At 27.1% G+C, this 144,179-nt stretch overlaps 8 protein-coding genes, 2 long non-coding RNA genes and 1 pseudogene across 40 annotated transcripts in view; 6 read left to right on the top strand and 5 right to left on the bottom strand.

Moving 5' to 3' along the window:
- Nucleotides 1-7,999, bottom strand: part of LOC126897726 (uncharacterized) — a 9,732-nt gene extending 1,733 nt beyond the window's left edge. The window contains exons 1-2 of the long non-coding RNA XR_007702173.1: nt 7,821-7,999; nt 2,417-2,462 (exon numbers count right to left, since the gene is read on the bottom strand). This is a non-coding gene — a long non-coding RNA (uncharacterized LOC126897726). The remainder of the gene's footprint in view (nt 1-2,416; nt 2,463-7,820) is intronic.
- A 26-nt stretch (nt 8,000-8,025) lies between these two features.
- LOC126897723 (protein CutA homolog) lies at nt 8,026-11,010 on the top strand. 2 transcript variants are annotated; one of them, XM_050671535.1, is made up of 5 exons: nt 8,026-8,326; nt 8,833-8,938; nt 9,789-9,838; nt 9,900-9,942; nt 10,396-10,639. In XM_050671535.1, the coding sequence occupies exons 1-5, from the start codon at nt 8,253-8,255 to the stop codon at nt 10,462-10,464; spliced, it is 342 nt and encodes a 113-aa protein (XP_050527492.1). In that variant the 5' UTR covers nt 8,026-8,252; the 3' UTR covers nt 10,465-10,639. The 2 variants fall into 2 exon arrangements, with proteins under 2 accessions (XP_050527492.1, XP_050527491.1); XM_050671534.1 differs by lacking the exon at nt 10,396-10,639 and adding an exon at nt 10,860-11,010 and having other exon boundaries at nt 8,034-8,326.
- A 1,947-nt stretch (nt 11,011-12,957) lies between these two features.
- Nucleotides 12,958-22,281, top strand: LOC126897712 (transcriptional adapter 2B-like). 5 transcript variants are annotated; one of them, XM_050671518.1, is made up of 12 exons: nt 12,989-13,088; nt 13,655-13,744; nt 14,223-14,323; nt 16,252-16,311; nt 16,508-16,652; nt 17,362-17,558; nt 17,634-17,703; nt 19,034-19,178; nt 19,241-19,446; nt 19,509-19,579; nt 21,403-21,531; nt 21,610-22,281. In XM_050671518.1, the coding sequence occupies exons 3-11, from the start codon at nt 14,234-14,236 to the stop codon at nt 21,526-21,528; spliced, it is 1,110 nt and encodes a 369-aa protein (XP_050527475.1). In that variant the 5' UTR covers nt 12,989-13,088; nt 13,655-13,744; nt 14,223-14,233; the 3' UTR covers nt 21,529-21,531; nt 21,610-22,281. The 5 variants fall into 5 exon arrangements, with proteins under 5 accessions (XP_050527474.1, XP_050527475.1, XP_050527472.1 ...); XM_050671515.1 differs by having other exon boundaries at nt 13,001-13,198; XM_050671514.1 differs by having other exon boundaries at nt 13,001-13,198; nt 13,655-13,833.
- An 8,806-nt stretch (nt 22,282-31,087) lies between these two features.
- On the top strand, nt 31,088-43,813 carry LOC126897708 (T-cell activation inhibitor, mitochondrial-like). Of its 3 annotated transcripts, none has more exons than XM_050671509.1 (11): nt 31,088-31,224; nt 31,284-31,450; nt 31,521-31,659; nt 31,717-31,840; nt 32,332-32,599; nt 33,267-33,487; nt 33,542-33,633; nt 38,646-38,746; nt 43,009-43,152; nt 43,220-43,351; nt 43,410-43,813. In XM_050671509.1, the coding sequence occupies exons 2-11, from the start codon at nt 31,425-31,427 to the stop codon at nt 43,645-43,647; spliced, it is 1,485 nt and encodes a 494-aa protein (XP_050527466.1). In that variant the 5' UTR covers nt 31,088-31,224; nt 31,284-31,424; the 3' UTR covers nt 43,648-43,813. The 3 variants fall into 3 exon arrangements, with proteins under 3 accessions (XP_050527466.1, XP_050527467.1, XP_050527465.1); XM_050671510.1 differs by having other exon boundaries at nt 31,093-31,224; nt 31,287-31,450; XM_050671508.1 differs by lacking the exon at nt 31,088-31,224 and having other exon boundaries at nt 31,234-31,450.
- A 7,125-nt stretch (nt 43,814-50,938) lies between these two features.
- Nucleotides 50,939-54,029, top strand: LOC126897724 (uncharacterized). Of its 2 annotated transcripts, XM_050671538.1 has the most exons (6): nt 50,939-51,524; nt 51,630-51,836; nt 52,523-52,624; nt 53,518-53,601; nt 53,670-53,741; nt 53,825-54,029. In XM_050671538.1, exons 3-6 carry the CDS (start codon nt 52,571-52,573, stop codon nt 53,957-53,959), a joined length of 345 nt encoding a protein of 114 aa, XP_050527495.1. In that variant the 5' UTR covers nt 50,939-51,524; nt 51,630-51,836; nt 52,523-52,570; the 3' UTR covers nt 53,960-54,029. The 2 variants fall into 2 exon arrangements, with proteins under 2 accessions (XP_050527495.1, XP_050527493.1); XM_050671536.1 differs by lacking the exons at nt 50,939-51,524; nt 51,630-51,836 and adding an exon at nt 52,025-52,434.
- A 682-nt stretch (nt 54,030-54,711) lies between these two features.
- LOC126897707 (protein arginine N-methyltransferase 5-like) lies at nt 54,712-57,562 on the bottom strand. Its single transcript, XM_050671507.1, has 2 exons — nt 57,348-57,562; nt 54,712-56,627 (listed from the first exon to the last, which is right to left on the bottom strand). The coding sequence occupies exon 2, from the start codon at nt 56,582-56,584 to the stop codon at nt 54,767-54,769; it is 1,818 nt and encodes a 605-aa protein (XP_050527464.1). The 5' UTR covers nt 56,585-56,627; nt 57,348-57,562; the 3' UTR covers nt 54,712-54,766.
- Nucleotides 57,563-60,676: 3,114 nt separating this feature from the next.
- Nucleotides 60,677-65,804, bottom strand: LOC126897718 (peroxiredoxin 1). Its single transcript, XM_050671527.1, has 4 exons — nt 65,647-65,804; nt 62,168-62,303; nt 61,052-61,422; nt 60,677-60,979 (listed from the first exon to the last, which is right to left on the bottom strand). The coding sequence occupies exons 2-4, from the start codon at nt 62,296-62,298 to the stop codon at nt 60,900-60,902; spliced, it is 582 nt and encodes a 193-aa protein (XP_050527484.1). The 5' UTR covers nt 62,299-62,303; nt 65,647-65,804; the 3' UTR covers nt 60,677-60,899.
- Nucleotides 65,805-65,973: 169 nt separating this feature from the next.
- On the top strand, nt 65,974-83,820 carry LOC126897705 (maestro heat-like repeat-containing protein family member 1). Of its 3 annotated transcripts, none has more exons than XM_050671500.1 (30): nt 65,974-66,096; nt 66,309-66,378; nt 66,440-66,585; nt 67,092-67,283; nt 68,003-68,192; nt 68,294-68,430; nt 69,631-69,867; nt 69,950-70,028; nt 70,552-70,742; nt 70,814-70,933; nt 72,913-73,114; nt 73,792-73,983; nt 74,102-74,397; nt 74,476-74,748; nt 74,811-75,004; nt 75,067-75,212; nt 75,726-75,907; nt 75,973-76,200; nt 76,264-76,435; nt 77,875-78,010; nt 79,081-79,234; nt 79,299-79,486; nt 79,553-79,690; nt 79,761-79,875; nt 79,935-80,078; nt 82,169-82,357; nt 82,431-82,586; nt 82,648-82,782; nt 82,854-82,956; nt 83,279-83,818. In XM_050671500.1, the coding sequence occupies exons 2-30, from the start codon at nt 66,318-66,320 to the stop codon at nt 83,410-83,412; spliced, it is 4,830 nt and encodes a 1,609-aa protein (XP_050527457.1). In that variant the 5' UTR covers nt 65,974-66,096; nt 66,309-66,317; the 3' UTR covers nt 83,413-83,818. The 3 variants fall into 3 exon arrangements, with proteins under 3 accessions (XP_050527457.1, XP_050527458.1, XP_050527456.1); XM_050671501.1 differs by lacking the exon at nt 65,974-66,096 and adding an exon at nt 66,103-66,226 and having other exon boundaries at nt 82,854-82,952; nt 83,279-83,820; XM_050671499.1 differs by lacking the exon at nt 65,974-66,096 and adding an exon at nt 66,103-66,226.
- Nucleotides 83,821-84,565: 745 nt separating this feature from the next.
- Nucleotides 84,566-85,550, top strand: LOC126900081 (zinc finger BED domain-containing protein 5-like; annotated as a pseudogene).
- A 4,527-nt stretch (nt 85,551-90,077) lies between these two features.
- LOC126899725 (plasma membrane calcium-transporting ATPase 1) lies at nt 90,078-132,255 on the bottom strand. Of its 10 annotated transcripts, none has more exons than XM_050674838.1 (17): nt 131,751-132,255; nt 112,759-113,014; nt 108,165-108,469; nt 107,908-108,099; nt 107,449-107,678; nt 107,244-107,379; nt 107,043-107,177; nt 106,758-106,973; nt 106,480-106,682; nt 105,649-106,404; nt 105,406-105,585; nt 105,143-105,337; nt 104,857-105,063; nt 104,230-104,792; nt 103,880-104,018; nt 99,689-99,757; nt 90,078-92,030 (listed from the first exon to the last, which is right to left on the bottom strand). In XM_050674838.1, exons 3-17 carry the CDS (start codon nt 108,319-108,321, stop codon nt 91,788-91,790), a joined length of 3,621 nt encoding a protein of 1,206 aa, XP_050530795.1. In that variant the 5' UTR covers nt 108,322-108,469; nt 112,759-113,014; nt 131,751-132,255; the 3' UTR covers nt 90,078-91,787. The 10 variants fall into 10 exon arrangements, with proteins under 10 accessions (XP_050530795.1, XP_050530797.1, XP_050530798.1 ...); XM_050674840.1 differs by lacking the exon at nt 131,751-132,255 and adding an exon at nt 123,093-123,343; XM_050674841.1 differs by lacking the exon at nt 131,751-132,255 and adding an exon at nt 123,162-123,343.
- Nucleotides 132,256-139,649: 7,394 nt separating this feature from the next.
- Nucleotides 139,650-140,985, bottom strand: LOC126898688 (uncharacterized). 12 transcript variants are annotated; one of them, XR_007702344.1, is made up of 3 exons: nt 140,812-140,985; nt 140,013-140,751; nt 139,650-139,724 (listed from the first exon to the last, which is right to left on the bottom strand). It is a non-coding gene; the product is annotated as an uncharacterized LOC126898688 (long non-coding RNA). The 12 variants fall into 12 exon arrangements; XR_007702348.1 differs by lacking the exon at nt 139,650-139,724 and adding an exon at nt 139,851-140,012 and having other exon boundaries at nt 140,077-140,751; XR_007702346.1 differs by lacking the exon at nt 139,650-139,724 and having other exon boundaries at nt 139,851-140,076; nt 140,137-140,751.
- Nucleotides 140,986-144,179: the final 3,194 nt, after the last annotated feature.

Below are 144,179 nucleotides of genomic sequence, written 5' to 3'. Positions count from 1 at the left end.
GGTTCTTTTGTACTGAATGAAAAGTAGTGTATCTTTGTAACATGAAGATCTTTATTTTTATTAAATCAAAGTCATAAAATAAGTGTGTGATGTAAATAGGAGGAATCTAGCAACTCAATCATATCAAATATTTCACTTTAAAGTTATTCCATCTATGGCTTACCAAATAACAATAAATAGTTACAATTTACCAGTCAACATTTTCAAAAAATAAACACTCAAGAAATAGTTATTTTGAAATTTTTGTAGTGTAATATACCATATTCCGTAACCAGAATATTTTTTCTAGAGGAGTCTAAAATATATAAACATATATTATAGGGTTATATTGGATTTATACAGAGTGATTCTTATAACATTAGCCACTAGATTTTTTTTAAAATAATAACTTTTTTATAAATAATTTTAGCTTCGATAGGAATCTGAGATGTCTTTTTGTGCATTTTTTTTCTTTATTCTATTAAATAGGAAACCATTTTTAATATTGCATCAAGCTCTTCAATTTTTATAATAATAATAACTACTTCATAATTTTTTATAATTTCTCCGTAAAAATTACAATATTAAATTATTCATTAACAATTTCAGACTAAATTCAATTACTAGATAATCATTTATTATACTTATAAATCAAAGAACTACTAAACAGGATGTAACTAAGAAAATAAGAGTTCATTTTGCTTTTGGAATAATCTAGGAATTTCTTGAAATTAGTCATATATTTAACTGAAAGAAAACAGTAGGTAAATGTTCAAAGATAGTCTTCTGAAGTAATAACTCCTCCAGTGTTTCACAAGGTCCAATCCTTTCTCCCCTTCTTTTTCAATTTTTGTAAATGGCATTAATTCTACAGCATGCTAAAATACTTCCTTATTGCAGATGACTTCAAATTATCCATGTGTGTTCTTAACAGTTTTGATGTAATTTTACTTCAAACTGATTTAGATTGCTTAGTTAGTTGGGTTGAAGCAATTGGCTTGACGTTTAATACTTCTATGTACTATTAATGACTTTTTACTTGTATTTACTTAGTAGACAAGTATTACTTGTCAAATTTCTTCAATTTATAATATTCATAACTTCCCTATTGCATCTTTAAAGTTGACCTAGAGTTTCTTCTTACTCCTACTTTAAATTTTTGCCTTCATATTGAAGAAACATGTCGCTCATAAGTTTCATCTCTCAAATTCTCTAAAAATCCTTTTTTGCTAGTTGGTTTGCTTTATTCTTTAATATAATTCAGTGTTATGGGATCCTTACACAGATACAGACTCTATGATTTTCAAAAGAGTCTAGCGTACATTTTTGCACTTTGTTTCTTTTATCCTTAAAATTCCCCATCCATTTCATGACTTAACTCCTTTTCAAAATTTCTTGCAACTTTCTTCTTTATCTGACAGAAGTTATGACTAATATTCGTTTACTTTCTAAATTACAGCTAGTTTAATTAATATCCCTGTCCTATTTCTAATATTTTTCTAATCATATATTTTACTCCGCTTTCCCACGTCAATGTGCATAGCAAATAATGACCTTAATTTTATGCACTCTTATCATAAATAATATAGTCATATAACGTGATTATATAAATAAAAATTTAATTTTGATCTTATTTATATTTGTATACATCTTAATTAAAATATGTTTTGATCTCATTATTTTTGGTACTAAGTTTACTTTTGTTTTAATACATACTATTTTTAAGTTTTTATGGTAATTTTGAGTAGATTAATTAGCTGTCAATTACATACTGTATTTTTTGGCTATTGCCTGTAATTTTAACTATAAATTAATAAATAAATAATTTGAAATTTTTCCGAAGATCTAAAGAGTTTTGAAAAAAAATTGTAAGTATATATCACGTACAAAACAATTAAATTTATAATTTAGTTTATAATTTTTTTTAAAGAGTTCTCATTATTTTTATAAAATAAAAAAAAAGTGTCATTATTGATCAATTTTTAATATGAGTTTGATGATTGACCTATAATTTTTTGGGTGAATTTTTATAATAAAACACAAATTTCAAATGTATAACCAAAGAACTTCCAATGTTTTTCTTAAATTAAGTAATTGAAATGTTAAAATAATTTTTATTGAATTGATATAATTTCTTATAACAATATTATTTGTGGCCAATATTGTCCAAACATTTTTTTAAAATTAAAATATAAATTAGATGAACATAATTTAATTTTTTTAAACGTCGAAAATTATGTTTAAGTAAAAAAATTAATTTTTATTTGTCATTTTTAAATTTTTTTTTATATGTGTAATTATAAGATATGTTAAATCAAACGCATAAAACTATTAAATTTTTTTATTTGAGCATTATCATTTTTTTATAGTATTATAAGTTTTGGCCATTATTAATTATTAATTACTATACAAATAAACAATTTCATAGAATACTTACTAAATTTGAAAAAACACCCATTTTGAAACTTTAAAATTTGAGTTAACTGAAATATATAAACAAATTAATAATTGATATTTTATTTATTAATAGTAAATTTTCATTTATAGCAAAAATAGAGATGTGGATATGTGTATAAATATTTTAAATAACATAAAAATCTATGAAAATTTTAAGTCATTAATAAAACATAGAGAATAAAAAATAAAACTTTGTTAAAGCCATAGCCTAAAATTAATATTTATCAGGTATTTTTACTAAGTATTTAATAATTTTGTTTATATTTATAGCATATTACATATTTTAAATTTTAAAAAAATCCAGCACAGGGGGGTCGTGGCACAGTTTGTGAGCAGTAAAAGGTCAAATTTATAAAAAAAAATATATCAAATTATATATTTTCAGCCAATCTCCTTATATACAATAATATTATATTTATATTATAAGTAATGTATTTTAAGAGTTCATTAGATCAGTTCCCTTATCATTCTCCGCCCAGTCCTACTATGGTGTAATGGAACGCATGGGCCACTAAATTCTCTAAATTATCTTACTAACCCTATAGCAGTTATTATAATACAATAATATTATAATAACTTCAATATTATTTTCAATTTATAGAACATTAAGGTAACATTTTTTAAATTACTTTCAACATATTGTATCAGAAATAATTATCAGATAAAGTTGAAATATATTAGTAAGCATTGATCTCCTACTTGTCTCCTGAACCCAACCTACCTCGTGTTCTTCTTTGTCAAACTTGTACTGTATATACTCTGTCTTACTCTTACTTATTCTTAAACCCTTTTCTTCAAAAGCTAATATCCACACCTCTAGTATTTGATTAATTTCCTCCCTTTTTTTTCCTATTAACACTATATCATCAGCAAACAATATGCACCATAGCAACTTGTATTTCTTTAGTTATTTCATCCATAACTATAGAAAATAAGTAAGTATAACCTTGGTGCACTCCTACTCTTACCCTAAAACCTTCTGTTATTCCTCCCACACTTTTTACCCTGATACAAGTGCCATCATACGTATTTTCTATTATATTAATGTACCTTTTCGAGACTCCTTTTCTCATTAATGCCCACATTAAAACCTCTCTTGGTACTCTATTATACGCTTTTTCCAAATCTATATTTACCATACACAGCTTTTTCTTTTTTTATCTTATCTTTTCTATTAGTTAAACATATACACAAAATTATTTATTAAAAAGAGTAAATTGTACTACCATCAGTAATTTCTTATCCTACATAATGCCACATCTAGTAAACATAAGAAAATTGATCAATTAATTGGTTGGGTTGGGCTCTGATCACACTGTCAACTACTCTTCATATGATAACAAGCTCACATAGGAAATGGGAAAGATCACCGTTATGTTACTGGCAATTTCCTCTAAGACTGTTTGTAGTATATAAGTCAAGTTGTCAAACATGATTGGTGCTTGTAAGATAAACTAATAATTAAACCAGCCTCACAAGAACCAAAAAAGTACAAAATCCATGATGTTTCAATTTTACCTTTGTCTTCCCTTGGCTCATGATGAGCTCTTTTGGGCTTGGCGAGTTAGGCTGGTTTAACTATTAGTTTATCTTAAGCTTAAAGCAGGCAGAACAAAACTATTGAGTTTCACAGTATATGAAGTATCTTCTGAACCCTATTACTATAATAGACCAATAATAGAAATATTTGTAAATGCTTAAACCTCAATCAAAAAGAAGTTATTTAAAATTAAAATTATATTTAAAATATTAATTTTAAATTAAAAATATATTTAGCTCAAAAGCTAACAAAAATGACTAAAAAATGACAGATATGTATTTCAGGAACAATATTATCATTACCAACATTAAACATATACAGGTATTTTTTTTTATAACTTTTAGTTTTAAATTAATAATTTTAATTTTAAATGATATTAGACATAAGTGATCAATTTTTATTAAAAAAAAGGGTTCTTTATAAATGTTTTTACAAAAAATATAACATTTAAGAGGTGCTTAACAATTTTTAACTTACCTACTAAAATCTTGAAACAATCCTACCCAACATAATTCTATAAAGATAAGTCACAAAAAAATTATTAATTTAATTATCTAATTGGACATAAATAAACACATTTGCAGTAACTCTCATTAATATACTTATTGAATTAAAAAGTACTAGTTTCTATGGAAATGTCAAATCTACAAGATTTTTTATTTTTTCATTTCAAGTATATATTTATTAAACTTGTAAATATATATATATATATATATACGAAATTTGTTTTTTTACCAGTAAAAATAGCCATTATTTGTAAAACAATTGATGGATATGCTGCAACATAACAATTTCACTTATTTTGAAAATTTACCTTTATTAGGAATTAATCAATTTCTGTTTCTTACCTTCCATAATTTTACTTTTTATTTTGAATTAATTATAATTAATGGTCAATTAATTGTCAGGTTGTTGTGTAAATCTCTCAATAGATAAATATTATTCAAAGCTCAAATATTAATTTAAACTTTAAAAACCATTTTTGAATGGATTCTAATTTATTCATAAGATCTACCTGATTTTGATTTCAAATTATAATCTATTGCGCCCCATATTTAATAGTAGATCTTATCAATGTACAGAAGGCTACTTTTTAAGCAAAGAGTGTTAGAAAATTGTTTACAGTCCCAAATATATCCAACTATAACCTTTAAAGCACAAGTACTTAACATATATTGTATTTATGTACAATTTAAATGATTAATCAGTTCATATATTTCCCTGTAGATAGGGCATAAGAATATTTCCATGGCCCTCTATAAGTCATAAGAGGTGACTAAATAGGTTGTATCACGTTGACAGCCAGTGTAAAATTTTGTCAAAAAACATGAGGAGATGTCAACAGAACTTAGAGGAATTGTCCCACTCGGATGAACGCAAGATAAATAGGTGAAAAATAAAGTAGATAGAGACAGAGAAAGCCAAAAAAATTAATTTTTTGATATCAGTCAAACAAATTATGTGGTAGCTGTTTAACCAGTGATGTTTACAGGCCTATCTAAAGCTTGTAGTGTCAATTGTGTAGGGATATCATTACTTAATTCTAAGTTGGACTAACTCTCAAATGAAAAGAATTGAGAATAAATAGGAGTAAAACAGAGTATAAGTTTGACAAAGGAGAACACAAGGTAGGTGAAGTAAGGAGATTAGTGACAATAAGCAAGGATAAGATAGGAGAGGTGGAAAGTTTTAATGAGTGTAACATTACACGAGAATGCTTAAATGGATGAGTGACTAGAGAAGATAGGATAAGAACAAACATATAACAGTGTAGTATTATTTGTGGATAAGGTGAGAGAAAATAAACTTAAATGATTTGGTCATATTACTATGAATATTAAAATTTCTGTGACTGATGAACTTAAAGCTATTCCAGTAACTGAGTTCCAGAATTGTTACAAAGAATGGAAACATCGAATCCAGTACTGTATGTTAAAACTGCTATTTTAGTAGTTATATAGTATTCTATACATTATTCTCCTACTTTACAAGTAAACTGGCCTTCTGGAAGATGTGAACACTAGAATGATTTTTGTAATCATAATAATTTTGTTATAAACTGGATTTAAATGAATTATGGAATAAACACAAAGAAAATAATGAAATCAGATATAATGAAACAATATAGGCATAATTTAAATAACTGGAGATTAGGAATCACTCCATAAATTGTGAATAAGGCATTATTTTGGTTAGTAATTTTAATACTAAGGGTAAATTTTTAAAAAATATATCACTAATAGCTTCAACGTTTTGTAATCTTATGACATATCGTTGAGCAAAATTGGTGCAATAGGGGTTAATCAGTTTGATACACAGACACAAAAATAAAGCAAATTTAATTGATGTAATTTAATGTAATATTGAAATTTCAGGATTTTTGGAACATGGTCAACGATTGAAAACCAAATAATTTGATGATTTTAAACCCCTAAGTACCTTGGTAAAAGAATATATTTTGAAAAAAGAATGTTGAAACAATGATACTAAATATATTACCACTGAACACTAAAAAATTAAAAAAAAAAATTTTGATTTGACTTTAAAACCTATTTTATTTATAAAAAAAAAAAACAGGATTATACACTAATTTATAATACTCAAATCTACAATTTTTAGTTAATAGTTTCAAGGCTTTAATAATAAATCATATTGACAGTGTATTTATAAAATTTTATCTATATTCCTACTTTTGTATTATTTAAGCTATGATGCTGAGAAGGTATTAATTGACCATAATATTTATTTTTACTTTACTTTTTTCAACTCTCACTTAACTAATTTTTTTCAACAATACATCCAAAAATCATAAACTATATCTAATTGAAGACATTACCCTAGAAAATTTTTCAAATCTTCGTTCCTCATAAATGGAAGAACCCCACAAAAAAATTATGATTTTAAAACTAGGTAAATTTCAACATTTTTATAATAAAAATTGATCACTCGTGGCTAATATTATTTACAATTAAAATTATATTAAAAAAAATAATTTAAAACTAAAAAATATTTCCTCAAAAAGCTAATAAAATTACTAAAATATAGCAGATACGTACCCTACCAAAAAAATCGCCTTATATTCCTAGTGACATTATTACTAAGTGATGATATAACATTTCACCAGTTTACACAATTTTAATAATGAATTTTTCAGTGTGTCTAGATACTAATTAATTAAATTGTATATATTTTTAAATATTTGTATTGCCTACCTTATATTGAGTTCTTTTTTAATTATTTACGTTTTTTCTTAGTTTTTTGGTTTTAATGATGTGTGTTCAATATGTGTCAATAAATTTTAAGCTACGGGATCTTCATCAACATCTAGATTTTAAATGTTTATTAAATGCTCTTTAAAACTTAACCCCTATGTTTCTTTTGGTATGTCCTACATAACACTTATTACAACTTTCACATTGGACCTTATAAATGCCCAATTTTACCTTCTACTACTTTATCCTTAGGGTTATCTAATAAATCACTTATATTATTACTTTTAGATGTTACTAAAGTAACACCAAAATTCTTAACAATTCTAGATAGTCTATTTGAATTTCTCAGATAATATAAAATGAGCGACCTAATAATTGTTTTATTCTACCAAGCTTGTGAGTGTGCTAGCTGCCTACCTTTCTTTATTCCACTTTTGTATTCATACTAATTTTGAAATTACGTTTTCAGCATACCCATTAAATCTAACTATTCTTGTAAGTTGTACTGTTATTGTATTGACTAATTAAAGCTCTAAAGGTTACTTAAATAAGAAAAATACTAAAAAGAATTCAGATTAAAGAGTTAAAAAACTATGGTAAAGTAAATATAAATTATTATACACAGTAATTACCTGATTTATTGAGACTACTATATGATGTACAACAATTTGTTTTAATACTAATCACTGAATAATTAAATATTGCTAATGAAATGAAACATGCCTAACGTGTAATTTGAAATTAGAATTTTGCTGCAGGACTGTAAGTAACCTTTCGTGTATTCATAGACTTTATCAACAATAAAGTAGTGATAAAGATATCATATCAAATAAGTCGTTGTCAAATCATAGGCCTTATACTAAGTTCTATGCGTCAAATAGGTTATGTAAATCATTGATTATATTTGGCGGCTTATAACTATTCAACTTCACAGACATATATAACATCAGAGACGTAACAAGAAATCATTAGAGAAATTCTTATTTTTGACATTTACTTAATTTGAAACTCACAAAAAGAAATATTCTCTATCAATAATCTTAAAAAATCTTTAAAATTACAGTATGTATAAATCTGGATTACATTCTATTGCGTATGTTACTGCACCATCAGTTGACATTGCAAAAAATTTGGCTCGGTAAGATATTTATAATTGTTTAAAATTAATTAGAAATATATCAAATATTATTAAAAGCATATTTCTTTTTTTTTTGCTTGACAAAGTAAAATTTTTTTAATATTCATTTAAAAAACAGAAAAACATATTGGTATAAAATTTTGTATGAATTTTTTTTTAAATTTGTTAATAATTTAACTGCACAAAAGTCAAAATATCCGTAAATAGCTTAAACTGATACACATATTTTATAAAACTAATAATACTTAAGTTTAAAAATGGTTTTAAATAGTTTCTATTAAAATTTTACTTGAAGAATTTAATTTGAAAAAAAAAATTTTATTTCTAACTATTTTAGTTAAGAAAAACTATATTAATCTATAATACTCTAAACTAAGACATTTTTATCAGTTATTTTTTTAAATTTAATAGATTTTATTTTAATTATTAAACAAACTATTGTATTTGAAGAGTTATAATTATAAATTAGTGTTTCTATTAAAAATTTTGTTTAACATCATTTTCAGTGGTATTATTACACAAAAGTTAGCTGCGTGTGTTAATATTATTCCATCAATAACATCAATTTATGAATGGGATGATAAAATTAATGAAGATTCTGAGATATTGATGGTATTGAATTTTTAAATTTTTATTGAACAATTAAATTTTATTAAATACCTTATTTATTATAGGGACTTCAGTAAGTATTAAATATTCAAAAATCTACTAAAATAGGAATAAAACATTGAATGACCCAAGTATAAAAAATGTAGTCATTAATTAGTATATTATTATTTTTAATTAATACATTGTACAGATTGGTCATTAATTCTTTTAAACAACAATTATTTATATTTTAATTTGGCAGTATTTAATTATAAATATTTAATTTCAGTCATTTTGGTCGTTCAATAAATTGACTTGAAGATTTCAAACTTTTCTTAGACATAAAAATTGTCTGTATTTATTAAATAAAAGTTAATACTTGTTTAATTTTTTAATAATGGTTAATTTTCCAAAGCATAACCCTAAAAAAACTAAATAATTGTTTTAATCTTTTATTAGTACATCTATTGTGAAATGTTTCTAACTGTAAGTCAAGTTATATATATTATAGTTATAGTAAATTTATTATTTCCAAAAATATTGAATCAATACTTATGATAAAAATAGTGGAGAATTCAATAGTATCTTCAGAACTTATACATTTGAAAACATTTTCTATATAATAAATTTGTTTGAAAAATTAATTGTTATTACGTATTATTAATTTCTATTTTTATATTAAGTCTCCCATAAAAATATAAAAATAGCTATATTACATTTTTATATAATCCATGAAATAGCTAAAAGTTTTTTTTTTCTATTTTATATTTCTGTATTTTTTTTTTTCTGACATTTATTATTATTTCATAATAATAATTATAATTGATATTATGAATTATAAAGATAAATTATTTTTTAACTTTGTTTTTTTTAGCTAATTAAAACTAGTACATCAAAAGTTGATGAATTGACTCAATATATCAAGTATGCTATAATTATTCTATTTTAATTTTAATTTTTATACTGTTATATATTTTTACTGCAGGTCTAAACATCCTTATGATGTCTGTGAAGTTATTTCAACAAAAGTTAGTATTTTAAATTTCCATAAAAAATATTTTTTATATTATTACTATATATTAACATTTTGAATTTTTTTTTTTTATTTAATCAAATTGAAGGTGTAATAAAGTATCGGGTTCATTTTCTTAAACTTTTCAAAAGACATAAAATTTTATAATTAAATGTAAAACTGTTTAAAAATAATAATTAAAAAATAAAAAAAGTAAAATAATAGTTTACAATTTAAAATCTGTTAATCTTTTAATTTTATCTGTAAATTATATTTTCATTAAAAATTTATTTGATTTAAACATTCTGCGTATGTTAAATTTTATGTAAAAAAAAAAGATAACAATTGCAAAATATTTGGAGTAGATTTTATGACTACTGACATGATTTTTAAAGTTTTTTTAAGAAATAAAATTTGTCATGGTGTTCTATGAATATTATATATAATTATAGATTTTTTATGTGTGTAGGGCATCCAAGAAATTGTTATATTGTTAAGAAATAATTTCCACAGACTTTGTCTAAAAAATTTATTGTAAAATTACTATTATACTTATTACATATTTTTTATTAGTATTATTGAAATCATCAATTAAGATGAAATAAACCTGGCGGTATTGGAGAGTGTGATTCACTCAGATGTAGATTCGGTTTTGTTATAAAAATTCCTTAGAAGGGGTAATATTTGTTCACAGTATTCTAGTGTCAATATGTTTGCAAGTTGAAAAACTTTAAAAATGGAGTGGAGAATTGTGAAAATACATGTATAATTATTTATGGCATCATTACTTCAAAATCCCCTGTTTTACAAGAAATGTATAACAAAATTGTCTAATAATGCCTTGTGTCTAGTTGATTTTATCTTAGTTCATGATTGAAATAAATAAAGTATGAAATATTTTAAAATATTTGTCATTAAAAAAAATAATTTCAGATAGAAAATGGAAACCCTGCTTACTTAGATTGGATTTCAAAATCAGTTTCAGAAAATAAATTGGAACATTAAATTATGTATATGATCATTAATTAATTTGTAACTATTGTAAAATACATTTTTTTAAATAAATAAGATTATAAAGTCATTATTTGAATCTATTTACTTACAGTACCAACTCAAGGGAGATGTAATAATTTACCATAAATATTAATTTTTAACAGTGAAGAGAAAGATTTCCTTAAAAGTAAACTAGTTCAAAATTATCACAGTGAACTTTCCTTTTAAAATTAACAACACATAAAATAATGAAGAGATTATAAAACAAAATTTATACTTTTTTTTTTTTAGCAAGGTTAGGAATATTATATGAAAAATGAATGCATAGTATTCTCATTTATTAAGCTCAAAATCGAAAAGCATTCATATTCAAACTCATGATGACATTCATTTATTTTTTTATAAAACCAACATTGATCTTGTTAAGCATTGGAGAATGTTGGATTGTTGAAGCTTAGTTCTTTCGATTTTCCAGAAAAACTAATATTAAGTAAAAAATATACATGCCGAAGAATTTAAAAAAATTACATTTTCTTGTAAATTATATATGTGGCGATTAAAAAAGTATAGAATACTTTTTATATGACATAAATCTATAATAATTAATAAGTCTAAAAATATATGTCTGTTTTTTAAAATAAAAAAATTCAGAACAATTGGACCCAATTGTTGGGTCCAATTGGTGGGACCCCACCATGCAACGTTTCACTATTTCGAAGTGATTTACATTACTATCATAATAAAATTTTTCGATGCAAATCTGTACATTATATTCTATTATTGTCGAACTAATAAAGCAAGCTACTTATTCAAAATTTAGAATACTACAACCAAAATGCTACATAATATAAATAACTTGTGAAAATTTTGGCTTCAATAATAATTTATTCATAGTAGATAACTTTTCAAAACGTTTTCTTTTTCAACAATATGATAAATTTAAAGAACATTAATTTAGTGTAGGTTACAATTTGTCAGATATGCCAAAAAATTAAAACAATTTTTTTTTTGTTAAAATATGCGAATATTGTTAATTATCATGACCAATTTTTTTATCCCTTTTATCGGACATACTCTTTTCAAAAATCGGACCATTTCCCTTTATATGAGAGTTTAAAAATTGTACATATATGTAATAAGTAGAATTTTTTTAATCTAACTTAAAAAAAATGCTGAAATATTGCATCTTTTAATCATATATTAAATTAAAACTAATGAGTTACTTATTTTATTTCGTTTTTAGATTTTTATAAAACAAAACCACAAATATTTAAAAATTTAAAAATTATAAGTTTTAAACTCCTCAAAATATTGTACTTTTTCTATATTTACAAAGGATTTTTTTTTATATACATAATTTGAAACATCTTTATGATAATTTGATAATGAATATTACCTAAGAAATGTTATTCGAGGTGTGAGTATAACTTAATTTCCAGCATTTCGGTTTTAATTGCGCCTATGATGGTAGCCCTAATCTTGATTTTAACCAACATTTATTATTGGCATTGTTGGATCTTTAACGGATTAAACTAAAAATTGAGACCCCTCTAAATAAAAATATTAGTTCTTTTTGATATATTGGTCTAAAATTTAATAAACGAGGCTACGCTCGTAACAAAATAGGGTAAAAACATATAACAATATTAATTAATACCTCATATCAATACCAAAATCTCTGAAATCTAGCTAATTTTGAAAAAAAAATTAAATCGAAACTCGGCTCATATGATTAAATATACAACTATGTATATTTTCTATTGTATAGATTAACACCANCTCCAGGAAATACTTTTTGTTAAAATTAGAATATAATATAAAATTCATTCAACAGTTTGCGCCCTCTAGCGGTATATATTCTAACTATGTCTGATTAGAAATTGCTAGAAAGGAATTGCTAACTTCACACACATATTTTCTTACTGTTTATCTTATCTGTTGTAGTACTATAGAACCACAAGGAAAAAAAGTATATGGAACAAATTGACGCAGCTCAACATATTTCAAAACTAAGTTTTTGTTTTGTTTTGTTATCAATATTATTTCACAAACGGTTACTCAGCTTACTGATAACAGAATCTTGAAATTTTTTTTTGCTCCAACTAGAGAAGTAAATTTGTGACAACAGACATTTTTGATTATTGGCACTGGTTTAATTTAATTAGCCAAGTACGTTACTTTATTTTAATAGTGTATATGATCTTAGAAATTATGTGATCCTTAGTAATATAAATGTGCATCTGATTATTTTTAATCGTTGCTTTAAAAATTAAATTAAAGTAAGCATTATTTTATGATTAATAAGTAAATTAAAATCAATTATTCATAGTAAAAAAAATTAATTTTATTTTGATTAATTATTAACTAAATATTAATTGTAAAAGGTTTTATCAAGTACAAAAGCAAAATTGTGATTTTCTAAGTTTTGAATACTTATTATCTTATGTTAATATATTATAATTACTTACATCTATTAGATTAATAATCAATAATAATTTTTATAAATTTACATTTTTTAATTTTTCTATTATCATAAATATTCCTTTACAATGATTAGTCATCTAGTAGAAAAATTACTAATAAATCTTCTGAACTTGATACTTCTTTGTTTGAAACTATAATATAAGTTTGAAAAAATTATAAAATAAATAAACAATTTAAATTTCATTATTAAACAGTATAGAATTATTAAGTGATTTTCCAAAAACTAATATACCATTTTACGAATTTTTCAGGAGAACAAAAACAAACTAATAATTTTAATAGTGTTTTTGGCCATTTTGTTCTTTTGGAATGGAAAAAAAAACATCTGTTAAGATTTAACTGTAATTTTTAAACATATTAAAGAAAACATTATTTTATTTATGAAAAATCTTAAAAACTCATTTATATGACATATCATCAGCTTTTGAATGTTAGCCAGCAAATTATGACTATTTAAAATTTTTAAAATTTTATTAAAGTAGTGATTCTCAACCTTTCTAATATGGCACCCACTAATTGGTTTTTTTTAGTTTTTTAGTAATCCACACCTAAGAAATTATCAAATATAAATTATATTTTAATATCTTAATAATTAGTTTGCAACTTCTAGTTGAAACATACTGTTATAAAACATTTAAAAAAATTGTTACAGTTTACATAGCTGTGACATTATGTTTATGAAGAATATCACCAAATGAAAAAGAAAAAATTAGTTATTTAAAATATACTTTCTTTTCTATTTTTTAGTCATAATTTGTTTTTATGGTAAACTAGGTTTCCTATATCTGTATTCTAATTTTATAATCATATGTGTTTCAGATTTTATTATTATGGACAATACCTGCACTTATTGCCAAGATGTTATTGATAATTTGACTGTTGTTTGTTTAGAGTGTTCATTCTTTCAACTTTGTTTGCCGGTATGCTAGATATAGGCTAATTTTATTTTTATAAGAAAAAAAAAATCTTTTTAGATTTTTCTTACTTTTAATGACCTGTAACTTATATATATTTAGTATAATATACCAAATATATAACTTTATATAATAAATTTATGAATTTATGAGTTGCATATTATGTAACTTATAATCAACATCCAATGTCAATAACTTAAAATTTAATTTAATATTAAATCAGGCCAAAAAAATTTGTAATTGCATAACATTTTGCTTTTAGTTATACACCTACCCCTGCAAATATAGCCATTAGTAACTAAAAATATTAGTGATAAAATTTTTAATGTCATCTTGACAAGGCACCACCCTTCGTTCTAGGCTGGCGCTCATCCGTATCTCTCACGATATCAGCCGTCCACCTATTAGTATGACAATTGGTTGTCATCGGGTGTCTCCCTACTCTTAACCATGACAAGACCACCGCTGAATTTGTATTACTGAGATTGCGTTTTGTTCTGTTTTTGACGTTAACCTGGACTGGTTGTTGCGTTTTATAATTTCATTTTGTTTGCAATTGTATTTATTATTATTAACTGGTGTCGAACTAACGAGAAATATATAAATATAACTTGTTGCACAAAGGTGTAATTTAAATAAATAAATATATATAGGCGTATAGACATATATATATTTTTCTGTATTATCACTGTAACTATTGTGGTGTTAAACTTACTGTATATATCTATGTAAATAAAAAATATATACATATATATTCTGTGCGGTGCTCACCCCTATTGGATTACGCGATAATCTGTCTATTACAATATTACCCAAAGTGGGTGCTAAAATTACTTAGGAGGCATTGAAAATATTTTCATGTGATAAAAAATTTAATTTTTATTTTTTTTGGGGAAAGTAAACTTATTCTTCAATTGAGGTGCTAAACCACTGCTTTTACTTTAATAAAAAAAGCCTTTCAGTTTTTTTTTATGTGGGCAGAAAAAAAAAAGTATTTGGAAACTGGTTAAACTTGTTTTAGTATGATTCATATTCAATTAGATGGAGTTTATGTAAATAAGGACAAGTCATAAATAGTTGTTTATCAAGAGATAAAAAAAACAAAATATACTATGTATAAAAATGTATGTTGTATATTCAAATTTATTTGATAACTACTTCATGTTATACCAATGGTCACAAGAACATGATATTGATACCACTGTCTTTGGCTTGAAATTTCCTTCAAAATTAGATTATTAATAATCTTAAAATATTCAAAATTGACTTATCCTTCATTATATGAAATTTGTCCAAATATATACAAAAATATATCCTTAAAAATCTTTTGAAAAAAAAAAAATTTAATGGTTGCAATAAACAAACATTTACAGACTTAAAATTTCAAAATAATATTTTTAGGTTATAATAAGATGTATAAATATTCCATGAAAAATAATCAGTTATCTTTTTTTTTTCCACTTGCCCTTTTTAGCAATTATTTTCCATATTTCACAGAGAGTTGAACTTGCCCTCTCTTGAAAGTTTTATAAACACTTATAAAGTGTTGCTATTGTATTCCTGGTTTATTTAAAATAAACTTTTAATGTTTATACAAATAAATTTTGTAGAAAGCACTACAGGTTATTATATTATTGCATTATTTATATATTTATTGATTGTTTTTGTATATAATAGTTAATATATTGCAGTGATAGACAAAAAAAAGTCACCAAGAAAAAATATTTTTATTTTTTCATCTAACGGAAATTATCTTATGGGCTCATGTCCATATAATATTCATAATGATATTTATAAGATTATTTCTAGTATTTACAAAAAAAAATATTGTTTTTAACATTGTTCTCATTGTTTGTAACAATGAGAACAATAGAAACCCGTTTCCTGACTTACTGAACACCCTGTATATAATTTATATGTTTATTAATTTGCAGTGTTTTAGCCACGGAGCAGAAATTGGAGAACACAAAAATTGCCATGGTTATAAATTAAAGGTAATGTTTTTTAGAAAATGATAGATATTTTGTTATATAAAAGAATAATTTAAAATATTAAGTTGTTTTTCAATATTAGTAATGACTAATTACATTGAGAAATGAGAGATATTTAGTAATTGTTATTATTTTTTTTATTGTTAAATCATTTAAGTATAATGTATTTTCTCATACGGATGTTTAAATTTTCTTATAGAGTCAAAAGTCTCCTGGGCAATACTTTTTTACTAATGATGGCTGGACAGGTGATGAACTTTTGCATCTATTAGATTTTGCCGAACAATATTCATTAGGGTGTTGGGATGAATTGCCAAAGAATGTATTAATTCGATCCCCATCAGGTGAGGTTTAATAATATGACTATGTTCAGGGCTTTTCTAAGGCCAAGGCATTTAGGTTCACATACACACACTTAAAAAACTCTATGTTTTCTTCATATAATACAATGGTTTAAGAATATTACAAATATATAATAATAGTTGATCACATATAGTTAATATTATTAAAAATAAAAATTATATTTATAATATTTTTTAGTTTTAAATTAATATATTAAATTATTTTTATTTTTATATTACAAATATAGCGAGAATTTTTATTTTCCAATATTATTAATTGATTAAATCAAGTACAGAATATTTATATAGAATGATTCACTATCATAAACTACTTATTTATTTGAAAGATAAAAATAATATTGATAATTGGATTCTTTTAGTTACATGTTTTTCTCAATTTATCAATCATATGATATGATTAATTTGGTATAGTCTACTTTAAAAATTAAATACTATCTACAGATTTACATTGAAACATTTTTTATGATAGTCATTTAATTTATATTCAAATTCCAATTTATACAAGTCTTCACTTTGTACCAACTATACCTGATTTTTTAATACGAGTCTAAATACAAAAATTTAGAAATCCTATTTTATTAAATAAAATTAATATTACCTCTAATAAAATTTGATGATTTTTTTTATATACTTTGAAAATTTGTTGGATTGTTTGTATCTTAATATTATTTTAAAATTTCAATAATTTTAGAAATTAAAGTGCAGTTTGCCAAACAATTTTTGGATGGTCCAATTGGTCGTGTTACGTGGAATACAATTAAAAAACCAAAACTAGAAGATCGCACTGTAAATTTTAAAGTTAATCAAACTGTTACACATCTTTCTACATTATCCAAAACTCAATATGCAGAAATAGGCTATAACCCAATTAGAGATGAATTTGAATTGGTAAACAATTTGATTACCTATAATAATTTCATTAAATTTTTTAATATGGTGGATATTAATTGAAATTTTTTTAAGGAAAACGATTTTGATAATAATGCTGAAGCTGTGCTTAGTATTACATCTGAATGGAATGATCTTGGAGATGGTAATTATTATTTAAAATATACATTTTTATAAATTATTGAAATGTATAATTTTTTTTATGGTATAAATGAACTGTTAGTTTTAAATCAAAATGTTGTAGCTATTAATAAACTACAATTTAAATGTCATTGCTGAAATTATAATTACCTTCAGATATCATCTATACATATCCCAACTATACCCTATTCTCGGTGTGCTAGGTTTTTTTTTTCTTGTAAAACTGTTTAAAAATCAAATTAGATTAACGAAACAATGTGCTGAATTAATCATAAATTGTTGTAACAAAATTGTTGCATTAAAAGTTATTACAATAATACTAGATCAGAGCATATTTTAACATATATAGCCTGTAGTACTAGTGCTACCTAGTAAAAAATCATTGCCATGTATTAGTTAATGAATGTTCCTTGTTTTCTAATAAAAATAAATTTAACCTTCAAGGTGAATTTAATGACTTTTCTTATTGAATATCATTGAAAATCCTTTAACTTCATTAGAAAACTAGCTTTATATGATATTTTAAAAACTTTTTCGTATCTTAATAAAAATTATAATTTTTTAAAGGCAGCTAAAGTCCTAAATAAATATTCTGCATACTTTCTTACCAGTCACAACACTGATCTGGATAAATTGACAGTAATTTAGCCTAGTAGTGATGTATTCAAAATTAAAGAGGGATTTTTCATGTGTAAATAAAAATTCCCAAATTGTATGTAGCTGTGTAAATATTTTTGGTTAATGGTAGAGTTAAAATATGAACAGNACAACACTCACTCACGCACATACGGTCGGTCGCCAAACGCGCAATGATGCGATACGCGTTAAACTCGCGTGGTACCGAGCGCTATGGGCACGAAATACGATTATTAAAATTCAGCGTATAACAAAGGGTCGGGTCGTAAAAACGAACCGAGTACGCTCCAGTGTCGAAGTTTGTTTTTCGCAGCTATAACTACGTATACATATATGTATAGTTATTTATATATATATATATATATATGTATGGTTTTGTTTGGGTTTGATTACAAAATTGAAAGTTCAGTTTAGTTTGATCTAAAAAATCAGAGTTTGTAAGCATCATGATATGATATGATAAATGGTCCGTTCCTCATTTTCTCTTATTTTTTATAACTATGCTTAATGAGATTTAACTTAAAATCAATATTTTTTATGATTTTCTTCCTCTTCTTTTAATATATTCTTAATGTATATTTATTTTTATTATTAATAATACTCATATTATTGTTTAGTTTATTTATATTAAGTGAATAAATAAATATATGGAGTAAATATAACATATCATTGTGAAATTTTTATTTATTATTTTATAGATTATAATTTAGCATGTATTGATATGTATTGTGCCAGATTATATGAAAGATTATTTGCAAAAGAAGTTGTTCATGATTATCAATTAATGGATAAATACTTTTGTTCAAAGGATAAGCCCAAACGGCGATTAACTACAGAAGAAAAGTAAACATCTTTTCCTATAAAATAATCTTCTTCTAAATATCTATTTTTATTTTTATATATAGAAATATACAAGGAATTGAAAATCAAATTAAAAAATTTAGTAGAAATTTATCTGAAGTGGAATCATGGTCATTGATTATTAGATTACAACAAGAATATTTATTAAAAAAACGCCGTGATGAGTTAGTTTATTATAGAAAAAATGGAATAACAAAACTATATGATATTATAAAATTTAATCTTTTACATTATGGAATGGTTGTTGATGGTTTGTGATTAATAAAATTTTAAATTTAATTTTTTTATTTAAGCAATACATATTTTTTACAGAACAATCTGATCAATTATCTTCTGATGTCCTCACTCCTGCCCCCATGATAAAACGAGGTGAAAAGCGAAGAGTAAGTTAATTTTTTATTTTCTTTAATTTCCCTTCAAATTTTAATATACATTTAATAATAGTCAATGTGAGTTTATTGCCTTACTTTGAATATGTAATATGCTAATTTAAAATATAACTCTATCTAATTTTTAGTTATTTTCTTTAGACACTTAAACGGTAAATAATATATTTAAAAAATACTCAGCTTAACATGAATAAGGTGATGCATGGAATACCTGATAATGAGGATGTGATAATAGGTGAATATATAAAAAGACATGTCGGTAATGAGGGGATAGAATATGAAAAAGTACATGGAAGGTATGGTTTTAGTGGGAATAATGAGGCTAGAGAAGAATCCTGGATTTTGTAGTATCGTTTGATTGGATTTTTGCCTGGAATATCAACAATAGAGCCAGTTTTTTGTGTAAGACAACTAATACAAAACTATAGGAACAAAAAGAAAAACTGTATATGGTATATATAGATTTGGAAAAAGCGTATAATAGAGTACTGAGAGAAGTATTAAAGTGAGTTTTAATGTGATGAAGAGTCCCAAAACGGTACATTAATATAATAGAAGATATTTATGATGCCACTTATACTAGGGTAAAAAGTATGGGCGGAATAACAAATAATTTTAAGGGTAAGATTAGAAGTGCACCAAGGTTTTGCTTTAAGCCAATTCTATAAGACTGTCTTAAGATGAGCTATGATATATGGTTTAGAGTTTTGGGAGGTTGACAAGAGAACAGAACAGAGAATAAATGTAGCTGAGATATGAATGCTTTAGATGGATGAGTTGAGTGACTAGAAATAATAGGATAAGGAACAAACAAATAAGAGAGCATATAGGTGTATCATCATTTGTGGATAAGATGAGAGACATGATAGTTTGGTCATGTTATGAGGAGAGAGGAATAAGAAAAATTATGGAAATGAATATTGAAGCAAAAAAAGGTAAAGAAAGACCAAAAAAGAAATGGAGAGATGTTATTGAATGAGATATGAGGACTGTTGATATTTGTGTAGATGATGTGGGATACTGTGTCAACTGTAAGTTTAGGATATGGGTGGCTGACCCTAAGTAGTTGGGATAAAGGCGAGGAAAAAGAAAAAGACTGTCAGCTTAACACTATTGAATAGTTTGTATTTATCATTATTAATCTTTAAGGAGATAAAAATTATATTTATCTAATTATATTATAAGAACTGTATCATTTTTCTTCTATTATTCATATTAATTTATATATATTTAGGACAATGTTATAGACACTTGAAATTTGTAACAATATACAATTGACCATGTTTATGATAAACCTATATTTATAGATTAATTTTTGAACAGTACCAGAGAATGAGCACTAGAAAACTTGCTCACTTTGGCTACAAGTAACAAAATATTAAATGTTCAAAAAAAGGTAGTTTAAAATGTAAACTACCCGTTTTGGGAACTATTTGACTGCCTTCCATTTTATCCTAGTTTACTATCACTAAAAGGATATTGGGAAATACTTTATGAGACTGACACAACACCTCATTTAACTTTTTTCAGTAACTACAAATTGAGAATCTTTTATTTTCCTATTAACTTCCTACACTTAACTTCACATATATTAAATATTCAAAAATTGTTTTTTTTTTTATATCTATTCTACCTGAAATCATGATAATTTTTTTATACCAATTTTTGTCAGAATCTAATATAAAAATTTGAAAGTTGAAAACGTATATAATAATGATAACTTTTTTAATTATTACTTTTTTAAGCAATTTGTCTGTAGAACACCTTTTTTGTACTACATTATCTGCTAACATGACAATTTCGGTTATTTTTTTTAGAAAAAAAGAAAGAGACCTAAATTATTTCATAAAAAGAATCATGTTTATCATCGTACACCTCAATATATAGCTGCTCTAAACAGGGTATTAACTCAGAACAATGAAACTGAAGAATTCTCCGAATGAAATGTATGAACTTTTTATTTTCAACACTATAAATAAATAAATGTTTTATGTAATTTACAAACAGTATACTATTTATTTTAGGTTAAATAGTTTATGAAAATACTTCATTATTTATGGACTAGCTATACTCCTACACCTTTAAAAGAATGATAACAAATTATACACATAGTTCAACTATTTATCTATATTAATTAATTTATAATGTTTATCTTATGCAATAAATTGTAAGTTTAATTAAATACAATTGATTTCTCTCTGTATTGTTAGGACAGTATTATAATATAGAAAATTTTTATCAACAATTATTTTTCTAAATATCTACTTATAAATATAAACTTTTGTGGTACTATTATTGTTGTTTTAAAAATGTTATATATAATGTAAACAATTATTGAATATTCATTGTAATCATATTTGTTTCTAACTCTGATTACTTTTGAAAGTAATACATCAGTAGCATCAGTATCATTTGTGTTGCACAATATCAGTTTATTTTTAGTTTATGTATCTGTCAATAAGAGGAGCTACTTTAATTTTTCTTAAATTTATTTGTACTCTCATCTTATTGAAAGTATAAATCATAATTTATAAAATGTTACCTAAGTGTTTACTACTTAAAATTATGATCGCTTACATAAAAATATATTGATTCCTTAGTGCATAGGATATAATGTAATTACAATATTATGCATATTGTATTTAGAAATTGTACTAGTATTTTTTTTTATACATTCTGAGTTTGTTAGCATAGCACAAATTTTTAAATATACTTTACCTGTAAATAAATATTAAAAATATTTGTATTGAAAAAAACTTAGTTTTTTATTTATACGAAGTGTGTTCATTAAATAACATGAATTTTTAAATCTCGCGGATTGGGAGTGTCCAATTATCAACAAAAAAATCATAATGTTGGTACACATGTCCCTGAAGTATGATAAAATTTTCAGCTGGATTCATTTTTTACTTTGTCAGTGGCCACCGTTAAGGTTAGGCGTGTTTTTATGAGTTTGGCGATTTTCCATTATTAAAAAAAAAATGAATCAAAGGACTTGTATCAAATTTTGCATAAAAATGAAATTTAACAAAGGCCTATGGTGAGTCTACCATGAGTAAAACAAAGGTTTACGAAACCAAGTGATATAAGCGTTCCAAAATGACAGTGAAAACGTTGAAGAAGACGAACGACCCGGACGCTCCAGCACATCAACAATCGATGAAAACGTGGAAAAAATGAAAGAAATAATTATGAATGATCGCCGAATCATAATCAGAGAAGTTGCTGATTATGTTGGAATATCAATTGGCTAATGACATGAAATTTTTGGGAATGAAACGCGTAGCAGCCAAATTAGTTCTAAATTGTTGAATTTTGAACAAAAACAGCGACGAATGGAAGTTGTTCAGGAATCATTTAATGAAGTCAACGACGATGCAGAATTACTGAAACGTGTTATAACAGGTGACGAAACATGGGTTTATGGATACGACGTCGAAATTAAGGCTCAATCGTCCCAGTGGGAACATTCTGGATCGTCAAGACCGAAAAAGGCTTGACAAGTGCGATCGAACGTGAAGGTTTTGCTCACTGTGTTCTTCCATTTGGCATAGTGAATCATGAAATTTTATGACAAGGTCAAACTGTCAATAAGAGTACCTACAAGTTCAACGCCGTTTGCGTGAAGCAATTCAAAAAAACCGCCGGGATTTGTGACAAAACAATTCATGGCTTTTGCACCATGATAATGCACCTGCTCACACTTTATTGCTTATTCGTGAATTTTTGGCCAACACCAATACAGTAACGATGCCCCAGTCACCATAATCGCCAGATATGGCTTCTTATGACTATTTTTTATTTCCAAAAAATAAAGAGAACCTTAAAGGGCCGTCGTATTACAAGTATAGATGACATTAAAAGCGCATCGATGAATGAGCTGAAAGCTATCCCAAAGATAGAGTTTGCAAAGTGTTTAAAGGATCGGAAGAATCATTGGCATAAGTGCATAATATCGAATGGAGATTTTTTTGAAGGCGACAACATTAATGTAGACGAATAAATAAATATTTTTTTCAAAAAACAAAAATTCCCGTTATTTAAACAACGTATTTTAAATAATTGTATTATTTATACTAAATGTGAAATAGGGTCAGATTTATATGATATTTGATTATTTATTTTATCACACTTAAAATAGAGTGCAATAATCCTGGCTGCTTATCCTTATGCCCCTTCGTCAATTAACATTCAAAACACATTTAAATTTGTTTGTCTCACGTATCTTCTCAGATTAAAGAACCAATAGTCTTTTGTTATATAGGCTACTCTTTTATATACCACCTGGTGACCACGTTGATCATATGCTGTAGTAGATGTAAAATATATGAGCTGGATACCCCGGCCGTTTCCTCTTCCTAGGTTTACGAGAGGTGTATACGGTCGGGGGGATATGGTGAAAGGCATAAGTCTCCCTTCCTATAGATGGTGAAAGGTTAAAAGTATAATCGAGGGGGCTCTCCTCTCTCTCTTAGCTAGTAGAGTTGGTAACACAAGTATGAGGGTTAAGAGTAAATCTATATGTGGGGGGTACACGCCACCACATTAAAAGGGTGCATATACAATGAAAAAATGAATAGTTTATTAGAAATAATTAAATTGTAATTAATAAGTAATTATGATAATAAAGGGAAATTACTTAAGTGATTAAAGAAAGGATTAGTATATGGGGATATGTGTTCTATGATTTGCTGAACCTCTATAAAAATTTTTGATTTTTAAATGTAGTGCTGTTTTCTTACAGTTTCGGAAGCCATATTGTTCATGTAGTAGTGTCTTCTTAGAGCTAATGGTTCTTGAAGACACTGTGATTTTATCAACGATTTTACGCTCATTTATGCAGAAAAATAAAAAAATTGTATAGAGAGGTCAGCAAAACATAGAATACACATCTCCGTATATTAATCCTTTCTTAATAATACATACCCTATCTCGTCTACCCAGGGAGAAAAAACGGCCAGGGTCGTTTTGGGGGTATCCGGCTCATATATTATACATCTATTTGCTGCCACCACTAAATACTTACGCAGTTTGCACAACAGGACAAATAAATATTCTCTATACATTTTCGGTATAACAATCTATTAACAAGCTTAAAATCTTGCACTCATCTAGTTTCAGCTTTTAAACGATCACATTCACTCATATTTAATATATTCACTAATAATTCTAATTCCTAATCTACTCTTTGACATATCTACGTCTTTTCTTTCAATGTGATGCAAACATGTACCACTTCTGATTGATTAATGTATTTTCCAATTTTGTTGCGAGTCCCGCCTGAGCTGCATCTTCCATCGGTCCACTAAACAAAGCTACTACATGCGTCATCTTGGAACCTGTTTTGTAATGTAAATCAAAATCAAGCTCTTGAAGTATTTCACTCTGCCATGCTACCTGAGGTTTATGTGTATATGCCCTTAGATATTAAAGCTAGACAACTCGTATATATGGTAAACTACAATTTCAACATTTTCTATCATTTATCTACAGTATACACGATACATCAAAGTTATAATATACTGAAATGGTATTAGGCTTCAGCAACTAACAACTCTTTGTTTAAGCAATACACTTATAAACTATTCATTAGCAATATCCCATAACTGATTAAACATTTATTTTAAAATAATTGTTATCAATATTATTTTTAAAACTAAATTAAATTTTTTTTTTAATGAAACAATATTCGAAGATACGAGATATTGTAGTTTCCCTAACGATATATGGAGGTTAGTCCCTCTCATTTTTAAAAAAACTTTTCTGAAATAAAATCAAAAAAGATTTAAGTGCTGTTAATTAAAAAATTTAATTAAAGGAAGGATTTTTGTAAATTTTAATGTCATCAAAATGCTTATTAAAATAAGTCTTTAGGAATTTTCTCAACTTCTATAAAAAAATATTTTCTATTTACCAATGTCTTTGATAAATTATAATTTAAATTTAATTTTAAAATTGAAATTATAATTAACTAACAAACTGAGAAATATCAAACTTTCCTTAAGTTAAAAAACGTATTGAAGCGTTTTAGGATTTTGATTTTAATCATTAACAGATTTTAGTCGACAGGTAATGAATTTTATGAATTGCAATGAAGAATAAGAAAAATTATTTCATTAAAAAAACTTTACAATAGTAGACAGTTAAATCATTTGTCTTTTCATCTCTTCATGGTTAAAAAACCTAAGCTTTTCTTTAATGACAAGTCCTATTTTTAATTTGATGATACGATAGAAAAAAAAAGCAAAATAATTTTGTTCTTATATTTTTTATTTGATAAACCGTTTTTATGTTATTGCTTTATAAATTTAAGCGAATTTGAACCAATCTTCTTTTAATAATTTGATTTAGAGTTTTTTAAGCCCAAAAATATTTTCATTTTGAAAATTGTGTAAATCCTTGTAAGTCACCGTCTCAATATCAATTTTCATAAACCTCAAAACTTGTTCAACCATTTCTACAAACTGCTCTTTACAAATGATAGCATTATTAAAAGATTATTTCCGAGCTATCATAACTCTGTATATTGAAAGCTTGGTGCTTAAATTCTCTTCCTCTGTTTTGCCCCTGGAACACGATCTGAGAAGATAGTCTGAACGCTCTGTTATACATACATTTGAAAATATTCTGCGGATACTGCAGCTATTTATATTGATTAACATATTGTTTAATTGTTTCACCGGTTATTATAGTGGCCTCTAGCGGCACCAGTTAACAGNTTGCCCCTGGAACACGATCTGAGAAGATAGTCTGAACGCTCTGTTATACATACATTTGAAAATATTCTGCGGATACTGCAGCTGTTTATATTGATTAACATATTGTTTAATTGTTTCACCGGTTATTATAGTGGCCTCTAGCGGCACCAGTTAACAGTATATATACGGTAATCAGACTGTTTAGTAACGGATTTTTTTAATTATTAAGAAATTGCTCATTTTACAATCATTACTAATAAATTAAAAATGTAGGGTAACACCATGCTAACAAAAATGCGATCTTGCACATTTTGAATTATAGTGACAAATATAGTTAAAAGACAGTAATTATCATAATTATATAGATAAGTATGGCATTATATCTACTACTGGCACAATCTACAGTTGAGTTGAGCCGTGATCGGTTAGCTTTCGGTGCTAGATTACATGACACAATCTAGTTGTGAATATCTAAAACAACATTTTTTAATAATAGATAGAGCTGTAATAGAAATTTTAGAACTATTAAATAAAATGGTACATATGTAAAAGAAATATTTAATACTTACATGTAATGTAAGTATAAAAAAAAAATATTTAGTTAACTTATTTAAAATTTTGGGAGATCGTGTCAAGTGGAAATTTAGGATAAGGATGGCCGATCCCAAGTAGTTGGGATTAAAGCGAGGAAGAAGAAGATGTGTATTCTTGTAGTTTTTATCTAATTTTGATAAAATGAAAATAAATAAACTAGAATTAATTGAACAATCATAAATTAAGTAAGAGACTTTGATAAAACATAAATAAATTATAATGATTCATCATAAAGAACAGAGTTATAACAATTATTTTGCTTTGTTTTAGATGTTGATGATTTCTAGATTATTCAAAAATGTATAAACTGTACCTGGTCATATACAGCACAATAATTTATATATTTCTGATATACCTTATTGATATACAGGGTGTTCAGTAAGTCAGGAAACAGGTTTCTATTGTTCTCATTGTTACAAACAATGAGAACAATAGAAACCCGTTTCCTGACTTACTGAACACCCTGTATATTGTATATGTTGTAATAAGGATTCTGTAAAGAAAATGTTAACAAACCTTACTATAGTATTATTTGTTAAAAAATATATGAAACTATATCTAAACAAGTCAGAGACAGCAAAAGTACCATAGATTTATTAAACAAACGCAAAATCTCTTTAGTTAATATGTCCGTGAATGTACCCTTTGCTACCTGTACGTACTGTCGTAATATACTCGTCACTACTGTAACATGGGATATTTATACATTATATTCATATTCTTAGAGGAATAATACTTTCCAAACAAAAAATTTAAATAAACATATGAGAGAAAAATTCAACAAACGCATACTGATTAGTTATATTGCAATACACACGATTCAATCATAAATCAATTAATAGTCACTTTTAAAATCTCCCTTTCCAAGAAGAAATCTATCTTCTTGTTCTTCCTCGCCTTAAGTGTTTTATAATAAACTTCTTCTCAGAAGAGTAGACTACAGTAATAGAGTTTTTGATATTGATTGATAATATATCAATTTTATCTCAATAACATAAAATTCAAAAAAAAATTTAATTCTTTTCGTATAATCAAATAAAATGAAGAAAAAAGTGCAAAACAATCATTGCGGTGAGCGGGGTCTTCTTCTTTTTCTTCCTCGCCATGATCCCAACTACATGGTGTCGGCCACCCTTATCCAAAACTACCATTTGACACGATCTCCCGCATCATCAACGCTCATACCAGCTGTCCTCATATCGCATCATAGCATCCCTCCATCTCTTTAGTGGTCTTCCTCTACCTCTTCTTCCTTCAACGTTCATTTCTATAACTGTTCTTACAGCTTCCGATTCTTCTCTCCTCATAACATGACTAAACCATCTAAGTCTATTTTCTCTCATCTCTGCTACACATGTTCTCTGCTCTACTTTCTTATCAACCGCCCAGCACTCTGAGACATACATCATAGATAGCCTCACTACAGTCTTGTAGAATAAACCTTTCAGCCTCATTGGAATTCTTTTATCGCATAAGACGCCAGAAGCTTCTCTCCACTTCAACCACCGGATACCGATGTCTCATTTCTTATTTTATTATTTATTACCTTATCCCAAATTTTCATACTATGACTCATAAGCTTTATGCAACAACACAACTAGCAAATCTATTCCACACATCATTTATATCTCCCTCGACATTCCATACCGTCCTTTTTCTTGCCGTCTTTACAATCACTTTTTCATTTTCTCCTCTCAATTTTTACCACCGGATCCTCGATTCTCCTCCTGTGTTCTTTTTATTTTTGTATACTCTCTACCTCTATACCACAACTCCATATTAATTAGTCTATGTTGTGTAATTACACTTTCGCAAAATCTTTTACTCGCTTTACATTCTTTATTTTCCACATAAAATAATTAAGCTGTGTTTTATTACTCCTAATCTTCTAAGTTATATAATGTTCTTCCTTCTTTCTAAAATAAGTATTCAACGTAACAAAATCATACGATACTGCGAAATCCAGGATTTTTTTTCTAGCCTCATTTTTGCCATTAAAACTATATTGTTCATTTATTTTTTCATATTCTCTCCTCTCATTACCGACATGTTCCCATTTATATATCCACTTATCATGGTAAACTCATTACCAGGTATTCCTTGTGTCACATCCATCTCTCTCCAAAACACTTCTTTGTCTATTCTATCTTACTACATTCAACAATTTATTTTCGAAAATTAATTTTACGATTATAATTATGTTACTTTTCCTAAATACTTCTACTACTTTAATTTTCCTATCCTCATCCATTTTTAACCCTGCACCATTCTTTGAACTAGATGGTGTAGGGATAATAATGGAGAGGAGATGAAAAGTGAAATAGTAGAAGAAATCAATAAATTATATATGTCATCTTTTTTATTCTAGTCTTAATAATTAAACGCATTGTATCCATCTTAATCATAAATAAAAAATGTTGATGTTATACATAAAATGCCAAAATGATTTATATTCTATTCATCTGTAATAATTTCTGTATTTATACTTAATTATCAATATACAGTTATACTGTAAGAATAATACAATGATGATTTGCAGGGGTACAAAGTATTATAAATTATGTTAATATTATTTTACTATGTAAAATTTTTTTTGTCGCTACGATTTATTTTGCCAACCCTCCGTAGACCTACTTTTTTCAACGATACGTCAAATGATTACAATTCGTATTTAGTTTAAGTTATTACTCTTAAAAATCGAAAAAATATTCCTTATTCAAATAAAAAGTAGCTTAACTAGCTTTTTCCATACAAACAATTAAAATCATTCATTTCTAATGTTTCAAAGTATTTATTGACGAATCAAGTTTTGATATTATAGGTTTCAACTACAAAATGAAATCATTTTACTTTGTAATTTCATAATATATTTACTCTATTTGTGAGTTCTACTTCAAAATTATAATATTACAACTTTTTTTAAAACATGTTGCTATATAAATCATTTCTAAAAAAAAATGATTTATATAATGATTACTAATATTTCTATTTAAGTTATCTATTACGATAAAAATGAAAAAAAATATTGAGCTTTTCTGATACATTTACTATAAACAGTAATTATAAAATTTGCTGACTGCATATTAATTTTAACTATACAATTTTTTTAATTCTCATAAAATTTTTTATTTAATGATGTCAATTTTAAACTTGCAAATTGAGCTAAAAGTTATGGTAATAAATTAATTTTTTTTTCATAAACTTTCACAAAAATCAACTTTAAAGGATTAAAAAAATAGGTTAAATATGTCATTTTCCTTATTTTTAACATATTAATAATCAAAATCAATATTACTTTAAAACAATTTTTTTTGTTTTTAATTATTTTTTTCTATATGTAAATACATATTTTTTAATAATAAGTAATAGTATTAAAACTTGGAAGTGATAGAAAAAGTCTAATTGCATATTTGAAAACATAGCGAAAAGTTGATTAAGAAAAGTATATTTTTATTTCTGATAAAAGTTTCTTGTAGTCCAGTGTATAAAACTTATAACTTTGTTATAACTAACAAACATTTTTTATTGAAAAGTATTGCATCAAGCCCTTTAAATTTTTATACACGTTAAAAGTAATGAAATATACAACTACTTTATTATTTTTATAATAACTCCGTAAAAATTACAATATTAACTTATTAAATAGCAATTTCATATTAAATTAAATTATTATTATTATTATATATTCATATATTATAATTATAAATAAAATATCTAATCGGGATAAAGTTAAGAGAATAAGAGTTATTGTTGCTTTTGAAATAATCTACCAATTTCTTAAAATTAAACATTATCTAGAGATTTGCATCGATGCGTTTCTTATGATAGTGATTTTAATCACTGTCAGATATTATCTATACTTGTCCCGACTATGCCACATCCATATTGTGCCGTGATCCCACTGTGCTACCGTTTTTTTTTTTTTAATTATAATGATAGATTTAAATTTATGAAACAAAATTTAAGAGTGACTATTATTATTGTATTCATTATTATTAAAGTTTTACTGCAAAATAATGGACGCTTTTATACATTCCTTAAAACTACATTGTTACATTGTATTATTTTATTAAAAAAAAAGTGTATACAAGTATTGGTATATTTGATAATTTATAAAAATAAAATTGGCCCGATATTTTTTGAATAACAATCAATTTTGGTTTAGTTTTTTTTTTTAATATATTAATGTAATTTTTTCAGGTCATCTTTACAATGACACGTAACTAAGTAGATTATTTTAATATTATGAAAAACAAATTAAATTACCAAACTTGACAACTTATCATAATTGTTATCAAGTAACAATGCAAAATATACATATAATATATATTACGCATTACAATAATGGTAACTTACTGATTATGTTACAATATAAGTATTTTGTTATTAATAAAAAATTCTTGCAGTAGAAATTTAGTTTATGTATCAAAAACCAATCAATGTAATTTACAGACACAATTCATTCATTGAAACTTTTTACTGATGTGAACAAATAAATAAAATAAAAATATTTTGTGAGTAAATTTCATGGTATCAAACATTTTTGAATGATGATTTACATGAAGACAGCACGGTATTATAAATCAATCTATTTTTAATTCTTATCATCACTTTTAAATGAATCAAAATTATTATTTGTATAGATTTATTAGGAACAATTATGTATGTGGTTGTATGCTTTTACAGTACAGAAAAGTATCTTCCAGTGAATTGTCTACTGCACTACGACCGTTTTATTTTTCAGTTCACCCAGATTTATTTGGAAAATTTCCAAATGAAAGAGTAATTTTATAAATTAATTATTTAGTACTTATATATAATTTTTATATTTTTTATCAGGCAACCAATGAGTGTTCATTACAAATGTTAAGTTCTTTTTTAGAGACATCACGCAAAAATCAGCCCATTAAGCCTGTAACAGTAAAATTTTTTTTGAAACCTAAAAATGGAACACAAAATATTAGTATGTAAAGTAAATTATTTAAGTAAAAATATAGGTTTTGAATATAATTAATATTGATATTATATAAATGTTAATATTTAATTAATATTGATGATTGACAGACAACAAGTGTTGTTAATTTAATGATATTTATATTGGAACTAATTATCTATTTTCTATGATATATGTCATAGTAGAAATAGTAAGTGGGTGGGTATTGTGGTACATTAGTTATTTAGTCTTGTTAAAGTATTCAAATCCTTGTATTTAAAAACTAGTATTTGAATATTTTTTTATTATTTTGAATACTTTTTAAAAGTAATTATATTTGAAATACTAAATATTTTCAATTTTGATTGCATTATTTTTTTGTATTACATAATTATTGATAAGATGAAAAATAACACATTTTAGTACTCGTAACTGTTTCTAATTTGGGTGGATGGGTAATATTTTTATTTTATATATTTTTAATATTGTTATATTATTTTTATGTATATTTTTTATTTTAGATGAATTAAAAACTGTTAAAATATATTTAAATCAAAATGATCTTAAACAAACAGTTTCTACTATACTGCAAAGCTGTAATCTTAGTACATCTTATGTTGATGGATGGACTTCAAAAAAATATTTGCCTAATTATGATAATAGAAACTTATTTACTAATAAAATGCCAAATTATGTATATAAAAATGATTTTGTATGGAATAATGATCCAAACTTAGTAAACAAAGTTAATAAACATATTAAACAAAATCAAATAACAAATAATTTATAGTAAATCAGTTTTACTTACACAATTTACAAAGTGATTCCTTAATTTTGTTGTCTGAAATGCTTTAAAATATTAAATAGTATATTATATTCATTTTTTAAAAATCTTGTACTGTGCATACTAAAATTTTCTATACAAAAATGTATTTATTTATGTATAAATCTAAATAATTTACTTATATAAACATAAACTAAATAAATAAATAATTTATACATAATAATTCTATGATTATTATAGAACATTTTTAAGGTTTTCTGAAACATTGATTTAAATAATTTTATATCATTAATTTAAGTTACTGAACATATTTGTCAATGCTATAATTTTTAAAGCTCAAGTTGATACAATTTTAATAGGAAAATCGAAGGGAAAATAATGTATGTTTAATCATTTTAACTTAATGATAATGTAATATAATATTATACAATAATATATTTTTATTTTATATAATTTTCTTTATAACATGATTTTATTTTGGAAAAAGTGTTAAAGAAAATTTCCACCCTCTTCACTCAATATTATCATCAAGTTTTCTTCACAACTATGATGTCACTCAAAAATTGTTTAATAAAAGCCCAGTGGGACCCCTGGACACATGCTTGACATGGACATAGTTAAGGAATCACTTAATATAATTATATACATTTGTTTTAATTTTTTTCTTTTTAGTAAATGGCTGAAGATAAATTCTAAAACTGCCCGAGAAAAGTTATTTAAATATGAGCCAATAAGAAAAGAAGTATCTCGTATACAAACAAAACTTTGCAAGCAATTGGAACTCAAAAGTATTGAGTTTGATTGTGGATGGGATATACGTCATTTTATTGGTTGTCTTGTGAGTTTTCAAACATTATTGGAAAATCATCCTAGTGATATGGCTTTATTAAAAGGTATACAATAGATTTTTTTCTTTTTTTAAGTTGAACTATTGTATTTTGTTTTAGGTAGAACAATTATGTTTGGAAGAGATACTGGCTTGAGTTTGGATGGCATTATTCTTTTAAATAGCGGTGAAGTTCGACATAATTGGCTTGATGTAAGACCATTACAAATATAAAAATATTTATGACACAATTATTTTATGAAATACACTGCAGTAGATATTTCAAAAGAAAATTTTACTTGACTTTAAGTTATATAATGTCAACTAGGTCTCATTTTACATGATATAAAATGAGACTTAATGATTGTACTATATCTACAATGTCATTTTAACTGAACCCCTTTAATTTTAATCTATTGCTTTCTTATAAAGAAGAATGATTTTTATTTTTCTGTATCTTCCAATTATCTATTTTTTTTAAATATTATTTGTGACTATTAACAAGATAGATAGACAGATATCGATCATAGTATTTGTCTATGAAATACTTACCAGAGAGCTCTAACAAAAAAGGAAATTCTTGAAATCAATGATGTATTAATATCAATAATAAAATTAATTGAGTTAGTCCCAGAAAATTGTTCTAAGTGAATAATAACCCAACCCAATAATATATGAAATGAGGAAATAGCCTTAGAAAGAAGAAAGGACACTAAAAGGGGAAAGTAATATATTTTTAAAGAAATGGAAAATAACAAAAATATATACAGAATGATCAATTAAGGATAAGACTAATTTTGTTGGAAATTATTGAAAATTTAAAATTATCGTAATGGATAAAATTGTTTAATTCACAAAAATCTATAATAAAATGTAGTAATATAAACGGTAGCACAGTGGGGTCGCGGCATAGTGGAGACATTGCATAGTAGGGTCCAGTATAGATTTTATCTGACAGTGATTAAAATCACTATCATAAGAAACGCTTCGATGCAAATCTGTAGATAGTGTTTAATTTTAAAAAATTGATGGATAATTGCAAAAGCAACATCAACTTCTATTAAAATAAAATACAAAACCCATAATTATCATACAAAAATAGTATATTTTTCAATATGGTAGCCATTTGCGTATAGAAGATAGATCGTCGGGACAAATTTTTTTTTTTCATTTTGTAGTACATAAAATAAGCTTTAATTTTATATATGTTTAAAGGACGCAGTATTTCCGGAACATTTTCAAAAATTAAGTTGAAAAAGTTATTTTTTGTAAAAAAGTTACTATTTTAAATCCTCCCAGTGAGCAGAATAAGTGTTAGATTTTCAAAAAAAATTATATCAAATGAAAGGGAAATATCTAAGGTTTCAATACAAAAAAATATTATTTTTATTTGTTCATTTTTGAAAAAGTTATGGCAGTTTTAAGTACAAAAAACATCCCGATAAAATGTAATTTTTATCGCAAACATTACATTTTTTTTTAAATTTTCGACAGCCATTTGCACATAGAAGATAAGATGTCGGGACAAATTTTTTTTTTTCATTTGATAGTATATAACATAACCTTTGATTTGATATATGTTTAAAGGACGCAGTATTTCCGGAACATTTTCAAAAGTTCAGTTGAAAAAGATCTATGTTTTTTACAATATTTTAAGTTTTGAACGCCCCCTATATAAGGGGAAATTGTCCAATTTTAATAAAAAGTATGTCAAATGAAAGATGTACTTATAATGTATTTAGAAAAAAAAAATTTGTGCTGATATATACATTTTTCAAAAAGTTATAGCATTTTTAAGTTGAAAATTTAAAATCGAAAATCGAAAATTTTAACACAAAAATAGTGTTTTTTTAACTACGGCAGCCGTTTAAATGTAGAAAAAAAAGTGTCGGGACAAATTTTTTTTTTTCATTTTATAGTACATAAAATAAGCTTTAATTTGATATATGTTTAAAGGACGCAGTCTTTCCGGAACATTTTGAAAAGTTCAGTTGAAANAAAGGACGCAGTCTTTCCGGAACATTTTCAAAAATTAAGTTGAAAAAATTAATTTTTGTAAAAAAGTTGCCATTTTAAATCCCCCCCAATGAGCAGGTTAAGTGATAGATTTTCAAAAAAATGATATCAAATGAAAGGTAAATATCTAAGGTTTTAGTATAAAAAAAAATTATGTTGATTTGTTGATTTTTCAAAAAGTTATGGAAGTTTTAAGAAAAAAAAGTGAAAAAATTTCGAAAATTAGCGATTTTTAAATTTGTAATTTTTTTGGATATTTCCCCCATTTGCGGGGAACGAGGGAATTTTTTTCAATTTTTAAGGGTAATGTCTTCAACTAGATACGATTTGTGATCTTTTGACGTATTTTTGAAAGAAATGGGTCCAGTGAGAGCTGAGAAAAAGTGGTAACAGACATAAAAAAAAAAAAAAAAACACATAGTAAAATTAATACCTTCTCCGCTTCGCATCGAAGCTAATATTTTGATTTCATCCTTTATAAGGTTAAAAATTTTTAAATTTAATTTTCTTCGAGAACCCTTATTTAATGATATGATAGAAAAAAATTTTAAATAATTTTGCTCTTATAATATTTTTAATCTGATGAACAGTTCATCTTTTATTGCTTGGTTATAATTAAATAATTTTTGATCAATTTTCTACTGATAATTTAATAATTTTTTCTTTGTTGAAAATTTGGAGATTTATATATTTTTTACTTGATTTTCATAAAATATAAAAATTTGCAAATACAATGAATTTTGTAACTAAATTCTGAAATAAAAAGAGGAGTCACTTGATTAATGAAAACATTTTCTATCTTATAACACAAGTAAATATTAAGTTATTAATTTGTGTTATATTTGTGTTAATATTTAATATTACTCTTGCATAACATTGTGAATTCATATGAAATGGTTAATTAAATTGTTTTTGTAATTAAATTGAATACATTATTTTAACAGATTATAGGATCAGAATGTAAGTTTTCTTTATTAACTATTTAATAAAAAAAAGGAATATTGAAAAATAATCAAATAATTTAATAGTATTAGCTTACTACAGGAAGTTAAGAATTGAATATTTGTTGGTTGAACATGTGGTTTTAGAATGTATTTTCATTAATGATGCTATTAAATTAGAAGAATTTAAAAAGAAAAATCTCAAACAATATATTGTTATATGTATTATAGATTCTCATCTATATGAGAGAATTTCGTACGACCTATGAAATATAATAGAAATTATTGAATGCATTTGAAAAAAATGTCTAATAACAGTCTAAAAGACTGTTCTTGTTAAAGAAATTGTTGTTAACTAAGTATTTTTGATGTAAATCTATGTAAAAAATTATTACCAGATTTGATGAGTTAATCAGACAAATTAAATCAGCAGGTGCTAATTTACAAGATGGTTTAGTTGCATATTTACTATTTTTATTTTCACCAAAGTCATACAATATAGTTATAACAGAAATTAAATTGATTTTTGATGAAAACAAAAGAAAGTGCAATTAATTGTTAGTTATGAAGAGGAATTTATTGTTACACCTGAAGAAAACAAAGAACAATTTGTTGAGTAAAATAATGAAAAAGTAAATGAGAATTATGCTGAAGATGAAGAACTGAATAGAACATTTATTGAAAATACTTCAATTATTTTTTAGTTATTAATTAGCTGAAGAAAATTAAATCTAATGATCATTTAGACAAAAGAAACACTTTTATACTTAAATAATTATGGAACCTCATACAATGCTTTAGCAGCTATGTACACTAAAAACATAGTTTACAGCGTGTACCATGTAGTTATAGTGAAACACTAAAAAATGAACAAAGTTAAGTGGATAGAGGAAATGAAAGAAGAGATGGAGACCAATATTTGAATAATACAAAAACAATACTATAAAAACAAGAAATATGCAGTTAATATCGTGTAGATGGGTTTATAAAGGGAAAATTTAATTAACTAAAATAAAACCTATTCATTGAACAAACAAAGGATTATAGAAGCAATAATATGATATGTAAATTTAACAATTCTGTATATTGGTTTAAACCAATATTAATAAAATAAATATTAAATAAGAATTATTTTAAAGTTTGAAAAACAACTTCAATGTTTTAATATGTCAAATTCTAAAAAATATAATAATTGTAAAAAAGACTTAAACACTTTGATATTTAGTCTAATTTTTTCAAGGAAATAATTAACAATAGAGTTGTTTCAATAAAAATATTTGATATCAAAGGAACACATTGCAGATAATTTAATAAAACCATTAAGGAAGCAATTATTTCTCAAATTCAAAAACGAAATAGGAATGTCATAGTTCTATATTAAACTTTAATATGTTGTTTGGTTAATATTTCTTCCTATACATGTGTATTTTTGTTTTTTAACGTAGTTGACTAATTTTTAAAACTAATATTATGTTTTAATGGTTTTGCAGTAATTATGTTTTTTTAATAAATACAAATTGTGGAGTGTTAAGTTTTCAATTTGTATTATCAATATTTTTGTATTTTAATATTTTATTTAATATTACTCTTACATCACTATGAGATTTCTTGTGAAATGGTTCTATAAATACATTGAATTGTATTTAAATTTAATAGATTATTTTTACAGTGAATTTATTGATTTGTTACATTATTAGTTTTTAAATAAATTCGATTCAATGGTAAGCCTATTAAAAAGCAATTAACTTAAAAAATATTAATACTATGGACATCCCATTTAAATATATATACAAATTTGCGTTTATAAAAGTTTTATCTATTCTAAAATTATGACATTGAGCCTGATATAGTAAAAAATTAGGGGTTATGATAATTTTCATAAAAAATCAAGTCACCCCTATTTTGGATGAAAATTTTGCAAAAAAAATGTGTAATATAGTTATTTTTTATGAAATAATAATGATAATCAATGTTCTCTGTAGAGTACTGTTCTTTAGAGCTTAACATAGATATCTGATTTGCTTTTTATATAATTATATACAGAGTGTTTCATTAAGTAAGGAAACGGGTCAATTGTTACAAGCATTATGAAACCCGTTTCCTTACTTACTAAACGCTCTGTACTCCGTCAAATCGGTCAACTTGTAGCAGGTAAATATTTTACTAGTGTTATAAGTTGATAAAATGATAATAGATATTTAATTATTCCAATGTTAACCACTGCATATACTCATTTGATAGTTAATAAAATGTATATTTGTTATATAGTTTATCAAAAATGTTCCCAAAGAAGATACTATATTACTAACAGTACCGGCCTTTGAAAAAGCAACTTCCAGGGTTTTACGTGATATAAAAGTGGTTAGAAGGTAATTTCAATATTATCGTGTAATTGTTATTAAATTAAGAAGAATCTACAGAATGGTAAAATAATATTTTTGGTAATACTCTTTATTTTGCCTTTTTTTTTTTTTTATGTGCAGTACACCAAAAATTCCACTGATTTTGATTTACGGAGAAGTTATAAAAAATTGTATACTGTAAAATGAAATTTAGTATATTTAATATGAAAAAATCGCCTAGTTGACACATATTTTTAAAATAACAACTGCAAAATTTAAATTGATCAAATTATTTTATTGTTAATTTCAGTAAGTTCATTCATATGAACGGTACCTTTGCATTCTTTTATAAAACAACGCCAACGTATGTTATCCGTTTGTAATGATTTATATATAAAACGAAACTTGAAATTATTCAATAAAATCATTTGTTGGACCCGCTTCTGGTATATTCAAATGACATTTTAATTAAAAAGTAAAAAAAAAAGAACGGGTAGTAAAATATTTATCGACATATCGATTATCAATGCACTGTTATCTATTTATCAATAATAGAATAGGAAAAAGTTCGATTAAATGAAAAGTAGATACTTATTATTTTGCTTAATATTTTAACCAGTAGTTTTCAATCTTCTATTTGTAAATAGGTATAAACTATCGATTTGGCGGAATTGAAAATCCTACCTAATTTATATTTGACGGTAACGCACCAAATTTTTGGAACTGATAGGCATAGATTTACCTGCTTGTAAACAGCAAATAGGCTCCTTCAATCATAATCATTGCTTCTTTGTATAGTAACTGATCACGGTTCCAGACGTGGCTACAGATAATATATACCTCTTATATCTATAATTTAATATATCTCGATTCACAATTATCTACGGTTCTAAACCGTAGATAACTATTAATATTACGATAATAAAACACCCAGCAAAGGGGTGACGTGGCATAGTTGGATCAAGTATAATGATATCTGACAGTGATTAAAATCACTATCATAAAAAATGCTTCGATGCAAATCTTTAGATAGTGTTTAATTTTAAAAAATTGGTGGATTATTCCAAAAACTACATGATCTGCTATTTCCTTATTTATATTCTGAATGAAAAAGGGATTATTAAAAAATATTATTTCTCATAAAAAAATTGTGTTGATCCATACACTTTTCAATAAATTATAGCATTATAAAGTTAAAAATGTAAAAAATAAAATCGAGAATTTCTCACTGTGTAACAAAATAAAGTCCGAAATTTTTTTCCATAATAAAGTATATTATATTAGCTTTAATTTAAGATATATATAAAAGTGTCAGTATTTCCGGAACATTTTCAAAAGTTAAATTGAACAAGTTTTAAATTTAACAAGAATTAAGAAAAAAATGCAAAAATTCTTTGCCATACACGAGATGAAACAAAAATCGAATAAGACTTAACACGGCCCCGTTCGCTTCATTATACTTGATGCCCTGCGACTCGTGCCACCTTTATCAGCTGTCGCTCTACTATGAGTATTTGACTGACCAACATCGCGTGCCATATGCCAAGGTGCAAAGTCCAATAAGTGCCGTATGGTCGACGATAACCAGCTGCAAACGATACGTTGATTCTTCTTCCAGCTGTCAACGTGACAACGTCGAGGATGTACGCCATCGGCTCCGGACGTGCCGTATGACCGAACTTAACGAACCAATTTGCACCCGCGCACCGTCGCCATCAACGCTTCAAACTTTTTGACGCCCGAGAATCAGCGAAAGTGCCGCGATATTATGCGAAGATTATAACTGTCAATAGTTCGTCTTTTCAGTTTGTTTTTAGCTTCGATGCGAAGCAGATAAGATATTGGTTTTACTATGTTTTTTTTTTTTTTTTTGTGTNTTTTTGTGGCTACGATTTATTTTGCCAACCCTCACTAGACCTACTTTTTTCAACGATACGTCAAATGATTACAATTCGTATTTAGTTTAAGTTATTACTCTTAAAAATCGAAAAAATATTCCTTATTCAAATAAAAAGTAGCTTAACTAGCTTTTTCCATACAAACAATTAAAATCATTCATTTCTAATGTTTTCAAAGTATTTATTGACGAATCAAGTTTTGATATGAGATAGGTTTCAACTACAAAATGAAATCATTTTACTTTGTAATTTCATAATATATTTACTCTATTTGTGTGTGCTACAATCAGTCTATAATATTCCAAATTTTTTTGTAACATACATGTTGCTATATAAATCATAAATTTCAAAAAAAAAAAATTTTTAGTTTCACTTGAATTTTACGATGGATTTTTACAATTATAATTAAATTTTATAATACGCTCATAATTGAGTAAATTTTTTTAACTATTTTTTTTTATTGGTTTTTTTAGTTAAAGTATATCATTAAAATTAATTGAGTTCTGCATATTTCAATTGTAGAATCTTTAAACACCAAAAGTTAATTAGAAATGATTACTATGATTTTTATTTAAGTGATCCATTACGATAAAAATGTAAAAAAAAAAAACTTATCTGATAAATGTACTGTAAATAGTAATTATAAAATTTCCTGATTGCATATTAATCTTAACAATTTCATTTTTTTCTATTTAATAATGTCAATTTCAAACTTGCAAGTTGAGCTAAAAGTTATGGTAATAAATTCATTTTTTTTCTTATTAAAACTTTCACTTTAAAGGACAAAAAAAAGTAGGTTCAAAATGATTACTTTTAACATATTAAAAATCAAAATCAATAATAATTTGAAAACAATTAATTTTAAAAATTATATAATTAAAAGAATTACTAATCTGGGTATAATTAAGGAAATAGAAGTTGATGTTGCTTTTGTAATTATCCATCAATTTCATAGNAATGCAGCTTTTGTAATTATCCACCAATTTCTTAGAATTAAACACTATCTACAGATTTGCATCGAAGCGTTTCTTATGACAGTGATTTTAATCACTGTAAGATTAAATCTATACTGGACCCAACTATGCAACGTCCCCACTATGCCTCGACCCCACTGTGCTGGGTTTTTTATCTTTAACTTTGATGTCCATTTTCACCATAAAGACAAATCCAGAGATCAAATTTTTTTTTCAAAATAAAGTTTATTACATAAGATTTAATTTAAGGTATATATAGTGTCTATATATATATGTATATATAAGTGTCAGTATTTTCGGAACACTTTCAAAAGTTAAATTGAACAAGTTAATTTTTTGTGAAAAGTTGTCATTTTGAATCCACCCCTGTGGGCAGGTAAAGGGTCAAATTTATAAAAAAAAATATACCAAATTATAGGTAAATACTTCATGCATTTATATAATGAAAAATTATATTAATTTGATTATTTTTAAAAAAGTTATGGTAGTTTTAAGTAAAAAAAATGTCGAAAATTAGCGATTTTTACATTTGTAATTTTTTTGGAGATTTCCCCCATTTATGGGGAACAAGGGAAATTTTTTCAATTTTTGAGGGTAATGTCTTCGATTAGATACAATTTGTGATCTTTTGACGTATCGTTGAAAGAAATCGGTTCAGTCAGAGCTGAGAAAAAGTGGTAACAGACACAAAAAAAAAAAAATTCATCATAGTAAAACCAATACCTTCTTAGCTTCGCATCGAAGCTAAAATTAACTAATTCGTATACTGTTCATTAACAAAGGATGTGCTTTGTAAAAATCGAATACTCTCCGGGCCGATCGCCCCTTCTAAATACATTATAGTTATAAAGGTTTAAGCAAAGCCAAATAAATTTTGTGAACATAAATGCAAACAGATCAGTAAAAAAAATTTTTGTTTTAATACTAAAGTAGAACTTTAGGTACCTACCATAAAAATCCTGAAAATGGATCTGAATTCAATATTATGCTAATTGAAGATCGGTTAAACTACTTTTTTTTTGAATTTTTGATTCCTTCAACTCGCAAAGATTGTTTGAAAAATAACATAAAATGTATAGCTAGTGAATGAGGGAAACAAAATTTCATTAAAAAACCGAGTGAAATATAAATTTGATATGACACCAAGTTTGTCTCAACTACGCGATCACTTAAAAAAGTGGGTTTCTTTTTTTCATATGGTTTTTAATACACATTCGTTGACCAACTCTTAATTCCTTGTGATTTTGTACTTAAATGTACTATAAGTATATATTATATTTAATTTGGATGGCTTAAAAATTACATTACATTAATAAGAAATTTTTTGTCATCAAAATGTCAATTAAAAAAAAAAAGTTACTTGCATTGTTTTTTCCATGTTCCCTATGTATTAATAATGGTTTCATTTATTTTGTAGAAAATTCCAGCCCAGAACTATAGTTAAGCAATATGAAAATAATCTCCGCAACTTAACTACTTCATTAAGTGATTATCAAGGACGCAATAGTTACCCTAAAGTTTGGCCAGAAACTTTAAATATTTTTGAATTGGTAGTAGAAACGTATGATCAAAACCTATGTGCTATTATCATATTATTTATGTTTTATTATTTATATAATTTTATTTAGTGAAGCAGGGCCACTTATGGTATCACCAACGGGTCAATTCATTGTTCCTGCATCATGCCCAGCTAGTTTATTAGTAAATTTTATTACAAACAATTTGTCTTCTGCCAATGAGTTATTAAAAAAATATCAAAGGTAAAAAATTTGACCCAATAAGATTATAACTATAATTATTATTTTTTTTTATTTGTAGAGAAAAGTACATCGAAAAAGATTTATTTGAAAGTTGTATTAATGAATTAAATCTAATTACAATGGTGAAAGATGATTGCATTACCCCAAGTCTTATGATTGAATGTTGTCAAAATTTATATAATAATCGGAATAAATTAAGACGCATTTTTAGTGGTATGCGTCTTTGTATTACAACTTACTACAGCATTATGTCTGATGGACAAATTTGTATTCCTTGGAATTGGAATACTAAGTAAAATATTATTAATAATAATATAATAGTGTTACCATTTAATATATCACCAAAATAATTATTTTTATTACTTAAATGGTTTAATAATTTGAACACTTTATTGTTATGTATTAAAAGCTATGAATTTAGATCATTGTATACATTCAAAAAAATAACTTTGCTTTTGTAACATTAAAACAATATCATAGTATTCATTTATTGAAAAAAAAATTGTTGAGTTAATGTATTTTAAATTAAATTATTGTGCTTTTATAATTTTAAAAATAGTTTATTGATGTAATATAAGCAAGGACGTTATAGGACATGTTTTAAGTACTTAGGATCAGTTGTGCAAAAAAACGATAGTATTGAAAAACGATGGGAGAGTAGAATAGAAGCGTCTGGTGTATTAGCGGTAAAAGAATTTCAGTCATTTAATTTTTTTTTTTAAATAGACTTGAAAGGTAAGTTTTCTAAGACTGTAGTAAGACTAGCTATAATGCATGATTCAGAAAATTACGCGGTTGACTGGAGAATAAATGTAGCAGAGAATGCTTAGATGAATAAGTGGAAAGACTAAAAAATAAAAGGAACGAACATATAAGAGGGAGTAAAGGTATAGTGTTAAATTACTTTAAATTATGACACATGTACGTTCAACTAGATTTGTGACATAAAAAAATATCGTTTAGTAAAGATAATCTTTGCTTTTATTAATACTATATTGTCAGCGAACAAAATCAACTTGGTACCTCTTCTCGATTTCTCTAGTAATTTCATTTATCATTATAGAAAATAAATATAGTTTAAAAAAACTAAAAAACACGCTTTTAAAGCACATAGAACTAAAAAGTTAAAAATAATTTTTAAAATTAACTTAAAACAATAATGAACGAAAAATACTAGTATTATTGTGAAAAAAATCGTCAGGCGCTCAATATACAAAAAAATTGGGCATAAAGCACCCACGCTTTATACACGATTTAAGTTATATAACATTATAAACGAGGCATATACGGCGGCAGAGGCGTCGGCTGTAGTAATATATAAATGAATATTAACATATACGTATAAATATTAATATTAGCGGTGGCAGTAGGAATATATGATCTTCGCATAATATCGCGGCACTGTCGCTGGCGTCGAAGACGCGATGTCCGGCGTGATCCTCGGGCGTCAAAAGGTTAGCAGCGTAGATGACACAGTGCGCGAGTGCGAATCGTTTTGTTGACGTTGTCACTGACAACGAGAAGAAGACTACGGTATCATTAACGGCGGGACGTCGTCGTCGACCGTGCGGCACTTGCTGGACTTTGCACCGCGGCGTAAAACGACGCGGGGCCGTGTCAATCACAATACAAATTTGTTATACANTTGTATGTTGTGGGATGTTTGTAACTTTCCACGCGGCACGTGTCTACGGCCTTGCGACTAAACGGTCGTAACGCAATCACCCCACCCCGCTCACCACTCGTAAAAGCAATATTTTCCAACCCGTAGACCCGCGCGTGTCATCAATTATATACATATAAATATACAGGGTGTTCAGTAAGTCAGGAAACGGGTTTCTATTGTTCTCATTGTTTGTAACAATGAGAACAATAGAAACCCGTTTCCTGACTTACTGAACACCCTGTATATATATATGTATATAATTGATGACACGCGCGGGTCTACGGGTTGGAAAATATTGCTTTTACGAGTGGTGAGCGGGGTGGGGTGATTGCGTTACGACCGTTTAGTCGCAAGGCCGTAGACACGTGCCGCGTGGAAAGTTACAAACATCCCACAACATACAAGTGAAACTAATATAAGCGTGTTAATAAATAAGGGCTTAAAGAAAAACCTTGGTGCACTCTTAGTCTTACCCTTAACATTTTTTATTACTCTGCCAACATTTTTTACCTTGGTAAAAATCTATTGTATTAATGTACCTTTTCGGGATTTTTTCTTCACATTAAAACCTCTCTCGGTACACTATCATACTTTTCTCCAAATCTATCATACACAGCTTTTTCTTCTTTTCCTTATAATTTTCTGTTAGTCGTCTCACACAAAAAATGGCTCCATCGTTGACTTTCCAGGCAATTACCCAAACTGGTTCTTTGTTATTGATATTTCTTCTCTGATTCCTTTATGAATTATCTTTTCCCAAATCTTAATACTATGACAAGCTTAATGCCTCCATAATTTCCACACTCATGTATGCCTCTTTTGCCTGTAAATATAGGCACTATAATACTATCGTTTGAACGGAACGCCCGGTAATGATGTGCGGTTTAGTTACTGTTCGTTTCTGGAGTATTTATATCATGCAGGAGAAAGAAGTAGGGAGTGGACTGTATAAATGAGTAAATATATTGAAAGAATATGAAACTATAAACTGTATTTTTAATATAAACTAAAATATTATATATATCAATGTGGGTAATGTATGCTAATGCAACAATGTGTCAAATAAAACAAATAATAATAATAAAAATTAGATAAAACAATATGATTACAAACTACTTATACGATACTCATGATGATGACTGGTTTGATGTGAATGAAATGCGAATGAAGTTGTTGGCATGACAATTGTACCAGGCAGAACGTACTATGGCGCGAATAGTACTTCAAGGTGTACGAATTTAATTCTATCGCAAGGGCGATAAAAAATAACGCACAAGGGTGCGACAATAGCAAGGGCGATATGTAAGCGTCTTTAACAATTACGTGCTCGCAAGCACCTTAAAACCATAAACAAAACGAGTTAGGATGGTGGCGAAAGACGCAAAATCACAGAAAGCGGACCGATAAGAACTCGGCGAGACACAAGAAATCACGTACGTGAGTATCCAACGTAATGACGAATCCCTCGCACAACCGGTGGTGGCAGCGCGAGAGCGCTATCAGTCACAATAAATCTAAGAAAAAACGACCTCTTGTGATGCGTATCCAACAACTATTCCTCCATTTATTTGGAATTTTCATTTCCAGTAGGATTTTATTAAAGCACCTTATTCCAACACCGCCTAATATTTTCCAAATTTCTTAGATACTCCTCGTTCAGTAATTTTTCAAAATACTTTTTCTACCTTTTCTTCCCACCTTACATTGTGATAATCTTTAGACTGCTTTTCTTTTACTTTTTCAAGTCTATAGACTTCTTTCTCACCTTTCTTTGTTTCTAGCCTATCGTTCAAACTCATCACACCTCTTAAACTTCGCCTTACTTACCACGTACAAGGCTTCTTTACACAAGTGTTTGTACTCCATCTAATCTCGTATTTTGCTCTTTTGTCATACTGTTAATTGGTTTTTTTTTACTGTCAATGATTTTCTGAACGTCCTCATCCCACCACCCAGTTTCTTTGTGTTTCTGTCATTTACTCTTACTCTCACTGACAATCTACTTTGCAGTATTCTTTTCATGACTAGCAAATCTATTCCACACATCATTTATGTCTCCCATAATATTCCATACAGTTCTTTTTTTTACCGTTTTTAATAACTCTTTTTCTTTTTCCTCTTTCAATTTCTACTATCGGATACTGAATTCTCCTCCTGTGTTCTTTTTGTTTTTGTATACTCTCTACCACTACACCACAACTCCCTCTTATATGCTCGTTCCTTAGTCTTTCTTCTCTAGTCACTCCACTCAACCATTTAACTATTCTCATCTATGCTACACACGTTCTCTGCTCTACTTTCTTATCAACCACCCAGCACTCTGAGCCATACACATAGATGGCCTCACTACAGACTTGTAGAATTTACCTTTCAGCCTTATTAGAATAGAGCCAAAACAGCCTAACCTACAAAAGTGTAATTTCGCAGGACAGGCATTTAAAGTTTTGATTATTTTTCAATATTTTTTTTTTTTTGTAATCCACTCCAAGGAAAATAACCATAACTCATTAGTATGTATAAATCCTTGCCTTTTAAACCATCTATAAATTATTAGTCAATTAAAGTTGGTTAAGTTTTTGATGTGGGTTAGGCCACTATAAATTTTGAAAAATTTTTATTAAGTAGAATTTTCTGTGGTTTAGGCCAACTTATTGGAAATTTGTTATTCACTCTTATTCACACAACATAAAAATACTATGTAAATAATTGTATTAGTTTATTAGTAACTTTTTTAAATAATATTGTAATTAAGTTTTAGTACAGAATGATTATAATCATTCTGTAAATAATCATTCTTGTTAATAATTATTAACAATGAGATTGTTACTAAACTTAACAAAACAAAAAAATAAAATCACTTTTAATAAATTTGATTAACTTGAAACTTTGGTATTTATACATTTTTAACATTATCATCACATAATACAGTCTTCAGTATTGAATAATATTAATAAACAATATTATGATTGTTACTAAACCTAACAAAATAAAATAAAAATAGCTCTTAACAGTATTACTCACTAAAATTCAGATGGCCTAATCCACTAGCATAGGGTTGACCTGCTATGGTTCTGAAATTATATTTCATAATCACAGTGCCAAAAACTATTTATGTAGTGCCATTTAGTGAATAATTTTTTTTTGTGGGATAGACCATAGTGGATTTCAAATATTATATCAATCTGAAACGTTTTATCATATAAAACAGAATTTGATTTTTTGTGGGTTAGGCTGTTTTGGCTCTATGCGCTTCAATTCTTTATCGCATAAGACGCCAGAAGCTTCTTTCCACTTCAACCACCGGATACCGAAGTCTCATTTCTTATTTTATTATTACCTTATCCCAAATTTTCATACTATGACTCATAAGCTTTATGCAAAAACACAACTAGCAAATCTATTCCACACATCATTTATATCTCCCTCGACATTCTACACCGTCCTTTCTCTTGCCGTCTTTACAATCACTTTTTCATTTTCTCCTCTCAATTTTTACCACCGGATCCTCGATTCTCCTCCTGTGTTCTTTTTATTTTTGTATACTCTCTACCACTATACAACAACTCCATTTTAATTAGTCTATGTTGTGTAATTACACCCAAAGAAAAACCTCAATCAAAATTGAAAGAGAAATTTTATCAAGGGTTTATGATAATGTTTTATTAATACGAACAAAATAACTATTCTTATAAATAATTATTGTTCAAGACAAGGAAAAAAAATATCATATTGATAAATATATCATTGATTCAATAGTAATGATATATTTATCAAATTGAACAATGAATTTATTATATAGATCGAGGTTTTTCTCTGGGTGTACACTTACGCGTGGGTTAACTTTAAAATCTTTTACTCGCTTTACATTCTTTATTTTCCACATAAAATAATTAAGCTGTGTTTTATTACTCCTAATCTTCTAAGTTATATAATGTTCTTCCTTCTTTCTAAAATAAGTATTCAACGTAACAAAATCATACGATACTGCGAAATCCAGGATTTTTTTTCTAGCCTCATTTTTGCCATTAAAACTATATTGTTCATTTATTTTTTCATATTCTCTCCTCTCATTACCGACATGTCCTCATTTATATATCCACCTATCATGGTAAACTCATTACCAGGTATTCCTTGTGTCACATCCATCTCTCTCCAATTTTATAATTCTCATCTATTTCTCTTCTTTCATGCCCTTCCACTTAATTTCCCGCAAACAATAAATAATAACCTTAATCCATTACAATAATTCTACTAATATCCTACTTATATCAGTTAATATTCCAACATTTCACGTATCTATTCTTACTTTGTATCTACTTTTCTTTCTTTCTTATACAAGAGTCCAGTCTAGAGTTAAGTAATGATGTCCCTACACCGTTGACACTAAAAGCGTTAGATAGGTTTTTTAGATAGGTTTCAATTTTTTTTGGCTTTCTCCGACTCTACTTTATTTCCTCTCGCCTATTTTCCTGGCGTACATCTGAAATGGAATAATTCGACTAAGTTCTTTTTAGGACTTCTTACATTTTTTGATAAAATTTTGCACTGACTGTTCACTTGATGCAACTTATTTAGTCACTTCTTACGACTGGCAGAGGAGCTGAGGGGGAGTATTCTCAACTATTTCCACAGGGAAACAGACGATGTATTATTCATGTTGGAAATTTTTGATTAGGATAAACTATTAAATAGTATTCCTTTCAATTTTCAATTTAAGTTTAACAGCATTTTTTTTTAGTATAAACTTTTATATTTAAATTATTCATATAGTTGTTGAATGACAATTGAATAGTTGCTATTTGATATTTTCAATCACTAATAAAAGTCTCATACGACTGGCAGAGGGGCCATGAAAGTATTTTCATCCCCTATCAATAGGAATGTAGTAAAATATTAGTATTAAATAACCTAACTACTAATATGTAATAAAATTTACATATGACTAAAAATCAAATGTGAGGTTTTTCCTCTCAAAATTATGATTATGATTTGATTTGTCAAAATATATTTTCCCACTACGATTTTAGCACTTCAAAATCTGGGTTGTTATCTATATTTTAAATAAATATTCAAATAGTAAATATAGTTTTAACTAAGTGTTTTTATGTAAAAGAATCTATAAGGCGTATTACAATATTCAGTGGGACATAATTATGAGCTAAGAGGTTTGAGTGTATTACATGATTTTAGCTACCCCAAGATTTTTTTTCTAGTGCACTACGAGACTTTTATATCATAGAGCAGGAGGAAAGTATAAATATTTAACCTTTTTATGGCATTAAATGTAAAAAGGCTTACTGGCGATGCCACTGCATTATCCTTTGAAATGTCCAGGTTGTTGTGATTGCCTGATTGCGATTATATAATGTCAATGAAAAACCTTTCTGAAGTGTTAAGATATTATACATAATTTGTTTAAATTATTATATATATATTATTACTATCAAAGTATAAAAAACAATTTTTAATGTATTAAGCGAATAAAAGTTAATGTCACCAAAATATCGCATAAGTATTTTATATTTCGATGATTTAAAAATTTAATTAAACAACTGGTATTTTTATCAAATGTTTTAAGTAGGTAAGAAATAGTCTTCATTTCTTTAGTATCAGTTATTACATTATTATGACATAAAAGTAAAAAGTGAAACAAAATAAAAATATTGACTTACAGTATAACAGAATCATATATAATCATGTAGACAAAATATAACATTAATAATTAGATCTTAGAAGTTGATGATCTAAAGAACCTTGAATAATTTTAAAAATGATTTATAAATAATAATTCATAATGAGAGATGACTTAAAATTATGGAAAATGCAAAAAAGTTATTATAATTTCTTTATTTAATTGAAAACAACATCAATAAAATAAATTGTCACCTAAACACAAATTAAAAAACTTTTTCTCATATTAACTTAAGTACGTGTAAATTTATATTAACAATTAATTTTTAAGTAATCTCTAATTATTGCTTATTAATTATAAATCACTTTAAAATTGCATTTTTTGTTCAACTTCGGCATCCATTTTAACATAGAAGATAGGTCGTTAGAATAATTTTTTTTTGGACTTATAGAATGTAACATAAGCTCTCATTTGACATATGTTCAAAGGACGCAGTTTTCCTGAACGCTTTGAAAAGTTAATTGAAAAATTGTCATTATGAGTCGTTCCTGTGAGCATCCCAATCCCCTTGTCAGGTTTTCATAAATGTATATTTGATTAAAGGAAAATACCTATGGTGTTATATATAGAGCATTTTCATTTTTCAAAAATTTATGACTGTTAAGAAAAAAAGTTAAAAAAATGTAGAAATATACCAATTTTAAATATTGTAATTTTTGGGGAATTTTCACCATTTACAGTGAACGAGGGAAATTTTTTTCAATTTTTAAGGATAATGACTTCAACTAGATACAATTTGTAATCCTTTGATGTGTTGTTGAAAGAAATCGGTCTGATGTGAGCTGAGAAAAAGTGGCGACAGACATAAAAAAAAAGTAACTTTTAATTTCAACCCTTCAATTACTATTTTTAACTAAACTAACTTCTAACTAAGTTAAAAATGTGAACAATTTGAGAAAATAACTTATATTATTTTTCAGACCTACAAGAAGTTTTCGGAGATGGAGGAAATTTAACTATTTTTTTTTTTTAAGTTGTACACTACAGTATATTATAACCCCTTCATTGGTCGTAGTATACCTTGTCATATGTATAAAATTGTGTAGAGTGATAACTCCAATGAATAAATTCTATCAGTAAACGAACACCAGTGAGTAGATAACTAATAGTTATCTAATTTGAATATAGTAAGTTTATATTGGTGGTTAAAATATCTAAACTTTATCCTATCTAAATATTAGAATTTTTAATCTATTGTCATTTGCTAAAAAATTCCAATTTTCAATATAAAATTATAGTTTAAAAAAGTTGTGTTATTTATTATAAACATTTTTACATTATACTATAGAGAATTTTTCTGAGAACAAATATTTATTAGCTTTATGAGAGTGACATGAAAATATAAATTAATAAAGAACTTGATTACAAATTTTTATAGTTATCTAAATATACTAAATACAAGTACAAATATTTAAATACAATTCATAACACTGTTACATGAATGTTTAAAAATACAGGGAGCAATGAACCTATCGCCATTTTCTGGTACGTTAGTGATAGGCGCCAACTGGAGATACAAAATATGAGTGTGTGAGAGGGTGAAGCATCCTTTAATAGTTTAATGTTAAATATAGAATTCCTTTCATCTTATATCTCCATTTCAACTTAACTACGTTATTATTTATAATACCGTATTACTTGCTTACCTACCAGTTTTACTTGAAATTTCGTTCACGACACACTAATCTATAACTATAGTAAAACACGCTTTCGTCTGTAAATTAAGTTAGTTACTGATTTAAAATTGATTTTATTTTTAATAAAATAATATTACTGTCTAAAATATTAATTTATAACACATGTTCATTCATAGAAAATAATACAAGGTTAATCATATAATTATACTAGACAGAATGATAAAATGATCATTTTTTCTGTGGAATATATACCTGAAATCAGTTGGAACATCATAGAGGTACCTTTATAACTAATAATGAATTGATTTTATATCCATGTACGTTGTTTAAATAGGGACTGTGCACAGTTTCTATACAAATACATTTTATAATTGAGCTTGACTTCTACGATTTAAATATATTACACAACAAGCAGGGAAGTAGGAACCATATTTCTTATGGTAGAAAACCAAGTTATTATTTATGTTAAGTATTGATGCATTATGTCATTGGTGCCATAGAGCAATAATATATTTAACACCCCTATTTAATATATTTTTAAACAAAATACAACTTGTGCGAAAAATATTATTCATATTTTAGAGCAATTGTCCCCATTGCCTTTCCCTTAGCATGACCTTGCTTCTACCTAATGTCTAATGGAATAGAGAGGTTGATAACTTAAAATGAAAATATAAACAATATTACTTTTAAGATAATTCATGAAATGAAAAATGAATTTGTTTAAAGTATAAGCCTATTTCATTTATTTATTTTATGAATAATTATGAACTCTTATCTAAAACCTTCTAAAATTTTTTAAATATGTTATACCAATAGATTGTAATCACAATAGATTTATTTCTTCGTGTATACGCCTACTTTTAGTACTCGGAGAGTATGATTATAGTTTTATTTTTGAGAAACGGCTCTAAGAAAATTCAAGGTGGGATTAGCTTATGCTTTTAGAAATAATTCTGAGTTTTTTATTTTACATGCGAAATTAAGACTATCTATAAATATGTTGCCTGAGTAAGGTAATGTTATATACCCTAGAATTTTTGTTACAGAATTAACTAGGGAAATTAGCACAAGTCGTATAAACTAGACCACCAAATTTATATATATGCATTTGAGTCATTTTACTATTAATATGTCATGTTTACTTCAAATTAATAATTTTATTTTTCAGACCAATCATGAAGGAGTTCATGAAATTAATAAAAATAAAAATCGAGGACCATTAACGTTTCCAAAAATCAAATCAAATTCTAAGGTGAATAAGAGTCTGAACATCAATATCATATTATAATTATTTATTTAAATATTATATTAAAAAATTAGGTTATTCAAGACAAAGATAATGCTTCAGTTGAATTATTGATTAAACTAATAATTAAATCAATTGATGAAATGGTAAGATTTTTCTAAAAATTAACATTTAGTATACTTATGTTATACTGACTAAACATATGTTAATAACTTTAAAATATTTACAGATAGATTATAACAAAATGTGTTACTCTATCATAGAAAAAAAAACACAGCAACTAGATCTTGAAATAAAAGTGTTAACAAATATTCTACAAAATTTATATGACATTAAAAATAATCAAATCTTTACGATGCATTAAAAAAAATTTCTGAGATAACATGGTTAATTTTTACATTAAAACAAAATATATTTATTATTTTAATTTATTATATTATATATTTTTTATTTCTATTATTTTGAGCTTAATTTATTTAACTTTTAGCTTCGATGCGAAGCTGAGAAGGTATTGATTTTACTATGTTTTTTTTTTGTGTCTGTTACCACTTTTTCTTAGCTCTCACCGAACGGATTTCTTTCAATGATACGTGAAAAGAACACAAATCGTGATTATTTAAGTTTCTTTCTGAAATGTTGATATAATTGGTTATTGCACTGAAACTTCCAATTAATAAAAACTACTCGTTATAAAGATATATTACATATTGAATATTTTTAAAAATGAAAATTGGAAAAAAACGCTGTCAGTATAATTGAATTGAATTTTAAAAGGATTGAATATAATTTTTAATAAAATATAATCAGTTGTGCAAGTATTTTATGTTTTTTTCAAGTCATAATAATTTAGAAAAAATTGTCATAATATAATAAAATGGACTAAAAAAATTTTGATGTGTAAAAAAATTGTTTAACTCATAATTGACTTAACATTGCGACACGTTTCAAGAATAACTCACTATGTTGAGGGAATTATAACCTAACCTATCTTAGTTGTATATTATCATTATGTCAATCAATTTAAATAAATTACGTTCAACAATATTTTTGAAAATTTATATACATAAACAATAAGGATATATGAATATAACGCTAAAAATTTATAAAACCTATAAATAATTTAATAACAATTCTTTTATTTTTTTATTATTTTGTTATTTATGCTAAAATATTACAATATCATAGAATAAGTTGTTCCGTTTACATTGTGTATGACTGTTTGACAAGGTTTAGAAATGCACCATTCATACCACACTTTGTGTTTGTCACTAAACCTCCAAAAGTTTACTTGCAGTTGTTCGTCTTTGCTTAGGATTACAGGATTGACTAGAGGGAAATATGCAGGAAACCAGCTGAACATACCATTACTGAATGTCTCTGGTACAATACTCAGCCGTACTTCTTTGTATAGTACTGTTTCAAAGTATCCGGCGAGTCCATGTAATATACAATCTTGATGTACATCGAACATAACAGATCCATCTCGATTGTTGTTACCATTTTTAGACTTTCTAGGGTGATTAAATGTAAATAATGGTTTAGCTGTAGCTATTGGGTATACATTGTTGAGTTGTACCACATATGGTCTTTGAAAGTTGCAACCAGATTCCTTATGTTTGATTGACATAATTTCAGTATGTAATTTACGTGACTGTACTGGACTAATATATGACGTGTAGCTACAAGGTATACTTATACCATCATCTTTTAGGTATCTTTGTGCACCATCTAAGCATTCAGGTGATAATTCATTATCACCAAATGAGCCCAAAAGCTCTGACACCATTATATCACATTTTTCTGGTGGATCCCAATATCTCATGTCAGCACATTCTACCGTCACGCGGTCTCGCCACCTATCTGTAGTTAGTTTTGTATACAATGTGGGCAAAGCATTTTCATTTTTCTCTAATGCAATAACCCGTACACTAATACCTTTGTTATCAGAGGCTTCTAATGTGGCATCTACTAGTGGACCACGACCAGCTCCTAACACATACACTACCACTTTTCTTATAGAGTTACTTTCTTTTCCTATCACCTGATTAGTGACCTTATCTGCTAAGGCCATACCAATAGCACGGCTGTATTCACGGTATTTAACAGGATCCTGTTCAAAAGTTTCGTATACTGTAGACTGCAAGTTGTTTTCCAGAGGTTGTAATGGAGTCTGGAGGAAATCTTCATAACCACTTATGTAATCTAATGATCCATAGGGTGTAATTGGAGCAGTGTTTTCATAAAGATGAGCTAAGTAGTTAAAGTGTTGTCTAACACTCGAAGGTCCAGAAACAACTATCTGAGTACCAATATTGAACATTTTTTTAACAAAATCTTGATGTTGTCTAGATAATACAGGAAATCCTTTTTTATTAGTCAGAAATGATTGGGCATTAACAATAAGGGCAGTTACAGGTTCTCCTAACCAACGAAAAAGGGTATTTGAGTCTGGTAGTTCTAGTCCAATTTCTAATGCTAATTTTATACGGTCAGTGTTCCTAGTAAGACTCATAAATTTTGTCCATTTATGCCATGTATCCTGTATAAGAGGGCTAACTACAGGAACTTTTATCCAAAACTGTAAAGACATAGCTGAATCTAAATATGCATCTATTTGATTATCTAGTAATCTAACAACATGTACCAAGTCAATATCTAGTGGTAATTCAAACATGATACTAAAAACATTAAGAAATGCTGCCCACGATATATCTTGAACAAAAGCTTTTTTAATTTCAGATGTTAGCTTGTTTTCATTACTTATATCTACTGGCTGTGAAACTTTTGCAACCACACAATGACACCATTTTTGGGAAAACTCCGAATTTAGAATAGTATCTGATGGTTTGTAATCACCCGTTTTCAAACTAAGACTTGAAATTGGCAAACAAGCAAATGTAAGCTCCCAATCATCAAGGCAATCCATGCAACACTTAATATTGGTATCAGTAAGGAAATCAAATCCAAAGCGTACATCTTTGATTGACATATTACAAATATTTTACAGAGGAAAATGATTACCAAATATAAACCTGAAATTTTTTATCAAAATTGAAATAATCATTAGTTAATTAAAACAAATCAATTATTATTTACAGATAAATAATTTTAAATTGAAAAACCTTCAACTTTTAGTTTTTATTCATAAAAGCTTTTTTTAACAAAGTAAAAAAAAATAAAACTAAATATTATAACTAAACTGTCAAATTTATTTTCAACCAATAGTGGATAATAGTATCTATGTAGTTTACATAGATTTATACTACTTAATAGTTAAATATATTTAATTCATAAGTAATATTTCTATAGTTCGTTCCAGCCAGTCCAAGACCAGCTTAAAATTTATCAATGGAATTGATTTTTGTTACATAACTAAGCTATTGAGTATTCCATAAAGTGGTTTGGCTAAGCATTTTCTTTTGCACTGCTACTGATTTCTATTGAGTTTCTACAGAAAAATTATTAGGTTTTTAATTGATTATTATATATTTTAAAATCAGATCTCATGAAAATCAAAAGAATAATTTCAACTATACTACTAAGATAAAATGTATTATTTATAAATGTATTTATGCTCATATGTTCTTCCTATATGGTTATTTTGTATAAAATAATTTTTTTTTTATATTTAGAATTAAAAAATTTATAGGAACATTTCTATTTTCTTTAAAATTACCATTAAAAATTTGGTATACAATTTTTAATTATTAACAATGAACTGTTGATTAATAAATACAAGAAGCTCTCCTTACCTGCGAGTACAATTATATAAAACAAAAACAACTATAAAATTTTATTTTAAAAATGTAGTTTAACGTCAAAACAGTATATAAATTTTAAACCGACAATATGTGTAGCTGTATCAAACAACTAGTAACAAAGATTTAAAAGATGTCTATAATTGACCTGATAAAAATCAAATACAATTTATTGATGAAATTAAACTTAAAAAGTTTAAATCTATAGTTTTTTTTTACGCCAGTACATGATAATGTTTTGAATTCAATACCTCGTTTTCTATGATAAAAATTATGATACAGAAAACAGGTTACCGAACCTAACCAACATTTCAAAGTTTAGTATTAAACACGGTTATACAAACCGTGGTATGAAGTATTCCCATAAGGAAAATGTTTGAAATTTAACCATTTTTACATTGATAAACATTGTGGGCATTAGGGTGTCCCTTATTTATAAAATTTAAAAATTACAAAGTGCCACCCCCTAGAATTATTCAAATACATGAAAAAATAAATTGTACAAAATTTGGTGACGATTGGTCAACTCTAAGACGTGCCCCAAGGGGGTTAAAAATAACCCCTAAGGGTGATTTTTTAGTTTTTTATGTCTATCTCAAAAACTTTAGCTTTTTCGAAAATGTTTATTTGGACTATTTTGTAGGTATACAATTTTTCTATAAAAAGTATATTTACAAAAATTTTCGAAAAGTTCTTATTTAGCCCTGAAAAAATAAAAACGTATATGTTCTATTTTTACCATTAAAATTGTGAATTTATAAATCGTTCACTGTAAAAACATAAAAAAAATTAATTTAACCATTGTTTTAAATTTAATTTTCTATACATTTTTAATTCGATATTTTTTCTATTATTAACTATTCAAAACCTACAATTTTTTTTAATTTTAATTAAAAAAAACACATCTGAGTAAAATTAATACCGTCTCAGTTTCACATTGAAGCTAAAATAATGTTAACTTACAAATTTATTTACGAACAGAGACTATATAAACTTGTAATAAAAATACATGATGTCGAATATTATTTAAATAATTAACTCTTTGATTGACAATTCAAATTGGCCACGAAACAAAACAAATTTTCAAACAACAAATAGCCTTGGCCATCCAACGAGCATGATGAATTGGGCCAGGAATTTTAAAATAAATTCTATGTAAAGGTGTTTCACCAAAAAATATTATGACCAATTCTAAAAGTTTCTTATAGTCATCTCGAGGTTGGTATTTTTGTAATTGTTCAAAACTAAATTTCAAAATATCGTCTTTTTTTGTTTTTAATTTTTCTAAAATAACAGTATCTTCTATTCCACTTAAGTAATTTGTTTTATTTATATTTTGCCAAGACTTTTGAAATTTATTGAAAATAGGAACATCTGGTTCAGATTACGTATTAAATTTTACTTCAAAAACACTTTTCAATATAATTTCATAAATTTGATGTCTGCATAGTAAGTACAAAATATCACGCCCTAACATTTGCATGGAATTTATTTTAATATTAATTTTAATATTAATCTTTAATTTTACTCTGATGTGTTTTTTTTAATTAAAATTAAAAAAAATTGTAGGTTTTGAATAGTTAATAATAGAAAAAATATCGAATTAAAAATGTATAGAAAATTAAATTTAAAACAATGGTTAAATTAATTTTTTTTATGTTTTTACAGTGAACGATTTATAAATTCACAATTTTAATGGTAAAAATAGAACATATACGTTTTTATTTTTTCAGGGCTAAATAAGAACTTTTCGAAAATTTTTGTAAATATACTTTTTATAGAAAAATTGTATACCTACAAAATAGTCCAAATAAACATTTTCGAAAAAGCTAAAGTTTTTGAGATAGACATAAAAAACTAAAAAATCACCCTTAGGGGTTATTTTTAACCCCCTTGGGGCACGTCTTAGAGTTGACCAATCGTCACCAAATTTTGTACAATTTATTTTTTCATGTATTTGAATAATTCTAGGGGGTGGCACTTACAAATATTAAAAAAAAAAAAACCTCTCATGTAGCTAAGGGTCACCCTAGTGGGCATTAATGAGAAAGAGTCCCAAAAAAAATTCATTAATATAAAAGAGAATATATATGATGATACTTGTACCAGGATAAAAAGTGTGGACGGAGTAACAGAAGATTTTAAGGTTATAGTAGGAGTGCACCAAGGCTCTGCTGTAAATCATTACTTATTTTCTTTAGTGATGAATGAAATTACTAAAGAAATACAAAGAAAGCAAGTACCATGGAGAGTGCATGTTGTTTGCTAACGTTAGTGTTAATAGGAGAAAATCAATCAAAGGCTTGAGGTGTGAATATCAGCTCTTGAAGGAAAAAGATTGAGAATAAGTAGGAATACAGAGTACATAATGTACAAGTTTGTCAAAAGGGAGCACGAGGTAGATGAAATGAGGACATTAGTGACAATAAATAAATAAATATTATTTTTCCTCGTCTTAATCCCAACTACTTGTGGTTGGCCAATCTTATCCTTAACTTCACATTTAAGAGAAGATTATTGTGAACTTTAGAACGCACAATTATATTTTTAGGTAAATTTTCTTCTTGTGGCATATCATTGAGTACCCCTGAACCCTCAATTAAAATTTTTCCAAATGATCTCATTTTTCAGATTATTATTTTTATATACTAAAGAAAAAAATGGAGAGGCGACTCAAAAGAAATTACGAAATTTGTAAAATAAGAACCACTTTATTGGTCATGTTATAAGGAGAGAGGAATCAGAAGCTGTAAGAATAGTTATGGAAATTAATGTTGAAAGAAAAAGAGGTAAACCAAAAAGGAGATAGAGGGGTGTTATTGAATGTGATATGAGGACTATTATTAGGAAGTTAAGGATAAGAGTGGCAACCACAAATAATTGGGATAAAGGCGAGGAAAAAGAAGAAGAGACATGTTTATTTACATAAAAAAAATTTAAGGAAAGTTTGGAAGAAATTTTGTTTTTTTAAACCTAAATGAAATTTGTAGTTTAACAATGTATTAATTATACACATTAATTTATTTAAAGACTTTGTTTTTTTTAAAAAATTTGATAGAAAAAATGAAAACTTATAATTCTTAGCTATCTAAATTACAATTATTCATTAAAATTATAAATGAAAATTAAATAATATAAAAAGAAAACATTGAGGTCACCCACCCTTTTTTCTTTTTTCACAACCAGCATAATTGTGGACTACTCTGGAAATTATTTGTATAAAGTTTGATATATAAGAAAAAAGTACAATACATATTATAATTTTGTGTATTATATTGACCAAACTCTGTTCAAGTAATAACTATAAATAAATCAAACACTGGTAACATTTTTTATAGTAAATTTATTATGGCCATAAATAAATCATTTTAACAAATAATATGATAATTATAAAATTTGATTACATAAAATTAAAAAACCTTTTAATAGTACCTTATTGCTAAAATAGTATTTATTAAACCAGACCAAGTACAAAGCAACATAAAAATAGTATTGAAAAATTCCTAGATCCTAAGGAAATAGCAATGTAAAATTCACACAATTGAATTATTGAACAGTTTTGAAATACTCTTGAGATTTAGCAGGATTGATTGTTTTGCTACCAGGTCTCCAATTAGCAGGACATACTAAAAATAAAAGTATTTAATGAATATATCAGATAAAAAAAAAATACAAATTATTTTGGTAAAATTATATACCTTCTCCATTTTTATCTGTAAATTGAAAAGCCTGAACCAGTCTGAGGGTTTCATCTACTGACCTACCAACTGGTAAGTCATTAACTGTGATTTGACGTAAATTTCCTTTGTCATCAATAATGAATAAACCACGATAGGGAATTCCTGTGATTTCATTATAAATTCCAAATTCTCTGGCAATAGCACCAGATTTATCAGCAAGAATTGGAATTTGCATTTTACCAAGACCACCTTCATTACGTGGAGTATTAACCCAAGCCAAATGACTGAATTGACTATCACATGAAGCTGCAATTACTTGACAATTTATTGCATTGAATTCATCAGCGCGATCGGAGAAAGCAATAATCTCAGTTGGACACACAAATGTACTAAATTTAAGATAGTTTCATTAAAAAAAAAAAAATTTACTTATAGTAAGTAAAACATACTAAGGTCCTAAAAATAATACATTATTTAAAAGTTCAACAATATTCCTTTTAATATTGATAGTATTTTACTTTCTGGGATATTATAATGTAATATAGAAAAAAAATTGAACTATTATAGTTAAAATTATTAATATTATATAATTGTTTAAAATTATGATTGAATATTAAATTTAATATTTATATATCTTGATCAATATTTTTATACTTTATGTATTTTATAATGTTAGCCTAGAGAGAACATAAATAAAAAAAAATTAACAGATAGAGAAGGCTTCTATTTAATAGTGGAAACTGATGCACATATGATTGTGGCATAGATTTGACTTGGTTAAATAAAACTAGTTGTAATAATAAGTTAACTTCACTTAAAATACAGAAGATTGATCATACTGTACCGAACATTAGATAATATATAATGTAAATTATCATATCATAACATATCATGATTATTTTATGGGAACTTAATGATGACAACTAGTTTTTTTTAAATAAATTTAAATCTACCCACATTTAAATGTGCTCTGGATTGTAAATTAACTTATGAAAGTAACTTTGATTATTATGTTAAAGAATTTTACTAATTTTGAACATGTGAAAAACTGACGGTACTGAACATAAAATCTTAGTAGTTATAAACAATTTTTTATATGAAATTCTTATACTTTATGAATTTAAAAATACTAACAAATCTAATGGATAGAAAAACAAAACAACATATTTTCCTTTGTAAGACTCCAAAGATATATCTTTGAATTGTCCATTGACAACAGCAGTTCCACTAAATTTGGGAGCAGGCTTTTCAAGAGCTAAAACCATTTTTACTAAAAAAAAAAAAATAATAAGAAAAAGATCAACACAAATTTTGAACAAGATTTAAGCAAGATTACTTAAGATTATAATAAAATTTATTTTCAACTTCAACTTCAACATGGTTAAAATTTTATCTAGTTCTTAAATATAATTATTAAGGCTTGGACAATTTTGTTTTTTATTATATGAAAGTTATTTGTTTAAAATTTGGTTTTGATAACTTACCCCCTACAGGTCCGGATCGGGGTTGAAAATTTGCTCAAAAAGGTAATTTTTCAGTTTTTGATTATTATTTTTAAAACTAACACACTGAGCGTATAGATAATGTACAGAATATAAATATATAATCATTTTAATCAAAATAATAATTTTACAACAAAATGTTTCGTAAAAAAAAAAAAATGTAAAGTTAAATTTTCTAAAATATTGGTCTTATGTAATATTATAGTCAGATATATAGTTTTGCTGTTTTAATAACACTAACAATATAAATAGAATAGTTTAAAACTGTTTATTCAGGGTATTACGATTATAAACAGGATACAATTAATAATAAAAAAAATTTGTGATGGACATTTTCAAATATCGATTAACTATTCGAATTGTGTTTATACCACCGAATATTTTATTTTAAGCATTCGATTGCATGTTTAACAAAGTAAAAAATATTAAATATACTCCTAAAATGATTTTTGAATACGTCTAAGGCGAATACCTCATTAACAAACGTCAACATTATACCAAATACATTTTATATTTCCAATTTTTATATATTTTTGTTACACTGATTCTGATGTAATATTTTTCTGCAAAACACTTATGGTGCACGGCGTAGCCGAGTACTCTTACCAGAATCAGTGGCTTACTTATGATGATGGCACGAGGAGGCTTACGCGTCAAAGGCACATAAAACTTGTAGGGCCCCGGGTCTAGGGCAGTTAGGTGAAGCCTAGTAATCAAATATTACTAGTTTATTTTTTTAAGTTTGTATTTTTTTTGTTTCAATTATTTTACCGTATTAAAACAAAGAATTATGAATTCAAACAATGTTTATTGGTATTATGACAAGTTTGTTTTATCTTTGTTTATATTTGTAATACAAATTATAATATAATACATTCAACATTTTAATTATTATTAATTTTTAAATACAATAATTGTATGTAAAAATAGTAGTATTCTAATTTTTAGAATACTACAACAATAAAGGCAATTTGCTCTTAACTTATTATTATTAGTCTATAATAATTTTTTAATTTATGAATAATACCAAACTAAATTAATATAAAATTTAATAGTTTGATGGAAATTAAATGATTTCTTTAAGAATCTGCCAAATTGTACTTATGGAAATTAGGTATATTTAATATTTTTTACTTTGTTAAACATGCAATCAAATTTTTTTGCTAAAAATTAATGTGATGATCAAAATTAAGGTTATTTGGTTTAATTATAACTATAATTGAGATATATCAAATGATAAAAGCATACTTATTATTATTATTAGTATGCAAAGTTTGCATACTATAAATTTTATGAACTACTTTAACATTCAGTTTTGTTAACTGTGTACTTTACACATAACTTGTAATAGGGGAATATTATATATTAGAAAAAAGTGATACAGGCTCAACCTTGAAAATTATACAATCAGCTATTGTTTCTATTTGTAACTTTGAAAATTATATATTAAAGGTTATATTAAACCAACACAACTATATGATAAAGAAAAAGGTTCTCATCTTATAAAAAAGTCTCTTAGTTGAATCCTTCATAGTTTAATTAGAGAAACTACAATTGTACTTTAATTTCTATTTTTTTGATAACATTACTAAGTTTTTTATTATTAAATCTAACATTATAAAAATAGTATTCACGAGAATTATATTTAAAGAATAAAAAATTCAACTATAAAGTAAATGTCACATAATATTTATTACGATATAAAAAAATATGAATTTAAAACAAAAAAATATTTAACTCAAAAAGCTACAAAAAATATTACATATTCTGATATATATCAGGAACAATCAGCAGTTATCAGCATTGAACATATACAAACATTTAGTAATATTAGTAATATTAGCTACATGTAATTAATTCATATTACATAAAAAATTGTTTGATAAACAGTTTTTTATTATATTATTATGTATTCATTAAATTATCATAATTATAGTATACAGAATGACCTACCAGGTTTTGTCAACTTAAATAATTTTTAATATAGTGAGTATTTTGCATTACTTTGGAGAATAATTTTTACAGTTTAGAATTAGGTTAAAAACGTGCTTTTTATTTGTCTCTAAAAAAAACTTTCTTTTGTTTGTTTTTTAATTAGGACAAAAATTTGATAACAAGTACTTTTGTAAAAATACTTGTACAATATAAATAGCTTAAATAGCCCACAAAGTGGATTATTTAAACTAGTTCAACTTTTTTAAATCAATTTTCCTTTTTGAATGGAAGGACATTGGCAAAAACATCAAAATAAGTGACTAAATAACTTTTATGAAAATCAGTGATGCTATAACTAAAACCTCTTTTTGTCAGTAAAATCAATTACTAATTTTTTTTTTTTGTTTAATTGAGTTCATAGATTTGTATAATCAACTGAATAAATAAATAAGTTAATGCAATAAAAATGATTCCTAACAGCATTACAGCTAACGTGATTTTTTTTTTTTAAAAAAAATTTTTAAATAAAAAGCATTGGTTTATTTGAATTATATATCAATTAATAATTAATGAAGTAAAGTATAACGATTGCTTTTATTATTATCAATGAATTCTATATATACAATAATGAATTAATGCATTATGTATTCAAGATAACATTAAATATATTAGTCGAAAATGTTGACATATTATTAAGTTACTTTTTGAATTAATAATGGAATAAAGGTTAGATATTTAAATACAGGGAATGATTAGTAATTTAAATTTAAATATATGTCCATAAAACCTTAACGATTTTGTTAGATTATTATTACTACTACTCATTGGATGACTAAAAATAGTTGAAAGGGAAATTACTATCAAGAATAATTTTGGACATCGAATAATATATTATTAAAATTTTATAGTATTAGGTATTAAAATAAAAATTTACATTAGCTTTGTTATATACTATAATAGCTACTTTTCAAATTACGTTATGTTGCGCAATTACTATAAAGGATGCAGTAGCACAATTAAGCGATATATCAATACATTTCACATATTAATAGTTAATTATGGACAAAGGTACATTTTTTAAAGGTATTATTCCAAGCATGCTTCAACATTATTCAATAAAATAATTAAAATACTGTAGAATATAAGAATGAATACAAATTTAAAAACAATTATTACCTGTAGATTATATTCTTTAATTCTTAAAAAAAATTTGACGTTGGTCGGAGCTACACTCGAACCGGCAAGATAGGAGAATGTGAAATGACTGCTTTTGTGTAATTTCAAGTCGTAATGGGAGAACCGGCTCGATAACTCCTTGATCGACCTTGAATTTCTTGAATAGATACTACAATTAAGTACACTTACCCACCTACTCCTACTGATCTGTATATTCAATTGCCGAAATGTGAAATGGTTATGTAACTGTGGTTAAAATATGGATAAATAAGAATTATTAATAGGTTAACACTATAGAAGTAATCGTAAACATTTTTTAAAGGTTAAGCTATATTAGTACTAATAATTCCATTACATCCAATGACCAAGAGGTCACAATTTTATCTCATCTTACAACCGTTTCAATATTATTAACTTATCTACAGTCAATATTTTCATAATTACGAATTTGTAAGTATCAAGATAAAAGTTTTCCAGTAGTCGTAAAATGCCAACATTTTATTCATTACTACTATGTGTATGGGTTAAATTAAAGAAACTTAATAAAAAAAAAATTGCATTTTATTAAATTTTTACTTTCGTAAGTCTTAAAATGACGTTAAAGCGTTAAAAAATTGTTTAGTTTTATTACATTAATTGATCAGTAATTTTTTTTTAATAAGGAAAACAATATGGATCAAATTTCGGACAAAGAAAGCGACGAAATCCTTAATAAGAATATAAATATACAAAGTGATACTAAACTTATCTATGACTTATGAAGAATTTTTTATTAAAAAATTAATTATTTTAGGTGTTACAAATCGTTTATTGCATATGTTAACCGTGGATAGAGAAGAAAGAGTACTTGCTGCTACTAAATTTTCTCTTCAACAATTATCAGAAACTCATTCCAAACATGTTATTCAATATATGATACATTATAAATTACAAAACTCTGTAAGTAATTAAATTAGAGATGCCATTTAGGGTTAGACAATTGCAACTGATACACTTGCCTTTGTTTAGCATTTAGTTAATTCTTGAAGTTACATATTTCATGATATAACATTTATCAATATCAGTCAGATTCTTTAATTATGTTCCCATACATCTTTCTTTTATTTAAGCGTGGAGGATATGAGAGATTGTGTCAAGTGGAAGTTTAGGATAAGGGTGGCTGATCCCAAGTAGTTGGAATTAAAGCGAGGAAGAAAAAAAAAAGACATCTTTCATTTAATTACCAAGACAGTTTGACTTCCCAAAAAATATATGATGTATTTTAAAAATGTTCTTGATAAAAAAAAAAAAATATGAAAGCAATTTTCTCATCATAATCAAGTTGGAAACTAAATTTTGTCAATTTTTAGCTAATTTGTATAAGTTTCCAAGTTTGGAAATGGTCTCCTAAATTTAAATTTGAAAGTATAAATTTGCATCTAAAAATATTTGTTTTAAAATTTTAGTTAAGTGTAGTTGAAACTAAAACTTTATTATCAGCTATGAAGGTTATTTGTGAAAATCACTTAAATGAATTTGATACAGAATTGATCGATAAAATTGTTCAATTTGCTAAAAATGAAATGATCAAGTCTTCGGATTCCCAGTTTCCAGCTTCTGATATCCTTATTACTTTAGACAGAGAAAAATCTGAGCAGGTATACAAAATTAAAATATTTTAATTTTATATTTAATTGTTTGTATAGGTTTAGTTATTATTTTCTTAAAACAATTTTAATACTATTAAAAAATTATAATTTTTTAGCGTAATTAACTTGTTTTCAGCTGCATCTGTTTTATCTAATAATACAGAGTATATCTATTCCATTATTTATTATTACTTTTTTTTTTTATATTAACATAAAATTTAAAAACTATGAAATAGAAATTATAACTATTTGAAAAATTCAAATTAACTACTTTTTTTGCAATAAGAATTAGTCCATTTCTATTGTAATCTATTATCTTGTGAAACCCAAGTTTCAAAATTTAACTAGAAAGAGTAAATAAACTAATAAGCCAGTTTTATTAGACATTAATTTAATAAACAAAAAACCTCATAAGAAAATACATTAAAATGTTTATAATTCAATAAGTTCTTATCCTTAAGTCCTTAAATTTTTTTTTAGAAAAGGATAAAGATATGACTTAAGAAATTTCAAAATAAAAATGTTATCTTATTAGTGAAAAATAATAAAAAATATTCTTTTAATTTAGTCCAACACTAAAAGTTATTTAAAAAAAAATAAGGCAAAATATTTGTTGGATCAAAAATTATTAAAGCTTTCAGAAACATAGGGAGGCACCTTGTATATTAAAAATTACTTAATTTGAAAGAATTTTTAGGTATAGCACTAATTATAACTATTATTTTTAGATAATAGAAAATCTTATGGACTGTTTACAAGATGGAATACCTCCTCATTGTTCAATAATTTATTCTCTTGGACATCTTGCTTCAAATAATCCTCTAAAATTTATTAATTTTGTTGAAAAATTTTTATCCATTATTTGCTCAATTATTAATCTTATCAAATCAGATGCTCATCGCAAAATTTATTCTACAGGTTAGTACTATTTACATAAAATATATTGTAATTTTTAACTAATATTAGGAATAAAACATTAATTTTATGATTTTTTTGTTAATAAATAATTAAATTTATAGCCATTGGACAAGTTTGTGCTTCTGTAATTGAATGTGAATCTACAGATTTCGATAAAGTTAGACAGAAATATTCTGCCCAAGTAGAAAATATTTTCAAAGTTATAAATCATTTATGGTTAATTTCAAGAGATGTAAAAGTTAGTATAAAAATAATCTATTATAATAAAATTGATTTTAGAATTTTTTGATTAATATTTAAGCTTAAATACTTACTAGAAAATTTTTTTCAATTTATAATCAGATGGTTTATTGTAAAATTTTTATTTATAATACTTTAGACATTAACCTTGTTAATGATATACTTTTTTTGAAAATCCAACCAATAACCAAAGGACTCAGGAGACTTAAAAATCATATCAAAATATTTTTCTTTTCAATTTTTAATTGATCTTAAATCTACTAAATAAAATTATAGCATATTTAATGTACTATATGATTAAAAAAAGAAAGACATTCCGATGACTTGATTTTTATGAGAAATCAATCTTTAGTCAAAAATGATGTTATTTTTGGTGGATATTTAATAATTCTTTTTTAATACACATCAAAGTGTGTTTATGTTTGATACGTGGTAAGCTAATGGCTGAATTATCTTCAAAAATCATGTTATTTTTTATAAATATGAAAAATTTATGTTTAAAATACACAATCTAAAAAATACTTCAACTACACTACTCTGGATTCAAACTGTACTTAACTTTATTTTTAATAACATAAAACTAAACTATAATTTTTTCTAAAGTTAAATAGCTTTTAAAGTTTAATATAGTTTTTTTCGAATATTTTTGATAAGTCAGAAACAATTTTAGTTTGAATACTTTTGAGTTTTAATTGAGGTAAAAGTAATTTAATATATTGAGTGTAGGAGAAATATGTATTATAAATATACACAAGTACCCATCTGCTCTATGTATTAACTGTGCTTTATTATTATAATTGTAAATCAATAAGTATTCATCCTAAAAATATTATTTGAAATTTTAAAAATGATTATTTATTTTTATCATTAAAATACAAATAATAAAAAATATTATATTAACATAATCTAAGAATATATAAATTATATGGTTAAAAAGTTAATAAAAGATTTTTTTTCTTTTTTTGTAAGCTCATAATATTAGTCTTATAATATAAATGGAAATTTTACATTCTTTAATATATATATATATATATAATTTTTATTTTTAACTAATATTACCATTATGTAATACTATTAAAAAGAAACTATTATACATAAATATAGTTATAAATTAATCATATACATCATGAAACTTTAATTAAGAAATTTTGTCAAGGAAGAGAGCAGTTTTTTTTTAATTTTATGTAAATTTTTACAGGTTTATGAATGTGTTCTGGAATCATTGAGTTCTATAATAATGTTGCTGAGTAAAGAAATGATTAATAATAATGTTATACAAATTCTTACAAGTATTATGAATTTATATAAAAAATGTTCAGCTGTTGGTTTATCCCGATATTGGATTACTCAATATTTAGCCAGTTTCTTATCAGTAGCATCAGAAAATTTATTAGATCCAGTTGTTGATAATTTATTCTTAATATTAAATGAAATGGTAAATTATTTATAATCATTATGTCATTTTATACATTTTTATCAATTAACATTCCTTTTTAATTTCAAAATTATATTTACAGGTTGTTGTAATACCAGATTATGATTATCCAATGTCAATGAAAAATCATTCTGAAGTTCTAAGATGTTATACTTATTTAGGTGTGTAAAATTATTTGTTAAAATTATCACATATCATTAGTATTTTAATATAAAAAAAAACATAATTTTTAACATTTTTAATATATTAAATGAATAAAAGTAAATGTCACTAAAATATACTTCAAATTCTCAAAAACGAAATCTTTGATCTTTGTTGTTATATAAAGGGAGATTTATTAAGGATAAGACTCAATTTGTTGTAACAATTTAAAATTTTCATAAAGGAAACATATTTTGGATTCAAATAACTCCTCAACAATATATATATATATATATTTAAATACATTTTTTTCATGATGTGACTGAAAAAAATTAAAAAAATTTTTGTTTTATAATTTTGTATGCAATATTTAACTACATAGTGTTTTTTTAAATTAGATAGTATAGTCTTTACAAAAATTGAAAAACTTTCCAAGAAAATAAGTATTTTATCCTTAATGAATCACTTTGAGTAATATTTAATTGTGTATGTATTTACACATTTTAAATTAATAATTTAATAATATTAAATAATATTTTTTAGGTCAACATTATGGTGGTAAAATTATTGAAATAATAATGAGAGATTTACAATCTAATACGGATCAAGCAAAAATGGGTGCTCTATTAATTGCATCCCATTTATTAAATGCTTCCAACCAAAGTATAAAATCAAAATCTTCTGAAATCATTCCAATTTTATATGAAATGTTAAAATCTAATAGCACATTTCAAGTAAACGAATAAATCTGTTAATAATAATATTAAAAATAATTATATTAAGAAGCATTTAAACTAATTTCTAGATGAAAAATTTACTCGTTAAAATATTTATCTGTTTTGCATATCAAGGGCATTTGTCTGAAAAGGATGATTTTTTCATTGAATTTTTAATTAGAAACATATGTAATTATAGTTCTTCAAACGTGAGTTTTCTTTTTGTATTATTTAATTTTCATTTATAATTTTAATGAATAATTGTAATTTAGATAGCTAAGAATTATAAGTTTTCATTTTTTCTATCAAATTTTTTAAAAAAAACAAAGTCTTTAAATAAATTAATGTGTATAATTAATACATTGTTAAACTACAAATTTCATTTAGGTTTAAAAAAACAAAATTTCTTCCAAACTTTCCTTAAATTTTTTTTATGTAAATAAACATGTCTCTTCTTCTTTTTCCTCGCCTTTATCCCAATTATTTGTGGTTGCCACTCTTATCCTTAACTTCCTAATAATAGTCCTCATATCACATTCAATAACACCCCTCTATCTCCTTTTTGGTTTACCTCTTTTTCTTTCAACATTAATTTCCATAACTATTCTTACAGCTTCTGATTCCTCTCTCCTTATAACATGACCAATAAAGTGGTTCTTATTTTACAAATTTCGTAATTTCTTTTGAGTCGCCTCTCCATTTTTTTCTTTAGTATATAAAAATAATAATCTGAAAAATGAGATCATTTGGAAAAATTTTAATTGAGGGTTCAGGGGTACTCAATGATATGCCACAAGAAGAAAATTTACCTAAAAATATAATTGTGCGTTCTAAAGTTCACAATAATCTTCTCTTAAATGTGAAGTTAAGGATAAGATTGGCCAACCACAAGTAGTTGGGATTAAGACGAGGAAAAATAATATTTATTTATTTATTGTCACTAATGTCCTCATTTCATCTACCTCGTGCTCCCTTTTGACAAACTTGTACATTATGTACTCTGTATTCCTACTTATTCTCAATCTTTTTCCTTCAAGAGCTGATATTCACACCTCAAGCCTTTGATTGATTTTCTCCTATTAACACTAACGTTAGCAAACAACATGCACTCTCCATGGTACTTGCTTTCTTTGTATTTCTTTAGTAATTTCATTCATCACTAAAGAAAATAAGTAATGATTTACAGCAGAGCCTTGGTGCACTCCTACTATAACCTTAAAATCTTCTGTTACTCCGTCCACACTTTTTATCCTGGTACAAGTATCATCATATATATCCTTTGTTATATTAATGTACCATACATTGCTTTTTCTTCTTGTCCCTATACTTTTTTATTAGTTGTCTCCCACAAAAACTTTTCAATCGTGGATCATCCAGACAGAAAACCAAACTAGTTCTTTATTACTATTGTTTCTTATAGATTCATATGTTTTAAATAGTTACATGTAATTTTTATAATTTTTTTTGGTAGCTAGGTTGTGACTGAATTAGAGAGGTAAGTCTTCTCTGAACCCCTAAATTGCGCCATTGATCCTGTGTCTTCAATATAATATGTTTTTAATACAAAAATTTAATTATTATCATTAAGAACTATATTTATATAAAAAAAAAATATTAAAATTAAACATTGTTAATATCATACAGGTATACATATAATAAGGGTCGTCAGATATCATTTAAATATATTGTTAATAGTCAACATAGAAATACATTTTTATTTATAGCATCCAGAAACGAAGAAAACAAATTTTAGAAACTGAAATTTAATGGAACTGTTAATTCTGTTTATGTTCCTTTTAAAAGTGAATTAGTTTTTTATTCTTAGTTTCTTAATTTTAAATAGAAACAGATCCTTGCTTTATTCATACAAAAAGAACTTGTTTATTATTTTTGAAACGAGTTTCTTCCCAACACTGGATATGATAAATTGAAAGTTTACTCATAGGAAAATAGAATGACTGTATACATGTTCTCAAAATACTTACAGGGAAGTATCTGTTAATGGAGACAATATATTTTTATTTACATAAAATCATAAGAATTGTAACTTATTATTTTAAATTGTTAAAACTGATAGGTAAAAATACTAATGAGTTTTTTTGAAATTAATTAAATTATTTAGCTTGAATTTGTTTTATTAATTAATTTTTGTTACCTTTTTTTTGTCTTAATTTTTTTTTATTTTTAGAACAAATATTCTCAAGAAACTGAAGGGCAACAAATAAAACAGACATGTGAAGATGCATTATACATTTTATGTACATCAGTTGATCTTGTTCAAATACTATGTTGGAATAAACTTTTAACTTGTTTTTTAAGCCCAGAATATGATTGTGCTGTATCTTCAATCACTAAATCTTTAGCACATATGGCAACTAAACCACATTTAAGTAAGATTTTTGTAGAATTCTATTCAGAATGAAAACAATAAATTCAGAGTTTAAATATATAAGTTAATGTAATTATGTATATTAAACTTATAATATATAGATATAAGTTACAGATTTTTATTATATTATAGTTTCGTTGTAATGTAATAAAACTTTGAAAAAATAATACATAAAATTTTAAAATATTCAAATATTTAATAAAAACTTTTTATGAATAGAGATAATCTTATTATAACAATCTTACTACATGAAATTATTTTTTTGTTAATTATGAAAATATATTAATTTATCCGCGGCTTTTCAGTAATTTTTTGTGGCTTTTGAGTATAATATTTTTAATATAGTTTTAATTTAATTTTATTTATTAGCCACAAGTGATCAATTTTTATTATATATTAATTTAATTATGATAAAAGATAATGTAATTAGACATAGCTTACATATTGAAATTGTGAGATATTATAACAATTTATGTGTTAAAATTACATTTTATGAAATTTCATAGTTTAATTCTGAATAACATACACTTTTAACTACATCTACTATGAAATTCTCACAGAAAAATTCTATTGAATAGTCTAGTATATCTCAAATAAATTTAAATCCATAAATAAGTATAAATATTTTAGCTTTATTCTTTGTCTATTTTAAATAGATTAATAAATAAATTATTACAGGAGCAATAAGATTTGCTAGAGAAAATGATGTAATTGTACTACGATGTCTTCATCTATTGTGTCAACCATTCAAAGAAAACAGGGGCAATAACATAATACATTTTTTAATGAATTATGGATTTTATGATTTATCTGATGGCGATAAAGAATTTTGGATAAAACATGCTGACATAATATTACATTTTCTTGATAGTAAAATTATTTATTTTATAATATATGATAAATACTATATGTATTTATAAAAAAAATGTATTTAACAAATTTATTTAAGTATCATTGATATTTTCTATAATATTAATTTTTATTTTAGCTACTACTGAAAATAATGATAAAGAATGGGAAATAATATCATTAAGTACACTTAGTATAATTTTAGAAGAAGAAAAAATTGATAAACATTGGTGTCTCCAATTGACAGAAAAAATTTTAGAAGATTTATTAAAAATGTGTGAAAACACTAAAATGCTATCATCATATGAGTTTTTTATTATTAAAATCATTTCTAAAGTGTCTGCATATTATGATAGTAGAGAATTAACTCTAACAAAAAAATTATTAAATCTAATATTCCATTCGCTTTCAAAAATGGCATTTGAAAATACATTTGTATGTTATTTTTTTTTTGAATAATATTATAACTTAAGTTATATTTAGTATACTTAAATTGTCATTATTACTTTTTAGGAACTTTCAGATGCCATTGGTATTATAAGTAGAGTACATACTGAAATTGTAGTAAAGCATTTATTAGATTTCATGGGAATTGAATTAAACAAACAACCAAATAAGTTTTTGGTTCTTATTAGAGATAAAGGAAATGAATTAAATCGTGACAAAATTCGTTTGTCTATTGCCACAATAATACCTAATATAATAGTTAATGGTGAACTTCAAAGTGTCATCAGTACAATGTATGATATTGCTATATTAATCACTCAACAAATAGGTTTATCAAAGGTTTTTAAGAGTTCATTAACTTCTATATAATGTTAAATTATTATAGTGATTTTTTTCTTCAGAATTTAGAAACAAAAAAATCATTAGTTCAATGCCTTGGATATTTTACTGAAATTATGGGTAAAGTGGAAAATAGTGATACAATACCAAATTTAAATATTATACGTGATATTGTTATAAAAATATTGGTTGAACAAATTTCAAACTTCAGTACATTAGTTGATTATATTTATTATGAAGTACTATGCTCTTTTATGTAAGTTATTATTTAAAAATATAATACTTCATAAATTTATGATATTAAACTATTTTACATAGAAAACCTGTCGCAGATATTGAACCAATTGATTTAGGCACAAGATCATTGATTTTAACAAACTGTGTTACAAAAATATTTCAGTTATCATCTTTGGAAATAGATACTAGAGATGAAAAACAAATTTTATTGACCTTAAATCATTTATGTAAATAATTAAAAGTATTTTTGACAGGCACATATCCAGGAATCTTAGAGTTTGTACTATTTCTGAAATCTTAGTAATAAGATCATTTATAACGAAATTTTGACAAAGCCAATAATAGAAAACTACTTGACAAAGATTATCAGTTTTTTACCATCACTTTCATATATGGGAATTATAATACTTTGCTTATTTTATTTGATAGTCAGTTGGTAGGATGGTCTGGGAGTCACTATTGATTTTTATATTTTTTTTTAAGAGATTTTGTTTGATATTTGTCTAACATAATATTTTTTATTATGATATACTTCATAATAATTTATAATTATTTTAAAACATATGGTGGCATGACTTACTTTTGTTTAAATATCCACATACCGTATCAAATCTAAAAATTATAATAAATATTTTAACAGACAATATTCTTTTTGTTTCTTTTCCGCTCTAAATCAGGTTTGTGTGCCTCATTAACTATAAAAAAAAAAAGTTATTTATAACACTTTTATATGACTTCAGGTAATGTCATTGATAAATTAATCATAATCAGAAGTGGTTCATATGAAGTTATAGATGAACTTGTTAAATATTTAGATCCTTATATCATTTCAAAAAATATTTATCAAAGATTTATTGCTAGTCAAATACTTCAAAACATTTTAAATTGCTATTACAATCATAGTAATTATCAAATGACAAAGGTTTAATTTATTTAATTTTTTTACTGATAGCTATTTGTGAATAATGTTAATGTAATAAATTATAGCTGCCTCAATGTTTGAATTCACCGGCTCCTTTATTCGCTCAATTATGTATAAGGTTGGGTGATCCAGATGAAAAAATAAGAATAAATATTTCAAAATGTTTAGAAGTTTCGTTAAAAATTACAGCTGTCTACAAAGGCACTTTTACTGAAATATATATTAAAGACTCTAAATTCATTGATAAAATTATGAGTGAAAACAATCCCAATTCATATGATATGCTATTTGAGGTATTGTTTATAGATTTTTTTATTTGAAAATTGATTAAGTACTTTTATCTAGTATTTTTTTAGACCATTAAAAAAATATTGAATCCAGCAGACTTATCATTATTTGCGAAGTGTTTGATTGATGGTTTAAGTGATTATGAAGAAGAATGTCAGTTAAAGACAAGCGAGATACTAATTATATTATTTCCATTAATTGCACAACTTATACCTCAAAAATCGTTTAATGAAATCTTGGGTGAGGCTAAAACAATTTAATTGTACTTGATAGTATTTATTATTATTACACCTTCCCTTGCCCCTTACTGGTTCCCTCAACTTTAATAAGGTTTCATCAAGTTGACAGCTGGTGTAAAAATCTTGTCAAATCATTGTAAGGTAGAGTCAACATCAAACAACTCGAATAGAGGCTAAGGGGATGATGATAATTATTATTAGGGTTTGTTAATGATATATTTTTGATATCGATATCGTACATAATCTCAACAATATTATATTGAAAAAAAAGTATTATATTTAAAAATTAAATTTAATATTTAAATGTTTTAACCATTTTTTTTATTGAAAATAATATTGTTGTTATAAAAATCAGACTATGACATATCAATCAAATCAGATAATGATACTAATATCAGAAAAGTATAGTTAAGAAGAAATAAGTTTTTTTTTGTTACTAGACTTTATCATTATAAATTGGCTATATTAAATGGATGAATTAGTGTTTTTTTGAATAATACTATTACAGTTTAAGTGTTTTGGTTTTAAATAAGAGAAAAAATGTATTAGTGCCATTTATATTTTTTTATTGCTTTAAATCATAACTTAAAACAATTTTTCTTCTATTCAAAACTAAAATTTAAACTTTTATAAAATCAAACATCATTGTCATCTAATAAGGATTTTTTTTAGGATGGCTTAATAACTTTATTTTACTTTCCAGTTCAAGTTTCAACCAGTTTTTGATGTATATTATCTAAATATGAAATTTCTTTATTTAATTCTCTTTATACCTTACTTTGTTCTTGTTTTGTTAAAGTAAAAATAACAACACATAATAAAAAACCTAATCTAAGAATATAATTTTGTATCAATAAATATCATTATTGTCTTATCTCAATTCTATATTTCATAATATAATTTAATACAAAAAATATTTACAAGATTATCACAAACTATTTTTGGTCTAATATAAAATAATATATATTTTATAACATAATAACCAAAATTCAAACAGTTTTTTGTATAATTTTTTTTTCCATTATCGCAATATTTCAAAAATAATCATTATTGTAGAGAAAAGGAAAAAAGTCAGTGAGATTTTGATATTAAATTGAAATATTGATATCTTTGAAGAACCCTATATAAAAAATGACTAAAATTAAAACAAAGAATTACTGACATAAAAAAAATGTTTATAGTGCTATAATAAGTCAATAGTCTATAATGTTGTATATAACTATGAAGATGGGTGTTACAGAAACAAATTTTTAAAATTCTTCCAATCCCAAGTTCTGATTATTAATATTTCATTAAAAAATGGGAATTAAAAAAAAATAAATCTTTTTGCAAAAGATTTTACTAAAATTTACAAAAAACTTGTTTTACTCACTTATCTCTTAAATTGCACGAACATAAAATTTTTATATTTTAAATTAAAAATATTTAATTTATTTTTAGAATATTTATTTAAAAAAATTGACAATGACAATGAAACTATCAAGTCATGTAATATTCAAGCACTGAATACTTTTGGTAAATACAACAAATCAGAATTTTTGGAATTGCTTATCAACCAAAGCCTTCCGTATAATACGTGAGTGTACATTATTTGTAATTGATAATACTTAAATATTCTCTTAAAAATATTTTTAAAAAAATTTAGAAAAAATTTATTTGTTATTGCCATATTGTGTACTTAGTTCAAAACTATTGTATTTCATGAAGCATTTTTACTAGAATTGTTTAAACATTGGTAAACTTTACTGTTTGTTTATAATGATTCTGAAAAAAAAAATGTTTTTTTTAACAGTTAATAGATCTAAGTGTATATTAAATTATTTATAAAAAAAAAACTAGTTACAATAATTTCATTTTTATACTGATATTAATTTTTTAACAAACCCAACCATAATTGAACCTATTATTATAACCAATAGGTACAGTACTGTACTATATTTGTGTATTGGTCATTATAATTAATATCCAAATACATTTATTGGTAATGGAAATAAACTTGACCAACCTATCTTTCTGGTGATATATTTTTAATTAAACTGAGTTAAACAGGAACTAAGTTATACTAATTTATATTTTTATGAAGACTTGAATCAGGCCTATTTTTAAGGTGGAGTTAAATTTTCTGTTTTTATTTATAAAATTATTTCAATGTTATCCGCTCTACCGAAGACACAGTAATTTACTTCTTAATTATTGATTGGAGCTTGGAGTCTCGTCAATTCTAAATACCACAGTTCTTGTCCAATTTACTTTGGTCCTCAACATAAAAATTTTTATGGATATAACTCGCCTTTATTTTGAAGAATACAACTTTGTAATTAATTTTGATTACACTCATCCTAATAATCCTAATAATCCACCATATCTTAAAAAACTGATTTTATCATAAGTTGATTTATTATTATCCTACTATATTTTTGTTTGTTTTTCTTTTTGTACATTAAATTATTATTTTCTTTAAATATGTAATATTAAATAAACTGTACTTGAGTCTTAACTGGCGTTTATTCAAATAAAAAAATAAATAATATTATATTTTTCCTTTATTTTTGGCCAACCACAAGTAGTTAGGATTAAGGCGAGGAAGAAGAAGATATTTTTGTTTAATTATTATTTTAATAATATATTGTACTGCATTTTGTTTAGGACTGTGTGTACCATTTGGCAAAACTTAGGAAAACAAGATATAAATACTCAAATTATTGATACACTCTTAGAGTTTGTGACATTAACGCCATTATACGATAACTCTTCAAAAAAGTTTCTTAATAAACCAATTGCTTCTCTCATTCCAGTTGCAGTAAGCAAAAAAAAAAATTATATTTTGTGAAAAATTATAACTGCTAGTTACTATTTTGTATCAGGCTCTCAGTGGTTTAAACGAAATTTTAAAACAGTATCCATACGATTGTGCTATACAATCATTTCCCGATTTATTTAACATTACATTTCTCACACTTGCTGCTTTGATAAATGTGGGATCTCCAATAAGAGGATCAAACAAAAATGTATTTACTTCATACAAAGAAGTTTATGATATAAACCCTGCAAAGTAATATGAATATAGTGTTAACTGTATTAAATTTTTTAAATAAAAAATTATTTTTTTATTTTTTAGAATTGCTCATGAAACACTGTATAACTTATTGAAATCAATCAGTTTAAACGAATGTTCTGAAAATGTAATGAATGCCATAACTTGTTTAGAAACAACTGTTGATACAATAATGCATAAATTAGCGCCATGCATTATCAAGTAAAATAAAATTTGAGTTTTCAACGTTCAAATTTTAATAGTATAAATGATATAATAAATTTTTTCATAGAGGCTTGGTTGAAAGTCATCCAAAATTGATCTCAAAAATAATTAACAATTTTGATAAAAACGTAAGCAGTACTCTTGAATGTCAAAGAATTGCTATTGTAGTGCTATGTTTATGTGTAAGTAAAATTTCTATTGAATATTTAAATAAATTTACTAACAAAATAATTATTTTTAGTGTGCAGAAGCCATGTCAAGTGATACAAAACACACTAATAGTCTCATTAATGTCTTCTTAAAATGTTTAAGTGATACGTCCTATGTTGTACGTAAATATTGTTTAAAAGGTCTAACTGTTATATGTCAGCACCATCAACTTAAGGTAAACTTATTGCAAAAATGAAAAAAGCCACTATAATATTTGAATTTATAAAAATCAGGTTGGCAAAAAATAAATAAATAAATAAAAATTCTTCTTCTAAGGCATCTTTAAAGACTATTAAAATCAATTGCTGCAACAAATTCTTTGTTTTTCCCTGTCAATTGACACTTTCTCCTCATTCTTCACCACAATGATTCCTCATTCTGTGTGCCTGCCGTTTTCTGGGTATTCCTCTAGGGTGTTTTGTATTTAGTGTCCATTTTATTATGTTTCCCAGTATTCCTTCAGATCTCCAAACATGACCATCTTTATAATATTGATTTCTCTAAATAACCTACTCTACTCTTTATTTGTCCTAATTTCAAATTCATCTTCCTTTTTTTTCGGTCCAAAAGTTTTCTGAAGTATTTTTTTTTTTAAAGTGCCTAATAAAATCTCATCCATTTTTGTTGTTGCCCACATTTCATATGCGTTTTATTAATAGTTTGTACAATGTTATCTTGGATCTTTTGATAGTATATTGATTTGAACAGTGTTGAGTGTAAAGTAGAATCTATTTGTTGCTATCAAACTTTTCCTATTTCATCATGACTTCATTACAATTGCCAGCTATTGGTTATCACTAAATTTAATGCCTTCCTCTTTACTAAGAACTTGTTTCACCACTGACTCTATAGCAATATTCAACAAAGCCACTAACAAAGTGTCTCCTTGTCTAAGACCTGTCATTACTGGGAATTCATTTGAGTATGGTCCTTCAAAACCTACCTTGCATTTATAGCCTTATATGCACACTATATTATATATAACAGTTTCATCTATAGTCAGTTTACCTTCCATGATCCTCTCTTGTATACTCCAATAATTACTTTAATAAATGATTATAACCTGTTTTTTTAAGTGTTCAGAAACTACTATATCATTTTCATTTTTCCATTTTTAGCATTTATATTTCTTGTATCATTGGTTTGTCCTATAATTCTTCAACTATGGTCCTATTTTCTGGTTAATTCTTTTCTATTTTTGTAATTCTTTGTTTTCCCATAGTTCTTAGCTATTCTTATAATTATTTTTGCCTGTATGTTTACTTGCTAGATTTTCTTTTTGTTTTTGTTACTTGAATTTTGTAAAAAGGTTTTTTTGCAATTTTCATCAAACTAAATTTTCCTCTTTTGACACTTAATGTGTTTCCCAATATTCTTTCTAATTTATCTTTGATTACTAGGGTCACTCTCTCTCAGATGTTTTTTATGTTTACTTTCTGTCTATTTTTTTGTTTATGAGCAGCATTTCTTCATTTAGTCATTCCTGATATAACTTTATTACATTATTTTTCAGTATATCTCCTTTAATTCTTTTTTTCCTGTATATCATCTCTGTTTTTTCACTGACGTTCTAAAATCTGGTAAGAGTATTTTAACTCTAAGTGGTCAGATATTGCACTGCAACCTCTCATGCTTCTTACATCTATGACGTTTGACTTTATTCATGTATTTACAAGTACATGGTCTATTTGGTTCGTTATCCTACTGTACAGTGATATCTATGCCTGTTTATGGATATTCTTATGTAAGAATATTACATATAACCTTATACTACTTATAACCCTATTTTTGTGTGACACAAATGTAATAAACATACTACCATTTTCATTTGTTTCTCTGTATAGAATTTCTTTCCCAATTTTTGATCTCTATATTGTCTCTTTGGCTATTTTTGCGTTGAAATCTCCTATTATTATTTTTGGTTTCCAGTTCGGTAGACTATCATATACTATTTCCAACTCATCATTAAAAGCAGTTTTTATGTTATCGTGTTTGTCCTCCATTGGTATATAACAATTAATAATGATTTTGTTGTACCTCCTACATTTAAGCTCCTAGATGTATGAAAGGTCATTTGTTTGAAATTTACTATGCTTGACATAATTTTATTGCTTATTATGATGTTTACTAAATAAAAATTCATATATCATAATTTATTAATCAATAAAAATAATTTATTTGGAAAAAAAAATTGACATAGGAATGATTTCATTAGATATCTTGTATAAAATATACTATAAGAGAATTGAATTTTAAATTCTGTAGTCAGATGAACAATGTCAGTTTATTTTGGATGCATTAATGCAAGGTATAGATGAATATCAAACACAACAAACTGATGTAACATTAGAAGCTCTACGAGGTCTCATTTCATTAATTTCACATTTATCATTAGAACAATTTGAAAAACACTATGCTGCTTTAACATTTAGAGTAAAACAGTTTTTTGAAAATGTAAGCTTAAAAATTTATAAATTGCTAATTTAAAATTTGAATTTACAAAGATAAATTTAAAACTAAATCTTAGGAGAACAATGAAATGAGATGTACATCTATAAGACTTTATGGAGAACTATGTTCAAATACACACAGTTTTAAGATAGATGTTGACATGTCTCTCCTACATAATAATATTGTGACACTCCTCATGCATCTTTGTGAAAACGACAAAAATATAGTAGAAGTAATTTCATAAAAATTATTAAAAAATTAATCTTTATTTTAAAAGTTTTTATTGTTAATAGGCTTGTAAGTTTGCCTTGAAAAAAGTAAGTGATGTATTACAATCCGAAAAAATTGAAGTCCTATCTGAAAAGTATTTGGTTGAAGATAAAAAAATGAAATATTCAGAATTTTTAACTCATATGTGTAATATTATTGTAAGTTTTATGTACTTTTATTACATTGAGTGTAAAAATAATTTTAATTCTTTATTTTATCACTCATTTAGACTTCAGAATTTGTGTCCCATGTTTCAACATACACTATGATTGGTTTATCTTATACTAAAAGTATATTTCCTGATATTAGAGCAAGTGCTGCTTTATTTGTTGGTAATTTTTTTTATAAATAAAAATTATAGAAATTTAAATATAAATGTTATAAATTAAATTATGTCTTATTATTTAAAACAAAGATTATGAGAATTTAATGGTTTTGATACAAATATTATTATAATAAAATAAAATCCAAAATTGTTAAGTAACCTAGTGATGAAAAAATTTTTAACATCTTTTTAAAAAAAACATACAATTTTATATGATACAAATATTATAAACTTATTAAAATAAGTTTATGATTTTAAATACATTTAACATAGTATTTAAACTAATATTTGTTACTAAATTTAACATAATGATTAAAATATTTTATAAGGTATACTTCACAAATCTAACTTGGATAAATCTTCATTCAACATAATTTCAAGTAAAATGTTGGTACTAACTAATGATCCAAATCCAACTGTTCGTGCTAGTGCTGTAGCTTGTCTTGGAAAATTATACTCTTAAAATTAGCTATTTAAATTTTAAACTGAACTACTGTATTTCATTGAAATATTAAATTCATTAACTATTCATTTTTTAAAGGGCAATTTTTTTAAATTTTCAAAAGTATTGTTGTGTTGTTTATGGTATATAATTGAATTATTTAAACATATTTAATAATTTATTATAATTGTTTGATTTGGTTATATTTTTTTACATGATATTAAATTTTATTAAAGAATTGTTACAAATATTATATATATATATTTTTTTTGTGCTTCAATAGTTTATATAAATGAGTTGTGGTTATAATAATATAAAGTTAATGTTGTGAATCAATATTTTTGATTAAAAGTTTTGTTACTTATTTGTATATTAGTACTGATATCTAGTAATAAAAAAATTGTGATTATTACATTTTTATACTATTGGTAATATTTTTTTTTAAACACCATATTTGTGAATTTCATAATGATTCATTGAAGAAAAATTGTTATATGTTTGGAAATTATTTAATTATAATATAAATACAAAAAAAAATTGTATCAGTTATATTTCATTTTGTATAAATTAATTTACATTAGAGTTCTTCCAACTTTGAAGATTTTTTACAAGAGAAGACTATGACAATATAAATGAAGTATAATAAAAATTAAAGGTTTTGAACAACAATATGGTCTCTTGACTTGTATTTAAAAAAGAATCAACTCAATTTGATCGAAATTTTGTATAATATAAATCAGTGGTTCTCAACGGGGGCGATATCGCCCCCCAGTGGGCGGTGAACTGTCACTGGGGGCATTGAACTAGTTTTGGGTGGTAGAAGGGCGGAAAGCGTGTTCACGCAAAAACGTTGTACATGGTGCAACCTAAAAATAATTCTTACTTGATAATCCATATAATTACTATTAGTTACTAATAGGTACTATATATTGAAAAATGCACAATAACTTATATTTCATTGTTGACAAATTTATTATCTTTATTATTTTAGCGATTGTGCGTGGACATTATATTTTATTATAGGTAACCTATATTAACCAACTTTTTAGTACACCGTTTGATTTGACCCGCGTATGTTGTATTAGTTTTCGTTATTATACTCGTAATATTCAGTCTATTAAAAACGTGTTTTTTATAACAAATTTTCCGTTTCATAAAATTGTATTTTCAAAAAATGTCGGATGCAAAAAGAAAATGCCGTCAATATAATACGACGTATTTAAAGTTCGGATTTATTCCATTGTCATCCAACATGCAGCTTCCAATGTGTTTACTTTGTAACAAAGTGTTTTCCAATGAGGCAATGAAACCATCTCGTTTGTAGGAATATTTGCAAAAAGTTTATCCTGACAAACAGAATAAAGATTTGTCGTTTTTCACAAATATTAGGGACAATTTTCAGAAGGCGCCATCGGTCTCAGGCTTATTCACAGGCTCATCAAAACAATGCGATGATGGTTTGATTGCTTCTTACAATCTATCAAAATTGATTGCAAAATCTGGAAAAACCCATACCATAGGTGAAGAGTTAATACTTCCAGCTGTCAAAGAAACGGTTTTACACTATTTTGCCTCACACAGTGTAATCTAAAAAGTCCCATTAAGCAAAGATACTGTGCGACGGTGAATCGATGAAATGACGGAAAATGTTGAAATTTCATTATGTGAACTTCGAGTAACCACCCAATTTTCACTTCAAGTCGACGAATCAACATTACCGAGTAATGAGGCTTTACTATTGGCATACGTCCGGTTTGTAAAGGAAGAAAAAATCGTTCAAGAAATGCTTTTTGCAAAAACCTTGGTTACTGATACTAAAGGTGAATCTATTTTCAATATAGTCAAAGACTTTTTTAAAGAAAAAAATGTTCCTCTTAAAAACGTTATATCTATTATCACTGATGGAGCACCTGCAATGATAAGACGTCATCGTAGGTCGAATGAATGAAATACCCAGTATTTAAGCTATTCACTGCGTAATTCACAGACAATATTTAGTTGCAAAAAACCTCAGTGACCATTTCTATCAGTCATTACAATATGTCATATCTACTGTGAATAAAATTCGTAGTAATTCGTTGAACAATCGACTATTTACAAAGCTATGTAAAGAAAACGACGCAGAATTCAATCGTTTGCTTTTACACACCGAAGTTCGCTGGCTCTCCAAAGGTGCCTGTCTCAATGGGTTTTGGAACCTTTTCGATTCTGTGCTTGAGTTTCTTGAAGAGAAAGATGTACAGCTCAGAAACAGGTTGATTCTGTTTAAAAGCGATGTTGTTTATATGACCGATTTATTCGCAAAGTTTAATGGCATTAATTTGCAACTGCAAGGTGACGAGCTCAATTTAATAACGTCAAAATCGGTTATTTCTGCATTCCAAAAAATTTGACTTAGTGGAAAACCAATTTTGGTCGCCAAGAGTTCAACCAGTTTCCAGTCTTGCCTGATCTGCACAAAAACAGTGAAATATGTTTCAACAACATACAAGTTTACTATCAACATCTCGAGTCTTTACATATGGACTTTTCAGAACGTTTTAAGGATATTTTGTCGTTGGAAGTTCCTCAATGGGTCATGAATCCTTTTATAAATATTGAGAGAGCAGAGGTACAAATTCAATAAGAACTAATTGAACTTTCAACTAATGAAACATTGAAATCCAGTTCCAATGGTAGTGATCGGCTCACGGAATTTTGGCTTCAAACTAACATAACTCATCATTATCCTGGACTGTGGAGTCTCGTTAAAAAAATTTTAATAACTTTTTCTTCTTCATATCTCGTCAATCGAGGGTTCAGCACTGCAACAGATTTAATTACAAAGAGGAATCGACTCGATATCATGACAAGAGGAGACTTACGACTTATGTTAACGAGTATCGAACCTAATGTCGAAAAACTGGCTAAAAACCACCAAGTTCCATCATGTCACTGAAATGATTTCAGTTAGACATGATGTCTATAAAAAAAATAAAAGCAATATTTTTTATTTGATTATAAAATCTTTTTTTAAAAGCAATATTTTTTCTAAATAAACTAAAAAAATGTATTTATTATTATAAAATAAAATTAATAAATTATTAAGTTTTTTTTTCAAATGTTTAATTTAATTACTTTACTAATACTATAATTAAAAAAATATGAAAAATAAAACATAAATGAGAACATTAGTTATGAGATAATTATTCAAATTTTCCAAATCATTAACTTTCTTCCTATCTCTCAGTCCATATCATTAATTATAGAATTTTCACATAGGGGGTCGTTAAAGAATTGATTCCTACTCAAGAGGGAGGTAACATAAAAAAGGTTGAGAAACACTGATATAAATTATTACCTGAGTATCAAGTATTTTTTGTAGATTAAATAATAGGCCCGATTAAAAAAAAACAAAGTACACACAGAGTGGGGTAAGTGGACACCAGTATAGCATTGAAATCTGACAGTGATTAAAAAACGCTTTGATGCGAATCTGTAGATTTTATTTTATTTTTAGCCGAAATTTTTGGGGTATGCCAAATACAACATGAACTTATTTTTTTAATATTTATTTAAGTTTTATATTCTAAAATAAACAAATAAATTACTTGAAAATATCATTTTTATATTAATTGAACTTAATGTAAAATTTATGGTATTTATTAACTTAGAATTGTAGTTAATACAAACTAAACATAATAATAATAAAATTAAAAGAAAATTAGATAACTAACAGTAGATTCGAATCGCTTCATAAAAGACGCTTCAACGTGTTCGATTTAGTGTGACATTTATATTCAATAATTTAGTATTGTAATTTTTATGCAGAAATTATAAAGTAGTTTTATTATTGTTATCACTATAACAGATGTGTATCAAATTATAAGTATGGATTTGTCAAAATGAAAAGAAAGTTCAATTATTTCTGATCCTCAATAGATAATTATAATATATTTTATTATAAAATTGAAATATTTTCTCTCGTTCCCTATGAATAGAGGAAATTTTCAAAACAATTACAATTTTTTAAATCGGTAAATGTTGAAATTTTAGCTTCGATGCGAAGCTGAGAATGTATTAATTTAACTATGATGTGTTTTCTTTTTTTTTGTGTCTGCATACGCTCAATCTCAGCTCTTGCTGGACCGATTTTTATGAAAAATATGTTAAAAGATCACAAATCGTATCTAGTCGAAGACATTACACTCAAAAATTGAAAAAAATTCCCTCAATTCCCGTTAACGGGGGAAATCCCCCAAAAAATTACAAATTTAAAAATCGCTAATTTTTGACATTTTTTCAATTTTTTTTACATAAAATTGCCATAACTTTTTTAAAAATGACCGAATCAATATAATTTTTTTTTTATAGATACCTTAGGCATTCACCTATCATTTTATATATTTTTGTGAATATTTGACCCTTTATAAGCCCACAGGAAGGGTTTCAAAATGGTAAGATTTTTACACAAAATTAACTTTTTCAACTTAACTTTTGAAAATGTTCCGGGAAGACTGACACTTTTATATATACCTTAAATTAAAGCTTATGTAATATACTATAATTTGAAAAAAAAAATTTGACTTCTAGATTTGTCTTCATGGTAAAAATGATTAACGTATTCAAAAATATGCTATTTTTATGTAAAAAATTCTGAGTTTTGTATTTTATTTTATTTTAAAATACCTGACAAGTGGAGTAGATTTTCATAAATATTATATAAATAAAAAATTGATATAGCATAGAAAGTTAAACTTATTTAAATTTTTTTGCTTTATGAAGTCGAGAAAAAATAATTTTGAAAATTGGACTAGCTTAAATAGCTAATTTTTTCAGTCATCGTTAGTGACGTACGGTTGCCGAGTCAGTAAACTTGTGTTGAACGCGCTTGGGTTACAAAGTTCCAACCCGCTATGGCAATGAGTTTTTTGCATTTTTTCTTAATTCTTTTTAAGTTAGAATAAATTTTCAACTGCTTTGATTTTTATCTCATTTAGATCCAATAACTTTAATAAAGATCATGGGATCCCATCACTATAGTCGCCTCTCGCGAGAAGAAATTTATTATTCATATTAAAATTATTTTATTATATCTGAAGTTTTAATTTTAATGCAAAGCTAAGAAGGTATTTTTTTGTGACTGTCATTTATTTTCTCTGCTCTAACTTGACCTACTTTTTTCAACGATACGTCAAATTACTACAATTCGTATCTAGTTGAAGATATTACCGTCAAAAATTGAAAAAAAATTCTAATTTATCAATTAAACAGTTATTTGTCCCATGTTCTCCATACAGACAATTAAAATTATTCAATTCTAATGTTTTCAAAGTATTTATTATCGAATCAAGTTAGATATGATAGGTTTCAACTAAACCTAAAATATTAAATTAATTATTCAACTAAAATATTAAATCATTTTACTTTGTAATCTCATAATATATTTACTCTATTTGTGTGTGTTACTACTAGATTATAATATACCAAATTTTTTGGCAACATGTTGCAATATAAATCATTTCTAAAAAAAATGATTGTTAGTTTCTTATGAATTAATAATGGATTTTTACAATTATAATCAAATATTATAATACGTTCAATTGAGTAATTTTGTTTTGATTGATTCTTTTAGTTAAAGTAAATTATTAAAATGAATTAAGTTCTGAATATTTCAATTGCAGAATCTTTTTAAACACCAAAAGTTACTAGGAAATGATTACTATTACTTCTACTTAAGTTATTTATTACGATAAAAATACAAAAAAATATTGAGCTATTCTGATAAATTTACTATAAATAGTAATTATAAAACTTCCTAACTGCATATTAATCTTAACGATACAATTTTTTTAATTCTCATAAAATTTTCTATTAATGATGTCAATTTCAAACTTGCCAATTGAGCTAAAAGTTATGATAAGATAAATTCATTTTTTTTATTATAAACATTCACAAAAATCAACTTTAAACGATTAAAAAAATAGGTTAAATATGTCATTTTCCTTATTTTTAATAACATTAAAGCTCACAATTCTCTAGGGGAGTGTATTTCTTATATTTTGCCGAGCCGACAATTTAAATGTTGATTAGGAACCTCTATTTCGTATAAAAAAGAAGGTCACATTAACCAAATGGTAATTAATTTTTATTTAGTCGGCAATTTCGTTTGGGTGTGATTCACCGTTTTAATAGAATAGTCTCTGATTTAGTATTAAGAAAATAAATCAGAAAAACAGAAAATAACATTAAAATGTTTTAATTTTTTCTTTTTTTTTTACTGAACACCTAATAACATTTTTTAATGGACAAAATGCTTTTAGTATAAATGAGCTTCCAGCATAAATCTATCCTATTTATTTCAGTACTTGTATTAGTTCGTAGTAACACATCACATCTATTTAAGTTTTATTTTTTATATACACGCGTGAACAAAAATATCAGCGGGAGAAAGTAAACAAAGTAAAGTTAACCAATAATANATCTATTTAAGTTTTATTTTTTATATACACGCGTGAACAAAAATATCAGCGGGAGAAAGTAAACAAAGTAAAGTTAACCAATACGTAATACGTATTTAAATAAGTAACAATATTGATTTTCAATAGAATTTTGAATGATTACAAGCTAATACACGTACATGAATAACTTAAAATTAAAAAAACAAGCAGAATAAATTTTAATATAAGGAATAAAAAGAATAAAAATTCATAATGAACTTACACATTTAATGAACAAAAGCAATCTACCGCGATATTACTTTAATAAGTAGAAAATAGCGGATAAAGTTAAAACATATGACCTTTATACATCTTAACCAACCATATTTACTTCGTTTAAGTAGTAAGTTTATAATAGGTATTTAACATTGTTTTATTTTTATTTTAACAAAAAAAAAAATCATACCTAATGTATAATATAACAGACATATCTATATATTATTTTATGCTATACAATCATTCAGTAGTAGTTAAAATCAATTTATTTTTATAAGTTATCTAAGATAAAAAAAACATAATTTATACAATGGGTGTAGGCGTGTGTGTACATATAACATTAAAATATAATAAGTAATAATACACTTTAAATCCACGAGTGTAATAGCATTTTCGGAAGAATTAATTGAAAAGCTTTTATTTGTTTATATGTGTTTGTCTAGCGTTAAACTAAATAAAATAATCTACAAAGGTGTAATAACAATACATACATCAAAATTAATATGTACACAATACACATACACGACGTTTATAACCAATGAAAAACATAGGTAATTATACATAAAATATATTATTATTTAATAAACGTTGAAATATTTCTCCCTATTTATAATCATTATTTTTATTTATTCATTTTATATATACACAAAAAATAAAATATTACGTTAAGTATAAAAAAAAAAATAAATAAAAATTCTAAAATGCTAATTGTTTTTGTTGCAATTATATTTGTTCGAAACAAGTGTCTAACTTATTATTACTATAATTTAATTGTATAAATAAGGTTATAATTATTATATTCATCAACGTTAACGCGTTTTAATTAAGATTAATCATTAAAATTAATTAATATTATCATTAAATTTAAGGGAACACATAAAAAATCTTATTTTCGCGTTGCATAATTATTATTACTATCATAGAATTCTAGAATTAAGATTGTATTTGTTGTTTTCATTACAAAATTGAATAAAAATAATTGTTTGACCGAAGCGACTTGGACGTCCGGTGTGTTAAGTATTTAATACATAATAATAATTAGAATATTTAAAATATTAATAAATAAATGCAACTCGGCGGCAGCGTACGCAATCGACATTTTTGTCGTTAGTTATTACGTTACAATATGAACAATAATAACATTAACACACAGGTTTGTGTGTATAGTAGAGAAAAATAAAATATTAATAAAACCAGCACTTGCTTTCTAATAATTTTGACGAATTCTCATTTTAAAACTGACTTAAACGAAATTATAACTCAATACAAAACATCGGCATTTGGTAGGATACTCACTAATTTGTATTACCATTCGTAATAAAATACTACAATTAGCCAACGATTTACTACCCCCCTACTCCATCGGCACAATGTTGTTTTTTTACATTCGTTTAAAAAACATTTAAATAATTTAAGGCACGAATCGAACATTTAATACGAGCGAATGCAAATGTTATTTGCGCTGTGCTGTCGTCGGTGGAGTTGATGAACGCTAAAAAATGTTTAATGAGGCGGGGTAGTTAATTATAATTTTGTACAATAAAATATAATAATAATAAAAATAATCTTTTCTACTGTCTAAGTAAAGCAAAAAGTTTGTTAAAATTATTTTTTTTTGTTTAATTTTTCAAAGATAGGAGATTACTGTTATGTATATTTACTATATTACTTATTATTAATATGAGTGTGTGAGTGTGTAATTTACACGGCCGTCTCTGTATGGCTGTGCGACGACAGGCGTTCTACATCTATGTGAGGTACGCCCATCACGTTGTCGCTGTCTGCATATTCAATGGATCCGTTGTTGGTGCCGCCGCCGGAAGACGATGCCGCCGCCACCGCAGAAAGTCGCTTGCTGAAACACGGTTGTTTTCGCAGCACCTCGGCCAGCGATTCGCCGTACCGAGCATCTAGACCCTGGCGGAAAGCATTAACCACTCGTATCTGTGTGATAACGGCAGTCACAGAAAAAAACAAATAAAATACATATATAAATACACATATAACAGAGTAAAAAATAATAGTGAAACAAATCAGATTAGTAATAACGCAACAATAATAATAATAATACTCTACGCGTGTGCGCGTTTAACGTTAATACTATAGTAAAAACTAAAAATTCTAACAAAAAATAATAATAATAAATAAAGTCGAGTCAAAAAAAAAAAAAAAAACTTAAAAAATAAATAAATAAGAAAAATAGCGGAGCGGCAGTGTAAACGACAATATTAATTATATGAGATGTTAGTAGTACAGCATCTATGTGATTATAAAAATGATAAGTTATAAAATTAAAAAAATATTTATGAATAAGTATAGCATCAGCAGCGGCGTCGGCAGCGACGTTTTTATTTTTAATGCGTGATATTATTTAATTAAAAAAAAACGCATACTGTATAAAACCATAAAATGTTGTTATAAAATGTATGTGTATATGCAGCGTTAATGATTAATGTCAGTGTGGTAATGGTCAGCACATATTGTTCAAGTTCATATTATGTGTGTAACAATAGGGGTGTCGGGCGGTGGTAATTTTATCGTATTAATTTATGTATTGTATGTAAGCAGAGAGAATATGACGACGAGGACCAGAAGGAAGAGTAGAATGGAAGTATTGGTATCTATAGGGTCATGCAGAAGCTTTTAGGTAGAGGTAATGGTGGTACTAAAAGCAACATGCAACAAAATTTAAAATAAAAAGCATAAGTATGCAAATACAAGTCTATCAATAATTATGGTATAATAAAAGTAGAAGTGTGCAAAATAGTAATTCATATTATGACAAAAAGTAATATTTGTTAGCACATTCAGTACTGAAGTATAAATGTGTAGGCGCGCACGTGTGTTTCACTTATTTTTTTTAATTTATGCTAGTTGACACAGGATAAATTTAATTAATAATGATTAAAAAATTGTTAATTGAAAATTATTCATATTTCTGAAATGAATTTGTTTTCAAGTTTGATATTCATTTACATGTTCGTGGTTCATGTCCTAACTTTAATGATACATAGGTAAAAACCAATGGATAACAAAATAATAACTAATAGTAATACTTCAAAGCTTGTGGTTTATATTTTATCATTAGTGTATCATTCATGTATACTATGAATGAGTAAAGAAACATAATATCTCTAATGAGTAGTCAAAATACATTACTTAAGTCAAATTGAAACACATACAATGATTTTCATAACAATCCACCAAAGGGAAAATATTTCAGACGTTTCATTATATTTCACAAAAAATTTAACGGTCAATAGCTAATTATTTTGTTAAATGTATACTTTAAACTTTTAACATAAAATTAACATATATAGCCTAATAACAACAATAAATATTAATTCATACATTAAAAATATCAACAATAACAACAATATTACTGTCTACAAAACTCTAACAATAATTTATCTGTTTTAGTACACTAAATAACAATATTAAATTAAAAATGGATTATTCTGACTCTGAGCAAAAGTAATAATAATATCATCAATTAAGATGTCTATAGAATCTTAAATAGTTATGATTTAATAAATTATGGTAATTTCAACATTAAGCGCAATAATTTAATAAAATTTTACAACTCTAGGAGAATAATGACTGCAGTAAAACAACTTAACAGTAACAACAATATCAATAAAAAACGATAGGGCGTCAAAGAAAGTGTTCAAAACTAAAATAGTTTAAGACAATAATAATATTGTGTGTCCTCCTAATTGAAAACAAACAAATTCATTAATTATAATAATATTATCCTTAATTAAGATCTAAATTAATTATACTAGTAAAAATACTGTCGCTAGAATAAATAATTAATGGAATTCTAGAAATTAAACAAATTAAAAGTAATAATACAGTTATGGTATTTTTATCTTGGAGTAGATAACCATTTAGTTGACACGAGCGGCACGTAGACTCTCAACATGTTGACAAACTAGCTGATGGTCTATGACAGTCGAGATGATTGTATAAATGCGATGGTGACGAGCCTTGAACAGAACTCGAGCTAGTAATTATTCTGGACGGCCACCTTTGAACAAAATCAATAATCGCCACAAAAATTGGATTTGTTAGTTAAAATAAAAATGTTAGCCCTATTAAAAAGAGTGTAATACATTTGGTTGTCAAGTGCGAACATTACATGTACACACAGAGCAATAGCTGCTGCAAAGACTCAGTTTAGAGCAGCATCACCACATTGCACACCGTCGGCTAATGTTACCATTTCAGTCATAATTTAATTATTTATTGGAAAAATTTCGTAACAACCTTATGCAAGTAAATTGGGTAGTAAAACAATTTTACATTAATGTAAAATAATCGCAGCGGCAGCAGCAACAATAAAGAAATAACTAAAAAAAAATCTCCTGAAAAAAACCTTCAAAGAAATGTGCGTGTATACAAAAATACACATACCTAATACACACTATTTAACGTTTTAGAAAATACTATTAATTACTAGAAAAAAATTTTGACCACATTTAAATTTGAAAAATATATTAAAAAAACATGATCGAGAAATTTGAAATGATATAAATTGTTTTGCTGTTAAAATTTTTAGCAACTCAATACACTAAAAAATATAAACAAGGTGGCTATGATTGTCTATCATCGCATAAACGAAACTCATTAACTACAATATTTTTTCAAATCAATGAAATGATTTTTTGATTAGTTTCACTGGGTATTGTACATTTAAAATACACGAGATGCTCCCAACCAAATAAATAATTACGCAATATGAATATTAGATATAATAAATCCTAAACAAAATTGTTTACACAAGTTTAAGTTTGTAATATTTTGATTTTTTTAGTATAAAGCTACTCCCTAGCTAACCACTCTATATTTAGTTCCATTTCTCATACAGGAACTACTAAAAATATATACAAACGCTTGTATGATTCAAACTAAATATGTTTTCAATACACATTTCATATAAAATAAAATATTATATTTTAAGAATATATTAAATATTATAATAATACATTAATATAAGAATTTTGTTTTTTAAGTGGTGGTAAGCGGCGAAGAAGGAATAAATATATATTCATACGTAGGCAAGTAAACTATTAAAATTTGTAAAAAATAAAGAATAGGTAATGATTTTCATATATCTACAACTATTGATGATTATGATATAATTACAAAATCTAGTGCTGCTGCAGCGGCGACGTCGGCGAGACAAATTTAGTGTATAAAATGACAATGATAATTATATAAATATAATGTTTTGCGATGAGTATGACGGCAGTAATGGTAATATAAGCATGCACAAAAAACAAAAATTAATAGACAGTAACATGAAACCATACAATATATAATATATACAACGATATTTATGGTAGAAATTAAGCTTAACAAATTTTAATAATATTGACCAGATTGAAGTAGATCTAGTTTTTTGTACAGCAGTATAACTGTACAAAGTTAAATTTAAATAAAGTACTACATAAAAATCATAATTATACTTAAAGTCAGTCAGTAGTTTTTGTAGTTCTTTTAACGATCTAAACACACGCAATCATAAAACTATAGAAAACAATAAAATAAATTAAAATAATACTTTATAGAGTATATTTCATGCTAAGAAATAGAATATTTACCGTTTGTAATTATGGTAACGTCCTATTGTAATAATGCCCATAGTTTATCAATATGTACACGTGAGATTTTTAAATTTCTCAAAGAAAATGTTACATATGAATGCATTTATTAAAATTAACATGTAGAATAATCGATTATTCTTTTTCGAATTGATTCCAGATTAATACTGAAGATTATTTACTAAAGCAGGGGTGTCAAATATAACTTATAAATTAACATTTTTAATAATAAAATTTGCTGTGCACTTTATTTAACATTTTTTTGTTAATAAAACAGAAATACATAATAGTTTCAACAAACTATTGACGGAGTCCACTTAATACTTTAAAATATATAATTACAATTATGTATAACTATAAAGTAATAAGCGTTCAACTATGGTTTATTTCACTTAAATACATTTTAAAAGTCGATAAACAAATATTAACAATAGGTATACCTATTAAACTATGTATGAAATTTCATCTTAGCAGTAGCGAATAACAATGAAAAATATAAATAAATAATATAACACCTAGTAATAATAGTATCTTTTTCAAGATATTAAGTAGATTCTTAACTCGTACATAATTAAAATATAATTATTTAAATCTAAACAGCCATTTTTCCCCTTTTTCCGCTATTAACTTTTTGAATAAAACGAAGATTATAGTTATTTAGAGGCAGCGTGCGAACAACTTAATATTATATAAAAAAGAAAAGTGTTTATAAAAAAAATTAGTAAAGCGTTAGTTAATAATATAATTTTATACAAATATAATAATAAATACATTTGAGCTTGTACATACACGCAACGCTCCAACATTGAACAACAATTATTAATTTACACAGAATAGTTTTATGATTTTTTGTAAGTCAATTAAAATCAAAGTATCTAGTTGGATAGTATGACGAAGCAGGTTGTAATTTGCTATATTATCGAAAATTAAAATTGACAGTACATTATTTCAATCAAAACTGTATTAATATTTCATAAAATAGAACAATAACGCATTATAAATTAATATACCTAAAATTATTTAGAAATAAACATATAATAATTAATTATTACTCAATTTTTTTTCAAATGTATGAAAATATCAGAATTATTATAGACCAGTAATAATAATTTAACCGTATGATAAAGAATCAAGGGATGGTCCAGCAAAGAGTACATTATTACATACGTCCTATACTACGTTAACAATAAATACGGCTCTATAGAAAAAATTATGAGTATAATATAATATGCTCAACAATTATTAATTAACACTACCGTAATAATAATATAACCATACACATCTACTATTACAGTATAACAAGAACAAGAAGAATAACAAAAACCGACCAGGAGTTGGCAGATTTATCTATATAAATATATAGAGCAAGAGAAAAGAACATTTAACAATGATAATAATAATAATAATAATAATAATAATAATAATAATAATAATCATAATAATCATAATAATAATAGTAGTACAAATATTTTAAATCGCGTTCGACGTAAGTTGTAAAATGTTTGATCGCGTATATTTTTCTCTTTATAAAAATTATTATAATAATATATTTCTCTTCACAATTTTTTAAATATTTATAATAATTTTGCGGAATTTTTTGGGGGTTAACGTGTGTGTGGTGTCTTGTGTCCGAGACGAACAACAACTGGTCAAACCATTTGACCTTGCCACATTCTCTGAAAAGAAACATGTGTGCGTTACAAAAAAAATCTTCTTATTCCACTTGCAAGTAACAAAAAAATTGAAGAAAAAAGTAACAAAAGTATCTCAAAAGCAACAAAAAAAATTATTGAATAAAATTTTAAATCGTCCACACACATTAGTCATCGGCAAAAGCATTGACGAGCATAAAGTTTGACTCGTTGATAACTTAAAAAAGAAAAATAATTATAATACTTTAGCAGCCAAAATATATGTAAACAAAATAAAATAAATAAATCACTTGTGAAATTTAAAAAAAAACCCAAACACATACACATACACACACGCACGCCAATATATAAAATTCAAACTATTAACTTGTTATTATTAAATATTATTATTATCTTCAATTATTATCATTATTTATGATTAGGATTATAACTATGATCTATGTGTATATATAACCTAATTAATAAGATAATAAAATTAATACATTAACCGTGTTAATTTATGTTAAATATATAATTAAATGACAATTTGACAACATTGGAAATATCTAGTTTTAGTTTTAAACCAACACTGTTTAACATGTTCTTTGTAATGCTATTTAAAAAATAATATCATGTTTACTTAAATGATTAACTATAACTATACCCTTACCTCTAGTGCGGGTGCGACGTTGCCCCTTAAACTTCGGTGATGATTGTTTTTTATACTTTAAAATATTATTTTCAAAAAAGTTTAATAAAAGATGAAGATAATTATTAATTTATGCTAAAATTATAAAAGTGACAAATAACTTTTTTTTACAAAGTATATATGCCTAAAACAGGGAAAACAGTATAAAAATTACTGAAATTCCTTTTTTAAACATCAACTTATTTTGTAAAATATGTAATGTTACACACACGAGCGCGCGCGATTTGCCTGACCACTTCTACTATTTATATTTTTTAAATGTAAATAGTACAATATACAAAAATGTACACAAACGCATATAAATTCGTTCTTTTTTATATCATGATAATAATAATAATTATAATAACGAAAGTAATTTAGAGTTAGTTGTATAGGTTATTTAAAGAAGTGAACTACGAAGACAAAAAAATGTACACCCACACATACACACACAATTTAAAACAGAAATAAAATCGCCGCCGGTTAATACATGAGTGCGTACATGTCTGCATGAAATTACTATACTGAAAAGAATTTATTCTAAATTTAGTCAAATAAAGCGATCACACAAAAAATACATTATAATAGTGCTAAAACAAGCCAAGTGTAAAAATATAAGTTTAAATACAACATGCAAAACACTAAAATAAACACAGTCTAAGGCATTAGAAGGTTAGGGAAACAGCGAAGTAAATGTAATAGCAGCTTTATCATTTTTCATAGGTATACAAACATATTTTACTACTTCCTAAAAATGTAAGTATTCATATTTCAGGTTTTATTTACTAAAACTCCTACTACTATAAAATTATGCAATTTCTTTTTAACGCGATAATATTAAAATTCAATTTATTTTTCTCAGCTATTTAAATGAAATAAACGACCAAGATTGCACACGCTTTTTAAAAATCCATACCTTATTAAATAACACACGCAAGGAAAATGTTAATCTTTAAAGAATTGCATGCACTCTTTAACCCTTTCGGTACTAGCAAGATATCCCAATTAAATAATCAGATTTTTTTTCTACAATGATATTCATTTTATGCAGTTCAGACCGATAAATAAATAGATATAAACATAGCTTACTGATGGTTGTTATTAAAAAATGTCTATAATATTATAAACAATTTAGATAAATTCGAAGTTTTCTATTAGATATGGTCACTAGTAAAAGAAAAAGTAAGGTATTTCCGGGTATTATATGAAGGTTCAGAACAGAAAGGGTTAAAACTCATTTTTCAAACACTCCAGAAATCGAGCTTTTTATGTTCTAACTAATTATTTAAAATTATTTTCAACACATTCATACATATTTTATACATTTAGTGCTACATAAAACCCCATATTGTAATTACCTTAAAGCAAATGAAGGTTTGAGGTGGTACCAAATTATTCTTGTACAATCATGGCCGATAGGTATGTAAGAATCAATTAAAAATTTTGTAGCTAATAATAATTATTTTATTACTCTAATAATCGGTGCTATCATATTTCGACCGAATATTTTTAAAAAATATTTACATGTTTACGAGAAGCTTTAAAATTTGTAGTAGTAGTAGTTGTAGTTAGTAGTAGAAGCGTTAGTAATACAGAACAAAAGTTAAATAATAATAAAAAAAACAAACAATTCATATAAATTCAAGAAAAATCAGATTAAGGAAGAAAGCGGCTTACAGCTTGATCAGTGGAGCTCTTGCTGTATGGGACCGGAATCAAACGTTCTTGCAATTCACCGCCTATCACCTTTAACGTTTAATATTAATAACAGTATTAGATTAAAGGATAATTTTCACCAAAACCACGTATAAGTAATTTGAATTTTTGTTCTGTTTTTATTTTTTAATTGTTACCAATACATTTGTATATTAATACATACAATAATGGCTAAGCAACCCACGAGATATTTAGCATGAAAAAAAATATTAAATTAAGAAATGCTTATTTATTATTTCAGATACAAACTAACCTTATTATATGATATAACCGCATTTTTCGAGTCGATGATAAAACAATGCATACATTTAAAAACCAAATCAATTTATGGTTTTAATCAATGAGTAAGCAATTCTAAAAACTACCCTTCCACCAAGCAACTTTTCAAATATCAATTGGAGAAAATTATGAAAACTTAGAATTCAAAATCACAGTATAAATAAAGTATTTTTTCTTAAAAAAAAATCCTGTAAATCATATGCACCTTAATAAAATATATTAGCAAAGCATTATATTTCCTAAAAGTAAGTCTTTTGCTAATCTATTATATTAGAGGTGATATTTAAAATTATGGCCCACGTCAAGTCTCCAGGTATATAAGGAAAAACTGTTATGTTTTTCAATAGAAAAGGCAGATATACCATAGTGCAGAAAAAATATAAACATTTATATTAGTAAATTCGTCATTTCAGTGTTCGGAAAAGATAAATACACCGACATTTATAATATTATATATATATTATAAATGGCGAAATAATTATGTGCGTAAGAGTTTTGGTGATTCTTTCAACAATAAAATAATGATAATTGATTATTTAGTGATGGTGTTAACAGCTACATGATCTATACAATAGAAGTAGAAGAAAGAAGTTGTAAATAATACACGATGATAATAATGTACGAAGATAGAGACAGTACAACAAAGTGATAGTGAATAAGAAATTAGTAAGTGAGCGAGAGAGCCAGACAATAATAATATAGAGATACTAGGTGTAAAATATTTTGCATTAACTAATCGTTACATTATAGTTTAATTAAATTAATTATAATAAATAATAAACGAAACATTCTTAAAAAAAAATATAAGAATTTATGCGTATTAATGCAGTATATGCCTTGTGCGTCATAGACTTTTTTGTTCATAATGAGGGGAAATGTGTTTAGGATAAGTTTAATCATAATATGATTTACCAATACCACCACGGTTAGTATTTTTACCATTTAATTACGAAATATGTTTAATAAATTTATACCATATGCACTAGGTATTAGCGAAACAGTATCACAAAATGCAATATTACAAGTAGCTGATATTGGTATTATATACTATTGAATAAAAAAAGTTTAAAATAATATACGCGGTCTTTTAGATTATATCATGTTAATGATAAACTATTAAAATTAATATTTACCACAAATTTATGTATGATAACTTTCATTTTATCGACTTCATTAATTAACTTTTTAGAAACGTTTTTTGGATTATTAATGTCTGCCGACACCGATGTTGTTTATAAAATGCTTGAATAGCATTTTACAGACGTAGCCAGAGACATAAATTTGAATAGTATAAATAGGTACAGAAAGTGAAAAGAGATATGGATATGTATTTGTAATAAAACCGAACATCATATTATTTTAAGATATCTGTCATAATTATTAATAAAATGTTTTAAAATAAAGTAACAAATTTTTTGATATTTCAATACACGACGCACACACGATTAAAAGATCATCATCATTATTATTGAGGTTCTATTAATTGAGATTCATTAAAAATAGTTTTATTTGTTCTATCCCTCACTGAGTGGTGTCTTGTAAGTAGGGACTGCTTGGTGGTTGTGGTGTTCTTCGTCAATGTACGTGATGTTGTCGGACAAAGGACGGCTCCGTGAGCTGGTAGTTGTGCGCAAACTATGTATGGAACGCCGTTCCTCCAGGTCTTCCAGAGTAGACTTGAAAGCCCGGATGACACGCAGCTGCAAACACACAAACACAACACGCGTGTCATGCGAAGTGTGTTCTTATTTAATTTTTAGAAACCTTTGATTGTATTTTATTAAGAAGATATTTAAAACCGTGCAAGAGATTTTCGAAATAATTTTAATGTTATAGATCTCAATATTCATTTGTGGTTTAAGCGAAAAAAGCTATAATAACGACTGTTGAAATAATAACTTGCAATAAAACATTTTGTACTTGACACATGAAAATAATTAAGTTGTTAATTTGTCCCAAAATTAATTATTAATAATTTTTTAAATATAATATCATTTTGTTTTTTTATTTAAATAAAAATAAAAATTCCACTTTCCTCACTTATACCACTAGTTTTTACCCTTAAAAATGAATTTATAAACAGAAATCTACATAAATTAAATATAGTGTCCTAATTTTATAAAGAATATTTAGCATTTTAAAATGTTAATGATGAAAAAAACCTCACATATTTCAGAAAATCTTTAAATGATAAAAATGTATGCGGCTGGCTCGCTCGCTCTATTATTAGATGACAACACGTACTCAAAAAAATTTGACCATGTTAAATTAATAATAAGGTAAATGTTTTATAAGCAGATGACTAAACATTTATTGACTAAAATGAAATACTATGGAAAAAATTGGCCATTGACATAATGACTAAATAATTCACCTTACATAATATTGAATAACAGAATTAGAATATTGTTATGGGCGTAGTTTAAACAATTATCCCTGTATAATTTATATCACCAAATTATTTAAAAAAACATGCTAGTTAATATTCAATATATTTGGGATGATTTAACAACATACGTGATATTGAAAAAAAATAACTTCTAGTATTGCTGACAGAGTCCTAAGCAGAGCTCAATAACACGACTGTATAAATTGAACAATAATAATAGAATATATAAGATGTAATTTTATAATCTAAATATTCTTATTAAATATATTTTTTAATGCATTCATGTTGGTAAAACCCTAAAAATGTTTAACAAAAATGGGTATTTTGATATCATGGTTAGTCGATGTAAATATCAATATACGAATAGAGTAAATCTAACGCACACATCTAGAAAATAAAATGTAATACACTTAATCTATTGGATTAATAAACAGAGTGGAAGAAATAATGTAATCTAATCATATTGATAATAAATTAATAAAAAATTTGAAACATTTAACAATAAATTATGACATCTTAAAGGTCTATGAAAAGTTTTGTCGCAGCTTGAATCCTTATTTCTCATAGTAAACTACGCCCATGAATAACACTATAATCGTAATTTGTTTACTGCATGAAAACAATAATACATGATATTTACAGTTTAATAAATGCGCATTGAATATTCATATAAAATATATAATATTATAACTGTCGATAAATATATATAATATATTTATAATATTTCTTGGCGGCTAATGTTTTTTGAACAATCCTCAGCCAAATAGATACTCTTTTTAAAAAAGAATTCATTTTTATAAACACGCATCAAAAAAAGTTTTCCTAAATAATATCGTGTGTACACCGTTCGTTCGTGACAACCCCTGGGACTAAGACANGTCTATATAAACACGCATCAAAAAAAGTTTTCTTAAATAATATCGTGTGTACACCGTTCGTTCGTGACAACCCCTGGGACTAAGACATTGTGTTAAGGAATAGAAAAGATCGAAATTGTATAAAAAAATAAAATAAAATAAATAATATACTATAATAAATAAAACTTTGCAATGATATGTTACGGCATTTGAAAATGTCAAAAATAGTATAATATTAACTAGAAATTTAATAATTATGAAAACGATCAGCAGTTGGCGATTAAAAGAAGTAAGAAGAGAATAAAATAAATTGAATATTTTGAGTACTAATCGCGCACAGTAATAAAGTAAACAAAATATACAGAAAGAAGAAAACACTATAAACAACATAGTCAAAACTTGTCTGACAAGTGGACCATTGTTAGATCGTTATCTGGAAGAATATAAAAATAAAAATATTTTTACGTAAACTAAAATTACGAAAAATAAAACTAAAAATTATATAAAGGACAACGATAACAAGAAGAAACGATATAGGACAAAATGAAAATAGTTATTTTTAAAATAATAGTTTATCCGCCCAATTTTGGCGGTAGCTAGCAGTGATGCAGCCAATAATGCTCTAACCTGAGTCTGAAGCCTGGTCAGTCCACGGATCCACAGGATCTGGCCGGCGCGCGGCTTTTGCCCGGAATCGGGATCATATTTGTGCTCTTCACCTAAATTAATAGCGTTAGTGTACTCTTCCGGATGACCACGTCCCCATCTAAAAAATAATTATTATTAAAAAAATCTATATTCTTTAAGTAACAAAAAATTCAGTTGTGTCGCCAAAAAATATTCTAAGAAACATTTGAGTATGAATTTATTATAGAAGAGAATATACAATTCTTTATATAAACACAATTTTTCGTGTTTACAGAAACCCATTCCCATAATAAGGCGACAACAACCTTAAAATATTGCACTTGACATACGAAAGAAGCTTCGGGATCTTGCGTGTGGGCACACATGTGACGATTTGACCCCATACTAGAGTACCACAACCGAAAAGCAAACACCACATCCAATGTTCGAGTGTTAAACTAGCAGTGCTAAATCCAGCTTTGCCAAACTGAACAATGATGATTTGTGAAAGCAATGTGCCAAACCAAATACCATAGAAAATAGAATTTGAGAAAAATCCTTCAAATACGTTTCTTTGGCCGTGAATCTTACGAGCGTTGATCTCATTGAATAATGTCATCATTACAAAAGTATTGAAGATTATAGTGAAGTGTTGGGTAGGATTTGCAACATCCTTAGCACCAAGCCCAGTGGGTATATCCAACAACTTGTCGCCGAAAAATAACAAAGAGAAAATGACAGTTAGTTGGTAAACTGTCTGCCCTATTATATTTTTCATCATGGTGCGAGATATCAGCGGCTTTGTACGGCCATAAGGTTTTCGGAGTAATAAATCGGCGGTGGGTAGTTCAGTAGCCAAAGCCAATGAAGCCAACGTATCCATAATCAAATTTACCCATAACATTTGAACAGCCTACATAAAACATATATAATGTAAAGACAAATCAACAAATAGTGCAAACAAATTAAATTATTACTCTTAATGGACTGTCTTGAATAGTACAAGCGCCAATAAATGCTACAATGACAGCTACTAAGTTAACAGTCAGTTGAAATTGCAAGAATTTTGCAATGCTATCATAAACATTTCGACCCCACATGACAGCTTTAACAATACTGCTGAAATTATCATCAGTTAAAATAATGTCTGAAGCTTCTTTGGCTACATCTGTACCAGCAATCCCCTATAGAAAAAATAAAATTTACTTAAATAGATTTGAACTCATCACATTAATTTTGTTTAATTAAATATATTAATCTTACCATAGCAAAACCGACATCAGCTTTCTTCAATGCAGGACCATCATTTGTACCATCACCAGTTACAGCTACCACCTCACGTGAATCTGTTGCCTTGCTATCTATAATACCTTTGACTAGAGTATATTTGTCTGTTGGGGATGACCTAGCTAATACTCGCAATTTAGGCCAGACTTTATCTAACAAATGTTGTTGGACCTAAAATAACAAATGTTATACATACTTATGTTATTACATACGTTGGTTTAGTTTAAATGTGTTTTTACCTCTCCATTAGCATCTCGAATTCTCTGGTTAAACTCCTTACCTTCCAGAACTAACCAATCTTCACCTGGCTTAAATATACCACATTTAGTGGCAATTGATCGGGCAGTGTTCACATTATCACCAGTGACCATACGCACTGTGATACCAGCACGTTGGCATTTCCTTATAGCTTCAGGCACCTACAAACAAGTAATTCTTCATGTAGTATACCAACTAGTACAAAATAAAGTTAACAAGCTTACTTCTGGTCTAACAGGGTCTTCAATTCCAACAACACATAAACATGTTAGGTCAGATACTATAGAATCTTCAGCATCCCAATTTGGTTCACCGTCCATTAAAACTTGATTGGGTGAGTCTGTTTTTCCTGGTACAAAATCTTTAAATGCAACTGAAATGGTACGTAAACCATCTGAAGCCATTGGTTCTATGACATTTCTCACTAACCTTTCTTGCATGTCTTTAGTAAATTTTTCTAATTTACCATCTCTGCCATAAATATATGTACACTTTTTCAATACAATTTCAGATGCACCTTTTGTGAATAAACGGTAGCCTCCACCTTCTCTAGGAATAACAGTGCTCATAGATTTACGCACCGAGTTGAATGTGTAAACTCGAGTTAGCATCTCTTCAGGAATATCATCCCTCCAAGTTTGATAATTTTTACCAAGAGCCAATATAAAACCTAATAATGCACACTCAGTTTTGTTACCAACTTGCTTAGGTAAATCGCTAGTTGGATCATCAGGAGGCATAATTTTAGATGTATATGCAGAGTTGATAGACACAGCTTGTACAAGTATGTTACCTACATTAGATGGTATAGACGCAAATTGTGGTACAGTTTTACTCAAAACTTCACAAATATAAGACTGAACAACTGTCATCCGGTTAGTTGTTAATGTACCTGTTTTATCTGAACAAATTGCAGTAGCATTACCCATAGTTTCACATGCATCTAAATGCCTAACCAAGTTGTTATCTTTCATCATTTTCTGTAAATATAACATTAAACAATAAGATAAACTTATCACTTTATAATAAACAAATAAAAACTAATTGATACTTACTTTAACTGAATAAGCCAGGGATAAAGTGACAGCAAGTGGTAAACCTTCAGGGACAGCTACAACTAATACAGTAACACCAATGATAAAATGGCGTACAAAATTACTTGCATAATGGCTTTTCCAAGATTGTCCTTCCCAAATAAAAGTTTTAACACAAAAGTGTATTACTAATATAAGAACAGTTAATACAGCTATTGTAGAACCTAAAAAAAATCAATGTTATTACATTCTATTGGTTATAGTAACATAATTCAAAAAGGTGTACTACTATGACCTACCAGCATAACCAATGTGTATAGCTAGTTTGGTGAGTTTTGCTTGGAGCACAGACTTGTCTTTCTTAGTATGTTCTTCAGAATCAGCATTGTGCTCTTGGCCTCCTACCCTATCATCATCAGATGGTTTATCCATGCGTTTCATACTGATGTCAGCTGAATTGCTATTAAGTGCTGGGGCAGTTTCACCTGTTAGACTTTTCTTTTGCTTTTTGGCTTCTACAGTTAATAAAATGTATAGATAAAATATAAATATTTTTGGTATTAAATTCATTTTAATTTACATACCCTTTCGTTGTTTCTTCATTTCTTCTTCTTGCTGATCTACAGCTGCACCCAAAAGAGTAAATATAATACCTGCTTGGGAGTTAATACCTACAGCTGTGACTAACATTTTGCCACTTCCCTCCATAACATGTGTACCTAAAATAAAACCAAAAACAATTACATTTTACTTTTCATCTAGAAAATTAATTTTACTATACTAACCAGACAATACCATTGGATCAAACAATTCTCCTTTTTTCACATGATCTGATTCTCCGGTTAATGATGATTCATCAATTTTTAAATCATTACTCTGAATGAGTACACCATCAGCTGGAAGTAAATCACCATACTTGATCTAAAAATAAAAGTTTGTTTAAATAAATTCAAAAAATTTTTTTTAATAATCTTAAAATTAATGTTTTACCTGACATATATCACCCACAACAATGTCACCAACAGATATCTGTCGTAGTTCACCCTGCCTGATTACATTGAACTTATGTTCACCTTCAATACGGTTTTGAAGACCTCTAAATTGCCTTTCTTTGGTATAGTCATTAAATGCTGTAACTATTACTACTACAATAACAGATATCAAAATTGCCAATCCTTCAATCCATCCATGTTTTGTTTCTTCATCTTCAAATGAAGGAGCTATTAAATATAAATATAATTCCATATAGTTTTGAATCTCATAAAATAAATGTATAATATTAAAATATAAAAACAATATATTGTAAAAATATGAATAAAAATCAAGATGATTTTTAAAAATGAAGTGTATAATATCTATTATAAAAATATATATATATATATATATATTAGCTTTAATATGTTAAATTATAATTTTTCAAATTAGAATAAAACATAATTATACGCATACTTCCTCCGTCGTTTGGTTTATATAACGATAGGATCAGAGAAACCAATGCAGCTATCTCCAAAATAATAAGAGTTACGTCTTGTAAGGCTTCCCAAATAAGTTGCATGAACGTTTTAGGCGGTTTGGGTGGTATAGTATTTGAGCCAAATGTTTCTTTCCTATGCTCTAGATCTGCACTAGAACCACTTAATCCTGTTCTCAAAAACAGTATTTATTTTAATAAAGACTTGTCATTTTTTAGCTTAAATATTATTTACCTTCACTTGGTGACGTATACAGCTTTTTACATAAGTCTTGTACTCCACCAAGTTCGTTGAGCTTGGTAATACCTTCACGCCCCCTATGCTCCATGAGCTCTCTTAGATTCTTTAACGTCACCCCATACTGGGCGGGTCGTCCATCTATTGTAGCCATTTTATAGCTTTTTGGTGATTTCTATAAGATTTAGGCTTTTTAGCCCAGTAAATGACTAGTGACTAGTCGTTGTCAATCAAAGACAACAATCCCACGACCGGTGTATCTCCGTCGTCTGTAATGTTCTTCTCTCCGTCACGATTGTAGTCTATAAAGATAAAAAAAAATAGCTGTTGTAAATAATATACACTATTTAATTTTTTTTCTGAAGGGGTGGTCATCAAAGGCGTGCCCATAAGACAGCTTTTACTGTGTCACACTGGTTTTGTTATATTGAATTAAATAGTTTAAATNCTAGCCAGGAAAGGAGCAGAGAACACCTATGTTGGACCAGAACCAGTGGTAGGGCTCACTGAGCAATCGCTCAAAGCGTTACCCAAGAATTGGTGCAGAGAACAACACAGGAAAATCTGGAAGTACTTGGTAGTACCTAGACAATCTAAAATGTTTATCAAGACCCCTGGTTTATTGCTGGGTGATCTTAATAGCATGACTAGACATCAAATAAGCACCCTGACTGGTCTACTGACAGGACATGGTCACCTGCTTAAGCATCTTAACGCAATGGGGGTATCGGAATCACCATTGTGCAGAAAATGTGGAGTAGAAGAGGAAGACTCATTTCACATCATGTGCGAATGTGAAGCCTTGTCCACACTAAGATCAAACTACTTTAATAAACCATTTCCTGAAAAAGAGGATATTAAAAACCTAAAACCCAGAGAGATACTTAATTTCGCCAGAAAGACAGGACTCTTTGGTCATCTCTAGAGGTGACTTATGGTTGGCAATGTATTAACACTTTGGTGATAACACTTAGGTGGGTAAACCGAATCAAGACAATTCGGTATGAGGTGCGCACAATGGACCAACAGGTCTGAGTGCATGGGCATTATGTCCACCTCAATAATAACTAAAACTAAAACTAAGTATAAATTATCCGAATGATAATTCCGGTTAGTATTTTTAACGCGGCACATTATCACATGTAACGTGGAATTACTCATGATCAGCTCACACGCATGTATAATATTTTGTTGACAATGCTCATCATAATCAACGAACACCGGACGTCACTAATTTACACCTACTACTGTCCGTTGGTTGATCGCAGCGAGGAGAGCAAGCATTGTACATAAGATCACAGACACTCGATGACGCAAACTGTTTATTGATGCTTAACGAGTTATAACCCGTTAATAATTAACACACATTTTATAACATGAAAATTATAGTCAACAAATGTTTAATTATGAAGTAGTAAAAATATTAAAATTTTTCTAAGTTTTAATGCAAATGTAAAAATTAATTATGAAGAATATTGCATAAAAAAAAAATGTATAGAATATTGTTATTGAATATATTCTAAAACTTGTAGTAGTTATAAATATTTTGCCCAAATAGGAGTGTTAAGAAGACTGTGTATAGAAGACTTTAGTGATTATGCGAATAAATTCTGATACAGATTTCTTATATTATCATTGTTAAAATTACAATTTTTGAATACTTCAGAAAAAAAATTAAATGGCATTCAGTGATATTTTTAAAATACAAGAAACCTGTAAAATATAGAGTGGTATCGTTGCTTTGGATTCATTGGCCAAATTATTTATTTGTAAATAATGGGTAAGTATTAAATAGGTATAATTTTGAAAAAAAAAAAAAAAGAAATTTAAATATTTAGATATTTAGATATGCAATAATGCTAAATTTATAACTGTATGTATTTTAATTTCCACTTAACCTTTATCATGTAAATTCTATAGTCTAGTATTAATGCACTTGTGACAAACAATTATATAACTAATTTAATACAATTAGAAGTATCATAAGGTAATATAAAAGCCACCGTTTATCACAAAATCTATTGTATAAAGTGTTCAGTAAGTAAGGAAACAGGTTAATTGTTACAAATAATGAGAATAATAGTTACCCGTTTCCTTACTTACTGAACACCTATATAATATTAACATCAAAGCATATCTAAATTATAAATTTTAAACTTGAAAATGAGCATGATAGCAATAAAAATAACAACATTTTGATGCAATGTAAAACTAAAAAAATATCTTAAGACGAATTAAAGAAATATAGGTTAATTACACTCATAATTATACATTTTTATATGTAAGTATTCGACTTGATTATTTTTAAAGAACTCCCACTTTCTGAGTATTATTAAAAATAGCTATTATAACATCCATTAACTATATACAAATACTGATAAGAATTTTCATAATTTATTTTTCAGTTCAAAATACTTATTAAAAACTGATTTTTAATCCATCAAAATTTTCTTTTAAATAATTTCAACAAAAATAACTGCTAAGAAATGATTTCAACTAGAAAATTAATAAATTACTACGAATAAAAAAAAACAAATAAAGTAAATTACACCAGAAGATTTTTTTTTAAATAACTAAATTTAGCGGGTAAGTATTTATTACTCATCAATTTTGTTTCATGAATTTTTTAATAATCTAAAATAACCAAAAATGTTATTTTTAATTTAAAATTTAGTGACATGTTTACATTATTTTTGTATTTAAGACACTAATACTCAGCTTGCTAGACTACTAATATTATTAAACAAAACAATAAAAGATTTCGAATTATTATCTCAAATTTTAACACAATAAAGAGAAAATGGAATTTTCAGTCATTTTTAATACGTTTTATTAATTAGACAAATTCATAAATTCTACTAAAATTTCAATATTTAGAGCCCAAGCTTTCCTAATTACCAAAATTATGCATGTGAACCACATGTAATGTACCCAATGTGACTTTTAATATTCTGATCCAATAAAATAATGTGTGCTTCATCAAAAATTTCTGATAAAACATAATAAGTTGTTTAACAATCAAATTATAATTTATTAAGAAAAACTGTTCAAAATAAAATTTTTTTCGACTAAAAATGTCAAGAAGTTGAATGAAGTAATGTCACAAATAAAAGTTATTCCTTTTTCATCAAAATGAAACTTTAAAAATGTAAACATGAGCAGATATTATATGATTATATTAATCTGTTATTTTAAAATCAAATCAATTAAGCAAATCACATAAAAGATCAGTTTTTTTTAATTCACCGTAAAAAATAAGTTAACTATATTAGATACATTAACATTTATATGTATTGAAGATAAAAATATTTTATTACAATAATTTATTTTCCAAAGTAAACATTTTTTACGTAAATATTGTAATGAAGTAATAAATTGCAATTCGTTTTCTTATGATTTTTGATCATGAGTGACCTTATTTACGATTTCGTTTTCTTTCTACTCGTCAATTGTATCGAGATGTCATTGAAAGTGCATTACTCTGGCGGTCTACTTTGATAAATAATTTTAGCGCAGGATTGTTTGCACGTGTTCATATATAATAAACTAATGCCTTTATCAAATAAACATTGCATCATAATCCACGTATTTTCTACCATAAGTTCTTACTTAACTGATATTTGTGCAACAAACATGGATAATACTAAAACTATGATATGGTTTTGCAGAGATACTTGTATTTCAGATGTATTTTGAAATATTACTTTAAGTACTGCTGTTACCGTAATCTAAAAATTATGTTTGACTGCCATTTTGTATAGTATTATTTATTTGGGGGAGGCGAAATAAATTTTAATACTATTCTATAGTTTATGAGTTTAAAAATAATTTAGAAGTTAATAACCTTTATTATTTAGTAGACTTCACAAATCAAACTACTAAATATATATGAAAGAGTTAAAGTTTTAATAAAACCACACCAATTATATCAAACAATTTAACTAAGATATAAATTACAACTTATTAAATAAACTAATTTACAGTAAAAATATCTATCGTAATAATTATAATTAAAATTATTTTAGCCGTATCAATCTACAGCACTAGTAAAATATTTACAAGTATTGTTAAGTAACACAATATATTTCTATACAAAAATTAAGTGATGAAATCTGTAAATATTAAACTGCTCCGTGTTTATCCACCACCCCAAGTTGGCCTATTTTATGATAACAAATAAAAACGACCATTTTTCCTATTCGCCAACTAAACTGAGCCTTAGAACATGATAATTGTAATAGAACTAACATTTCTGAAACACGCTCAACATATTTTTTATAAACTAACATATAGTTTTTAAAATCTGAGTAGATTTAAGTTGCTTACTAATGATCAACGTATAAAACAATGCAAATTTAACACAATAAAGCATTAATACAAAACAAAAAAATTCGTTTTTCAAGTGTACATTTAAAAAATGTAGCTCACGAGAAAATAAATTGTATTATTCTTTAATGAAATAAAAAAGTAAATATTAGATTATGACTATAGTTGTCAAGTAGGCATTTTCGAGGGTTCTGACTTGAAGTATTACTATAGATTGAGTGTAATAAAAATTAAATTTTTATAGTAAGAAAGAAGAACCACTCACCAGAAAATCATTTGAACCGGATCAACAATCTCCTTCGTCTGGATGCAATGATGGTGACGGCGGTCGTCTTGGCGGCGGCCGACGTTTTGATGATGATTGTGTCGGCGGCCGTCGTCGTGGTCGTTTTTGTCGTTGTAACGACGAACAAACGACGTTGGCGAACTTACCGCCAGTGGCGGCAGCGGCTTATTCTGCTACTTCAATGCTACTCTTGACAATACGATATCTTTTCTTTGCACCAAATAGCGAAATCTTTCTGCAAACATACATAAATACATTTATGAGTTAATACTACGCAGTTTAATATATGATCCGGGTGGCTGAAAAGATTTATCGTTCAATATTTTGCCACGCTTGAATAATTTTTCTTAAAAAAATCTGTTATCGGCATAGAATGTTTTTTTAAATTATTAATCGGTATCCACAACAACCAACACATTAGAATTCGGTTTTTCAACAAAAAACGATAGCCTCTTTAATTTTACCGGTTAAAACAAAATTGATTTTAATAAGGTATGGTTAGAATTTAAAATACATTTTTACAGTCATGCTATTACTAGGTACTAAACATTCACAAGATAATAAATAAAAGCTCATTAGAGAAGAGATAAATTCTCTCAGAACAAAAATGATTACGCTGTGAACATACAATTTAGTTTTCGTAAAAAGGATAAAAGCCAAAATAAAACACTACAGTTATAATTACAACAGTAATAATTTTGAGTCAATCCCTATGAAGCAAAAAGTTATGAGTTGAAGATACATTGGGAAAGGGGTATTAAAAATTGTCTTGTGAATAGTCTCCAAATTTTTTTTTTGTATGAAATTACGTATTTTCAAATTTTATTCCGTTATTAGTCGATTTTAACCGATTACCGGTAACTGAAAAAAGTATAACTGTTTTAAACGCTTAACATTTATTTTCATCTTCTTCTTCTTCCTCGCCATAATCCCAACTACTTGGGGTCGAGCACCCTTATCCTAAACTTCCACTTGACACGATCTCCCACATCCTCTACGCTCACATCAGCTTTCCTCAAATCGCATTCAATAACATCATTCCATCTCTTTTTTGGTCTTCCTCTACCTTTTCTTCCTTCAAAATTCATTTCTATAACTGTTCTTACAGCTTCCGATTCTTCTCTTCTCATAACATGACCAAACCATCTAAGTCTATTTTCTCTCATCTTATCAACGATTGACGCTACACCTATACTCCCNATAACATGACCAAACCATCTAAGTCTATTTTCTCTCATCTTATATGCTTATCCTATCTTCTCTAATCACTCCACTCATCCATCTAAGCATTCTCATCTCTGCTACACTCATTCTCTGCTCTACTTTCTTATCAATCGCCCAACACTCTGGACCATACATCATAGCTAGTCTCACTACAGTCTTGTAGAATTTACCTTTCAGCCTCATTTAAATGCTTTTTTCGCCTAAGACACCAGACGCTTCTCTCTACTTCAACTACCCGCACTTAATCCTGTGTTTTACATCCTCGTCAATACCACAGTTCTTTTGCACAACTTAACATTTATTTTCACAATTTTCTAAAAAAAAACAACGGTAATTATCAACCATTTTATACAAAACCTTAAATCAATATAAGTTACTGATTTTAATTAAAATTCGGATTTTAACAGGACCGATTAATTCTTTTTTTTTTTATAACGATTTCAAGCCTACACCCAAAGAAAAATCTCAATCAAAATTGAAAGAGAAATTTTATCAAGGGTTTATGATAATGTTTTATTAATACGAACAAAATAACTATTCTTATAAATAATTATTGTTCAAGACAAGAAAAAAAAATATTATATTGATAAATATATCATTGATTCAATAGTAATGATATATTTATCAAATTGAACAATGAATTTATTATATAGATCGAGGTTTTTCTCTGGGTGTAGCATATGTATGGAATTTTATATTGGTTTTAAGCTAATATGAAATATTATAAGCCACAAGTGATCAATTCTTATTATATAATTTATAATAATTGATCTAATGTATAAAAGTGATTTGAAGATTATTTTTTCAAGATTGATTAATACACTAGTGTAATGGAATCGTTACATGGTTAATAAAAATGTTAAAAACGTACTTCAATGAGTAATCCTGCGTGAAAAATCAATTGATTTTTCAGTTAACGTGACTAATGATGTAAAATAAATAAAATAATAAATAGGCTCACTCCAACGTAATTGTTAACAAGCATCTAACTATCGACGAATGACATCAAATTGAGTTTAGATCGCCTACATATGTTAATACCAGATGTTTAAGAAAAAGAACATTATTTATCATCGAATATTCAAATGAATATTAATTTAGCTCCAGTTTAGAAGAATCTCAGTACATAAGTATTCTAATGCTATATTGTCGATAGTGAAAAGAAGAGAATAAATTATAGACATTAATGTTAAACGGCTAAAACATCTGTATTTACTTCAAGCTAACAATATTTTTTTTAGAGCTGTAGCTCTAAATAATAATAATAGGTGTATATATACATCGAATTCAGCATGTTTTATACTGTCATATTGATTACAATCAAATATACGATACAATTTTTTTTCAGTAATATAATCCAAAAATATATTGTTAAACCAGTTAGGTTTTATAAGTTATCAAAACACGTGTAGGAGGAGGAATATTTGTGAAATTAAATATTTAATGAAATATTTTTATGAAAATAATGAAGTGATGTCATCAAATTAGACATTCTCCGGGACAACCATCTGACTTGTATTTGCCAAGATTATCATTTACTAGATAAAACGCCGTGAATATGCTAATTTAAAACTATGCAGTGTCATGCGTGTGCCTCGCCCGTTTTTCCTTACAAGGTAATACATCTACAGATAAAACTCATCTATTACTTTTATTTAGTTAAAGCGAGAAAAAAATAGTAGATAATACATGTTACATATCAACCAAAATCCCTGTAGTCAGAATTTACAGAAGATAATACAAATATATTACTGCTCACTTATAATGTCCCAATTAAATTTAAAAAATGTAATCTATTTGAACAGTTTTACTAATTCAATGTAGTATAAAATCAACGCAAAATTTATCTTTTAATGGATTAAAATAAATTAAAAAATCTTTTTAAGTTAAAAAGTACACCTTAAGTTCTGACTTATGTAACTCTAATAAATGCCAAAAAATTTAAAAAAATTGTACATACAAGTATATTCTTCCTTTGCCTAAACGTGTATGTATACATAATGCAATTTTTTTGTCAACTTATCTTTAATTAATACACTTATAAAATTTAAAATAAAAAAATGTATTTTATGATTAGTATCAGACAATTATTTTTATGATATAATACAAGGACGTTCTATTGACGTCCACAACGTAGTTTTTTTTTTTTGTACTCATTAAATTCAAAATATTTAAGACAAAATAGCCATATATTCATTAAATAAATAAAATTTTCTCTTATTAAATATAATCTAACTAATTTTCTAAAATTTCTTAACAAAGTTAAGAATATATATTTTATTTATTTATTAGAGACTTATCTATATTTCTTACTTCTGACCAATGAAGAATTACAGGTTTTAGTGCTTTGGGGCAGTTTATAAAAAAAATATTGTTTTCTTTTTTTACTTTAAAAATGATAATATAAAAACATAAACCCTAAAAATTATACTGCTAATAAGAATTACCTCGATAAATATTTGAAAAAATAATTACAACACAAATCTTAAGTATTTTTAACTAATATTCCTTTTTGTTTATCACAAATGGTATTACCATTCTTAACATAATGTTATACTTGCGTCATAGAATTGAGTAAGTATGTCCTTCTCATAATTGATATTTTATTTGATAATAAAATAAAGCAAGTACTCGAATGTAAAATGTAAATAAAAACTAAAATCACTTTTGATATTCATAAAAAGTTTGAGTAAGGTATATAAACTACTTGTATTACATTAAATACGTGAACGTTTAAAATTTACATTCTCTTGAAATGATTCATATTAATAAAAAACCACGTTAAGTAGTCATTTGTTTAACAGAAATAGTTTAATATATCTATTATAAAGATAGTATAATACAAAATAATATAAGTAATTATAGTAAAACTTTGGTAAGTTAAAAAAATATTTAAAATATACTATAATTCAATTTATCAACTATTGTATACAATAAGTAGTATAAAAAATAAAATTATTATACTACTAGCTTAAGAAAATTATGAAAATACTTATTAGAATAAAAAATGTATGTGAACGTTCAAAAGTGAAACATAAATAATTTAATTACAAAAAAAAAGAGTATTCATGTGGTTTGTATGTATTTGCTACACAATATTTTATTTAACGAGTACAAAAATACATTACAGCTAAAAGTATAGTCACGACACACAACCTGTGTACACAATTTGCTATATAAAAATATTAACAAACAACGGCAGTATTAACCGTGTCGCGGTCGTCTGGTCAACAAATGGTGAATTCGAAGCACGTAAGATACAATAGGAGCGAAAGTTCCATTACATTTTTACAGTAGTAACAACTACTAAAAAACCCAGAATGTTTAAAAGATTAGTTTTAGACTTAACAAAGACAAATTCGAGTTATTGTAATACTTAGAACTTATATAAATATCTTTGACGACACAGTAAACACATTAAAATACACTAATATTTCTTAGAAAACAAAAATGTTAATTATGTGCAAGCTTACCAGTAAATTAAAATTGGTTAGCGAGTAAATTTTGTTGATATAAACGTCACTTCCAAATTAAAATATTTTTAATTGGATAGCATGCTGGTTGCTACATTATACATGTTTTACATTTACAATGTAGAAAATGAATTACTGTATTAATTTTTTTATGGGATTTTTAGTAGAATTCAAAATCATTTTAGTTAATGAAAATGTAAATTAGATAATATAAATTATTTTAATAATTCCAAATAGTCTTAAATATTTCACGAGATAGAAATTAAAAAAAAATATGATTATGAAAAAAATATCATACAGTACTAATTAATTAAAATTATATAACTCGTTAAAGTCACTCCTAAAAATTCAAATGGCATAGTTAAAATGAAATTATAATAGCTCAAACGATTTATACAATCTACGTAATACGAACGCAGCTTGTATAAATCCGTTTAGCTTGATATTTAATTTAAAAAAAAAATCTCAAAAATTTAATAACAGTAAAGTTTAGATAAAGCCAAAAGATATCAGTAATATTTTGAAAATACTTAAAGTTACCGAAAATTTCGATGGAAAAAACTTATGAACTTTTAGTTAATCCGTTTAAAATATTTATAATACCATTTGATTGTATTGTATCATTTGATATTGATGCTGATTCAAACATTTCAGCATTAAAGTTTGGATGATTTTTTTTGACTTTTATTAGATTTATCAACTATTTTTATTTAGTTGAATTTAAGTCTGATCTCGTCAAATCAAATATTAACAAAAATGACTATAATAAACAATTTACTATCTAAATAGCTTCTATTTCCTGTTGGGTGTAGTAGTCTCAAAAAAGAAACACATCATAGTAAAATTAATCAGCTTCGCATCGAAGCTAAAATAACAATTAAAAAACCCTACATTTTCACAGCTACTAAAAAAAATAATACCCTTACGTTTCTTTGACTGTTGCAACCATAGTTACCATTGTATAGTACAACATAGCAAGTTAAATTTAACTATGTAGCATTCATTTTGTGTACGATACATAAGCTTTGTACTATGTAAGGTTTCATTGACCCATATGGGTCAAAGTTCGAAAAATTAAACTTGTTTACAACAAAATTATACCTTCCAGTTAAGTATAAAGTAAATTTATATAAAAAAAAATGTTATATCATAGAAAATTACAGTGTGAAAAATAGCAAAATTCATTAATTTGTTTATTTTTTGTTAAATTTTAATTACTTTGAATAGTAGCTACTTTTTACGATCCATTGTGTACCTTTAGTGATGCTTAAAAGTTGACAAATTATGGAAATCAGAAATTAGATAGTATATATAAAATTACGATACCTTAATTCGTTTCTATTCATTCGTATGGATCTCCGACAACGAAAGAGTAATAATTGCATTAGTATTTAAAAAACGTTCGGGACCCAAAACAAAAGGACAATAGGGACACAAAAATCTAACATCATTATTATTAGTGTACACTACCTCAGCAAAATTCATTGTGAAGTGTTTAAATTTATTCAATATCTTCATAGTCTAATGTGTTATTATATGGTAACGTTGATTATTTCATGGTAAGTATGAATGAATGTAGTTCTTTAAAATAATTTTAATAATCAATTACTTTTGAAAAAAATAAAATAATAAACCTAGTATAGTTCGGATACGATATAATTGGCACCTTCATTGAGGGGACCATTACACAGGATTTGTCCCAAAAGTAAGATGAGGAAAGGTGGTGAGGTTTGGATATCGGTGTTTAAACGCACAAGGAAACTATTATGTAGAGTTTAGTTACTTGTACCTTTATCTATTATGAATCTTTTTTCCTGGGCTTATTCTAGTTACTTTTTAAACTTACCATGTAGATTGAAATCTAACAGTGATAAAACGTTTCGATGAAATTGTACTTAAAGAAATTGGATTATTTAACCTTCATTAGTTGATAATTAATAATAATTTGATAATTTCAGTAAAAAAAAAAATATTAACATTTTCAAAAGTTAACTTTTACCTTTAAATGTTGCTATCTTGAATTTTCCTCTGTGGGTAGGAAAATTATTCGATTTTTAAATAATATATAATATAAAATTTACACGCCACTTAAGGTTTTTTCAAAAAAACTTGGTTTTAATTCGTTCATTTTCAATATTTTTTTTTTAATCTAAGTTTGCGGACTTTTTGTTTAAAAATTAACATTTTTGGGGTAATTTTTCACAATTTCGGAAAACAAATATAATTTTTAGATGACAATGTCTTTAACCAGATATGATTTGTGATCTTTATGATCTGTGTATCTTTATGGTTTGTGTATTTTTGAGTAATATTATCGGTTTTATTGAAGCCAAGTATAAGTGTAAACGGAAATAAAATTAAAAATAAACACATAATAGTAAAATTAATACTTTCTCAGCTTTGCATTGAAGCAAAACTTACAACAAATATTGCTTTTGATCATCCATAAAATGATCCTTTATTATAATAATGTTAATTTAAATTTAAACACATCGTCTCTAAGTACCAAACTCGTGTAAAACTATTACTCTCATTTCAACTAATTTAATTATTAAAAAACTTTTTAGTCATATTCTATCCTACAAAGATATTGTCGAGCAAATCAATACATAACCCTTGCTCATTATTACATCAAAGTAAAACAATAAAATGAACGCGGAATAATTACAACATTAACAAACTTATAAAAAACCACAGACACATTTTTAGTTTTAGGTAGTAATATTATGTACGATAATCGTTCTCCTAACTACGTTACTTTTAAAGTAACTTCATAGTAATATAGTTATTTTTTTATATCAAACGACTTATTTGATAAGTAAAATACTTTTACCTCAATAATTTTTGATAGATTGCAAAATTTTACTATGAGCGATAAATCGTGAGCGAAAAATTGGTTTTGTGAAATAATGAATGGCAAACAAAAAAAATGGTAAAAAATGTAGTCAACTCTAATTTGAAATAACACCTCTGATAACACACTACACAACCATTTTTTGTGCTAAAAAATATTATAGTAGATTCTGAATGGAATAATTTTCTAGTTAATTCCGAATCTAGCTTATAATTTTTGACATAATCACTAATTAGTTCAAATCAAGTAATTCCTTTATAAATTAATCAAAAAAAAATTTTTTTACTGAAATATTCCATTTAGAATTCAAATAGGTTGTACTTAAGTATAATAGTTTAAACTATTATACTTGACACTTAAAGTTTATTTTGACAATTAATTTACAAAAATCATTATAACACAATACTTATAAGAAAAATCTTAATGTTTTTTTGCTTTATTCTATAATTATACATATTTTGTGATTGCTAGGTAATTGTAAAAATATTAAGAAGTGTAATTTTAGCATAACAAAAACTGTGGGTAATAGTAAAAAATTCGTAAATTTGAAAATGTTATAATCATATTTTTGTAAGAATTAACTTTACTTATAAAAATTAACGTGTTAAAAATATGTTATTTGACCCAATTTTAAAAAATTTTGACGTTAAAAAAAATTTATTAATTAGATTTCATGTATAACCATAAAAGAATCTATTTTGAGTTTGAATGTGTAGTAATTGTAGCACCTGCGTTGAAAAGATAAATGAGATTTAGGAGTTATAACCCCTTCCCCCTTTGGTTAGTCATAATTAAATTTTTTAGCAAAGCAAAGGAAAATTGTTAGGTAAGCAAAAAAAAAGTCATCAAAAAATCTTTTAAATAATATCCCCTCCTAGAAATTATTTTCTGGTATCGCCATTGATAGTAACTTTTTTGTAACATATTGCTTTTTATATTTTAATATAACGTAACTTGTTACTTATCTGAGTAAGTAACGAAAAAGTAATTTCATTACATTTTATTTTTAAGACTAGTAACTTAAAGTAGTTGCTTTTTAAAAGTAACTTGCTCAACCTGTAAATTTTATAGTTTAACTTTTGATACATTGTATTCTGAATACCTTACGGGTAATGATGATGCACAAGACTATAAAATGATTTTTTAAAGGTTGATTTAATAGGTATTTCAAAAATTCATATTCGTTTAGTGTGTAAACTGTAAACCGATATCAATAGAACTACCAAGTATATGGTCCGCCCAGCATAATGTATACGTCACGATAGGTCATGGTCGCAGTAAACGGTTCACAAAATTCTATTCTATTCTGCTTCACAAAATGATTAACTATACAATAAAAACTTTCATTTTAAAAATGTATAGTAATTAATCTGAGGGCTACCAATGTGTATCAGTAATATAGAGAGCCCTAAAATAGCTTTGAAAATAGGTTTATTTCTATGGTTTCAAGGAAATTCTTATTTCGACAAACAGAATTATTTTAGAAAATTGAAACATCAGTCTATCAATTCTATTTCAAAGAAGAACAAAAATATACCGCACTATCAATATCATAAGGGCGTAACTCAATAAACAACATTTCAAGATAAATTACTATTATTAGTAATTATTAGATTAATAATTAATTAGTTACAATGTACTTATTAGTTTCAAAAACAAGCTTTATTTATTATAAATGTTTAAATATTGCGTTTTTATCATTTTTGCAATAATTTAAAATTTATGTCCAAGTTTATTCTCATATATGAAGAATAAATTTTAGACCGAGAAAAATTTACTAAAAACTAAAATAATATAATACCCAATTACAAATATTTTGAGTTACGTCTTAATGGTATTGATAGCATGATATGTATTCTACAACCAAAATGTTTATGAATAGTCATATACTGGCCTTAAATTAAAACATAGTAAAATAAAACGCAATCAATGTCAATTTCACACATTTGAACAAATAAAAAAATTCAAAATGAAGAACTACATTGCTTAACTTTTAAACCACAAAAACAAAAATGATAAGTAATTTAGTCATTTATAGAAAACCATAATTGACCGTTTCAAGGGCTATTGAAATATTGTTTGAAAATATTTGTGTTTCGCTAATCGAAATTGGGATTCTTGGCAAAAAATGTACTATGTCGTTCCGCAATATAAATGGTTGGCAGAAAACGTAGCCATAAAAAATAATTTACATGAATATTGTATACTTAGTAGAGCAATAGATCACGTTAATGCAAAAGGTCTACACATATTTTTTTTTTTTGCATATCAGCCAAACACAAATACTGCTTTTACTAGGGTTAACGGAGGCGGAGGCGACAAACGGATGTTCACGTTAATTATTATTATCATCACGGATACATTAATGTAAACTTTACAATTCAAAATAGTAACAATACACATTCATTATATAAATAATGGCAATGAACGTATAATATGAAAAAATGCACTAACCTATTCAAATTTTGGTATTTTGCTGTTATCAGTGTTATTGTAAGTTATTGGTATTATCAGTGAAACCGCCGGCCAAAGCTCTTAGAACATGACGTACCTATGCTATGTGTGTGTGGGCTGTACTAAACAATGAACCGATGAAAACGTTAAGAAATGAACACAATCCGTTACACCAATGCGTTAAACAAATTTTATGGTATAGGGAATAAGTAAAAACAATTTTTTTTTTTTTTTAATTATATACGACACTGTTAAACGATTAAATTTTGAATATATAATAATTAAAAATTATAAAATAAAATAATTACGATATTTTATGTTGTTTTTGAACATATATGATGTATACAAAAAATCTTGTGTTAATAAATCAGACTTACACATATATATATGTGATTTATAAAAATATTTATCACGCACTTTACATAAATTCACACGCGCCACACACACACACACACAACACTAAGAAACCAACTCGATAACGGTATACACGGTCTCCGGCAGCGGGACCAATACTACTAACGGGAGTCAAACGTTGCCGTCGTCGGTGCTGGGTTTGCTAGGCTACGGCGCTGGATGTCTTTAGCCGGCTGGCCTGCACACACGCACGCACACTAAAACACAGCTAGCTCTGTCAGCCACCCCCTACTACTCTCTCAATCCATTACGTCGAACGACCGCGCCCTTCCTCATTCTGCTCTAAAATGCCACACCAAAACCTACGCACCCTCACTCCCACCGTTCAATGTTTAGCGCTTCTGCCGGCGGCAATCATTGTAGCCGGGTCGCCAGCACACGCCGGCAGTATTGCCAACCGATACTGACTGGTCGGCCGCTAAAATATAGATAAAACGTAGATAACATTTTATTACAACCTGCAAGCGGTATGTTGAACATTAGTAATAAAATAATTAACTAAGTGACTACACATCAACCGGAAAAGTGAAAATGTAATGATTATTGTATTCAATAAGTTACATCAGAATTACTATACTCCAAACTCAAGAGAATTCCAGTCAACTAATATCCAAAATATGTTCAGCTTATCAAAGCTTTTAAAAGCAATTCCTGACACTTATTCATGAAGTCTGATTCATCAACCCTGATTTATTTATGTACTCACCAAATTGGTTCAAATACAGTAATAATTAATACGTAATTAATTAATACGTGTAGTGTACAATACATACAATGTATATAACATGAATTTAAATTTTTAAGTACATAATTTTGATACAAAACAAACATAATTTTAGAATTGATACATTATCCGGTTTGAAAACATCAAATTTATTTAATTTATTGCATTCAATAAATATTCTTTTTAATAAAGTGTTTTAATCCAAAAAAGTTTTATTAGGAGATAAGAATATAAAACAAGAGAGTCTATAATATGGAACGTGAATTGAAACTATTCTCAGTCGAGAAATTTGATTAATAGTTTATATATAAAGGTCACATCAAAATTACATATTTTTATTAAAAAAATAAGGTGTAATACATAATGTTTAAAACAGACCCAAACAAATTTAGTCGTTTATCAGTTTAATATATTATAACATCATTAATAAAAATATCATAACTGATATTAGACCCGAAAACTAGCCTTTATGTAAATAAATACAACAAGTAAATTTCATAAAAAACGTGCAAAATTAGTAGACAATCAAGACAACTTGTAAAATAATAGCATTATTAACATTAAAATAAAAACATTTCCATTTTGAAGCTTTTATTATCAAAGTCATCATATTCCTGTTATTATGTATACATATAAATAAAAGTTGATAACTTTCTTTTACGCACTTAAACTTCATAATATAAAGAAAAGTTATCAATAATTTTATCTCTCTTCTTCTGAAAATTATCTTGTGTTAATATTATCAAAATTGTAAGAATAGAATTATAAAAGAAATAAGATAGCTTTATTTTTTCATTTGAATTTATAACCTTCTTTAGTTAGTTATTATTTCAGTTATGAAATCGAAATTGTAATTTTTCATAAACCATTTGTAGCTAGAACATTTTTGTTTGAATGAGCAATCTTTCTTTTTATATTTGTTACTAACAATTTCATTGTTATGTTATTTTATTGTTAAAGGGGTGATCAAATTGGGGTACATGCCTTCCTTCATATACAGGGTGTTCAGTAAGTCAGGAAACGGGTTTCTATTGTTCTCATTGTTACAAACAATGAGAACAATAGAAACCCGTTTCCTGACTTACTGAACACCCTGTATAACTATACTGCTGAATAAATTTGAAATTAAAACAACAAGCAAAACTGTAATTTTTACACAAAAATAACATGTTTTGTTTAATTTTTTACGGCCATTTCCACATAGAAGAAAAGTTGTTGAGCAATATATTTTTTTAACTTATAGTATGTAATATAAGCATTAAATTAACATATGTTTGAAGAACACAGTATTTCCGGAAACAAAAGTTATGCCCAAAAATTTTCATGTAAAAGTTTCTATTTTTAATTCCAATTATGGGTAAAGGGTCAAATTCCCAAACAAAAGAGAAATACCTAAGGTATTTATAATAAAAATTATTTAGATATCAAATAAATAAATAAACACACCATAATAAATTAAATATATTGTCAGATTCACATAGCAACTAAAAGTAGAAATATCGGCTATTTTTATTAATTGGTATAACCAAAAGTTTCTTTAATTTTTTTTTTAAAAGTAGTATATAAACATCCAATTTCACTATAAAAACTATTTAATCATAATTATTGATTGCAATTTACCCGTAGACTTAACATTAACTAGTGAAATTACTATTATTTCATCGCATCACTAGTAAATAAACTATCTCTACAAGTTGGCCCTTATTTTAAAGTAATTAGCATCAGTTCAACTCAAGGGACTAGAAGTTTCTTAGCAACTAATTGAAGAATTGATTCCCCCTAATTATAAAGAAAATTGTATATGTATTGTTTTATAAAGAAAATGTTAGATGGAGGAAAAATGAATTTTGCGCCCTAATAATTGTGTTCTAGTTGCACCTATGACAACCAGTGCAGTTGAACTATATGATAAGTTGTGTGGATACTACTGTTAAATTATAATTTATTTATTTAAAAACTCTATTAATTTTTATAAATTTCTTTTCTTTTTTTTATAATTTCAACTATTTTTTAGTAAAAAAACAGGTATTACATAAAAGGGAATTTTTTTCTAATTGGTGCGGTACCAAGTTTCTTTGATTTGTTTCCCTTTTCTACTTCAAATTTCACTAAATTACTTAACGTTCTAACATTCTTCGTTAAGAAAAAATGTATAGACAATATTAATGTTAATTAAAATGAAATTATATAGAGAAGATAAATATTATATTATATCATGTATATATGATATGTTTTTTAATATTAAAATGAATATAATATTTTATAAGTGTAAAAATATAAAAATGGATATATTAATGTAACATGTTCTATGCAATATAATGTTGATCATTCAAGGTTATATTCAGGAGAGTTTCACTAAATCAATGACCATTTTAGTTATTCTATGTCTATTTTAACTATTTCTTTTCAAATATTTATTTAATTTATACACAAAGTATTACGAGTGTTTTCCATTTTAAAATAATAATATCGTAATAGTAAAAATGTAATTTAATAAAATAAGGATTTTTACTTTATTTCTGAATTTTGAAACTCACTCTGAAAGGCAATTACTGATAGTAATAATGATTATGAGTTTTAGATAATTTTTTCTTTTAATAAAATCAACTATCATACTAAATATTTGCACCAAATTGAAAAGTAAAACTTTGTTAAAAACACCACAGTTTTTTCTGGATAGTTTATAAATAACTATAGACATTTTTTACGAATATTGTAACAAAATACAATGTATATTCCATGACTTATCTTGCTATTTTTAGGACAAAAATACATACAAATTTAATACACCTGGCTTATTTATAAAAAAATATTAATGGTGATTATTGTCGTTATACGTTTCTAAGTGAAACAATGTCATGATTAAATTACAATAATTAAATTTAAACATTGCCGTTAAATTAAAAATCATATAAAAAATGAGATTTTTGTTATTTTGATATTATAAGATATATAGTGTTTTTTGTAATAAATTAATTCGTTGTAGAAATATTAAAAAAAAAAAAATTAATACATAGTTAAAATTAAAAACACATTGTTCACTAAATTAGAAAACTACCATAACTTTATTAACCAAAGTCTAATGACATTAAGAACTGTATTTTTCACTTTGAATTGAACTTCAAATGATTGCTAAACTTTAATATAGACTTAACTAATGTGATTCTTATATTTATTTAATTATTTCTTAATTTGACAACTGAAAAAAATTAAGTTTATGATTGAATAATATTACTCCTTAAGTATTATGTATTGATTGACTTAACTTAGGTTTGGTTTGCATTTGTTTTACTTCATCACATAACAAATACTATCAAGATTTTTTAATTTTTTTCATATCAATGGCTATAAAAAATTATTATAAGAATTCTAACTTTCTTTGGTTCTGAAGGATTTTTTTAAAAACCACTTGTTTTGCAAATGATATTTTAAGAAATATTAGTATCAATATACAGGGTGATTCATTAAGGATAAGACACTCGTTTACTCAGTAACTATTGAAAATTTTAAATTTTTGGTAAGGAAAATATTATTTGATTCAAAAAACACTACAATAATATGTAGTAAAAACATGATATTTTTCATCCCTTCAAGGTTAAAAAACATTAACTTGAGTTTTTTTTAAATGAGAACACATATTTTGAATTTAATAAAAATTTTGAATTTTTAATTTAATAGCAAAAGACATTTGAATTTTTAATATAACTTTATTCGTTGATTAGATATGAACACTTAAAGTTTCAAATTTTTGAGTTAATATACATGTATAATACACAAGGGTTTACAAATACAGGTAGTTAATTGGTTTTTTATGACATTGATATTAGCAGGTACACAGCATTGTTATTATCAATGGTAGTAAGGCACATTGTTGTGAGTTTATAAATACACTAACTGATAATACAGAAAGTATATCTCTTGATAGTCATAATTGATAATGAACAATCCGTGACTGTGACAGCAATGTCATAAAAAACCAATTAGCTACCTGTATTTGTAAACCCATGTATATTATACATGTATATTAACTCAAAAATTTGAAACTTTAAGTGTTTATATCTAATCAACGAATAAAATTATATTAAAAATTTATATGTCATTTACTATTAAATTAAAAACTCAAACATTTTATTAAATTCAAAATATGTGTTCTCATTTAAAAAAAACTCAAGTTAATGTTTTTTAACCTTGAAGGGATGAAAAATATCATGTTTTTACTACATATTATTGTAGTGTTTTTTGAATCAAATAATATTTTCCTTACCAAAAATTTAAAATTTTCAATAGTTACTGAGTAAACGAGTGTCTTATCCTTAATGAATCACTCTGTATATTGATACTTTTTATTTTCAATGTAAATATTTACTTTTAACGATATATCTATTCTGAAGGGAGTTTTACATCAGTATAATGTTTTTTTAGGTTAGATAAAGTAGCGCGAACTCAAAAAACCACCGTAAGTACGTCTTTGATTACTTAAAATATACTATTACACTATAAAAATTTATCGTGATTAACGAAATGTATCTATATGTTTAATTATATTAGCAATATTCTCTATTCTAATTTTAAGTAATACTTCAAAATATCAATGATTTATTATACTCAACATACTGTATCGTCTACTTCGTTGCAAAGTTCATAAGTTATAATTAAAAAAAAAAATGTCTGGCTTATCTGTACTATTGTACTCAACCCAGTATAGATATTACTCGTCTGACGTTTTATCTAATTTTTAAAATTTATATCTTAAAAATCAAATAAAATAATATTAGACAATTTTTTAGAAATAATTTTAACTTCTTATGTAAATTTATAAAAATGATTTTTTAAATTTTGTAACGAAACCAATGATGGATAAAATTTTGTATAATAATTTTTTGTTATTAATAAAATTTGACTATTAACTACATTAAATTATATTTACCAATTTATAAAGCTTACTAATTGTTCGGCCATAGTAGTTTTTTAAACAAACAAATTGTTCGAACAAAAAGTATAATTACAATTGATTTTTATACCAATACCAAACTAAGGAACGGATTTAAATGTATTTATAAATTTTGTTAAGTTATCTTGAACGAATCACCAACCAGTACAAATGTTTATTAACTCACTTATAAACATAGTAATGTACTAAAACTTTAGGTATAATTGGGGGAAGGGGGTTTATTACTCCTTAAAATGCAAAATATTTCTATGCTACTATATATACCCTTCCTAAGCGTCTAAATTGAAATTTATAAACGCCTATAAATTAATTCCTTAAAACGAAGAGTTATTGTTTTAATAATAACTAGCCATTAAAAAAAAAAAAAACTAAAGTACAACATTTACATCTGTACACTTCATTATTTTATATTATGCAAAAAATGTAATACAGCACATAAAAACAATCACTATCATATTGTTTATTCAATGATGTATAGGAAAATATAATTAAAAGTTTAAGTAATTCAATTTTTTTGACTGTAATCATTTAAAAAAAAAGAAAATATAGTATTATCTGTTCTAAGAGTTTCTGTCAACAGTCCCTGGATGTATAACCTTGATATTAGCATACAGCCGTTGACGACAATTATAAACCTTGTATTTTCCAGAAGGAGGCCCCGTTCTGAAAATAGTGCAATTCTCCCAAAAAATGTTGCATTTAAAAATTAATGTATGCATTGTTTTTATCTAAAATAAAATTTGATAATAAATACCTACATCCTTCACAAAATATTATTGTATAATGACCGATATTAGACAGTGTACACAAAGTCTTGTTTATATAGGTTAAAAATACATGTTATTTAATTTGTATAGTTATATTACAATAAAGTTGAGTTATGTATTTAAATTTTAATCATTTTTAATTAATTTTTTTTAACGCTTTATAAGTCCATTAAGGGCCTAGCGGCTTCCCCCAAAGGAGGAAGTTTCTAAACCATTGATATTCCGGACGGTTGGTTAATCCGCGGCCAGTGAGAGGGATGGCGAGTCTAATTACTAAACTGATATCTCGTTCAGCAAATGAACCCGCCCGTGACCGAGTTTCGAACCCGAGGCAGTGCGCGTCAAGCACTGCCGCGTTACCGACTCGGCCACACCGTTCAATTTTTAATAAATGCATATAGTATTTTTATAACAGGGACTTTTTTTTGTAATATATTTATTTTATTTCCTGAAATATACTTTAAAAAAATGTATGATGACTAATAAAAAAAAATAGTTTTGACCCCCCCCTTATTTTATTAATTGGATGCCCATGAATTATCTTTTACATTTTTTTAGCTCATATAAAACATCTCAAACGGCACCACTTGTTATGAAAAATTTGATTGAAAGAATAGTTAAAAAAAACTAGTGGTACTGCCAGAGTCACTACTTATTGACATTATAATTAGCCCTTTGTGCAATAAAAACATTAGTGGTTTTATTAAATAAATCAATTGACTAATTAACACGAACGCGTGACAAGTAATATTAAATTATGAATGATAGTCTAATGAGAGGGGAATGAAAGCGAAACTTCTTAATAATTAATCTTTGCCCTTTACCCTTCGGTTTTTAACTGGACCGGCCAGGCTTATGAGAATGAATAGATTCGATTGAATTATAACTTTTCCTGGAACAAAATTGACAATAAAAATGAATTATTTTCTAACGTTTCTTACTGTCATCGCTGTTAACTACTATTATAATGCAATTACTATCACTATTTTATTTAACAATAACATTGATATTAACAAATGCATTTATTGTTAAGTCGCTGTATTCACCAAGGAAGCTAACCCGTATTTACATTAAAAATACATCTCTAAAGTAAAACTATCCATCGATAAAACTAAAATACTCTTAACATTCATTATCCAGGGAAACATTAAAATAATTAAACCCAAAAAGTTTTATCTCAATTACAATTTAATCTACTATATCAATAATTAAGTTATAGATATTTTATACTTAGTTTAAAAAGTTAATTTATGTGTTATGTATTAAATTGAGATAACTTGTCATCTATATGCTATTTATTTTTTCATACATACGAGTATTGTTAATTTTTTCAATAGTTTAATACCATTTTGTTTAACCAATTTTAATTTTAATGGTAACACTCAATTTCGAGGGTGTAGCCACAATAATATGAAAAAAATTATGGCTGTGACGATTATGTACCAAGGAGTTTACAATACTATAGCCGTGGCTAAGATAAAAATAACAATTTCCGTCGGGTTATTTTCGTAAGCCTTTCCCACACCGGTTGACCGCCAACTTTTTAAACTGCCGCCGGAGGCCGGATAATATCGTTTTGCTTGCGTCCCACCATTCCTGGGAAGTGATATCTTTCACACTCGCTTATGTTAACATTGCATCGGGGTAAAGCTAATCAAATTAGTATCTTTGGTGTTTACGGGGAAAAACTCGAGAGCTCGTTTGACCTCATCGTTTAAATGCACTAATCGTCATCGGTGGCAATGGTATATTGGCGGCCGTGGCCAAATGTACATTATACGTGCTCTGTGGTGTCTGTCTCTAAATTTAGAGACGACAGCATCGTCGCTGGCTGGACTGGTGCGAGCCCCTTGGCCACAACTAAAAATAGCTGTCAGGCGGCAACAGACTTGAGTAATGAAGCAAAAATTTAAATACACTATGATAATATTGATAGTAATAATGACAACTTACAATAATAATGATAGTGTTATTATTACAAATATAACAAATATTTAAAACTTATAGGTTAACGACGGAATGTTTTAGAAAACAAGCAATTTAGAAGTTATTAAAATAAAAACAATTGATATGCTACATAAATCGTTAATTTAAATAATTTTTTACTTACTTTTAGATGGATGGCTTGAAAAAATACTAGCAAGTACTAGGCGTGCGCTAGGTAGGCAGTTAGGTCACCGGCGTGGTGTGGCCAATCGATAATGGGTGGTCGTTTGCAAAGGCGGGTGGTTCCTTCTGGGTTCACCGTCGTAGATCCATATAGAAGGATTTGCACGCGACCGGTCAATTTTATTTAATTGTTCTTGTACTCTTAACGAAATAAACAACAGTTAAAATTACAGCTAAGACTGCAACGTTGATTCATGTGAAGAGTAATCACATTTTAAAAATATCGTGTCAACTTTTTATGAATCGATGATTGATTAAAAATATTTTCCTGTTAATACCAAAATAAAAAAACCAACGGAAATTACTCAAACCGTACTCGCCATGGTCGCTAAAACGGGACACTCACTCGCGAACGATCAGTAGCAATAACAGCAAAGCCACACGCACGCGGTCACAAGAGTACCCAAGTCTGGAGGAGACGCCGCTCGCTCGCTCACTCAGCTATTCGGTCACAAACCGCTGCCGAATTCGCGCTCACGCACGCCCTTCCAATACACAACAATACAAAAAACATGTGTGCGTGTGTGTGTGTGTGTGCGAGTAAAGGTATCTCTATAATATATTCTTGTAAATGTGTGTGGCGCGCGCGCGCCAGCTACTTACAGCAAGAGAAACAGAGAGGGTTATCTATGTTCAAATACGGGTGGAAGAGAAAAAGAAAATAGCCCGAGATGGGACGTGTACGAGTTTAACGACTGCGGCGTTACGCTACGGTAAGCGACTTACGACCAGGCGCGTTGGCGCATCGGTCCCACAGCCGCGCCTTAAAATCGAACATTGTAAAACTGCAAGACCGATGTCTCACCCGCTTTGACTGTTGGAGCTAAACGTCCTTGTTGGCCAATAACACTAGTACAGCTAAAATTGATAAACATATTTGTTTAGTTAGGGTATCTTAAATTATCAAAATAAATAGATCTTTAATTAAACCACGAGAAAAAGTTCTAGTTTTGCCCTTAAAAAAAAATAAAACACCAGACTTAAATTAAATAACGCTTTAAGAAATTATTTTAAATAACAGCTATTACGGATGGTTCAACGCAGTGGCGTATCCAGGAGTTTAGTGTTGTGGGTCAACTTTCAATTTATAGTTAAATACGTTTATATTAATATTTTTATTTATTTTACTTCTATAGAAAGATATTTTTAGTCTTCTTCTTCTTCTTCCTTGCCTTAATCACAACTACTTGGGGTCGGCCACCCTTATTCTAAACTTACACTTGACACGATCTCCCACATCATCTACGCACACGTAACCCTTTTTCATATCGCATTCAATAACATCCCTCCATCTCTTTTTTGGTCTTCCTCTACCTCCTCTTCCTTCAACATTCATTTTTATAACTGATAGAAATGATATTTCTATATTATAGAATAAATATTATTAATTTGCTACCTCACTATGGAACATCAAGAGCCATTAACATATCAAAACATATCTATTAAAAGTAGAATAATTTGAACTTTTATTTATGAACAGGGTTATGCTCAAAACAAATTCCTTTAAACCAATTGACCAAATAAAAGAAATGATTCCTTCGTTGTATAAACTTTTATGATTGTTCTTTAAATCATAAAAATAAAAAACAAAATAGCTTATCAGGAATTTATTAAATATATTTTAGGTGATTTTTATCTATTATACTCAAAATGTTATTATAGTATTTCTATTCAGTTATATACACTTAGGGTAATTTTTTTTTATAAATTTGTAAACTTATAATTTGTTAATTATCGTTTAATACCAAATTATTTTGAAAACAGTCCCTGCTGGGTATCAATTACAGTTCTCAACGTACAACTTAGTTCAAGTTTAGAGGCGTTGTTAATATAATAGGAGATGTAGGTTATGTCTTTTAAAATAAAAGTGATATACGATCATAGCAATAAAGAAAATTGAACAATGTGTAATTAGAGCCAGTCAAGAGCGTTCTCGCGAACGGTGGAGGATATGAATTGATGCCTCGTGTCAAAAATAATTACTTAGTGAAAATGTAATTTTATAAGGAGTAGTAAAAAGTTTCTCATGTATACCCTGACGATAACATCTTGAGCATGCTCCTGGAACTGGTACTACAAAAATGGCCATTTAATAATATGGTATCTAATATGGATCCATTGAAGGAAATTAGTGGTGGTATGAGTATCTTAACCAAAATGTTTACTATATACTCGCCTATGTACGTACAGATAAGTATAAATCTTTCCTATCGCAGATCTTCTATCCTTTTAAATAAAAGTCTAAAACAATTACAAAATTGACACATATTTAAATGAAAATTTACAAGCCTTAATTTACGTACTACCCTTTTTAGCTTTGATGCGAAGCAGAGAAAGTATTAATTTTACTATTTGATGTTTTTTTTTCTGTCGCCACTTATTTTCAGCTCTCACTTAACCGATTTCTTTTAAAATTTCGGACTTTATTTTGTCTTCACGGTGAAGATAGATACCGTATGCTATTTTTGTGTTAAAATTCTCAATTTTATAAGTTACATTTTTAACTTTATATTTCTATAACTTTTTGAAAAATGTATTTCATTAGAAATTTCATTAGTCATTAGACTTTCCTTTAACTCGAACCATTTCCCTTTATCCGAGGGGGAGGGGGGCAATACTCAAAAATGCATATAGAAAAAAGAACTTATTTAACTTAATTTTCAAAGATTTTTCGGAATTATTAATACTTATATATATACATTCAATTAAAGCTTATGTAATATACTTTAATATGAAAAACAAAACCCCAGCACGGGGGGCCGAGGCACAGTGATGACGTGTCATAGTTGGATCAAGTATAATGATATCTGACAGTGATTAAAATCACTATCATAAAAAACGCTTCGATGCAAATCTGTAGATAGTGTTAATTTAAAAAAAAAAATTTGTCAAAAAAGTAGGTCAAGTGAGAGCTGAGAAAATAAATAATAGCTAAAAAAAACCACATAGTAAAATAATATTAATATGAATTTCTTCTCACGAGAGGAGACTACAGTATTGGTATCCATGATATTTATTGAAGTTATTGAATCTAAATGAAATAAAAATCCAATGAATTAAACATTTTTTCTAACTCTAAAAGAATTCAGAAAAAATTCAGTGCAACAGTGTTACCGTCTCAGAAATCGTACCTCGCATTCGTCACTTAATAAAAATGGAAATTTAGCTAGTTCAAATTTTAAAGTTATTTTTCTCGACTTCAATGAAACAAAATAATTTAAATATGTTTAACTTTTTATACTATTTCAATTAGATTGATATAATATTTATGAAAATCAGCGTAATCCCCTTATAATAAAATAAAATGAAAAACCAAGAATTTAAACACAAAAATACCATATTTTTGAATATGGTAGCTATTTTCACCATGAAGACAAAATAAAGTCCGAAATTTTTTTTTTTTAATATTAAAGTATATTACATAAGCTTTAATTTAAGATATATTTAAAAGTGTCATACTTTCCGAAACACTTTCAAAAGTTAAGTTGAAAAATTTCTACTTTCTATATGCATTTTTATGTTTTGAACCTCCCTTGTATTAAGGAAAATAGTCCGATTTAAAAAAAATGTCGGATGAAGTAGTTATATAAATAATATTTCATATAAAGAAATTGTATTGATCCATACATTTTTCAAAAAGTTATAACATTTTAAAGTTAAAAATGTAAAATATAAAATCGAAAATTTTAACACAAAAATAGCATACGGTAGGTATTTTCATCGTAAAGACAAAATAAAGTCCGAAATTTTTTTTCTCCGTAATAAAGTATATTACACTAGCTTTAATTTAAGATATATATAAAAGTGTCAGTATTTCCAATCACTTTCAAAAGTTAAGTGTAAAAGTAAATTTTGTGTGAAAAAGTTGTCATTTTAAATCTCTCTTGTGGGCAGTTAAAGGGTCAGATTTATAAAAAAATATACCAAACGAAAGGTAGTGATATCATGCATTTATAAATAAAAAATTATATTGATTTGATTATTTTTGAAAAGTTATGACAGTTTAAAGAAAAAATATTGAAAAAATGTCGAAAATTAGCGATTTTTAAATTTGTAACTTTTTAGAGGTTTTCTCCATTTACGGGGAACGAAGGAAATTTTTTCAATTTTTGAGGGTAATGTCTTCGACTATATACAATTTGTGATCTTTTGACCTATCATTGAAAGAAATCGGTTCGGTGAGAGATAAGAAAAAGTGGTAACAGACAACAAAAAAAAACACAACATAGTAAAACCAATACCTTCTCTGTTTTTTTTTTCAAAATAAATTATATTATATAAGCTTCATTTAAGGTATACATAAAAGTGTCAGTATATTTTCGACTAGATACAATTTTGTAATCTTTTTTTTTAAATATAATTATAATATAAGATCTTTTTGGGAACTTAGAAATTATTTTATTTTTATTTTTTTTTTTAACCAAAAAGATAAATATAATTTATTCTACATCATATTAAAGCTAATACTATGTACTTTATGATAAAAAAAATAATGACTATTAGAAATTTCGATTTCTTTTAGTTATTAAAATCAAAAATTATTCAATTTTCGGTGAAAATTTCCAATTTTACGAATCAAAGAAACATCTACATCGTTCATAACAAATTAAAATTATAGCTTATTTAATGTACTATATAATTAAAAAAAGAAAAACGTTCCGATAACTTGTGTTTTATTAGTAATCTATTTATAAAGTCGAAAATCATGTAATTTTAAGTGCACGCAATAAATTTATTTTAATTAGATTTAAATATGTATCGAAGCATTTTACTACAATGATTTTAAAATTGTCTTATATCAATCAATATCAATCTAAAAACCCCTCGATTACACTTGATCTCTACTGTATTTTGTTACATTTTAAAATATTTAGTCTGATAAATATGTTAAAAAATTATGTTATTTAGAAATAATCAATATATATTGGTTTTTAATTTCTTAAAATTTGATTTTCCGAACTTATTTTAAGTTTTAACATTGATAGCTTGAAATAGATACAAATTGTAAAATATAATTTGTATTTTTTTTTGTATCATTAAGCAATATTGGTTCAGTAGGAGTAGAATATTTATGTAAATAGCAAAAAAACGAGGAATAGTAAAATAAATATTTTTTCAGTTAATAAAATATAAAACGATAGTTACCTTGATAGTTTTTTTTAATGTTAATTTTTTATTTCAACTTTTAACCAATCGAAATTTTTTAACAATACGTAAAAGTGATAAATAGTATTTATTTAAAGACACCTACTTCAAATGGATACATACATTTAAATTATATACCTAGTATAAAATATTTGTATATAAAGTTTTCTTTCTTCTATCTTAAAATCAGGTAGCCTAATTTCAAAACTCAGTGAATTGCCTAAAATGTTTAAAAAACTTGTATGTGTCAAATTTACATATACCGGTAATAGTAGTCTATAATAAATTTATTTGTAGTCAGCAACACGAATTTATGAACTATAAGTCTAAGTTAACAAAACTTTTAATTTAAGTTGATTCTATTTACACATATTTGAAAAAGCCTTGATTCGAAAAATCCTGAACTGATACATGAGTATTAGCTCAGAAACTGATAGTATAAAATTGCAAAGTGACTACAATAGTTTTAAAATAATTATGATGTTCTTTAAATGATATCACAATAAATGCACTATAATTACGTTTTATCGAAGTCGAAATTAAGTATTACAATCGGTAAAATATGTTTTTTTTGTCTCATTTATCATTTAATTACCATATAGAAACTACAAGAAAACTTAAAGTGATGGGTTTATCAGACGAAACTGTTTCAATTTTGAAATTTTGTTTATACGAATATTTTATATATCGCTAGTGCGATCAGTTTTGGATTAACGCTCTAAAATCCTCATAAGAAAGGTCTAATATATGATTTAAATCGTGTGCCAAACTATTTTTTAAGACTAGTTTCTTTTACATTTAAATTACCTAAAAAAAATTATATTATTAACGACACTAATTTTACTTATTTGAGTATTACAGAAAAATAAATAATGTAAACTATATTTACAAACTGCTTCGATCTTGTTAATTTATTTCTATTACTTATTTTCGTCTATAATTGCTGTAATAATCCTTTTTTTTTAATTCACTACTATCTTTAGTGCTACAGTTACTATGAGCCGATTAATCATATGTTAATGACATGTAATAAAATAATGTTTTTTATTTTTTTGATGATCAACTATCCAGATTATGATTAAAATTTACTTGGGAAATTACTAATCTTTTACTTGTTCCCTTAGATTTTGTTCAGCATTTTACATAGCAACATATTATCTTCAATGCAAGAACAACTAACAGTCAAAAGTTTTAATTGTACAATCATTTTCGTAGTTTGATTCCTATGAAAACACATCGTTATGCGCAACGAAAAAAATCTACTTTAAGATTATAAGGTATTTTACTCTTCTTATATTAACTTTAATCATAACATCGAATTGGAATTAAACTACTTAGAAAATTGATAAACATATAGGTGCTATCAGAGAAAAAATTTAATTTTTGATCACCTGAGAAGTATTTAAAAGTGAGTTACTACCTTATTCGTTGTGCATATTAACATGGAGTATCAAGTTTCACATAAAAATTATAGAAGCAAATATTAATGTGCTTTAAAGACTAAGATTGTGCTAACTGATAACCATATAATAAATTTATCATCTTATATTTTACGAATATAATTTATAATTTAAAAATAAATATCAAAATCAAATTCTATGTAATAGCTAATTTTTATCAATGCTTGAAATAAATTAAAATTAATAATCAAATTTCGATTTTACTTATCAATATTTCAAAGATGTCCATAATGGGACCAATTCTATGTTTTGTACATGACATCTAAAAATTAAATTGATACTGAAAGTACTATGTATTTATTGACATATTTCAGAAAGTCTTTTTTTTTTTTTTTTTCCACCGCCGGCATGCTGTGGACCGCCCTGGAACTACCGCGAGGTATTGCTTCAGGGCGGCCCACGCCGTCTAAAATTCACACCACCACGCTGTGAATCAGCCCGAAATTAATCAAGAGCTGATTCACAACGTTGTGTGGCCTCCCCCGTTGGCCGGATCCCAAAAGGCGGGATCCGTTGCCCGGGTTGCACCACGTGGAGGTCGGGGCAGGACTTCGCGAGGGTTGGGCAAAATAACTCACAAAACATACAAGACACATAAAAAACACAGACACATAAAAATATGCACCTACGGCGCCAGTCTAGCCGACGCCGCAGGTACCCCTATCCGGGGCAGTCTCTGCCTCAGACGTTCGGCCTCCTCTTTTTGGCTCATCACCGATTTGGCGAATGCCTGAACCAGAGACCACCCCTCCTGGCTTCTCAGCATTAGGTCCACCATGGACCCCACACCCAACGCGGACCCCGAGCGGGATTCCAACTCCTCCCGCTCGCTGGTCCACGCTTCACACCGGAAGAGCGTATGCAGAGCATTGTCCGCTTTTCCCGGGCTATCTCGACAGTGATCGCACGTCGGCGCGGCTGCCTTCCGAATACCGTGAAGGTATTCGTTGAAACAGCCCTGACCGGAGATCACCTGGGTTAGACGTGTGATGGTGTCACGTTTTCATAATCGTGAGAATTATTTTAATAAAATACAGACAGCACATCCGCTGCCTGAGACTGGTGAATTAACAAATAATATTTATTGCCAAATCGGCAATAAGTGTAATTATTATAAAAACCCAATAGACCTGACCATCGTGGTCAGTCGACTCCAGTGCCTTGTGTCATTCATCAGTCTCAGTACTCGGTTGTCGCTGTCCGGCTTACTGTCTAAAGTAAAGTCTTTGTTTAGNTCGGTTGTCGCTGTCCGGCTTACTGTTTAAAGTAAAGTCTTTGTTTATTCCTTTTCTAACCTATATACTCTTTTCCTCGACATTTTAGAGTACTTGTGTCTTGCACTTCGTCTGCACCTCGTACTTCATTGTCCTCTCCTATACCCCAAGTATTTGTGTCTTGCACTTCGTCTGCACCTCGTACTCTGTTATCTTTCCTCACCTGGTACGCCCAGTATTTGTGTCTTGCACTTCGTCTGCACCTTATACTCGGCTACCCCGTTCTCTCTCTGAAGTACTTGTGTCTTGCACTTCGTCTGCACCTCGTACTTCATTATCCTCTCCTAATAACTAAAGTACTTGTGTCTTGCACTTCGTCTGCACCTCGTACTTTGTTATACTCCTTATCTGGTACGCCCAGTATTTGTGTCTTGCACTTCGTCTGCACCTTATACTCGGCTACCCCGTTCTCTCTTTGAAGTACTTGTGTCTTGCACTTCGTCTGCACCTCGTACTTCATTATCCTCTCCTAATAACTAAAGTACTTGTGTCTTGCACTTCGTCTGCACCTCGTACTTTGTTATACTCCTTATCTGGTACGCCCAGTATTTGTGTCTTGCACTTCGTCTGCACCTTATACTCGGCTACCCCGTTCTCTCTTTGAAGTACTTGTGTCTTGCACTTCGTCTGCACCTCGTACTTCATTATCCTCTCCTAATAACTAAAGTACTTGTGTCTTGCACTTCGTCTGCACCTCGTACTTTGTTATACTCCTTATCTGGTACGCCCAGTATTTGTGTCTTGCACTTCGTCTGCACCTTATACTCGGCTACCCCGTTCTCTCTTTGAAGTACTTGTGTCTTGCACTTCGTCTGCACCTCGTACTTCATTATCCTCTCCTAATAACTAAAGTACTTGTGTCTTGCACTTCGTCTGCACCTCGTGCTTTGTTATACTCCTTATCTGGTACGCCCAGTATTTGTGTCTTGCACTTCGTCTGCACCTTATACTCGGCTACCCCGTTCTCTCTTTGGAGTACTTGTGTCTTGCACTTCGTCTGCACCTCGTACTTCATTGTCCTCTCCTATACCCCAAGTATTTGTGTCTTGCACTTCGTCTGCACCTCATACTTTGGGCTCCTTTTGCGTACACCTAGTATTTGTGTCTTGCACTTCGTCTGCACCTCATACCTAGGTGTTACTCTTATTCTCCCTTCCTATAACAACAGCCTTTCGACACCCACAGCTAACCCGGAGTGTCAGCCGAGCACGGTGACTGCTGTACGACAACACGCACGTGAATACCTAGACAGCAGGCACCACCTCCTCATATTCATCTTCGTACACATAGTTTCAACATTTACCTAATATCATTTTCCCTTTTACTTTTTACTGTGTTACGACAGACGGTATGTCATTTCCCCGTGAGTCCGGCCAATCCATCTGTCGAGCCGGCTGGGTCCGATGAGGGACCTCGTCTACGCTCCCCCGGATTCCTCGTCGGCCAGTCGTTGGCGCCAACTGGACACGGTTACGCTCCGGAGCTGCAGCCGGTCCTCCGCGCGAAACGGTTGACCGGTGTTCTTCCGGAGCTCATATCCGTTGGTGCGTTCGACGGCCAACAAGTCCGCGGGCGGCAGATCCTGGCCGCCACTCCGGATACGGTGCGGTATGCGCACACCGTCCGGAGAGCGGCCCTTCTCTGGACCCGGTTCAGCGCTTCTGCGTTCTTGGGCGAGTACTCCAGTAACCCGCCCAGATTGGGGAGCCGTAAAGGAGGACCGAATGAATAACGCTGACTAACAGTCGGCGTCGATGTTCCCTCGGTCCCCCGATATTCGGCATTTGTCCCGCCAGGCGGTCCATGACCTTCTGAGCCCGCTGGGCCGCACGTTCAATGTGCGGCCCGAACATCAACCTGTCGTCGATGAGCAGGTCCAGATAGCTCATGGTCCGCTTCAGCGGGACATCAGTCCCCAGTACGGTGAGCCTCGGAGGAACGTATTTGTACTTTCGCGTGAACAAAACTGCTTCGGTTTTTTCCAACGCTAGGCACAAGCCGGTCCCCTCCTGCTGGATCCACTCAGTGACGGCGCTCAACGCACCGTTTGCCCGGATACCAGCTTCCTCCGCCAAAGTGCCTTCCGCCACCACGAGCGTGTCGTCCGCGTAGCAGATGACACGTGTTCCCCATAGCAGCGGAACGCCGAACACCGCGTTGTATGCAATGTTCCACAGCAAGGGCCCAAGAACCGAACCTTGCGGGACTCCTCCCGTTACGGTTTTGGTTCTGGGCCCTGCGGCACTCGCATACTCGATGACCCGGTCGCTGAAGTACGACCGGATCATTCGGCGGAGGTACGGAGGCACCCGGCACGCTTCCAACGCTCCTAGGATGTGTGACCATCGCGCGGAGTTGAAAGCGTTCCGGATGTCCAGGCTCACCGCAACGCAGAAGCCCGGTCTGTTCTCGTCCCTGACGGCCAGCTGCTGGAACAGGGAGGCCGCGTCGTCCGTCCACCTTCCTTTCTTAAACCCGAACTGGCCGTCCGCCAGCCCACCGACCGTCGTCAGGTGGTGCTCTATGCGGGTGGCCAACAGCCGCTCGAGGATTTTCCCCACGTCGTCCAGCATGCAAAGAGGCCGGTACGACGAGGGGACACCCTCGGGCTTGTCGCCTTTCCGCAAGAGTACCAACCTCGCCCTCTTCCATCGGGACGGGATTTCACCCTCACGGAGACACACGTTTAATACCGTGTCTAACCACTGCGGTGCGAGGACGTGGACGAGACCCCACACCCGGTTCGGTATTCTGTCCGGACCGGGCGCGGTGTTTCTTCCACGAACTCTCGCTACCGCAGCGGATATCTTCTCTCGGGTGAAACCCCCGACGGTCGCGTCGTCTCCGACGGACGGCCAGTCACCCAGAGGTGGTAGAGGCGGATGAGTCGAGAACAGCGCGTGGACCGTCTGTTCCAACGTTTCCGCCTCCAGTTGCCCCGAAGTCGGTGGGTCGCGCAGCTTGCGCATCACGACCTTATAGGGTTTTCCCCAAGGGTCGTGATCCACCGACTTCACGAGGTCGGGTCAGCAACGCGCTTTGCTACGCCTGATGGCGAGCTTCAGCTGTTTCCGGGCCTCCCTCAGCAACTCCCTGGGATCGGGTTCCTCAGGGTCCGCCTGCCCACTCTTGTTGGACCGCGTCAGGGCTCTCCTTGCCCTGACGCAGTCACCTCTCAGGGCAGCCACCTCCGCGTTCCACCAATGAACGGGAGGTCCCCGGGTAGGTGGCGGACGCGTTCTGGCGAGTGCGAAGTCGCAAGCGACTTCGACTCTCCTGTCCAGCTCTTCCACCACCTCGCCCGCGGAGACCAGTTAATCGGGCGGAGTGGGCGCCGTCTATCGAGCGATCAAAAGACCGGCTTCGAATAGATCGGCGTCTGACATAGTATAAAAAGTTAAACAAATTTAAATTATTTTGTTTCATTGAAGTCGAGAAAAATAACTTTAAAATTTGAACTAGCTAAATTTCCATTTTTATTAAGTGACGAATGCGAGGTACGATTTCTGAGACGGTAACACTGTTGCACTGAATTTTTTCTGAATTCTTTTAGAGTTAGAAAAAATGTTTAATTCATTGGATTTTTATTTCATTTAGATTCAATAACTTCAATAAATATCATGGATACCAATACTGTAGTCTCCTCTCGTGAGAAGAAATTCATATTAATATTATTTTACTATGTGGTTTTTTTTAGCTATTATTTATTTTCTCAGCTCTCACTTGACCTACTTTTTTGACAAATTTTTTTTTTTAAATTAACACTATCTACAGATTTGCATCGAAGCGTTTTTTATGATAGTGATTTTAATCACTGTCAGATATCATTACACTTGATCCAACTATGACACGTCATCACTGTGCCTCGGCCCCCCGTGCTGGGGTTTTTTTTTCAAAATAAATTATATTATATAAGCTTCATTTAAGGTATACATAAAAGTGTTAGTATATTTTCGACTAGATACAATTTTGTAATCTTTTTTTTTCGAGAATCTTTTTTTTTTTTAAATTTCGAGATATAGTGAACATGGATATCATATTCAAAAATGTGCTATATGTGTTAAATTTCTTGGTATTGTAATTTAATTTATATCAATATACCTTATAATCGAGTACACTGATTTTCATGAATATTATATAAAACTAATTGATATAGAATATGAAGTTAAACATATTTCAATTTTTTTTTCTTTTGAGTCGAAAAGATTAATTTTAACATTTCAATTAGCTTAAATTGCCAATTTTATTAAAAAACGAATGCACGGAACGTTTGCCTATTCAGTAAAAATCATTGCCTATGTCAATTTCTTAAAACTAAACACTATCTACAGGTTTGCATTGAATCGTTTCTTATGATAATGATTTTAATCACTGTCAGATAACATCTAGTAATGTCCGGCCACGGCTGCTTTAACGAGTACTTACACCGTATTCGTAAAGCAGCCGCGCCGACGTGCGACCACTGTTCGGATCGCCCGGGAGAGGCTGATA

This window comes from Daktulosphaira vitifoliae, unplaced genomic scaffold, assembly GCF_025091365.1.
Source record: "Daktulosphaira vitifoliae isolate Bord-2020 unplaced genomic scaffold, ASM2509136v1 Scaffold_2, whole genome shotgun sequence".
Classification (NCBI taxonomy): domain Eukaryota; kingdom Metazoa; phylum Arthropoda; class Insecta; order Hemiptera; family Phylloxeridae; genus Daktulosphaira; species Daktulosphaira vitifoliae.
The sequence above is the reverse complement of the archived record's forward strand: the minus strand, read 5'-3'. Positions and strand labels throughout refer to the sequence as shown.

Bases quoted from the DNA above. Each gene is read 5' to 3' on its own strand.
- LOC126897723 (XM_050671534.1), top strand. From the start codon at position 8,253: ATGTATAAATCTGGATTACATTCTATTGCGTATGTTACTGCACCATCA. The intron at 8,939-9,788 runs GTATTGAATTTT...TGTTTTTTTTAG, and splicing joins AAGATTCTGAGATATTGATG to CTAATTAAAACTAGTACATC. The intron at 9,943-10,859 runs GTTAGTATTTTA...AAATAATTTCAG, and splicing joins GTGAAGTTATTTCAACAAAA to ATAGAAAATGGAAACCCTGC.
- LOC126897712 (XM_050671517.1), top strand. From the start codon at position 14,234: ATGGACAATACCTGCACTTATTGCCAAGATGTTATTGATAATTTGACT. The intron at 16,653-17,361 runs GTGAGGTTTAAT...CAATAATTTTAG, and splicing joins ATTAATTCGATCCCCATCAG to AAATTAAAGTGCAGTTTGCC. The intron at 19,447-19,508 runs GTTTGTGATTAA...TATTTTTTACAG, and splicing joins TTATGGAATGGTTGTTGATG to AACAATCTGATCAATTATCT.
- LOC126897708 (XM_050671509.1), top strand. From the start codon at position 31,425: ATGATGATTTACATGAAGACAGCACG. The intron at 31,451-31,520 runs GTATTATAAATC...TTATTTGTATAG, and splicing joins ATTTACATGAAGACAGCACG to ATTTATTAGGAACAATTATG. The intron at 31,660-31,716 runs GTAATTTTATAA...ATTTTTTATCAG, and splicing joins GAAAATTTCCAAATGAAAGA to GCAACCAATGAGTGTTCATT.
- LOC126897724 (XM_050671538.1), top strand. From the start codon at position 52,571: ATGATCATTTTTTCTGTGGAATATATACCTGAAATCAGTTGGAACATC. The intron at 52,625-53,517 runs GTACCTTTATAA...TTTATTTTTCAG, and splicing joins TCAGTTGGAACATCATAGAG to ACCAATCATGAAGGAGTTCA. The intron at 53,742-53,824 runs GTAAGATTTTTC...AAATATTTACAG, and splicing joins TTAAATCAATTGATGAAATG to ATAGATTATAACAAAATGTG.
- LOC126897707 (XM_050671507.1), bottom strand. From the start codon at position 56,584: ATGTCAATCAAAGATGTACGCTTTGGATTTGATTTCCTTACTGATACC.
- LOC126897718 (XM_050671527.1), bottom strand. From the start codon at position 62,298: ATGGTTTTAGCTCTTGAAAAGCCTGCTCCCAAATTTAGTGGAACTGCT. The intron at 61,423-62,167 runs GTTAGTATTTTT...TCTTAAATTTAG, and splicing joins TTTTTCTATCCATTAGATTT to TACATTTGTGTGTCCAACTG. The intron at 60,980-61,051 runs GTATATAATTTT...TTTTATTTTTAG, and splicing joins TACAGATAAAAATGGAGAAG to TATGTCCTGCTAATTGGAGA.
- LOC126897705 (XM_050671500.1), top strand. From the start codon at position 66,318: ATGGATCAAATTTCGGACAAAGAAAGCGACGAAATCCTTAATAAGAAT. The intron at 68,193-68,293 runs GTTAGTACTATT...TTAAATTTATAG, and splicing joins TCGCAAAATTTATTCTACAG to CCATTGGACAAGTTTGTGCT. The intron at 78,011-79,080 runs GTGAGTGTACAT...CATTTTGTTTAG, and splicing joins CAAAGCCTTCCGTATAATAC to GACTGTGTGTACCATTTGGC.
- LOC126899725 (XM_050674838.1), bottom strand. From the start codon at position 108,321: ATGGCTACAATAGATGGACGACCCGCCCAGTATGGGGTGACGTTAAAG. The intron at 106,683-106,757 runs GTAGGTCATAGT...GATTTTTTTTAG, and splicing joins TATACACATTGGTTATGCTG to GTTCTACAATAGCTGTATTA. The intron at 105,064-105,142 runs GTAAGATTAATA...TTTTTTCTATAG, and splicing joins CTGATGTCGGTTTTGCTATG to GGGATTGCTGGTACAGATGT.